The following is a 144,179-nucleotide window of genomic DNA, read 5'->3' as shown; positions in this document are numbered from 1 at the left end:
AGATGGCCTCAGATGTTTAAGGCAATTGGGGTTAAGTGATTTGCCCAGGGTCACACACCTAGTGTCAGGTGAGATTTGAACCTGGGTCCTCCCATCTTCAGGGCCAGTGCTTTATCCACTGTGCCACCTAGCTGTCCTAAGGAAGCTATAGCCTGACTCTGTGAGGTATGTAATAAGCCACTCTAAGAGCAGAAAGATGGTTTGGGTCCTGGAGTGTGTGCGTAAATATTAATAACCCAACTTGCTGAATACCCACAACACATTTTAAAGTTTAACATTTTCTCCATCACTTTTTTTTGTTTGTTTTCTTTTGTTTTTGTTTTTTGTGGGGCAATGAGGGTTAAGTGACTTGCCCAGGGTCACACAGCTAGTAAGTGTCAAGTGCCTGAGTCCGGATTTCAACTCAGGTACTCCTGAATCCAGGGCCAGTGCTTTATCCACTGTGCCACCTAGCTGCCCCCTCTATCGCTTTTAAAAGTCTAGACAATCAAGAAAATATTAAATCAAGCCCTGATTAGTAAGTAGTATTAATTGATTTCCAAGGTATAAATGCTCACATGGAACTCTTGGTTGCAGCCCACCTTCCTTTGTTATGAAACTTGTCTCTAACACATAAATCGGGCAGCTAGGTGGTACAGTGGATAAAGCAGTGGCCCTGGATTCAGGAGGACCTGAGTTCAAATCTGGCCTCAGACACTTGACATTACTAGCTGTGTGACCCTGGGCAAGTCACTTAACCCTCATTGCCCAGCCAAAACAAACAAACAAACAAATAAATAAATAAATTGATGAATTAGTGAATAAATGAATGAAATGTAAAAAAAAACAAAGGAAGATAAAAAAACAACACATAAATCCTGGTCTTTTCCTTCAATATTCTCCCACTGTGCAAGTTTCCAACCTCTCCCCATTCTGCTTCAAGTGTTAGCACCTAAGGGAAGTTGTAACCTACCTGCTAGCCAGATACACACAACAGCCTCAAAGGTAGCAGAGGAAGAATTCTCCTGCCCCTCACAACATAACCACTCCTTGTCCTCTGCTGACTAGTGAGAGCCCCACCTCCCCTCTTTTCATTTTGAATGGTTCAGATCTCATTACATTATTTAAATTTTTCCCCCAGTCAGCAAAACTCCACTCTTTCCCTCTTCCCCCCATCCCCCCTGCCCTCCCCCTTGAGAATAAAAGAAAAACAAAACCCGTTACAAACATGTAGTTAAGGAAAACAAATTTCTTCATTGGCCATGCCTTAAAAAAAATCTGGGAGGAAGCAGAAGGAAATCCTTCCTCTCTTACAGATTCAGTTCATATTGCCTATATTGAAGATGAACTGGTATCCTCATCCACTGGATACAGCAGATTAGAGTTGCCAAAAAGCAGAGTGTCAGAAAAGAGGAGTGAAGAGAAATGAGCCTGTTTCTGTTCTGTGTTGTTTGTCCTCCTGAGCTTGGGAAATGATTCCCTTTGACCTAGTAGCTCTGGATTTGGGCTAGGAGTTTAAGCCACGGTGACCTTGGAGCCAGGATTGCAGGAAGCCCTGAGAAGCCTGGAGCCTGGGACTCAAGCCCAAGGAGGGTTTTGGACTTGGGACTGTGACTCTGTTCTATAGGAATTGAGCTAGACTATGGAACTAATCCCCCTCCTCTCCCCAGAGGCTGAGGTGGAGTAGGGGAGAAGATCATTCCACCTATGTTTTGTTAGGGTAGTAAATTTGTATATTTATGATTATACCTTCTGAAGTAAATATTTCTTGGTAAAAATGAAAAAAGAATATATGTAAATATACATATATACATACATATACACAGAAATGTTTCATTCTATATACTGAATCTTCCATCTCTCTATCAGGAGGCAGGTAAAATGTATTAGTCTCTTGAAGTCAGAGTTCCTAAGTCTTTCAGAATTGTTTGTCTTTGTAATATTGTTGTCTTTGCTCTCTTGCTTCTATTTACTTCACTCTGCATCTGTTCAAACAAGTCTTCCTGGGTTTTCCTGAAATTATTCCCTTCATCATTTCTTACAGCACAATAGTATTCCATCAACAAGATAGATATACTGTCTTGTTCAGCTGTTCCCCAATTGATGCACGTCTCCTCATATTCCAATTCTTTGCTATCTCAAAAGAACTATAAATATTCTTGTACATCCTTGGAGTTTGTTTAGTATTATGCTCCCCTTAATCTATTCTCCTAATTCTCCTTTCTCCCCTTTCCCTTCTCTTTCCTTATTGAATGAAAGTATTTTTGTACCCACCTCAGTGTTAGTGTTTTCTTCCTGCCTGTACCCCAAGCAGAGTTCAGAAGTCCTACTTTACCTACTCTGGCCTAAGAGCCAGCGCTCACCAACCCAGACAGCCTTCCTCACCTAGAGTGCAAGGTAAGAATGGCGTTAGCCTCATGGTCTGAGTCTTTTTCCTCCTTCCTCCTTACACACTGATCAAAGCTAATTGGCTAGCATCATTCAATTCCATTGGTTGACATGATTTAAGGGTGGTCCATATTAAAATGACCTCTACCCAGGGTCTAATGGGAGACCCTCCGAGGGCTAAATCAAATTCAGATAGGTGTGGTTTAATCTCCTCAATTCACTGAACTAGACAGAGTCTATCCTTGCACAGGATTAGAACTTCCTCTTAACAATTTACCTCTCTAAAGTATGTGTGTGTGTGTGTGTGTGTGTGTGTGTGTGTGTGTGTATGGAGGGGAAGAGAAAGGGTCTCCCCAAAAAAACCATTGTTAATAATTATTTTCTCACACCCCTCCCTGAGGCAGTAAGCAATCAGATATAGGTTATACATATATATGATTATGTAAAACATTACCATGTTAGTCATTTTGTATATGAAAACTTGAATAAAATTTAAAAAATAAAAGAAAGTGAAAAACAGCATGCTTCAGTCTGCGATCCATTGATATTAGTTCTTTCTTTGGAGGTGGATAGTATGTTTCATCAATAGTCCTTTGGGATTGTCTTAGATCATTGTATTGGGGTTTTCTTCTGTTTTGTTTGTCCTTTTCAGCTATAGACCCAAGCTAGGGGAGAGGGGGAGGGGCAGAGGGGTCCAGACATGGAAGTTCAAGCCCTGGACCTTGGAGGCAGGATTCTAGGCTGGATGTTGCTGCCAGAGATCAGCAGGGAAACCCTGAGAAGCCAGGGTGCCAGGACAGAGGCCTAAGGCAGGGGGTCTTTGCACTTGGAACTTGGTAGTACTGATGCTCTATAGGGATTGAGGCAAATTTTCCCCTCTTCAGAGATGAGATGATGTGAAGAGGGATTATGCCACCCAAGTGTTGAGGGAGGAATGTTTGCATATATATATATATATATATATATATATATATGTGTATGTATATATATATATATATATATATATATTTAACTATACCTTTGAAATAAATATTCCTTTGTAAAAGCTCATCTCACTGGTAAACAATTAAATGGAACTAGGGTTTGGGATCACCTAAAATTGGGGGAACATAATGGGGGTCTGAGCCAATGGCAGAGACTAGGTATGCCCCAAATTGCCTTAAGAATATCAGAGAACCCCACCCCCTCCCAAAAAAAGAATATCAGAGAATCATGGGGGAGGGGGGCAAAATTCTGACCTTCAGGCAATGGGAACCAGGGTAGGCACTGTTACATCTATCTAGCCCCTTCCATATTGTTGGTCTAAGGGTACCATTTCGGGGAATTCTAAACAGAAACTGTCTCCCATGTCATGTTTAAGGGGAAGTTAACCCTTTAGCTTACACTCACCAGCTTCACCCAAGAGAGATGTTCTGATCTTACCCAAGAGGCAAATCCATCTCTAAAGTCTCTAGTGAGGTAGGTTGGAAATCAGGGACATGTTGAGGACCTGGATTCCCTATATGTCTGTAGCTTCCAAAGTCTTTCTGTATCCATGTGTATCTCTCCTGAAGAGTCTCTGGAAACATTTGGGTTTCTTTCCCAAGAAGCTTTGCTCTAATTCTACTCCTCACACGACACTCAGATCAATTTAACACTCTCTCTGCTAATTAGTGGCCCGTTCTCCCTCCTAATACAAGCAACATTAAAAGTGCCCCAGGCTTAGTTGGAAGTCTAGGTTAAATCTGCTCTGTGCTTGCTGGGTTTTTTTGTTTGTTTGTTTTTTGTGGGGCAGTGGGGGTTAAGTGACTTGCCCAGGGTCACACAGCTAGTAAATGTCAAGTGTCTGAGGCCGGATTTGAACTCAGGTACTCCTGAATCCAGGGCCGGTGCTTTATCCACTGTGCCACCTAGCTGCCCTGTGCTTGCTGTTAATGGTCCTGGCCAGGTAATTTCCTCTATAGGCCTTAGTTTCTTTATCTGTGGAATGAAAAAGTGGGATTTCTAAATGCCACTGCGCCTCTAAATCTATGATCTACTTTCTAGGTAATTTCTAAGGTTTCTTCCAGCTTTAACTTTATGTGATTCTGCAGTTTCCACCCATCAGAGGAGTCCCCTTCTCCAGCCCAGACCCAACTCCAGGCTCCATTCACAGGAACACCATCCATACACCCTGAAGAGATGGTCTTCTTTACTGGGCCCCTAAGCTTTCAAGAGGGAATGTGGTATGATAGAAAGAGTTCTGATCTTGGACTTAAGGAAAGATCTGGATCTGAATCCTGGTTCTGACACTAAGTAGGTGTGTGATCCTAGGCAAATCACTTAACCTTTCTGAGCCTCAGTTTCCTCATCTGTAAAATTATGAAAGTAATACCTTCAGAACATACTTTATACGACTTCTATAAGGCTCAAATTTGGTATTGTATGTAAAGAGCTTTGCAAACCTTATAGTGCTAAATGAATGGCAGTTATGAGAGATTAGAATTATTCTGGGTTGACCCCAGAAAGAATGACTAGGAGTAATAGCTGACATTTATATATAGACAGATTTCTGTTTCATAGGAACACAGATTTAGGGCTGGAAAGGACCTTAGGGACCATCTATAGAGACCATCTAGTACAACATTCTCATTCTAGTGATAAGGAAGCTGAAGCCCAGAGAGAGATGACTTACCCAAAATAGTGAGTATTAAATGGCAGATCCAGTGTTTGGATGCAGATCCTCTGATTTCATGTACAGGATTTTTCTTTTACAGCAAGATGCCTCTCAAGTGAGAACTTCCCAACCATCGGATGTACCCCAAAATGGAACGGATGGCTTCAGGATCTCAGGACTCCCCATCCCAGAAGTTCTTCAGCCAGAAGCTGGATGGCCACTTGTTGGGAATGTTGGAGAGGGAATTTCTAGTTAGGTGTCAGTTGATGACCTCATGATCCCTTCCCACCCTGAGAGCCTGTGATTCTGAGAGCTTGTGTGCAAAGTCCCAGAAGGGCAACCTCATGGAGGTGAGCCAACACCGTCATTTACTTTGATAATGTTTGGTAATGTTGGGTCATCTATATATAAGGTTTTTGTTTTTGTTTTTTTTTTTTTATTTTAGCAGCAGCTGAGGTAGCTATTTTCTTCCTGACCATCTGCTGCCTCCCAGAGTCAGTCCTCCCCCGGGGGTTATCCTAAAGGACAGGGAGCAACACTTTGATTTGAAAGGCATTGGGAATGGTTCTGTAGGAGAAATGGAGAAAATGAAATGCAGCCTCAAGGCCCACAAACATTTAAGGAACACTTAGGATGTTCCTGGCACTGCACAAGGCCCTGTGCATATGTACAGAGAGCAGCAGGCCCATTCTCTGTCCCTAACAGGGCTTTATCAGGGAGTGAAGGCGAAGGGAGAATTATCACAATAGGGACATGGGATGGCTACAACATCTCACATTTCTCTAGGGCATGGAAGATTTTAAAGTGCTGCCCTAACAATAACCTTGCCGTGTAGACAGTGAAAAGATTATCATTATTGTCCCTTTGCACAGGCTGCAGGTTATCCCCTAAGCCTAGAATTCATTCCCTCCTCACCTCTACCTTTTGGAATCCCTAACTTCTGTTAAAGTTCATCTCAAGTGGCACGTCTTACATAAGGACTTTCCCGATGGCTCTCCAGCTGGTAGTGCCTCTCCTGCAATTCAGCTTCTATTTGCTTTGTATGTATATAGAATATGTCCCAAAAGTCATAGTTCATTTTTAAGCTAGTATAGTTTACTAAAGCTTAAAATTACACTAAGACTTATGGGACATGCTGTATTTTGTATTGTCACAAGGCTGTCCCCCACATGTAGTAGTGGGGTGCCATTGTATGGCTCTAAGGGAGGCAGAATAGACATCTCTTCTTCCTCACTCTTCTCCAAGGGAGACTTGAATTCCTGACAGGAGGGGAAGCAGGAAGTTGGACCCAGACAGCTTGGCCATTCTTCTCTCCTTAGAGATGGGGGGTACCAGGCTAGAATTATATCTATCTGCTCCATTAAATATTGTCTAGGGGATGAGGTTTCAGGTTCAGGTTTAATCTAACTTTTGATTACTGTTTATTAATGGGGAAGAGGAGAACCCCAGGCTTTATATTCAAGTTTTGACCTTTTTCCTACCAAATATGTTTCACAACAAACATACATATAGCAATTGACAACAAAAACCAAATAACCCCCACATTTATCCAAATAATTAGCAAAACAGAAATCAGAGAAAATATAGTCCATAGGAGAATGTATACCAGACAATGAAGAGTAAAGGCGCTCTCCCACTGGGAGTAGGATGTCCCAATCTCCCCATGCTATTTCAACCAAGAGAGAGAGTCCTGGATCTCACCCAAGGGGAAGTTCCCCAAAGTCTCTAGTGTAGCAAGCTGGGGACAGGGACATGATGAAGACTGTTGGCTCCTCTCATGTTGGCTTCTTTCCAGAGTCTTTTCCTTCAGCAACCTGAAGTGGGCTGGGCAATGCCCATCTTCTCTCTCAGAGTTGGAAGCCAAAAGAGCCTGAAGTCCAAGTCACTCAAATGACTGGAAAAAAACTCAAAGAAGACTGAAGAGTTCTCCTCTCTCTGTTCTCTCCAACTCAGTGCATCCCCTCCCCTGCCTCACCTTATCCCCTCAGACGGTGCTGGGTATTGATCTCCACCAATAAGGAAAGAGGGCCATACCAATGAGCTTTGGGTCTGGGTTTTCAGTATCCACTTTTTTTCTCCTTAATACATGTTTATTAAATTAATTAAATGAGCATTTCAGGAAATATTTTGGCAGCTAGATGGCACTATGTATAGAACACAGGGCCTTGAATGAGGAAGATGGGAGTTCAAATATGACTTCAGACATTTCCTGAGCAAATCACTGAACCTCTTTTGCCTCAGTTTCCTCATCTTTAAAATGGGGATAATAATAAAACCTACACCCAGGTTGTTGTGAGGATCAAATGAGATAATATTTGTAAAGTGCTTACACATATTACCTGGCACATAGAAAGAACTTTATAAATGCTAATATTTATTATTATTATTATTATTACTAATTTATATATAACCAATTGATTAACCTAATGTAGTCAGTTTAGTTCCTGTCCATTATCCCTTCCCAACCTGTGCTAAGAGATCAGGTAACAAGTACTTGAGGAAATATTTCAGTGAATCTATTTTTTTCTTTTAAAAAAGTCTTGGGTGGGGCAGTGGATAGAGCACCGGCCCTAGATTCAGGAGGACCTGAGTTCAAATCTGGCCTCAGACACTTAACACTTACTAGCTCTGTGACCCTGGGCAAGTCACTTAACCCCAATTGCCCTGCAAAAAACAAAAAAACAAAGAAAAAAGTCTTTATTTTTATAAGCACTTAGCATCTCCCCTTCCTGTCCTTCTCTTAATGAAATAATAGAAAAAGAAAAAGGAAACCATCGTAACAAATATGCTTAGTCCAGCAAAACAAATTCTTACATTGGCCAATGTCCAAAAATGTATGTCTCACTCTGCATTTTAAGGCCATCACTTTTCTGGCAGGAAGTAGGTAGCATGTTTCATCTTTATTTCTCTGAAATTGTGGTTTATTGTTGCAATGATCAGAGTTTTAAAGACTTTCAAAGTTGTTTTTCTTTATAATGTTGTTGGCAGCATGTAAATTATTCTATCTCTGCTAACTTTCCTCTGCATCAGTTCAGAGAGATGTTCTCAGTTTCCTCTGAAGCTGGCCATTTCTTCATTATTTATGGTGTAATAATATTCTATTATATTCACATGCTATAATTTGTGTAACCATTTCCCAATAGGCAAGCACCCTCTTGGTGTCCAGTTTCAGGATACTATGAAAAGAGCAGCTCTAAGTATTTTGCACATGTGAATTCTTTTCCTCTTTTTTTGATCCTTTTTTTTTTTTTTGGCAGGGCAATGGGGGTTAAGTGACTTGCCCAGGGTCACACAGCTAGTAAGTGTCAAGTGTCTGAGGCCGGATTTGAACTCAGGTACTCCTGAATCCAGGGCTGGTGCTTTATCCACTGCACCACCTAGCCGCCCCCTTTTTTTGATCCTTTTGGGGGCATAGACCTAGAAGTGGTATTGCCGGGGGTCAAAGGGTATGGACAGTTTAGTAACTTTTGGGGATAGTTCCAATGCGCTTTTTGGTATGGATTTGCCAATTCAAAGATTTATCAACAATTCATCAGTGTGCCTGTTTTCCTGTTGCTCTTCCAATACTTGTCATATTCCTCTTTTGTCATCTTTCTCAATTTGATGAGTGTGACCTAGAACTTCAGAGTTGTTTTAATTTGCATGTCTCTATGCTCTGTTTGGCATTGTTAGTGATTTAGAACATTTTTTCAGATGGTTATTGGTGGTTTGGATTTTTTTCCTTTGAAAAGTGCCTGTTCACTTAGCTATTGGCAAATAACCCCCAGTTTTATAAATTTGAACCAGTTCTTTATGGAATTGGTTATGAGATTTTAATCAGAGAAATTTGCTGCAAAGATTTTCCCCAGTTATCTGGTTTCTTTCTAATTTTAACTGCATTAATTTTGTTTTTGCAAAAGCCCTTTTAATTTTATATAATGAAAACTCCTTCTCTATGGAGAAGACAAGCAACCATTCTGCTGGGATCCACTACAAATTTATGTTATACAACCTCAGTTGGACCCTAGGTAATCTGCTTCTAGGTAATTCTTCTGTGCCCCCCTTATCAATTCATTATTCTACTTTCTACAGTGGCTCTTTCAGAGCTTTTCATCCCTCCTTAAACCTGCCCTGGCTGCCCTTCCTCCCACTATCTTGCCGATTTTACAGAAAAAAAATGAGGCTATTTGTTGTGAATTCCATTTTCTGCCCTCTTTCTCATCTCCCATTACTGAGGTGCTTTCTGTTACTATCTCCTCCTTTACCCCTATTTCACATGTTGACATGGCCTTAGTCCATGCCAAGGTTAACCCCTCTACCTGTTCAAGTGATCCCATTCCATCCTATCTTCACCAACAGATTGTCCCTTCTGTCATCCCCACTCTTTCATTTACTTTCAGTCTTTCCTTTTCTACTGATTCATTTCTTACTGCCTAAAAACATGCCATGTCTCCTCAATCTTGAATAAAACCTCATTCGATCCTTCTATCCCTGCTAACTGGGGCAGGTAGGTGGCAAAGTGCATAGAGCACTGGGCTTGAAATCAAGAAAACTCATCTTTGTGAGTTCAAATCCAGCCTCAGATACTTACTAGCTGTGTGATCCTGGGCAAGTGACTTAACCCTGTTTGCCTCAGTTTCCTCATCTATAAAGTGAGCTAGAGAAGGAAATGGCAAACCATTCCAGTGTCTTTGCCAAGAAAACCCCAGTGGGGTTATGAAGAATCAGACATGACCAAAAAACAACAAATCCCCGCTATTATCCTTTCTCTTCTGCCTTTTGTAGTTAAGCTCCTTGAAAAGGCTGTCTATACAATAGGTGCCTCTATTTTCTCTCTTCCCATGTTCTTCTTAGCCCTTTCTTTACAATCTGGGTTCTGACCTTATCATTCCACCAAAACTACTCTCTCCAAAGTTATCAATGATCTTTGTTTTGTTTTGTTTTTTAGTGAGGCAGTTGGGGTTAAGTGACTTGCCCAGGATCACACAGCTAGTAAGTGTTAAGTGTCTGAGGCCGGATTTGAACTCAGGTACTCCTGACTCCAGGGCCGGTGCTCTATCTACTGCGCCACCTAGTTGCCCCTATCAATGATCTTTGAGTTGCCAAATCCAATGGCCTTTTCTCAATCCTCCTCCTTGACCTCTCTGTAGCCGTTGACATTGATCATTCTTTCCCCCTTAATACTCTTCTTTCTAGATTTTCTGGATACCATTCTCTCCTAGTTTTCCTCCTAACTATCTGACTATTCCTTCTCTCTCTCCTTTGATAGATCTTCCTCCAGATCACACCTTCTAACTAGAAATGTCCCTCAGAGTTCTATCTTGGGTCCTCTTCTCTCCTTCAGTAGTGCTTCATTTGGTGATCTCATCGGTTCCCATTGATTTAATTACTGTCTTTATACTGATGACTCTCAAATCTACCTCTCCTGTCCCAATCTCTGCTGACCTCCAATCTTGAATCTCCAGTGGCTTTCTCTCTGCTGACCTCCACTCTTGCATTTCTAACTGCCTATGTCTGAAACTGGATATCTTAAACTTAATATATCCAAAACAGTACTCCTTATATCTCCCCCTAAACTTTTCCCCTACTCCTACCTTCCCTATTACTGTAGAGGGCAACACCATGCTCTCACTCCCTCAGGTTTGCAACCTAGGAGTCATCCTGAATTCATCACTATCTCTCACTCCCCATATTCAAATTGTTGCCAAGACTTGTCAGTTGCCCCTTTGCATCATCTTCTGAATATGTCCCTGTTAGGCCGGTATAAAAATTAGATCAATGAAGTAATCAGTCAACAAAGTAAGGCATTTATTCAGAGTCAAAGAATTGCAATTTGCAACAATGCACTGTTTTACTCAGACGGGAGGTTTAGTGAGGGGAATTACAAACAGGTTATATACAATCAGGAGGGGTGGCCAAGTAGATATGGAAGAGTGGGGTGGTTCACAAGTTACTTATTACAGGGTGATAACACATTCTGAGATAAACAAGTGGATCAGTTTTAGGCTACTTCTAGTCAACAGAGGCTGACTGGGCCCCAAGCTGGGGTCACCTGTTGGGTCAACAGAATAGCTGAACTTCAGGAAGACATGGGTTATGGAAGTGTTCTTGGATCAATCTCTGTCCTTTAACAGAGCAGTTAGAAACTGCTAGCCACAGCAGAGATCCCCAGGAATTTACCTTGGAGGTAAGGGATGATTAGAAATTGTTAGTCAGAAAAGGGTAGGGGCCCCAGAATTTCCAGGGGGTTCTCTAGAGCTTTAGTTAGGGCCCTCCTTACCATACCCCTTGATTATCATAATAGCCTGCTGGTGGATCTGCCTGCCTCATCTCTCCCTATTGCAATCCATTCTCCATTCAACCATTAAAGTAATTTTTCTCAAACACAAGTCTGATCATGTCACCTCTCTACTCAGTAAACTCCAGGGGTTCTTATTGCCTCTAGGAGCATGTACAAAATGCTCTGTTTGGCATTCAAAACCCTTCATAATCCACCTCCTCTCTCCCCCACCCCACCCCCACCTTTCCATTCTTACACCATATTCCCCATATACTCTTCCATCCAGTGACCCTGGCCTCCTGGCTGTTCTTTGAACAAGACACTCCATTTCTCTGTTCTGGGCATTTTCTCTGGCTGTCTCTCATGTCTGGAATGATCTTCCTCCTCTACTTTGACTACTAACTTCCCTGTCTTCCTTCAAGTCACAACTAAAATCCCATCTCCTACCTTCCCCAACCCCTTTTAATTCCAGTGCCTTCCCTCTGTTCATTATTTTCTATTTATCCTGAATATAGCTTGCTGTGTATATATTTGTTTGCATGTAAACTTCTTGAGGGCAGGGACTGTCTTTTGCCCTTCCCTTTTTGTATCCCCAGTACTTAGCACAGTGCCTGGCACATAGTAGGTGCATAATAAATATTTATTAAACTGAATTAAATTGATCTTCTCTCTTCCCTTTATTTGGTCATGAATTCTTCTATCCATGTATCTGAAACATAGTTCTTCCTTGGTCTACTAATTTGCTCATGATATCATCTTTTATGTCTGTCATGTATATATTTGGAGTTTATCTTGGTATGTGGTATGAGATGTTGATCTATGCCTAATTTTGGCCAGACAGCTTCTAGTTTCATAGTAGTTTCTGTCAGATAATGAGTTTTTATGCCAATAACAGGGGGTTTTCGGTTTAATGAATGCTATGCTACTGTGTTTATTTGCTTCAGTATATTGTGTAATTTGATGAACATCTCTACTTTTTAACCAGTGTCAAATTGTTTTGCTGATAATTTGAAAGATGGTAATATTAGGCTCCCCTTTTCTCCCTTTTTTCATTATTTCCTTGAGATTCTTGACCTTTTGTTCCTATATATGGATTTTCTTATTTTTAAAAAAATCTCTACAAAATAGTCCTTTGACAATGTAATTGAAATGTATTGTATTGAATGACTTAATTTAGGTCGTGTTGTCATTTTTATTATGTTGGCTTCACTTACCATAGTTTTCCAATTATTTAAGCCTGTCTTTATTTGCAGAAAGAACGTTTTGGGGGCAGCTAGGTGATGCAGTGAATAAAGCACTGGCCTAGGATTCAGGAGGACTTGAGTTCAAATCCAGCCTCAGACACTTGACACTAGCTGTGTGACCCCCTGGGCAAGTCACTTAACCCTCATTGCCCTGCCAAAAAAAAAAAAAAAAAAGAACATTTTGTAGTCGTATTCATATAGTTCCTGGGTGTGTCTTGGTAAATAGATTCCCAAATATTTTGTACATTTTGTAGTCATTTTGAGTGGAACCTATCTCTTCCTGTGGAGTTTTGTTGTTAATATATAGGAATGCTAATAAATCATGTAAATTTGTTTTATAATCTGCCACTTTGCTGAGATTATTAATTCAATTAATATTTAATTGACTAAGGGGGCGGCTAGGTGGCGCAGTGGATTAAGCACCGGCTCTGGATTCAGGAGTACCTGAGTTCAAATCCGGCCTCAGACACTTGACACTTACTAGCTGTGTGACCCTGGGCAAGTCACTTAACCCCCATTGCCCCACAAAAAACAAAAACAAAAAAATATTTAATTGACTAAGGTTTTCTAAGTAAGTCATATTTTATGCAAAAAAAGATAAATTTGTTTACTCTTTATCTATGCTTATTTCCTTGATTTTTCTTTCTTATTTTATTGCTACAGTTAACATTTCTAGCACTGTGCTACAATAGCAGTATTGATAATGGGCCTCCTTGCTTTATCGCTGATCTTATTGAAGAGAATAAGTTTTCTCTATTACATATATTTGCTCTTGAACTGTATTAGTGAACAGGTCCATTTATTTATAGGAGTTCTAGCTGTTAAATTTTAAACAAAAATTGGTGTTGAATCTTGTCAAAAGCCTTTTTATAGCATTTATTGATAAAATCTTGGTTTTTTATATTTATGTTATTAACATTGTTTAATATGCTTATGGTCTTCCTTATATTGAACAAATCCTGAATTTCTGTACAAGTTCAATCTTGTCATAATATATTCACATTTTAATATCTTCTGGTAGCCTATTTGATAATATAATTTTTAAAAATTTTCTGTCAATATTCATTAAAAATATTGGTCCATAGTTTTCTTTCTCTGTTTCTCTCGGGTTGAGGTATTAAGACCTTATTTGTGTCATATAAAAGGTTCATTCTTTCCTATTTTTGCAAATTGTTTATGAAATAGTAGAATTAATTGTTCTTTGAATATTTGATAGAATGTACTTGTGAATCCATCTGGTCCTGGAGTTTTTTTCCTCCCCCTTGGGAGTTCATTTATGACTTGTTCAATTTATTTTTTCTAACATTGGGTTAGTTAAATAAAAAATCTTTTTTTGGTAAATTTTTTTGGTGGTTAATGTTTTTTTTTAAATATTTTTGTAAGTAATTATCCATTTCTTCTAAATTACCAGTTCCATTAGCATATAATTGAGCAAAATAGTTTCTAATAATTTTCATTTATTATGAAATTATCTTTTTCATTTTTAATACTAATTGTAAAAAACAGTGAAAACCAGTTTGACTGGTGTGGCCCCAGCCCCCAGGATACATGTGTGCTAAGCCTCAATTTATCTAGAGACAAAGCATGGCTCCCCTCCTTAACCATTTGCTTGCTATGGTACAATTAGAGTCAAGATTCTTGGGTCCCTGCTTCTTACTCCTTATTTCCTATAAGGCAACTCAGAAGATATCCTGATTGCAGTGGTTTTGACTGCCTAGACCACTGAATACTCCACTGCCTTGCCCTAAAGGAGAAGGACAATTTCCTATTAGGGCCTCGAGAGTTCTTTGGCTAGAACTCTGTTTTAAGTTTGAGTGAGCCTTGAGTGGCTGGGGCCCTGGGATGAAAACACTCAGCTTTTTGCATGTCCAAGCCACCAGCTTATCTATGGAGTTGGGGACAGTGGTAGGGGGGCAGGGTTTCCCATTGGCATCTGTCCATTGGCATCTGGTTAAGACACTGTTATTCTTCAGGAGCTGTTTCTTCCTCTTTTGCTCTACACCAACAATTTCATGTTTCTTTCTCTTAAAAATCAGATTAGCTGTTTATCTAATTTTTAAAGTTTTTTTAAAGTTTGAAGTTTTATTTATAAATGTATTTTTTACATTTTGATTTTACTGATCTCTTCTTTAATTTTCAAAATTTATACTTTGCTTTTTAATATTTTCTTATATGTATTAGGTGGTTTTCCCCAACAGGATGTAAAACTCCTTGACATCAGGGATTGCTTCATTGTTGTCTGAGTTCCCAGTGCTTAGCATAGTGCCTAGCACATAGTAAGTGGCTGATTGATTAAATCATTTCCATTTTACTGAAGTCATTGACACTCAGGGTTAAGTTCCTTGTCTGAGATCAAACTCTTGGTGAATATTAGAGCCAGGATTCATATCTAAGTTTACTTGATTTTTAAAAAAATTCCGTGTCCTACATTCTTTCCACTTTGCCATGATGCCTCTTCTTAAAACTGTAAAGAACTCATGTTTTTACTGCGAATCATAATCATAGTGGTCTACTATGCTAAGTGAGCACTTTGCAATTATCAATCATTAAACATTTGTTCAATTCCTACTACGTGCCAGGAGCTGTGCTAGGGCTTTACAATTAGTATCTTGTGATACGGTTATTGTCTCATTACCTCACAACAACCCTGGGAGGTAGGTACTATTTGTTATCTCCATTTTACAGATGAAATCGGGACAAACAAACAGCAAGTGAGGGTCTGAGAATGGATTTGAAGTCAGGTCTTGCTGACTCTATGTGCAGTGCTCTATCCACAGTGCCACCTAGTGGCTGTTCCCCTCCACTAATGCAGGTTGATGCCCTTTATGAGTTGCCATGTCATCCTTGCCTAGTGGCCAAATTTGTGGTCATCAGTTTCTATGAACTTAGCCATTCTGGAGTTCAGAATCACACAATCCATTACTGGGTCATAGTCAAAGCCTTTCCAGTTTGTGCTCCTAAAGGCATAACCTTTGGGAGCTCAGAGTCACCCCCACGTATGACAAGGTGTCAGAGCAAGGCATTAGTGGATTATAATAAAGATGTCTTATATGCAGGGTTTTATGGCTTATGAAGCATTTGCCTTGAGACAGCTTGGTGAGGAGAGCAGTGCAATCAAACATTATTTGTACCCTCCATTTATAGGAGGAGGAGCCCAAGGCCTCAAAAGTGGAAATGATTTGCCCAAGGTCACACAGCTAATGAATATAACTAGCCACACTAGAACCTAAATGCTGATTCTCAGTTTATTCCTCTTTCCATTACATGATGTAGTGTGAAGGAGGGCATCCATCATTAAAGGATGAGGTGAGGGGCAGTGTTGCTTTGGAATACAAAGAAGAGCTGAGGGCAAGGAGCCTCAGGATCACTCAATCATAGAATGATGAAAGGGACCTTAAAGGGCATATAGTCCAATCATCTTATTGTACAGTTAAAGACCCTGAGGCTTGGAGGGGTTAATGGCTTGCCTAGGGTCACAGAGGTTTGAAGGCACATCTTCTGATTCTAAAACCTACACTCTTTCACTATGTAACACTGCCTCATGCTTACAGCATTGTAGAAATAGTTGTGCATTGGGAGACCTGGATTCTGCTACTAACTCTATGTGACATTGAACAAATCACTTTCCCCAGTAGACAATAGTTTAAATCCTAGCTTCTTAAACTGTGGGTCACGACCCCATATGGTGTTGGGTAATGGAATGTGGGGGTTGAAAAAATTTGGCACCAATAAAAGGTTATGTATACCTATTTTATATACCTATATAGCCCGGGGCCATGTAAAAATTTCTCTGGAAAAAAAGGGTCCCAAGTAGAAAAAGTTTAAGAAGCCCTGGTTGAAATGATGGGGTTGAATTTAGCCTGGGATCCATGAATATATTTCAAGGCATTCATGAACTTGGATGAGAAAAAAACACACCTTTACTTTTATTAACTGTTAATTGAAATTTAGCATTTCCCTCATTTATGAATACTGGGGACAGCCCTCCAAAGAACTCCATGATAACAAAAAAATTTAAGAACCCTTAATCTAGATGGTGCTGGGGCAGCTAGGTGGCGCAGTGAATAAAGCACCAACCCTGGATGCAGGAGGACCTGAGTTCAAATCCGGCCTCAGACACTTGACACTTACTAGCTGTGTGACCCTGGGCAAGTCACTTAACCCCCATTGCCCTGCCAAAAACAAAACAAAAAATCTAGATGGTGCTTAAAGTCCCTTCCAATCCCAACCTTCTATGTTCTCAGTACCCTCCCAGATTGATGTTCTGTGTTCTCAGGACTTCCAGATCTAAGACTCAATCAATGCTGCTGAGAACAGAAATATTCTGGGAGGTCAGGCCTCAGAACTTCCTCTCCCCCCACTCTTAGGTCCCAGTGGTGAGTGGAGCTGGCATAAAACCCACACCTGCCTACAGGGTGTGTCAGTTTCTTCCTTCCTGAGGACATTGGGCAAATTGCTGGCAGGATGTAGTGGTTCTGAAGGCATTGCTTCAGGATCCTGAAGGGAAGGGGAAGACAAATCAAGATGGGTCCCTTAATGGCAGGACTGCTCATCCTATAAATGAGTCAACTCATAGTTCATCAGGGTTTTTCCAGGCTAACATTCTAGTAGTCTAATGTCTGGAACAGAAGGGAATTTGTGAATTCTCCTCCATCAATCAGCATTTCAGTAGACTATGCAGACCTAACAGGTGGCATTTTGTGTATAGGTCAGAAAGTAACTAACCATCAATAAATGAAATAGTGCTTGGATTGTGCAAGTCATATTGTTTCACAAACCTTGCCTTTCATGCCAGGATCCAAACCCAGTCAACACTTTCATTTGCCAATAGTTTAGTGCAGTGGAAGGGGGCCTGAAGCTGAAAGACCAGAGATTTAATCTCTGGTTAACTCCAACACTTATTGACTTGAGGAAGTATGAGAAGTGACTCCCAATTTAGGTCTCAGATTTTTTATGTAAAATGGGAGGGGGGGAGAGGAATAATTCCAGTTTTACCAACCATCCAGGGGTTACTCTGAGGATCATGGAACCATAGGTTTACAATTGGAAGGGACCTTTGAGGTCATCCATCTAACCCCCTCATTTGAAAGATAAGGAAATTGAGACCCAGAGAGGTTAATCAGTTTGAGTTTTGGGATAGTAAATAGCAAAGTTAAGATTTGAACCCTGGTCCTCTGACTATCAATACCCTGCTCTTTCCACCATATCATGAATGAATGCAAAATATACTGTAAATATATAGCTAGTGGGGGGCAGCTAGGTGGCACAGTGGATAAAGCACCAACCCTGGATTCAGGAGGACCTGAGTTCAAATTTGGCCTCAGACACTTGACTCTAACTAGCTGTGTGACCCTGGGCAAGTCACTTAACCCCCATTGCCCTGCCCCCCAATATATATATATATATATATATATATATATATATATATATATATAGTGCTATATTCATGACAATTATTGTTGTTGTTAATATCTGTGAGACTCGGGTAAAAAGGAGGACCTAAGATTTTTTTGGAAATGAAATGTAAAGGAAAGGACAATTTGATAATTTGCATATTTCACTTTAGTGCCCTAACTGCATTGGGGTTTTGGTTGTCAGAGCAGCTAATGCATTGGAATGTATTAAGCCAGTGTTCTTCTCTTTCCTCTTTGTGCTATTTTTCTTCCCAAGGCTTTTTTTTTTTTTTCCCTATGGGATAGCATTTTCTTTATGGGAAGATTTTTGACATGGTACAGAGATAAGCCCTTGGTTTGGGTGGGGGGTGGTGTGTGAGAGAAAGAACAGAAAGGGAATTTCCCCCTTTCTTTGCAACAATACTTAATTTAATAAACTATTAAGCACCTACAACACATCAGGCACTATGCTAAGTATTGGAAATACAAAGACAAAAATCAATGTGTCCACCCTAAGGGAAAGATCTTACATTCTGCTGGAGAGAAACAACACGACTCCAGATAAATAAATATGAAATGTATAAAAGGTAATCAGAAGAAATGGATCTATTGTTATTCATTGTGTGACCACGGGCAATTTACTTCCTCTTTCTGAACCTCAGTTTCTCTATTTATAAAATAAAGATAATATTTGTAGGGTCTATTTTATAAGGATTTTGTTAGCAAAATATTCTGCAAACCTTGTGGTAGTAATTTTCAGTCATGTCCAATTCTTTGTGACCCTCTTTTGGGGTTTTCTTGGCAAAGATGCTGGAATGGTTTGCCATTTCCTTATCCAGTTCATTTTACAAATGAGAAAACTGAGGCAAACAGGTTAAGTGACTTGCCTGGAGTCACACGATAAGTATCTGAGGCTGGATTTGAATTCAGGTCTCCCTGACTCTAGACTAGGCACTCTTTCCACTGCCCCACCTAAGAAGCCTAAGACTGTGACTTATTGCTATTGTTTCTTCACTTCATTTCAGTGTGGTAGATTAGGGGACTTGAAGTCAAGAGATGACTTGTCCGTGACCTTGCTCTCTCACTGCTCACTGTGTGGCCATGGGCCAATTACTCTTCTTCTCTGATTTGATTTTTAAAATAATAAACATTTTAATTTAAAGTTTTGAGTTCTGAATTTTTCCCCCTTCCTTCCCTCCCTTTCCCCCCCCCCCCAGGCAGTAAGCAATCAGATATCGGTTATACATGTGTAATTATGTAAAACATATTCTTCCTCTCTGGACCTCAGTTTCTTCACGTATAAAGTTAAGGGCTTGGATTAGAAAAGGTTAGAGACTTTCATTTTAGGAGTAGGAAGACACAGGTGAATGGCTGCTCGCTTCCTTTCTCGGTCCCCAACTCCCACCCCAGGCTCTCAGCTATTGTGTTTGCTCATTCTCTCTTCCACCCCCGGGGAGTCAGAAGTCTGCTACAATTCAGGTGCATCAAACCTCCAAAATGGTTATAGGTTTGAACACATCATGGTAGGTTGTGTGAATACATTAGTTTTGTTTTACCTAACACCCTGGAAGTTGGGGGCCTTTGGAATTCATTATGCTAATTTATTCAGATCACGTCCAAATAACGGTGTCCCAGGATTAATTGGAAGAAAAAAGAAACCAGAGCAGGCTGGGCCCAGGTCCTGCTGTAAGTCTTGTTGCTCATTGATTCTGAAAAGTCAATGCTGCTCCCCAGGGAGGATCTTTGCATTTTCCTTCCTGGTATGTCTTATTCTCTGAGGCTGTCTACGTATGAAGAAGGGAGCAGAGAACCACAGGAAGGGAGATGAAGATTTCAGGGGGAAGTAGCCACCAACACCTCAGTTACATGGATACTTAAAGCAGGAAATGTCAGCACTGAAAGGGACTTTAGGACATAGCATATAGAATGTTAGACATAAGAGTAAAGCCAGAACATAGACTGCGGGAAGCTGGAAGGAACCTTGGAACATAGAATGCTACAATAGAGAACATACAGTGTCAGAGCTGGATGGGATATTAATCGCAGATTTTTGGAGTTGAAAGAGACCTCAGAGATCTCCTGAGCACCTCCTGTCATAAAGCAGGAAAATGAAGCTCAACGAGGGGAAAGATTATATTAATGTAGTATAAAGATTATTATTTTATAACATATTGTTATGTTATAAAGATGATGCTATATCAATATATCATTATGTTACTCTATTATAATTATATTATAAGGATTGCATTGCTCTATTATTTTATATTATCTTACTCTTTTTTACATTATATTATAAAGATTATATTTCCCAAGGTTTATATGATGAATAGGAGCAGACCTGGGCCCACTATCTATTTCTCTTGGCTCAGGGTTGTCTCATTCTGTTTCACATTCAGATGAAATAGCATTTGGTAGATTTGGGTTATGAAGATCATCACCACATTATACGGATTTTGATGCCCAGGTTGGTCCCTTAACCCTCTTCACTTTAGTGAGATCTTCAGCATGAGGTAGGGGTTCTATTTTTGGCTGGGCAAGAAGAGTTAGGCACTCAAGGGCAACTCAAGGTCTTTCCTCCATCCTGAAGACCAATACTTTGCAGGGGTGAACCTCAGCAAAAGAATGACTCGGCAACTTTTGTCTTTCATAGAATCAGAGAATTTGAGATGCAAGGGATGTCACAAGCCTTCTAGCCTAACCCATTCAGGAAAGGAATCCCCATTATACACTACCTGATGAGGGGTCATCCAACCTCTGCTTAAAGACCTTTGAGAGGAGGGAACCTCTCTGAGCAGCCAAATTAATTGTTAGGAAGTTTTTCCTGGCATCAAGCCGAAATTTGCTCCTTTGAAGCTACCACCTATTTTTTGGGGGGGTCTACCCTCAAGGGTCAAACAGAACAAGGGGAATATAATTCCTCTGCCATATGTCCTGGAGGACAGCTATGGGGTTCCCTCTGAATCTTCTCTTCTCCAAGCCAAACATCTCTAGCTCCTTTAGCAGACCCTCCTGTGCTATGGAATAAGGGCCTTTCACCATCCTGGCTGCTCTCCTTTGGACACTCTCCAGTTTGTTAATATCTCTCTTAAACTGTGGTTCCCAGAACTGAACAAACTATTTCAGATGAGGCCTGATGAGGACAGAGTACAAATGAGCTCTCATCTCCCTGATTCCTGGAAACTAGGATTCTTAATGTAGTCCGAGAGCCTTTTGGGTTGATACATCACCCTCATGTGACTCCTGTGGAGCTTGCAGTTCACTAAAACTCCCAGATCTTTTTTAGAACAACTGCTGTCTAACCACATCTCCCCCACCTTGTACCTGCGAGGTTGATTATTCGTGCTCATGGGTAAAACTTTCCATTTATTTTTATTCCGTTTCATCTTATAGATTCAGTACAATACTCTAGGTGGTCTAGATCTTTTTGTATCCTGAGCCTGTCATCTAAAGTGTTAGTTAACCCTCCCAATTTTGTGCCATTTATTAATATTTATGAGCCTACCATTTATGTCTTCATCCCAGTCATTGATAAAAAAAATTAAACTGCTCGAATCCCTGGGATAGTCCACTGGAAACTGTCTGTTACATTGACATTGAACTATTAACAACTACTCTGGGTTTTGCCACCCAACCAGTTCTGGAGCCATCTAATTGAATTATCATCTGTATTATCTACATTTCTCTATCTTCTCCCTTATTGTCCAAGCCTGTCCTTAATAATAATAATTGGTGTGACCCTGGGCAAGTCACTTAACCCCAATTGCCTCACTTAAAAAAAACCCAATAATAATAATTGTAGCTAACATTTACATAGCATCTACTATGTGCCAGGAACTGGGCTAAGTGCTTTACAATTACCATCTTATTTGATCCTCACAAGAGCTCAGAGAAGTAGGTCTATTGTTATCGTTTCCCTTTTACATATGAGGAAACTGAGGTTCAGTGACTTGCCCAGGGTCACATAATTAAGTATCTGAGGCTGGATTTGAACTCTGGTCTCCTGAATCCAGGGCCAGTGCTTTATCCACTGTGCCACCTAGCTTCCCTGGAGAGGATTTTTTTTTTGGTGGGGCAATGAGGGTTAAGTGACTTGCCCAGGGTCACACAGCTAGTACGTGCCAAGTGTCTGAGGCTGGATTTGAACTCGGGTCCTGCTGAATCCAGGGCCAGTGCTCTATCCGCTACGCCACTTAGCTACCCCACTGGGGAGGATTTTTGACAGGTGTTATTGTGGGATGGAGAGAGAGGGTCTGATCAAGATACAGGGAGCCATATGAAGCCGCCTCTGATTCCTCAGCTGAAGGTGGTACCTCTCTCATCTGATCTCATAGTACTTTGTATTCCTTGTATGCATATTTCACATTCAGATGTGTATTCTATTTATCTGGGTATCCAGTACTGGACCATTAGCTTAAGGACATGAATCATAGCCATGTCTTTTCTAAAATTCAGCCTTCCCCTCAGTGCCAGACAGGCTAAACCATGTTGAGAGTTAAGCTGTCTTCAGGGCTGCTCATCTACCTTTGGTATTTACCTGGCATTCAACTCTTTTTTTTTTTATTTTTAAATTTTTTTTTAGTGAGGCAATTGGGGTTAAGTGACTTGCCCAGGGTCACACAGCTAGTGGCATTCAACTCTTACCTGTGGCTCCAAGGAGCTGTAGCATATATAGTGGCCATACACTGGTAAATCATCTTGGCAGACAGGCTAAACCAGGTTGAGCATAACAGACAGGCCTCAAACCCATCAGTGAGTTAGGGGGATGTCTACCCCAAACATCTGAAGACTTCCTGTGGCAGATTGGCCTGATGAGAACAGTTTGTTCCAGTGGCTATGAAGGTGGCTCTCTCAGAGGTTGGTCAGGCATTGAAGACACCAAGATCACCCACTACATCCTGGGCCATGGCCAGTGGTCTTGACTTTTGTCCTGCCACTAGACTTTGAAGATTCGGAAGAGAAAGTGAGGCTGATGACTTTGCACAACTCTGCCTCACTTAAATCCAAGATATCACTTTACGAAGTCATTAATCCTCTTCCAAAAACGGACAGCAATCATGCATTGCAAATAGCACCCACCTAATAAATGTTTGTTGGACATTCATTCAATTATAACTGTCATTTAACTTTGTACATGAATAGCCCTAAGATTTATTTCTAGGTGATACTACAGATAATTTATCTCCTGGGCTTGACTTTAGCTCTTTCAGGGAAATATCTTCTATTTAATACTAATATTTTAATCAAAACAACAGCTCTTATTTCAATGGCATTTTTAAGGTCTACTGGGAAAAGAAACTTTCCCCAAAATAACCCTATTAGGCAGGTAGGATTATTGTCCTTCTTTTATAGATAGATAAAATGAGTCTCCAAGAGCTAGAGTGATCTTTAGTGAAATACTTCTGCAAACTACCTGTCCTTGAACTTGTGCCAGTTAAGGTTTTGCTCAATGACTTGGATGAAGGCTTACATGGCAGCCTATCAAACCTGCAGTTTACTCAAAGCTGGATGCAGTAGTGAATATACTGCACGGCAGAATCAGGATCCATCACAAACACCACAAAGGAGAGCATTGGACCAGAGCAAATAAGATTCCATTTTAAAAGGGCAAATGTATGGTTCTAACCTTGTCCTTAGAAAATAAACCACAGAAATACAAAATAGATGACACGTGACTAGACAACAAAGAATGGAGAAAGAACCTAGGGGTTTCTGGGAACCGCAGTCTCCATAAAAGGGGGTTTTGAACCACAGTGTCCGCACTTTGGTCCCCCTAGCTCTGTCCCTGGGATCCTAGGCTCTGGTAGGTGAGCTTTTCCCTTATCTTGCCCAGAAAGAGGCCACGATGACACTACCCAGCTATTTTCAAATCAGATCCATGGGTATAAACCCACCCTTTCTAGCTTCCCTTTGTTATCTTCCTCCATCATATTGTAAGTGCCTTGAGGGTAGGGACTGTCTTCCTTGCTTATATTTGTATTCCCTGATGTTTAGCGTAGTGCCTGGCACATAGTAAATTCTTTTTTTTTTTTTTTTTGCGGGGCAATGGGGGTTAAGTGACTTGCCCAGGGTCACACAGCTAGTAAGTGTCATGTGTCTGAGGCCAGATTTGAACTCAGGTACTCCTGAATCCAGGGCTGGTGCTTTATCCACTGCGCCACCTGGCCGCCCCGTAAATTCTTAATAAATGCTTCTTCATTTATTCAAACTTTGAGAGCAAGACAGCAGCCAAAACAAGTAATAAATGCATTGAGAGAGGCATGATATCTAGAACAAAGTATCTTTTTGATCTAAACCCACCCCTCTTCCTAACTTGTCCATTTCTGGAGAAGGTATCACCATCCTCCCAGCAACCAGGTTTTCAACTATGTCATTCCCCTACCCAAGACATTGTAGAGGCTTTCTTTTGCTTCTAGGATAAAATGTCAAATCCTCTCTTTGGCATTTGGGGCTCATCACCATCTGGTTTTAGTCTATCTTTCCAGGCACACAGGACTCCCATTCACAGCCTCTACCATATAACCAAACTGCTCTACTTAGTGTCTCTCATGCAGTAGACCTTTCACCCTCATTTATGCCTTATCACCGGAAGAAGGTGACCTGAATACAAACATGATGTATGAGGGTTAGTTGGAAGAACTAGGGATGCTTACTCTGGAGATGACTTGATAGCTGTCTTCAAATGCTTGGAGAACTTTAATATGAAAAATTAGCTTCTGTTTGACATGGGGGGTGGGTGAAGGGGAAGAGATAGATGTAATGGACGGAAGTGACAGAGAGGCAGATTTCATCTCAATGTGAGGGAAAACTTCCTAACAATCAGAGCTATCAACCATTGGAATAGGCTTGCTTTGGAGGTAGTGGATTTCCCCCATTGAGGTATCTATGTGAAGGCTGGATGAAGACTTGGAGATATTAGAGACAGCATGTTCAATCAGCTATGGCTTAGACTAGATGATGTCTCTGATTTCTTCTATCTCTGGGATTCTGTGAAAAATGTGTACAATGTGGCAGGTGAGAGATGAAGTGAGTGAGGAAACAAAGGTTCGAGCTTCTGAGCATGTTGATTTATTAAGCAGTGCATGCCAATGGCATAACAAATTGGGAACAGGCCTCCTTGGCTTGGCACTGGACCAATATAGGGGGAGACAAATTTTTATGCATAAAAACAATTAATCAAATAAGACCAATTTAATGAAATGAAAACAATTAACCAGGATAAAAAATTTAGGTAATCTGATTTCCAACTGGATTTAAGATTAGGGCTTTCCAATTTGGAAGGGGAAGAGTGAACAGGTGCCATTCCCTGAAATCAAAAAAGGAGGTATCAGGGACAGCTAGGTGGCACAGTGGATAGAGTACTGACCCTGGATTCAGGAGGACCTGAGTTCAAATCTGGCCTTAGACACTTGACACTTACTATCTGTGTGATCCCGGGCAAGTCACTTAACCCCAATTGCCTTACCAAAAAAAAAAATTTTTTTTTAAAGGAGGTGTCCAACCCCCATCCCTTACCCAACCCCAACCTCTTACCAAGTCTCTGTATTCAAAGGAACATGGAAAAACAAAAACCAGTATAGGGCCAGTTTTCAGATAAGATATATAGGTTATTTGAGATGAATAATTGTGAGAAAACTCCTTGCATCAGTCTTTGGATCTGACTGGGTTTCTGGTTAGCATAACCTAGGTCCTTAGTTAAGTGTCTCTACACAACACATGGAGGTGATCCAGCTTCCCAGTCACAGAGGGCTAGGTTTAAACAATGCAATCAAGTTTTCTCACAATTCCCATAATTTAATAAAGTTTTCTTACAAGATAGAAATTGGATTAGATCCATAATTGAATAGAAAAGGAACCAAGCTAGCTCCAGAATTGAGTCATAAGATGGAGTCAGGGTTGGTTCACTTAATTCCCACAATTCCCTCTGCAAGGTCACACAGAAAACCAGAGTGTGCTGCAGTCTGCTCATAGCTGCTAAGAGCTGATTGTTAAATTTTCATTGTGAACATTTAACACCAGAAAAATTAGCAAATGCTACAAATCAGGACTTGATTTACAGTTGTGTTGATTACCTAGGCTTAAGAAAGTGAAGGGAAAATGTTAATAAAGCAGATTAAACTTAAAAGTGCTTCCTGTGTGCATTTCTGTCCCCCCACCCCCACCCCTTTGAATAGCTGGTTGTTAAACTGGTAAATATCAGTACATCCCCATGATATGGCTCATAGATGCTGAAGCCAGGATTTAAACTTGTATCTTCTAAATCTATGTTCAGTACCTTTCCTTTTACACCCATTATTTCATAACTACAGTAACCCATCTTTCTGATAAAGACTTATAGATTCTCAGAATATTGCAGGTAGAAGGAAGCTTCTTTTCATGTTACCTCATATCACTTAGAACATCCCTGGATAGATAACACGTGCCTATTTCCACTCTTGACCCCACAAAGGTTATGGACTTTCCCACCTCCATGACTTTGTTCATACCACTCCTCCCTTTTCAAATATTCTCTTATTGTTGAAAATCAATCAACAAGAATTTATAAAAATGTGCAAGGCACTTGGGATGCAAAGGCTAATGTGAAGAAACCACTAACCCCAAGGAGATAAACATTCTGTCAGGAGAGAAAATATGTGCTCATATAATATTATACAAAAGATACATGGGGCAGCTAGGTGGCGCAGTGGATAGAGCATCGACCCTGGAGTCAGGAGGACCTGAGTTCAAATGTGACCTCAGACACTTAACACTTACTAACTGTGTGACCCTGGGCAAGTCACTTAACCCCAGTTGCCTCACCAAAAAAATAAAATAAAATAAAATAAAAAGATACACAACATAAGTATAAAGTGAATACAAGGCAATTGGAAGGTGGGGGGTGGGGGTGTGTGCCAGCAGCTGGGAAGATCAGAAAAGTTCTTAGGTGGGAGGCAATGTTTGAGTGAGATTTTGAAGGAAGATAGGGATTCTAAAAGGCAGCAGTGAGGGCAGAGTGGATTCCAAAGATCGGGGCTCAAACTATGCAAAAGCAAGGTAATCAGAAATGGAATGTCACTCAGGAGAAGCAGCATGAAGACCAGTGTAGCTGGACCATAGAATGTATGAAGGGGAGTAAAATCCTTTAAATCCGAAGGCATGTGCCACTTCTTCCTGAATGGCTTTCATGATATCTCATTTCTCAGTCAGTAATGACCAGCTTTCCTGACCTTCAGTATCCCTAACCAGTTCACCAGTTCACAAGAGATGATCGTTAACTTCTCTTTTTGGGGGGGGGTGGAGCAATGAGGGTTAAGTGACTTGCCCAAGGTCACACAGGTAGTGTCACGTGTCTGAGGCTGGATTTGAACTCAGGTCCTCCTGAATCCAGGGCCAGTACTTTATCCACTGTGCCACCTAGCCGCCCCCTAGATGGTTAACTTCTCAGTGTGAGCATTTACACCAGGGAAATTGCCAAATACCACAAATCAGGGCTATATATATTTTTTTTTGGGGGGGGGGGAAGGGCAATGAGGGTTAAGTGACTTGCCCAGGGTCATACAGCTAGTTAGTGTCAAGTGTCTGAGGCCATATTTGAACTCAGGTCCTCCTGAATCCAGGACTGGTGCTTTATCCACTGTGCCACCTAGCTTCCCCCATTTGTTGTTTTGTTGATTTTCTAGACTTAAGAAAGTGATGGAGAAAATGTTAATAAGGCAAATTATGCTTAACGGTGTGGACATTTTTTCCTAGGGAAATAGTTGTTAAACATTTACCAGCACACCACTGCTGCCTACATCCTACCTTTCTGACCTCACAAAGCACTTTCTTCAAATTTCTTTTGCATGCTTGCCATGTACCATTACTGTGCATTATGACTTTCTGTGTATATTTTCCTACTAGATTGAAAGCTTCATAAAAGCAGGGGCTAAATCTAATCTAAACTTTGAATCTGTCCCAGTACTGAGCATAATGCCTTATACATAGTAGATGTTTCATAAATGTTGAATTGAGATCCATAGATTCTTAGAAGGTTACAGATGAAAGAGACCTAGCTATATGACTTTATGCTCTCTAAGCCTCAGTTTCTCTGTCTGAAAAATGAAGAAATTGGACAAAATATTCCTGTTGGATTTGTCAGATTTTAAGCTCTGACTGGTTCTGTGATACTAAGGAATCTGACCCTCTTTTGTGTTCCTCTACATAGCCCAGAGCCAGACTTAGATTGGATATAAAATAAATATTTTAGAAGTGTTAATTTGTGCGTGTGTGTGTGTGTGTGTGTGTGTGTGTGTGTGTGTGTGTGCACAGCAAGGGGGCTGGGGGGTCAGGTGTAGCAAGGTGGGGAAGGAATGAATGGCCAAGGTGGAACCCAATTTTTCCCCCTAGGCTGTGTGGTTTATATGTGGATACACATATGTGCATTGTATACACACACACACACATATATAGCCACACATGTATCTATGTGTATATATACATGTCATACATATATACACACATTCCTATATTGACACATTTTTATATCCACACATATATGTACTGTGATGTGCATATATGAATATATGTATGGTTTTAAGACTTGCAAAGTATTTTACATACATTACACTTTGATCCTCATAACAATCCTGTGAAGTCGATACTATAGGAATTATCTTAATTTACAGAAAAGGAAACTTAAGCTCAAAAAAAGTAAATCACTTGCTCATAATCACACAGCCAATATCAGGCCTGGGATTCAAACCCAGGCTTCTCCTGACTCAAGGTCCAACACTCTTTCTGTTACACAATTAGACAAATTCCCCTGGTTCCAGAATTTCCAGGAACTCAAGACACTTCTCCCCCTTCCAAATATAGCAAGTGCTGGTTAGCTCTTAGGTTGGACATGGTGGAGACTGGCAACCCTGACCTTGGACTTGTTTCCCCTCTGGGTGCTGAAGGATAATGGAAATTAAAGTGATTCTGCATGGGCTGAAGTTAACTATACATGATGCCAAGGATATTCAAATGATATAAAAATCAGAGGGATGCTTTGTGTAACAAACTAGCAACCTCGTTGGTACCAGTCCTTTCCAAGTGTTCTGCTCCAAGTCCCCAAAACCAGAGAGATTTGTAATGTCATTTGTGCAGGAGTCTTTGCCTGATGGTCAGGAGAACCTGGATCTGAGTTCGAACTCTGGCATTTACTGGGTTTGTGACCCTAGGAAGGTTACTTCCCCTCTCTTTATTTCCACTTCTGTGAAATAGGGATAGTAATACATTCCCTACCTGACAGGATTATTGCCCAGGGAAGAGCTTTATAAACCTTAAAGTGTTATAGAAATGGGAATTGTTATTAACATTCTCCCTAGACATAGGTGTCTCCTTCACTTCCTGGCCCAAGCCCCAGGGGCATCAAAGAGGCAGCTGCTCTGCCCCTCCCCAGAGCCTAATGCCAGAGTTGGTAGAGGCATAGGGCTCATTGCTATGCCCTAGGGGGAAGAGATCCCCATGTGGAATCCACCTCGTGAGGCTGATCTTGTCCTAGTGACTGGGGCACTGGGTGTTCATGGGGGTAGGGAGAGGGTGTTGAAGTTATTAATAACACCCTGGCAGGCTGTGTCATCCCACCTCTTGGGTAAGGATGCTGACTCAGAATCCCAGGGCTCCAATCAGTTCAGATTGTGGAGGCCCTAAGCCAAAGGATTCATTGCATTCCCCTTCCCCCTTCTCATGCAGTGCCAGGCCCCCAGGGTGCCTGTTAGCTGACCCGGCCTCCACTGGGGTCTCAAACCAAGAGCGTGACCCTGGTTTGAGAGAGGGGGAGTGTGGGACCAGTGGTCATATCCTGTTCCCTGTTTCTCTTGACCTAAGATAGCAGATAGTCTCTTTGGTGTGGGTTTGGGTAAGGGAGGCCCGGTGGGAGGAAGTGGAGAGGGAGGTGGGATGTGGTAACTAGAACCACTTCCCCTCAGTGTTGAAAGCAGAACTCTCCCCAGGTTCTCCTAAATTCTACCCCACTTCCCCCACCCCAGCCTGGGATGCAGGCCTGGGGAACCAGGAAGTGGCCTTAGAGCTATGTATTTCATTCTTGAGAAGAGGAATCCAGAGAAGATTTAGGATGAAAACTTCGATACATCCATGGAGCTAGCCTGGGTGATCTTTGTCCATGTCCTCCCTTACTATAAGGTCCACCCAACATGCTGAGGACCTTGACAATGGATCTCAATGGAGCACAAAAGATATCCATGTGTTATCACTATATGACAGGCCCATCTCCTTATCCGGTAATTCATTTCTCTAATTTTTATACCACTTATCCTTTACATTTATTTATTGGTAGTACACTGCAGTCTACTGTGTTTTAAAAAATTTTAATTGCTATAACTCTAGATATCAGTTTTGGGTAAGACTATTTTAATTTTATTAATATTATTGATATGGGGGAATGGGGTACAGGTTAGATCAGGGGTTGGGGTTCTTAGGAATTCCTCTTTAAAGAATTACACCCTCTTGCACACAAAAGTAGTTAGAATAAGGTGATAGTTTATTTAGGAGCAAGGGAAGGGAAGGGTGGGGGGAGGGAAACCATGAAAGAAATCCTTGGACTTTTCATGGGGAGATTGGCATAAAGCACATGGCTCAGAGGTACCAAATCTCCTCAAACAGGAGACTGGAAGGTACTTTTATAGAGGACTGATGAGGGTGGACCATCTGCCTGTGAAAAGTTCCTTTAGTGAGGGAGGATCATCTCCCACTGGTGGTAGCTGGGGGAATTGGGTGAGGAGTGGAGGACCATCCCCCACTGGTAGTGACTAGAGGAATTGGGTGAGGGGTGGCTACAGATCCCTCTTCAGAACGCAAAGGCCGCAGCCACACCCAAATTTATCTCCCCAGGGTAAGGGAGACCAGAATGAAGGGTAGGAATCCGAAGCTAGCTCAGTCCGATTTGGTAGAGCTTATCTCTCTAGGCGTTATCTGTCCTCTGGTTTAGTTTCTCAAGGAGAAGGTTCCTTGATGTGCCCCAGAGAACTTCTGGGGTGCTCTGCACCCCATGACATTATGTACCAGTATTGACCACTGAGTCTCCCTAACTTCTCATGGTCTCAGGCTGAATGGTAGAGAAAGCAGGGAGAGAGCTTTAGCATGGCGGTTAGCTCAAGCAGGAGAAAAGTCCCAAAAGACCCATGCTGTTTTTCAGAGATACAGCAGATGGTCTCAAGGAGACCCAAGTAATTTCAGAAGACCCAGAAGACTTCTCTGTCCTAAGAGGGAGAGCCCAGAGCTCATCAAGAGAGAGAGCTCATGGCCTTTTCCAAGAGTTTTTATCCTCTTTCCATAGAGGTGGGTCACTAGACATTGATCAAAGCTAATTGGTTAGCATCATTCAATTACATCACTTGAGAGTGGTCTACATTAAAATGAACTCTACAGATGACATCAGGGAGAAGACCATAAAGGACCCTCAATGAAGGTGCTCAAAACCAAGTCCATTATCTAGATGTGGTTTGATACCTTCTGTCATTCACTGAGCCAGACAAAAGAGTCCATCTCCATTTCTTTTGTTCCCTTGCGTTTGTCTCAAATAAGATTTGCAGAAGTTTCTCCCAAACTGGAGTTTCTAAGAGGTGGGGGGAGAGAAAGGATTGAGAAACTGGTCCTTGGGTCCCCCAGGAAATCCATTATTAATAATTATTTTCTCACACTACTAACCCCCCACCATTTGTCTCTTCATTGCCATTTGGGTGACCCACAACTTTTATGCTTTGGAGACTATCGTATTCCATGCTTTGCAGTCATGAAGTATAAATAAAATATGGGTGTTAAAACATGAACTGATTCAGGGAGAAGATTGGAGTCATTAAAAGTACTTCAGAATTTTCCCCAAAGCAGTCTAGCTTGATCTCCATGTGGGTATGTGATAGAAGATGGGCACATAGGAGAAATGCCAATCAGTGGTGTGGTGTGGTATGGTCTGTGTGTGTGTGTGTGGGGGGGGGGTTGAACATGAATTTTTTCTATTCTGGTCCCAGTTCACTATCTGCAGTCTCTGTCCAGGATAAATATACTGATGGACCAGCTCTGTGTACTATGCACAGGAACATATATCATAGTGTGAACAATTACTTAATTCTTAATAACATCCTGCACTTAAAAGGAACTTCATAGCTTATCAAGCCCTTCACGTTCATGATCTCATTTGTTGTACATAACAAACCTATCAAGTAGATGGCACAAGTACTATTATCCTTATTTTATACATGAGGAAACTAAGGTTCAGAGGGAAAGCTTGGCATAATAGAAAGAGCATAGGCCTTTGAGTCAAAAGACCTAGAACTGAAGCCTAACTCTATCATTTACTAACTGGATGATCTGGAAGAAATCACTGGCCTCTGAACCTCTATTTTCTCTTCCATAAAATGGTAATGATAATAAATGGACTTCCTTGTAGGAAGTTGCGAATCTGTAAAATGGAGATAATAATTCTGGCACTACCTACCAGGCAGGTTGATTATTAGTGGTATGTCACATTTATGTATAGGACTGGGAGGGACTCTCATTTTACTGATAGGGGAAGTCGAGGCCCAGAGATCACTTGACCAAGGTAACACAGCAAGTTTATGTCATAGCAGTTACTAGAGTCTTGATCTTTCTGAATCTCAACTCAAGGCCCTTTCCATTGTACCCATTTCTTCTCCAGAAGGAGGAAGCCTGGTATACATTATGTAATTTATGTGAGAGGAAGACAAGGGAAAGAGTAGCAATTCAGGGGGCAGCTAGGTGGTGCAGTGGATAAAGCACTGGCCCTGGATTCAGGAGGACTTGAGTTCAAATCCGGCCTCAGACACTTGACACTTACTAGCTGTGTGACCCTGGGCAAGTCACATAACCCTCATCACCCTGAAAACAAAACAAAACAAAAGAGTAGCAATTCAATTCAATTCAATAAACATTTATCAAGCACCTACTATGTGCCAGGTATTGCACTAAGTGCTGGGGATACAAAAAGAGGCAAAAGTCCTGGCTGACCCTCATGGGGCTTATGATCTCAAACAGGCATAACATTGCAAGGGTAGCTTTACATCTATTATCTCACTTGATGAAGTACAATAACTTAGTGAGGTAGGTTTAGCAAGGAGAGGAAACTGAAGCCTAGACAGGGGAATTAACTTGTTCATTTCACACAAGTAGTAAACAGCAAAGGATGATTCCATCCCAGATGTTTTAACTCTAAATACAGGACATTTTCCACTCTATCAATCTGCCTCTCTCAAATAGAGAACACCCCCCAAGGAGATTGTAACATGCTGAGCTCCTTTGGATTGACCCACTGGCTTCATCCTCTCTATCCTGTTCCCACAGACGCTGCAACTTGGAAAACCTCAATCTATCCTGCTGTGCTTAAACTCCTTCAGCTTGGCTGTGGTTTCCTGCATCTGGGGTCCTGACTCGACAAATCAAGCTCCAGTTGTTAAAAGGGGGGGGGGTGAGGGGAAGAGAGTCATGGTTATGGGGGCTGGAGCCAGGCAAAAAGGGGGGAAATGAGCTTCAATTCAAGAGAAGCACCCCCCCCCAGACTTCTGAATCTCCTGAGTCACTATTGGCAGACCTGAAGAGCAGGGTAAGAGGGGCGGGGTTCCTGCCCCTCCTTCCTTTCTGCCTGCCCCCTGACTCATCCTTTGTTCTATAAAGCCCCTTCTGTACCTTCGGGCTCCAGTCTGCCACAGAGCTCACCATGTCAGTGCTTTGGCCTTTCCTCAAGCTGATGCTCTTAGTGCTGAGCCACTGCTCAGCTGCCCCCCGAAGGCACCCTTCTTCCGGGCCTATTCTGATCAACTTCCCAGGCGAGACAAAGAACAATCTCACTGACCAGCAATTCGCTGAGGTAGGCAGCTGACCCGCCTAAGGGGCTTGAGAGACAGGAGTCCAGAAAAGTGGATGAAGAGAATGGGCAGGGGATAGGTTAGAGGTGTGCTTAGGATACCACAGAGTGAAGTAGGGCCTAAACAGGGAGTGTGGTGTGCACCTGAAGCTAGATGTTGGGATGTACGAGGGGTGACTGACATTAGGGAGGATGTACCCAGGGTAGGGCACAGGGACTATAAAAGGCAAGCATTGGGCCGTCTGGCTAAAGGGGACAGTGAGGATGGGAGAGGACTAGGGTGATCAGCTGCAAATCACTTCCCACCAGGAGTACCTGAATCGTTACGGCTACGTCCCGGCAGGGTTGCTACACAACGGCAATGCTCCTTGGAAGCGTGCGCTAAGGAAACTTCAGCGTCAGCTGGCCCTGCCACTGACAGGAGAGCTGGACAGCGCCACCCTAGCAGCAATGCGCGCCCCGCGCTGCGGAGTGCCCGACGTGGGCCGATTCCAAACCTTCGAGGGCGAGCTCAAGTGGAAACATCAGAACATCACCTATCGGTTAGCAGGAAGAGGAGTCAGGGCATGGGGAATGAGGAAGCACTTGTATTGCAGGAACTCCTGGGGAGAGTGTGGAGGAAAGTGGCCAAGGGCGAGAAATTAGGAGACCTGGGTTCCAGTCCCAGCTCTGGCACGAACTCATTATGTGGCCTTAGAAACCTGCCCCCACCCACTCCGTGTGTGTGCGTGCGTGCGTGCGTGTGTGTGTGTGTGTGTGTGTGTGTGTGTGTGTGTGTGTGAGCGCGCTCGCGCTCTGATTCTCTTACCTTCTTGTAGGGTCCAGAATTACTCCCCAGACCTGCCTCCTGAAGTGACGGATGACGCTTTTGATCGAGCCTTCGCTCTATGGAGTAGCGTGACCCCACTCACCTTTACCCGTCTCAGCAGTGGGGACGCAGACATCCTTATCCAGTTTGGGACCAAAGGTGAGGGGGCAGTCAACGGAGTGCACTGGAAGAGCTGTGGTGGAGTGGAGTGGGCGAGGAAAAGGCTCCAGTAGTTCCCTTCCTGTGGCCTCATATTGACCCGGTCCCTTCCTCTTCTCCTTTGCCAGAACATGGTGATGGATATCCTTTCGACGGGAAAGATGGGCTCTTGGCTCACGCTTTCCCCCCCGGCCCAGGAATCCAGGGAGATGCCCATTTTGACGACGATGAATTCTGGACCCTGGGCAAAGGCGTCGGTGAGCTTTCATATCATCATCCCTCCCTCCCACCTCCCTCCCACCTCCCTCCACCTCCCCTCCTCCACCCCCACTGAATTGTGCACCTCTTCCTCTCCCAGGTAGGGCTCTCCCTTGGGAAGGTCCAGTCCGACCTAACTCTCTGCTCTCCCCCTCCTCCCACAGTGGTCCAAACGCGGTTCGGGAACGCAAAGGGCGCCCCCTGCCACTTTCCCTTCATCTTCGAGGGCCGCTCCTACTCTTCCTGCACCACCGAAGGCCGCTCTGACGGGCTGCCCTGGTGCAGCACTACAGCTAACTACGACACTGACAACCTCTACGGCTTCTGCCCCAGCGAATGTGAGCTGCGGGCCCAGATGAAGTGGGGGCGGGGATAGAAAGTGAGGGAAGAATGAGATGAGGGGGAGAGTCAGCGGCTCCTACCTTCGCCTCCTGGGGTCTCAGAGATGGAATTCTAACTAGGGAACGAAAGGAAGGGTGAACCTAATTCTAGCACCGCCTCTTGACTCTAGTGCTCTACACCCTGGACGGTAACGCCAATGGAGAACCTTGCGTGTTCCCCTTCACCTTCGAGGGTCGTTCCTACACAGCCTGCACCACCGACGGACGCTCTGATGGCTACCGCTGGTGCGCCACCACAGCCAATTACGATCAGGACAAGACTTACGGCTTCTGCCCCAACCGAGGTACTGATTTTGCCTTCCGCTGCACCTCTCCCCACCTCTTCCTAGAGGAAAATGCCATCCTCCCTGCCCTTCTCCCCTTCACGGCCCGACTCTACTTCTTTTACAGATACTGCGGTAACCGGAGGCAACTCTCAAGGGGAACCCTGCGTCTTTCCCTTCACTTTCCTGAATCGAGAATACTCCGCCTGCACCAGTGAGGGCCGCACTGATGGTCATCTCTGGTGTGCAACCACAGATGACTTCGACCGGGACCGCAAGTGGGGGTTCTGTCAGGATCGAGGTAGGATGGGTGGATTAAGCGTCTCAAGGGAAGGACTCGAGCTGAGACAGCACGAGGGGTGGATGATGGAGAGAGATGTCAGAGGCTAAGAAGGGATGCGGTGAGGATAGGAGGGGGAGGGAACAGGGAGGGAGAATCTAGACACTTTCTTCATTCCCCGTTCCTCGTCCAGGATACAGCTTATTCCTTGTGGCCGCGCACGAGTTTGGGCACGCACTGGGTTTGGACCACTCATCTGTGCGGGAAGCGTTGATGTTCCCAATGTACAGTTTTACCGAGGGACCCCCATTGCATCCGGATGACGTGAAGGGAATCCAACATCTGTATGGTGAGGATGGTAGTACACTATCTGGTTATGCGGTGAGAAAGGGCAGGGAACCAACATCCAAATGGTGAGAGAGAGCATCCTAATTCCAACATCTACATATCGATATCTCAATATATCTATATACTGAGAGGTGGTGATAGGAGAAGCACCCGGTTACCTGTAGAGTCGGGTAATGGGGATTGAGAAGGGGATAGATAAAGAGAAGGAAGTCTTATTCCCTTCTTGTCTTCCCATATTTAGGTTCTAGGACTGAGCCGGACCCCAAACCTCCGACCTCCTCTCCTTTAGAGCCAGATTCCACCACCCAGTCCAATGCTTGCCCCACCCTGCCCCCCATCGCCAGACCCACCGGCCCTCCTACCGCTCGACCCTCAGCACTCCCCACTGCTGGCCCCACTGGTCCTCCCACAGCCAACCCCGCTGTGCCTCCCACTGAGCCCTTGGACCCAGCTGATGACGTCTGTGGCGTACATATATTCGATGCCATCGCTGAGATCCGCGGCCTGCTTCACTTATTTAAAGACGGGTGAGCACTGGTCTCTGGACCACTCAGAGGGTGACTTAAATGCAGTTCTGGGAGGGGATGGCCTGAACTGTGGCTGAGCGCCCCCTGCTGTTCTCCTTTCTTCCTCAGGCGGTACTGGCGAGTCCAGCAGGGCTCCAATGGGCGGGCTCAAGGCCCCTTCTTCATAGCCAATACCTGGTCTGCATTGCCCCCGAAACTGGATACCGCTTTTGAAGATCCACTTACTAAGAAACTCTTCTTCTTCTCAGGTAAAGGTGTAGGGAGCTCCACCCCCGACAATCCTCCACGAATTCTCCTGATGAGACGGGTCCTTAAAGGACCATAGAGAATGGATCGGGATAATGGCTCTGTAACCCAGATATGAACCCAGGTTCATAACCTATGGAGATGGAAGGGACTCAAGAAACCACCTAGTTCAAACCTCTTGTTTTACAGATTATGCGATTTACCCAAGGTTACACTGGAGTAGCAAATAGCAGAGTTAGAATAAGAATTGACTCCCAATTCAGTGCTCCTTCCAACATAACTGTTTCTCCTTTTCCCTGTAAAATGGAGAATGCAAAGGTACAGACTACCTTTAGAACAAAATTCCTCCCCCCCCCCCCCAGCCGTGAGGCAATGAGGGTTAAGTGACTTGCCCAGAGTCACACAGCTAGTAAGTGTCAAGTGTCTGAGGCTGGATTTGAACTCAGGTCCTCCTAAATCCAGGGCCAGTCCTTTATTCACTGAGCCACCTAGCTGCCCCCAGAACAGAATTCCTTTTACATCCAACAATAATAAGCAACTCACATTTCTATAGCATTTTAAGGTTTATAAAGTGTTTTCTTCATTGTAGTCTTGTGAAGTAGGCAAAGTGTGACTCTCCTTCCTCCCCCCACCCCCACCCCCACTTTCATTTTACAGATAAGGAAACTGAAGCTCAGAGAGATTATATAACTTTCTCACGATCACGTAGCTAAATAAGTGTCAGAGCAGAGATTCAAATCCAGATCTCTTGATTCCAAACCTAGCACTCTTTCTATTATATCATCCTGCCCTTAAAATTTCTCTTGGATGTGGGTCCTTAGTCTTTCTCTTACTTTCTTTTTTCTTTCTTTCTTTCTTTTTTGCAAGGCAATGAGGGTTAAGTGACTTGCCCAGGGTCACACAGCTAGTAAGTGTCAAGTGTCTGAGGTCAGATTTGAACTCAGGTCTTTCTGAATCCAGGGCCAGTGTTTTATCCACTGCACTACCTAGCTGTCCCCCTTTCTCTTACTTTCTGCAGGCCAACAGGTATGGGTATACACAGGCCAGTCAGTTCTGGGACCCCGACGACTGGATAAACTGGGCCTAGATTCCAACGTGCACAGCATAACTGGTGCCATTCCACGAAATGGGGGCAAGGTGCTATTGTTCAGCCATAATCAATTTTGGAGGTGAGAGAGGACCTGAGCAGAGTAAGGTGATTGGGGGGAGGGATGCTTGGGTATGGGACATAAATCCTAACACTTTCTTTCAAGGTTGGATGTGAAGAAGCAAAAGGTAGAGCCAAGTGAACCTTACCCTGTGGAGGGCATGTTCCCTGGAGTACCTGAGGATGTTCATGATGTTTTCCTGTATCAAGGTAAGGAATGCAGGTCTGAGGCTGTCCCTTTTCTATTACATGTTACTCCATGCCTATCTCTATTTTCTTGGCTCCCCTTCCCCATCATTCTCATGAGATAAAACAGGATTTCTCACCTGGGAAGGGAGAGGGTGGAATTGGTCTGGGATTATTTATAGTTGGGTGTGATAAAAATAAAAATAAAATACGGTTTGTAATTATTGAAAACCTTCTAGAGAACAGGGGGTTTTAACTTTGGGTCCACAGACTCCACATGGTTTGTAGATGGAATTCAGGGGGTCATGAACTTAGATAGGAAAAATACATCTTTATTCCAATAGAATTGGCTTTTTGGGTAATCCTATGTATTTTATTAACTTAAAAACATGATTCTGAGAAAGGAGTCCATAGACTTCACCAGACTGCCAAAGGGGGTCATGACATAAAGGTGAAGAACTCCTTTTCCAGAAAGCATTATTAAAGAGATAGTTTATAAGCAATTTAGAACAAAGAGAAGCAGTGGTCAATAGGAGCCAATTAAGGTTCACTAAGAACAAGCTCTCTTAGACTAACCTAATTTCCTTTTTTGACCCATAGGTCAGGGGAATGCTTATCAAATTTGGAGATGATACAAAAACTGGGAAGAGTAGTTAATGTGTTGGGTAGCAGAATAACAATCCAAGAAAAAACGTCTATAGACTAGGACTATTGGGCTTAATCTAAAAAGATTAACTTCAATGAGGGTAAATATGAAGCTCTGCACTTAGATTCTAAAAATCACTAGTTCAGCTATATTGAGGGAGAATGTGGCCAGTCAACACTGGGTGATAAAGGTGGTAGGGTTTAGTTAGCCACAGGTTCCATATGAGTCATTTCTGTCATGTGGTAGCTAACCAAATCTCAGTCTCCATGATTCAAAGTCTAACATCCAGAATCAAAGAGGTGACTGTCCCATTGTTCTCTGACCTGGTCAAATGCCATCAGGAATTCTGGGAACCTCACTTCAGGAAGAACATGGAGAAGGTGTAACCTTTCCAGAGGAGAGTGACCAGGATGGGAACTCATGCCATGTCATGTCATGGGTGAAGAAACTGGAGGATGTTTAGCAGATATTTAGGGAAATTATAAATATTGAATATCTGAAGAGTTATCATAAGAAAAAAGTCTTAGACTTAAGTCAGGAAGGGGAATTTACAGGAAGGTAAATTTCAGCTCAATAATTTCAGCACTTTCAAAAATTTTCTAACAATGGATTTAGCTGCCCTTTTTTTCCTTTTTCTTTTTCCTTTTTTTTGCGAGGCAATTGGGGTTAAGTGACTTGCCCAGGGTCACACAGCTAGTAAGTGTTAAGTGTCTGAAGCCGAATGTGAACTCAGGTACTCCAGGGCCGGTGCATCTAGCTGCCCCCCCCCCCTTTAAACAATCTTTTCATTTCATTTCATTTAATTTCATTCATTCATTTATTTATTTATATATATATATATTTTTAGCGAGGTAATTGGGGTTAAGTGACTTGCCCAGGGTCACACAGCTAGTAAGTGTTAAGTATCTAAGGTCGGATTTGAACTCAGGTACTCCTGAATCCAAGGCCAGTGCTTTATCCACTGCGCCATCTAGCTGCCCCTGCCCCCCCCCCCCTTTTTTTAAAGTAGTGAACTCCCCACCGTCGTCAGAGATATTAAAATAGAGACTAGATGAATGTCAAGAATGCAGTTGAGGGGAGTGGTCCCAGTGAGTGGAGGTTTGGATTGCGGATGACATTCCCTTACCGGTGGGGAGATTAGAGTAGGTGACTTCTGAGATCCCTTTCCAAATCTGAGATACGATCTTCACATCCCCTCCCCACTTCCATCCATAGAAAAGTCGTACTTCTGCCAGGACCGCTTCTTCTGGCGAGTGAGTTCTCAGAACCAGGTGAACAAGGTGGACCAGGTGGGCTACGTGACTTACGACCTCCTGCACTGCCCAGAGGAATAATCTCTCATGTCCCCGGGCTCTGCCAGAGCCGTGGATATGGGAGCTAAGGAAGGAGTGGACGAAGTTTTGTTGTGCAAATGGGGATAGATCTGAAACCAGCTGAAGGTGCGGGCCGGCCCGCAGCGGGAGGCCAGGCAGGGCCAGGCCGGTTCCTTCCTCCCAGTCGCGAATGTTTCTAATAAACTCGGATTTTCGTAGGCTTGCTCAATCGGATTTAGTTTGTCCTCTTGGGGCCCATGATCAGGGAGAGGGCTGAGGGGGAGGGGTCTGTGTGTAGTAGTGGTGGGGGGAGGTGTTTTAAGACTTAATGGGACAGCGAGAAGACTCCTTGGACTGGAAAGAGGAGCCTGACCAGAAAGGGTCCTGGGTTGGGTTAAAGAGCCAACCCCACATATTCCAATACCACCCCACCCCGCCAAATACATGCGTACCTCTTCCTGTTCCGGGGGTTGCCCTCTCTGAAAGGCCAAGAAAGGGCGTAAGGGCGCTAGGACCCTGCGAGACAAGTAGCAGTAGTCGGGCGGGGGGGTGGGAGGTGGGGGGGAGCAGCTCAGTCTCCCTCCAGGAGACCCGGCTGCAGCTACTTAAGAGATCTGGGTACAAACCTGAGCAGGCAGTACCTGAACACCCCACCCCCTTCCGATCCTCCCCACTCCCACCCCGCACGCACCATGAGCCGGAGGTTCACAGTCACCTCTCTGTCCCCTGTGGGACGCCAGGGGCCCTCCAGCCCGGGTCCCCACTTGGACCCCGACCTGCGCGGTTGCCGGGGAGAAGACACCAAAGGTAGCCGAAATCGGAGGGTAGCTGCTAGGGACCTAAAGGAAAGGAGGCGGGGCTGAGCTGGCCAGGGGAGAAAGGGCGGGGCCAGAGCCAAGGGGTGGGCACTAACCTGATGAATGGCCTTGTGAAGAAGGGGCGGAGCTAAACCGAGGTGGGCAGGGCCTTTAAGAAAGGGCGGGGTTGAGCCCTCTGGGAGATTGGTACCTAGTAGTGGTCAAGAGGGGATAGATAGGGTAAATTTGGAAAAGAGAAGGTGGAGTCTAAAAGGGCAGGATTTGAGGGGGGCGGAGCGGGGGTTTAGGATGGGACGTGAGCCTGGGCCTTGGATGGACTGGGGCCTCTAGGAAGAAAATGAGTATTCCAGGCTAGAGGAAGGATTACTGTTTTTTTGGAGCCACAGAGAGACCTCACCCCATGAGAGCAGTTGAGGGACCCAGGAGGAACCCCTGCTCTCCTCTCCCACCATTCAGCTGTCCTCGAGAGCCAGCAGGAATCTAGCACTGGATTGGGCCTCAGGATTCCCGTTTCCTCTCCTGGTCTTTGCTCCGCAAATCGTCCTGTGTCTCAGTTTCTCCTTGTGGGAGAGGAGGAATGCCCCATTGCGCTTAGGATCTCCAGAAGTGGAGCTGTAAGGCTCATCCCGTGGGACAGAACTGGGGAAATTAGAGAAGCTGAAAGGGAAGGGAAATGTTTCCACAGGACCTTCCAAGAGCTGAGGAACTGGTGTGGGAAGGACGGAGCAGAGCTGAGTACTATTGCTAATAAGGAAGTGCTTTTCCTATTCAGTTCCCCTTCTTGCACGATATTCCTTACCTACTGCAGTCCTCTCCCCTTCCCTGTTGGATTAACTGGCTGTATGACCTGAGGCAAATCCTTTTCTTCTCTGGGCCTCAGTTCACCCATCTGCAAAAAAGAAGGGGTGTGAACTCACGAGTGTCTCAGGTCCCTTCCAGTTTTGCCCCTCTCTGAGATCGTGACAGGCTGGGATGGGGTAGTTGGATCCTAGACCATTGACTGCCCAGTACACTCCCTAGCTCTAGAGCCACTAGGGGCCGTTGCTGAAGTGCTAGGGGCACCTAACCCTGGGTGTGATCTCCAGGAAGGCCAGAGCACACATTCTTCTGGTTTTCTGTCTAACTGGGAGTCCAAAAGGGCATAACTCAACCATACTGCACCCCCCCCCCCCAAGCCTGACTTGTCTACTCAGCCTGTCTCTGTGCATCTGGGGTGGGTTGGTTCCCTTTTCATCCTCTAGTTTTGTCCTAGTTTTCGTCACAAGCCACATCTTAATCCTCATTTTCTTTTCTTTTCTTGTAAAAAAAAAATTTTTTTTGATGGGGCAATGACTTGCCCAAGGTCACACAGCTAGTTAAGTGTCAAGTATCTGAGGTCGGATTTGAACTCAGGTCCTCCTGAATCCAAGGCCAGTGCTTTATCCACTGAGCCACCTAGCTGCCCCCTTTTAAAAAAATTTTAATCCTCATTTTCATTTCCTCTTTCTCCTTCCTCCTCACTGGACAGAATTGCTGGTCTTATATACCTGGAGCTGAGCCTAGTGTTTCTGTGCTAAAGCAATGTTACAATCAAACATTCCTCTTCTTTCTAGTCCTTTTCCCCCTTCTCTCTGGACATTTGACTCACTCGGTGTGTAATATGCAAATGCTTGTGTAATACACAGTGTGTGTGGAATGGTGGTCAGCTTGTTGGTTAGTTCATATATGCTTGTGTGTGTGTGTGTGTTTGGGAGGTGGTGATAGGACTGCAGGTGCATGGGAATGTATTCATCCCAGACCTATTCAGACTGTTCCTGCTTATGGGCTGGCCCATGTGTTATGGCCTGTGTATACTTAGAGGGAGGGAGGTATAAGAATACAAATGTTTGTGCCCTGGAGCTATGTAGATTGTGTCTGGAATAGTGTTTGGTAAGGCACATCCTTGTACAGTAGAAGATATAGCTATTCTATCCTTTTATGTGTGGAATAGCTTGTGTGGCCTTTGTGTATAAATTTATCTCTCTGTATTTTTTGTACAGTCTGTGTAATCTAATGAAGGTGAATTCCTGGAGGTGGGGGTGGTATGTAATGAATGTCCATGTACAAAGGTTTATTTATGTTAGGAGGGTGGGGTAATATTTTCTTTTTTTTTTGGTGAGGCAATTGGGGTTAAGTGTCCAGGGTCACACAGCTAGTAAGTGTCAAGTGTCTGAGGCTAGATTTGAACTCAGGCCCTCTTGACTCCAGAGTCGGTGCTCTATCCACTTTGCCACCTAGCTGCCCCAGTGGTGTAATATTTTCACCCCACACTTAGGGATGAAATGGGTATTTCCAATGTCCCATTAAATCTTAGAACACTACCTCCTGCCACCACTACATACAAACCCCTGCCCCTGAGCCCCATTCCTTAATTGTGGGCCCCAGGAGAACAAATGAAATTTGATTGAGCAAGAAAAGCCCTAACTCCCAAGGATGGTGAGTCAATGTCTCATACCTAAAGATTCACCCTAGGAGGTGAATCAGGCAACTATTTAATCCCCCAAGAATGTGAAGCAGATTCAAACATCCAACTTCCTATAAGCTACTTACATGGGAAGTATAGACGTGATTGTTTAAAGGGAAGCTAGCTGACTCTTTGTTCCAGCTATTTCTGTTCCACTCCTACCCCAAGAAGAAGGAATCTCTCTCTCTATTCCTCTCCATTTGGGATAAAGGAGTGCATCCCTTGGGGGAATGAAGCTAAAGTATGCATGGAAGGAAGAGGAAGTGGTCACTCTTTTGGAGAAGATGTCATGGTCAACCTTAGCATTGACTTTCCTGCTAGGATAAGGGTTATTCCTGCAGACTACAGACTTCTGCCCAAAGAATAGCTTGGATTCTAAGGGAAATCTGTACTATCCATAGAAGATTTTGGCGGGGAGAGGTAAATGAGCCTTGGACTATACCTTGACCCTCAATTCTATTATTAACACTTTCCTTTGAACCACTGAAGTTCTTTATATATTTTATTTTGGACTGGATTTATGCTTTATCAGCATAAGGAACTCCCAGTGAGAAAACTGTCCACCAATGCAGATCTATATCTATATCTATATCTATATCTATATCTATATCTATATCTATATCTATATCTATATCTATATCTATATCTATATCTATATCTATATCTACATCTACATCTACATCTACATCTACATCTACATCTACATCTACATCTACATCTACATCTACATCTACATCTATATCTATATCTACATCTACATCTACATCTACATCTACATCTACATCTACATCTACATCTACATCTACATCTACATCTATATCTATATCTATATCTATATCTATATCTATATCTATATCTATATCTATATCTATATCTATATCTATATCTATATCTATATCTATATCTATATCTATATCTATATCTATATCTATATCTATATCTATATCTATCTGCTTTGCAATGGGCAGTGAAAGATTAAGTGAGTTGCCTGGGTTCACACACTTGGTATGTCAAAGGAAGAAGTTGAACACAGATCTTGACTCCAAGAAAGGTTATATACTAAGCCATGTTACCTCTCTTCTCCACCTGTACCATGGCAAAAATGATGGGATAGACAATGAATGAGCAAATTCTATTCTTGTCTACCCACTCTGCTTCTGTTTCCTCATCTTCCCTCTTCATGGAGGGAATGACACTGATGTGGTAAAAAGGGAACCAATGAATTACCCCCATTTCAGTTTTCCTCTCTGTGCCATGGGGAGACTGTTATTAATTCCGAAGGTAGGAACACCTCTGAGCAAATGGCCTATCCTCACAATTCCACTCCACGAACACCCAACTCCCATCCCAGTACATAGGATCCAGGAACGGTCAGGCCATTCAGTCACACCTCACATACAAGGTGAGCTGCCTGGAAATCTCCATGGCAACAAACTGGTTACGAAGAAGGCTGCTGTTACCATGACAACAGGCTCTCTCTTTCCTTTTCTCCTTCTCAATGAACCAGAGCAATCTGAGTCCTAGGAGTCTGAGGTTGAAGGTGGAGGCTCATGCCTCTCAAGCCCCAGATCTAGACCTCGGTATAGGAGCAGGGGAGAGGGGACAAGACCAAATCTTAGTGACTGTGGCTGTTGGGGTCCTGTTGTCATGGAGATGGAGCCGAAGCTGAAGCCTGTTAATTAGCCACTGGTTGCCACGGAGATAGTGGTGGTGGTTGACTTGATCTGCAGTGAGGGGGCAGGGGACTCTGCTGGACTCATCATTTACAGCCTAGGGTTTAGCGGGGAGATGTCAGAAGATGGTATCAGTAGGCCTATAGGCATCTTTGTTATGGAGACTGGGGTAGGAAGGAGGGTGGCAGGATATGGAGGCTGAGAGGTGAGGTAAGATCCACAGTGAGAGGAATATTGTCCCTTCTGGGGCTCTGGGGTTGGAGGGCCTGGAAGGCTCTTCTTCCATTTCAATCTGGCATGTATAGCAACCAAAAAGCTCTCCTTTCTAGAGATCAGGAATGATATTAACTTGCCTTGAGCTAAACATTTAAAAATAATATCAAGGTGGGAGCATATTTTTCATGGGTAAAGTGGTGAAATTGGACCAGGTTATTGCTAAAGTGCCATCAAAATATGATATATTCTAAGGTCTTCCATCTCTGACATTCTGTGGTTTGGTTTGGTTGTTTCCTTCAATCTTTAATATTCTGTGAACTGGGTAGGGGAACCTGATAAGAGTAAGGCAAGGGGTATACATGTGTGTATTGAGTGGGCCCACAGTCCTGTCCCTGCCCAAACCTCTGGTCCATGGATAACTCAGGCAATGGGAATTTGATATCCAGAGTGGATAAGCCTTCTTAGGGACCCAAGTGTTGGACTCAAGTGGAAATAGTTGTGAGCAGACAAGTCAGAGGTCTTGAGGTCACTCGGGTTAGAAGAGGTTTTTTCCTCATTGTCAAGCTAAAGTCTTCTAACTCTCACCACATAAGACCCTGGAGTGGACTAAGAACATGACTGCAGTTATAGCCTAGAGAATTGCGAGATAACCAAATAATACTTTCCAATATCCAATTTTCAGAGGCCCTGGACTTCAGAGCTTCAAGCCTGAGCTCTGGACTGTCCTCTTCCTGAGAAAAGTGAGGAGTGTTTGTCATAAGGCTTGGTTTTCATAATTAGGCAACCTTTATGTTCTGACAGACAGGGTTCTAAGTATAGAGTCAGGCTATCTGTCTGGAGAGAAGGAAAGGTGGCTCTTCTGGCCAGAAGATGGTGCTCTGGAGGTGGCTGTGTGTCCAGAATCATGGTCACTCCTACAGTTCTTCCTGAATGCTCCCCTTAGTGACTTTCCAGTGCCCATCCTAGGTTCCTGGCCTCAGCCTCCCTTCTGCTTCCAAGATACACCTTGTGGTTGGACCAAAGTAAGGCATTGTCCCAAGAATTAGATCTCAGAATCCTGAGTATCAGAGATGGAAGGGACCTCTGGAATTATCTAGTCTAACCTTTACCTGAAGGAGGAATTCCCTCTACATTATTCCCATCAAGTCTGTCATACAGTCTCTGCTTAAACACCTTCAGATTGTTCTTCATGGATCATAGGGAAAGGCAGTGTCCACTTGTGATCCACACCCGACCTTTCAGGACAGAGATGGCTTTAACAGAATCAAGGGAGTCCCTACGGGATAGGAGATGCCTAGGAATTCTTGTGATAGTCTGAAAATATTCCATAGCCAATCTATTAACTACTTCTGCAGACTTAGCTACCAAATAAACCCAGGGATCTAGCCCATAGCCAAGTTCATATTTGCCATACCTTATGTTTTCTTTTAAAATATTTTATTGATATTATTTTTTACATCATTATCACTTCCCAACAGAACTTCTTCATTCCCTCCATCACCATGGAACCCTCCCTTCTAATAAATAATTAAAGCCCAGCAAAACAAATAAATAATATATTGACTATGTCTGAAGACGTATGCTTTTCTTTACAACTGTAGTTCACTAACTCTCTGTTGATAGGTGAGAGGCATGGTTCAGTCAGTCCTCTGTAGTTTTGATTGATCCCCTTTCTGAGGATCTAGTTAGGAGACTTAAAAACACTCTTTCTCATCTCCATCCTCATCCTCAAGGATCAGTTCCAGTCTCTGAAGAGTGCCCTGAAAAACTAAGTCAGCTGGTTTCTGTGGTCAGTAGTATCTTTCCCTCATGATCAATCCATACAGGACAGGACAGCTGCTTAGGGACTCTACATGCTTGACCAAGTGTGAGGTCTATGACAGGTCCAAGAAAAACAATCTGGACATTTGGCCTTTGTCCATGGTACCGAAGAAAGCACCTGCCCAGAACAGTGTCTATTTACCTATTGATTAATCCAACAATAATTTATTTAGTTTATACCATGTGTATAGAATTGAGGGAAGATGAAAAATTTAGATAAGCTATAACTCTTGCCCTCATGGAACTCACAATCTAGTAGTGATATTAGCTCACATTTCCAAAGCACTTTAAGATTCACAGAGCTCTACTTTGTTTCTCTGTCCTCTGGAGTGACTAGGGAGGGAGGGAGGGAGAATAATAGGATTTAGAGCTGGAAGTGATATTAGAGGTCATCTAGTGCAATTCTCACATTTTAAAGACGAGTAAACTGAGGTTCAGAGAAGCTAAATGGCTTGCATATGGTCACAAAGTCAATAAATGTCAGAAATGGGATTTTTAGCTAGTTCTCTTCATTCTGGGTCCAGCATACTAACACCAAGTCTTGAGTCAGGGTCTTGTCCATTTAGCTCTCCTTTTTTTCAGAGGTCTTCCATAAGCATTCCAGAAGCCTTCTGGAGCTTTAGAGTCTGCGCTCCAGAGCCAATGAGCCCAATTTGTAGACCAGAACTGTGTGGTGGTGGTGTCATGTGGACAGTGGTGACAACTCTGGGGGAAGGTGAGGAATGGAGAAGGGAGAGGAAAAGAGCCGAGTGTAGGAGCTAGATATCAATTCTCTGTCAAATCTTAGTGATTTAGGAGGAGCTGCAAAGTGGCTGAGTCTCGCTCCCTTCATTGAGGCAGAGTAATAACCCCATGATAAGGGGGAGGGAGAAATGCCGGAGAGAATGATTGAGGTTCAGGTCACTGTGACTAGGGCCATTTTGAATGTGATCTTCTCCTGCAGCACCTCCCCTCTTCCCATATTAGGCCTTTCTAGAGCTTCATATGTTCCCTTCCCCCTTCATGGCCTCCCTGTCTTTTTCTCTCTTCCTTCCTATCACAAATTGCTGCCTAGGACCTCACTCCCAGTTACACCTTCCTGCTTGTGACTGTTGGCCTAAGACTGGATGTCAGAGGCAGAAAGGGGCTCTGGACAGCAAAATGGTGGAAGAGAAAGGAGAAAAGGAGGGAGGGAGGAATGTAGGGAGAATGTTGGTACTGGCAGCTCCTGATCAAAATCCTCGGATTAATGGATTAGTGACTGGAGGACTAGGATTCTAAGGCAGAAAAGCCTGTCCCTAACCAGCAGGTGGCCATCTTCCCCCTCCTCCTCCCCCCTTCCCCCCAAGACCACGGCCTTACCTCTCACATCTCTGTCCAGGCCCAAGCCTCAGTTTTCCACAACCTCAGATACCCAGGTCGGACCAGGCAGCAGCTAGCACAGAAACCTTAGTGTTCTGTCCTTGTCCCAAACCCCCAACGCTTCCTAGGGAGCAAGATTATGCTGGCATCTAATGGTGCTCTTTCTAGGGGGCTGGTCTCTGGGGCCTGGATTCAGGTGGTTTTGTACTTGTGAGGATGAGAAAGCTCACCATGTCTTCTCCCCAGAAGGACTGAACTCCAGGGGGGTATCTGCTCTGCCACTCAAGTGGGGCTTCCCTCCCCCTCCTCTTTTTCACTAGGAAAAGGGGGGAGGGGCGGTGTAGAGAAGGGGGAGTCTTCCTCCTGTAGAGAGGCTGGCATGGGTTTGGAGTTCCTACCCGACTATCTCACCGCCCCCCGACACCCTCACCCCAGTCTGGGCCAAAGCAGACGCTGCGGGGCCGGCTCCCGACGGCCACGACCCAGTTCCCCGTGTTATTTTTAGGGCGCTGGATGGCACCTGTCCACGTGCCACGGCCCCGCCCGCACAGAGAGAGGGGCGCGCTGCGTCTGCTCAGGGGAGCTGCAACACCCCCCCTCCTTCACCACCCTCCCGGCCCCGAGCAACGCAAGCCGCGGGTCCCCGCTCGCTTCGATCTCTCCCCACCCAGCACCCTCTTTTCCCTAGCTTTCCTCCTCCCCCCTTCTTAAAACCCCGCCAGCGGCTCACGCCTCCTGCATACGAGATGAGCTGAGCAGCTTGGCCGCTGCGAGGGGGCGCGCGCGGGTGTGAGAGCGTGTGTGTATGTGTGTGTGTGTGTCTGGGTCTGTGTCCGGGTGTGTGCGCGGGAGAGGGAGTGTGTGTGGGAGCCCGGCGGCTCTGCACTGCAGCCTCCCCCTGCGCCGAGGGGAGATCTGGACGAAAGGGAGAGCGAAGAGAGTGCTCCACGGTAGTCGGGAGGAGAGTGGAAAGGAGGCTCTCCAGCCCAGGCCGGGCAGACGCCTCGCAGCTGCAAGCTCCAGCCCCCGGGGCGCAGCGCGGCGGCCACCATGCTCAACAACCTGACGGACTGCGAGGATGGCGACGGGGGAGCCAACCCGGGTAAGCCGGGGGCTTATGGAGCGGGGGAGGCAGGAGGATCGAGATGGGGGCTGCCACCTTTGGGGGCAGGGGCTACAGGCTCGGAGGCGTCCAAGTGTTGCAGAGAGGAAGGGAGGAGGCTGTCCCCAGGAGAAATAGACAACCCTGGGGACTAGAGGAAGGCTCTGAGTTGCCCCCTGGGGCAGCTGCTGCTGCTTGGAGGCGTGGGCGCAGCTCTGTTGGAATGCGCTCTCTGCGCTGTCCGAGGTTCTGGAATGCACCCGACGCAGTCCTGGGGGTTGCTTGGGGCAGTGGCTTTGGGGCTCTAGGGCTAAGCAGTAGAAGTGGTACCGTTCCTGCAGTGTTCTGAGCAGCCCAAAGGGCTAGTCAGGACTAGTGGATTGGAGACGGGGTTTCAGGATTGGGTTTCTGGGGCTATATCTGGGTTCCCTTGTTCCCAGAGAGGGGACCCCGAGTCGGTGTCCCTTCCCTAGCACAGAGTGTGTTGCTGCCTGGCTGCACTCAGGGCAAAAGCCACTGCAGTTCCTCCCCCCACTCCGCCGCACGGAGCTCACCAGCGGAGAGGGAATACTGGAGGTGGGAGATGAGGGTGGGGGTATAGGGGGTGTGAGTCATGTGACGACCTCCTAGCCGGGGCTGCAGAGTCCTGTTGGTGCTGACATTGGGAGGCAGGGAAAAGTGAGGAGGGGGCGAGGAGGTTTGTGTGATCGGAGCCCTTTTACCCTAGGCCACTCAGGAGGACGTGATTAGGTCAGACTTCAGACTTATCCCTTCCTTTGGTATATGGTCCTAAATAGGGTCCGACTCCCCTTTCACCTCATCTATTTGGCAATGTTCAGAGACGAAGTCAGGTCATCTCCCCCATCCCTCGGTACCATAGCATCCTTATTTACTCTGGTGTTGGTGGGGAACGTTCCAGTTCTTTGGACTCCTCAATTCTCCAATTGCGGGGTGTCTCGGGACCTGATCACTGGGGTCGCAGCAGTGATCATTGCACTGCGGACTGCTCTGCGGCGGTTGAGAAGCCTTGCCACTGACTCGACGTTCAGGCTGAGTCCTCTATCTGTTGGACACAGCTCGCCGTATTCCTATCCTGGTCTTCCCTAAGAGCCTCCAGGGACAACCTCCCTCTTCGGCTCCCGGTCGCCCCTAGTCGGTCAGTCAATCCATCAAGCCTGTCAAGCCCCCCTCCCTTTTGCCGCCCCCCTCCGAGACACAGCGCCCCCCTGCGCACTGACTCCGCTCCCAGTTGGGATGTCTGAGCTTAGCGGCTGTAAACGTTCCCCTGGGCTTCGTTGATGGACAGGGCCCAAGCTACTGGCAGCTACCTCGGTGAGATGGCCCGAGGAGCAGAACCTGAGACCATGGCCTGTGGAACTAGGATAGATGGGGAGAAAGGGCTGCAGAGACTATGTATGAGAGACCCCGGGGTTTTATAACCCAGCGGAGGCTTTTCTCCCCTCCACTGTTTCTCTCTGGAAATCCTAGAAAATTGAGGCCAAGCGAGGAGTTAGGGTGTGTGTGTGTGTGTGTGTGTTATGGACATGGAGATGAGAAGGCAGAAGGTGAGCCTTTGTACGGCCATTTCCACTGTCCAATTCTTTCCCACAGAGAACCAGGCTCTCCCAGTCCCTAACCTCAGGAGGCTAGGACGACCCCTCAAGGGCTAGAGCTAAGAGGCCTCATCAGAGGCAACCCCCGCCCCCCCATGACCCTGGAGTCACCTGGCTCTCAGTTCTCCCTCCCTCCACTCCAACACCGGGCTCAGGCTGCGGTATTGGGGTGGGGGTGGGGAGAAGGGGGAAGCGCTTTGGAAGCCTGGCAGAGTCTCACTTGCTGCAGCGCCCAGGGCGTCCCGACTGGGAGTGGAGGGGGGGGGAATGGAGGAGTGAAGGGACGGGAGGTGTGAGGAGAAGATGGACTTGGACCTTTGCTATACCGTCTTCTTTCCTTACCTTCCAGTTTGCTCGAGGGGGTAGCTTTAATCAAGGGAGAACCTCTCTTCGTTTTGACCAGAAGCCCCAGGAGCGAGCTTTCTGACCCCAGCACCATTGTTTCCTCCAATTTGACGCTCCAATACTCTCAGGTGTATTAGTGATTTACTGTGGGACACCCCCTAGGCTCGGGAAGGGTTTATGAAAAGGGAGGATTAGAATTCCAACCTCTCCCCAAATCTTTGAACTCCTGTAGTTTGTTTCCCAGTTAAGGCCATTCATTCTCTCTCTGTCTCTGTCTCTTTTTGTCCCTCTCTCTGACTCTCTCTGTCGGTCTCTCTGTCTCTCTTTCTCTCCCTCCCTCGCACCCTCGATCGATCTCGCTTGCTCTCTCGCTGGCTCTCTCTCCCTCTCTACCCCCCTCTCTTTCCCCCTCCCTCTCCCTTCCTTCTTCATCTCCCCCAGCACCTCCTCCCAAAAGGAAAAGCCAGAGCTTAGGTGGGGAGACCAGACTAGGCCAAGGGAGTCAGAAACAGAATCTGTTGAGATTCAGGGGTGAAAGCAGGGAAGGAGCCAGTCAGCATAAGGCCCAGAGAGATTTGTGGACATCTGAGATCGAGAGAACAGCGGGTTGTAGTGGAAAGAATGCTGGAGTAAAAAGACTGGGTTCTGGTTCTGCCACTGACTCATTTTATGACCTTGGGCAAGTTACTTCACTTCTTTGGGCTCAGTTTCCCCATTTGTAAAATATGGGGGTTGAACTATATTAGTCTCTAAGGCTGCTTTCATCTCCAACATCCCCGCTCTAGGCTGAGAAATTATGAAGGGTCTTTATCTGGGTCTTTACCCCCATGGGCCTTGGAGAATGGGGGAACACCGTAAAACCTCGAACGGGGATTCCAGTCCCCAGGCCCCGGGGGGGAGGATCCACTGTCCGCGCAGGGATGTTGTTTTCGCCCCGGGAGCTCTGGCCGCTGCAGCTAATTGAAAGCCGATTCGAGCTGAGTGCTCCCTGGGGCCCCTGAGAAGCGGAGGGGGAGGGGAGGAGGGTTCCTATACCGGTCCCTCCTCTGCCCCGCCCCCACTCCGGCCACGCCTCTCTCCGTCTTCCCTTTTCCCCCCGCCCCCAACCTCCTGTGCTCCATTTAACACGTCTCCAAGCTTCCCTTCCTTCTGGGCGCCTGGTCTAGAAGGTGGGCGGGGCCTTGGAACCCCAATGTTTCCCAGGCCTTCTGGGGTCCCCAGTGGCCGATCCCCCTTTTCTCCCTCTGACCAGAGAGTTCTTGGGTTCGCTGTTATATGGAGGGGGTATTGAATCCCATCTTGGTGTGTGTGTGTGTGTGTGGGGGGGGCTATGAAGTCCAATGTACTTGGGGCAGGGTGCGGAGGAGGGAATACAGGTGCCCACTCCCGTCCTCTTCTCTCTCTTTTTCTCCCTCCTTTCCCCCTCTCTTCCCCTCCCACCTTTCTCAGTGCCGCGTGCCGCGTTACATAAGCGACTGCGGGCGCGCGGCCCCTGCGCTTCAGCCCCGCGCGGTTGCCATGGAGACGCAGCTCGGAGGTCTCTGCGGCTGAGACCCCCATAGCGGGGGCTGGGCGGGGAGTTCGGACTGCGTCACTCATACCCCTACCCCCACACGCTACTGGTCCCCTCCTAAGGAAGGGAGGAGGTGTAAGGGAGTGAGATACCTCCCATCTCTTTTTGGCCCATTGGTCCCATCTTTAGAGGACTTGAAGGAGAAAGACCCTACCGCATTCGTAACTTGGCCCTGTCCTGAGGGAAAGGAGGACTTGAGGGAATGAGGCTTCATTTCCCCATGTTCCACTGGCCAGGTCCTAAGGAAGTATGAGAGAATGAGACACTTCCCCATTCCCAACCCTCCTGGCATAAAAATTGGGCCACTTGTCCTGTCCTTATAAGAGAGGGGCAAGCGAGGGGGGAAAAGAAGTAGTAAAAGAATGCTCCAGGCACTATTGCCTACCTTGAGGGATCAGAGTGCACCTCTCTTCTGTTCCAACCCACCTGAGTCAGTGGTTAGTCACTGGAGGGAAGGGAGACCACATGGGAGTGAGGGTGCTCCAGACCCTCGTCAGGGATGGACTTATGAAGGGTAGGACTGTGAAGGCCCAGAATTTGGAAACACTGGGAAGTGCAAGGAGGAAACTCCATTTGGGCTAGGATGAGGGGGGAGGAAGTGTATGGGGATTTGAGGACATGTTAAGACTCCCAGGAGCTGCCTGCTTCCTCTTCATCTCAGGCTCCTTCCTTGGTAATTATTGTAGGGGTTTTGCACAGTGGACAGAGCATCTGATTGAGAGGCTGATCACCTGGGTTCTAGTCTAGCAGTTCCACCACTAACCATTTGTACGCTTAGGCCAATCACATCACACACCAAGACCTCAAGGGATGAATGAATGATTTCTAAGACTTCATTCACTTCAAACTCTATGGGTGAGGGAAAAGGGGGAAAAAATCTTGCTTTGGCCTCACACCCACAGCAACGGACCCTCTCATTACCTCACTTTCCTGTGGTGTAGGATTTGTATATAAGTTGAGGTTCAAAGAGCATTTAATTTTAGGAGCCAGAAGTTTCGGCTCTGTCATTAATTAGCTATTTGATACTGGGTAAGTCACTTTGCTTCTCAGGGTTTCCATTTTCCCATCTGTAAAGTGAAGGGGATTGGGTTAGATGATTTCTCATTCCAATTCTAACAGCCTATTTTCTAACTTCTCAAGCCCTTTCAGGTTCTGGCTATGTTAAAGAGTTCCTTCCAGCTCTAACATTCTATATTCTATCACCTCTCTCCACAAAGAAGGCTCTTGGGGTGTGTGCTAGAATTAAGAAGGAAAAATAGGATTTTGTTGACTTTAAGAGTGGCCAGATTAACAGAGAATATCTCTTAAGAATGGAGGAAATTAGTGATGGTTCTCACTGAGATTCAGCCTCAGAGATCCTGGGTCCTTAAGTCCAGTTCACAAAACTAAAAAGAACTGGAGAAATGGAAGGCAGCCAAAATTCTTAGGGAGGGGCTCCCTCTTGCAGAGGGGAGTCCCAGTCTTCAGAATGATTTATACAGAAGTGTTTACCTGGAAAAGGAAGGGACAAGATAAGATGACCTACTAAAATAAGCTAAGTCTCTAAGAGTCCAAGTAGAATGCCCAGGTCATGATTGTTTCCTTACTTTCTCTAGCTTATAGGGTAATATATGCCCCTCCCCCAGTTCATACCTATGGGAATTGGAACTCCTAGGCAGGAGGGGACCAGTTAGAACTAACATCACCTGGAGTTGTCCCTTCTGTCTCTTGATGCTTCTACGAAGTCCTAGAGGTAGCATGGTATGGTGGATAGACTGCCGGCTGCACTTTGGAGGTAGGAAGTTGTTATGGTTCAGTTGTTTCAGTCGTGTCCAACTCTTCATGACCCTATTTAGGATTTTCTTGACAAAGATACTGAAGCGGTTTACCACTGTCTTCTCCAGCTCACTTTACAGATGAGAAAACTGAGGCAAACAGACTTAAGTGACTTGCTAGTCACATAGCTAGTAAGTGACTGAGACTGAATTTGAACTCAGGTCTTCCTGACTCCAGGCTCAATGCTCTATCCTCTGACCCAAGTGACTGCCTTAGCTAGAAAGAGCTGGGTCCAAATCCCACCTCAGAAACTTGCTTCATGTGTGACCCTAGCAAGGCACTTAACATCTCTGTGTCCCAGTAACTTACTCTGCAAAATGATGGGATTGGATTTGGTGACATTTAAGGTTCCTTCCAGCTCCAGTTCTTTGATCCCATAATCCTACTGTGATGCCTCATCATGGTGTGGAGGTGACCCTAGATTCTTGAAGGCTTTACCAGTAGAGTATAAGACCTGGCCGTTCTACCATGTTGAAAAGAGTTTGGTCCCAACAGCAGACAATCTACTTTCTGAGGATTAAATACAGAGAGGCTCACTGTTGGTCAGTTGGCTCCTCTGTGATGAATTCTTTGATTATGGTAATCCATGAAACAAAGAAAAATATAAATAGCCCTTAGTCCTTTATGGCTCTCTTCCACTTTTGTGGTAAACTGAGGGGAAATGATACTAATAGTGGTAGTAGTAGTTATAATAATAATAACTATTATTATTAATAATAAAGTAGCATTTATATAACTCTTTAAAGTTTGCAAAGCACCTTATAAATATCTCTTTTTATCCACATGACAACCCTAGGAGGCAAGTTCTATTATTATCCTCATTTTGTAGATGAAGAAACTGAGGCAGATAGAAGCTAAATGACTTGCCTAGGTCACACAACTAATAAATATCTATCAACAAAATAAATATTCAAGCTGCAGCCTAATGACCACTTGTTAAAGATATTGACTCATGTTGGACTAGATAATCTCAGAGGTCTCTTCCAGGTCTGAGGTTTTGGGAGTCCAAGAATCTATGAAGGGGGTAGCCAGGCACAATCTGGCAGCAGTGGGAGAACAATACAGAAGAGGTGGCATCCCACCAGCTTTGTGGGTTGGCCAGAAAAGTTGGAGAAAGTGGAAGCAGGGAGTAAAAGGAGGAGAGCTCCAGTTGGAAGTAGTGGCAGTTAAGTGGTATAGAGGCTAGGATATTGGACTTGGAGTGAGAAAGACCTCTTTTTGAATCCTACCTTAGATACACTCTTTTCTTTTCTTTTCTTTTCTTTTCTTTTCTTTTCTTTTCTTTTCTTTTCTTTTCTTTTCTTTTCTTTTCTCTTCTCTTCTCTTCTCTTCTCTTCTCTTCTCTTCTCTTCTCTTCTCTTCTCTCCTCTCCTCTCCTCTCCTCTCCTCTCCTCTCCTCTCCTCTCCTCTCCTCTCCTCTCCTCTCCTCTCCTCTCCTCTCCTCTCCTCTCCTCTCCTCTCCTCTCCTCTCCTCTCCTCTCCTCTCCTCTCCTCTCCTCTCCTCTCCCTCTCCCCTCCCCTCCCCTCCCCTCCCCTCCCCTCCCCTCCCCTCCCCTCCCCTCCCCTCTTCTCCTCTCTTCTCTTCTCTTCTCTTCTCTTCTCTTCTCTTCTCTTCTCTTCTCTTCTCTTCTCTTCTCTTCTCTTCTCTTCTCTTCTCTTCTCTTCTCTTCTCTTCTCTTCTCTTCTCTTCCTTTCTTTTTTTTTTTTTTGCGGGGCAATGGGGGTTAAGTGACTTGCCCAGAGTCACACAACTAGTAAGTGTCAAGTGTCTGAGGCCAAATTTGAACTCAGGTCCTCCTGAATCCAGAGCCGGTGCTTTATCCACTGAGACACCTACCTGCCCCCAGATACACTCTTTAACTGTGTGACCTTGGCCTCAGTTCCCTTATCTGAAAAAAATGGGAATAATAACATACTTCACAGCATTGTTATGAACATCAAATGAGATAATAAGTTATAAAGTTCAAAGAACTATATAACATTAGTTGTTGCCATATCAGCTGGCTTCTTCATATTACCTTGCCCTCCTCACCATTATACACCACAGATGACCGGGAAAAATTCTCTCTGTGGGGTAGAGGTCTTTCCACTTTGATATTGGGAAAATTCCTTTCTCCCTCAGTTTCCTTATTTGCAAAGTAGGTGTAATAATCCAGTAATCTTTTCATTTTACAAGACTTTTTTTTTGTGAGGAAAATTCATTGTAAAATTAAGGAGATATAAATGTGTTGTGACTATTAGGAAGCACAGAGGAATATGATTAAGACAAGGTCCCTGCCCACTGGTAGCTACTTTGATTCTCTAGGACAAGGCTTCTTAACCTTTTGTGTAGCATGAGACATTTTGCAGTTTGGTAAAGCCTATTGACTCCTTGGAACAATTTTTAAGGGCATAAGATACATAGAATTACAAATGGAACCAATTATAGTGAAATGTTGTTATCATAATCCATTTTTTTAAAGTTCATGAACAGGTTAAGAACTCTTGTTCGAGGACAAGGTTCAGAAGAGCCCTGGAGGGGTCCAACTGGGGCCAGAATAGCAGTGAGTGGCAGTGTGGGTACTGGGCCATGTCATGACTCTTCTATGTCCTTACCTCAGGTGATGGCAACCCCAAGGAAAGCAGCCCCTTCATCAACAGCACTGACTCTGAAAAGGGCAAGGAATATGATGGCAAGAACATGGCTCTATTCGAGGTAGGCAGGGGACAACTAGGGTAAGGGGAGCCTCTCTGGCTGGTCCTGGAGTAGGCAGAATTGCCTGACATTGGCATTGGCTAAGGGAAAGCTTTCATTCCACTGTTCACCCACCTTCTACCTCTTCCTGGAGGGCTGACTTTTATTTCTGTTTTTGTCCCCCTCTTCTTGGTCCGTTTATGACTATCTCTGCTTATAACATGCTTTTTGTCTCTTGTCACCTTCATCTCTGGGACTTCTTTGACTCTCCTCCCTTACAGTCCCCATAGTGGTCTCTCTTCTCCATGTCTTATCTCCCTTTCTGGTCCATCTTTTCCATCCTTCCCCATTCCATCCCCATATCCCAGGTTCATCCTCCTCTCTGCCACCCTCTCCCAGGTTCTATCTCTAATACTTTCACCTCATCTCATCCATGTCTTGTACTCTTTCCCTGGTTCATTTCCCAGGTTTCATTCTCCCTTACCCTCTCTACCTCTCTGAAGTCCATTCCCATTACAATCCTTATTTCTCCCACAGGAGGAGATGGACACCAGTCCCATGGTGTCATCCTTGCTTAGTGGTCTGGCCAACTATACCAACTTGCCACAAGGTAGCCGGGAACATGAAGAGGCTGAGAACAATGAAGGTGGCAAAAAGAAACCTGTGCAGGTGGGAGCAGGTGTAGTGCACTGGGGTCAGGGTAGGAGAAGGAAGGAATTGGAAATGGAGGAAGGGGTAGGAGATAGGAGGAGGGCTGACAGATGGGAGATGGGAGGGAGGCTCATATTCAATTTGGGTCTGATTTGGAGGGAGGAGGAATTACAATGGTGTAGAATGGGGGTGGTGGTATCTGTAATGGAGTGCTGAAACGTGGCTTAGAACAAAGGGCTGGCTAGGGAAACCAGAGGTTAAAGCTCTGTGGGTTGGAAAGACATGGGAAGAAGTCAAGGTGACCAATATCTCTCTGTAGGCCCCTCGGATGGGCACCTTCATGGGTGTGTACCTGCCCTGCCTGCAAAATATCTTTGGTGTCATCCTTTTTCTGAGGCTCACTTGGGTAGTGGGCATCGCAGGCATCATGGAATCTTTCTGCATGGTTTTTATCTGCTGCTCCTGTGTAAGTACCCCTTCCTGGCCCCATACTCCTCCTCCCTGACCTCCCAGTTCTCACTCAGACAGAAATCAGTGCAGGGACGAAAGGTAACTGAGGAGGGAGTCTGAAGAAGGAATTCAGGGCTGGAACCAGAGCCCTACAATTTGCCACCTGCTCCTGTAATGACTGATGCCTGGGAGGTATTAGGTGGGGGAGAAGGAAGCCCTTTCCCAGCTGGTACTAAAAAATATCTGAGTCTCATATATATGCCATCAGCTTGTGAACTCCCCCATAGTTACCAAGGCAAAACGAGTGGGCCTGCCCCTCCCCAATCCCGCCCCCTCCCCTGTCCCCTTACTTAGGCTGCCCTGCTGGAACTTTTCCTTATTCAAGGCTGCCTGGATGTTCACTATGATTTGCTTGCACTGGGATACACAAGCGGGGCTGAGAGGGGAACTGTGGTAGAACATGATGCTAGTTGCTCCTAGACTGCACCCTCTTTCCACCTAGAGATGGACATTGTGAGGGCATTTGTGGGCTTCTGGGAGGCACCTGGGAGGGCTGAAAGAGCTGTCATGTGGGTGAAAGATCACTACCTTAGAAGACCAGAGTTCAACCCCCCAGCTCTGCTGATGATTAATTGTGTTACCTTAGGCAAGTCACTTCTGCTTTCCATGATTCAATTTTCTTGCCAGTGAAGTGGAGGTAACGATACTGGCACTATTTTCATTACATGTTTGTTATGATATTCATAATGTATGCAGGATGTTTTTATATACTGAAGTGTTACATTATTAATATGATTATCATGATTATTATCTGTTGAGGAATGGGGCTTGTTAGATGGGCAAAGGGGTGCTTTCTGGGTAGAAGGAATCTGGTGGGGGGCAGTGAGAGCAGGGTCAAGGAAGAATTAGAATCAAGAGCCATCAGGGCAGAAATAAGGGAGAGCTGAAAATGCCAGTATGAACCCTTCCTTTCCTTTCCCTATCCACCTTCCCCAGCCCTCCAATGTTTCCCTAATTCTGATGTTTTTTGTGTCCACACAGACCATGCTGACCGCTATCTCCATGAGTGCCATTGCTACTAATGGTGTTGTGCCAGGTGTGGGAATAGGGACCTTTTATGTGTGTGTGTGGTGGGGTGGAAGGGGGGTGGGGAGGGTTGAGGAGGGTAAGTGGAGAGGGAGTTCCTTGGTTACCTTTGGTCCTTTCTGGGTGGTGAAATAATGGGTGCCCTGGGCATCTGAAATGCAGGTGCCTTTGGGATTGGTGGGGGCAGTCACAATGCCTTTGGGAAGAGTAGGGGCTGATGTGTATGGATTGGTATTGTTGCTGATGAATGGGCCAGAACTGAGTCAGGACTCCTGCACTGGCTAGAAACCAGCCTCTCTCATTCCTGTCTGCTGAGCCATGACCTCATTATTGGGGGTAATTAGTAACTTGCTAATTAATGTTGCTAATCTAGGCACAGAGTTGCTCCTTAAGGTGACTCGGGGGTCTCTCTCCCTGGGGATCTACAGGGAGTGTATGGACATAATCCCTCCAAATATTCCCCCCTGCATGATGCCCTTAGGCCAGTCTCTCCCCATTCAGCCCTCTTCCATCCCATGACAGCCTTCTCTCCCCACAGCTGGTGGTTCCTACTATATGATCTCCCGGTCACTGGGCCCTGAGTTTGGGGGAGCTGTAGGTCTTTGCTTCTACCTTGGCACCACCTTTGCAGGAGCCATGTACATTCTGGGCACCATCGAGATCCTGCTGGTAAGATGAGGGTTGGAATTCTAGAGGGCTGCTATCAGTCAATCAACAAACCCTTATTGAGAACATATGAAAGGGAGGCACTGGGTGTAGTGAGAAGAGAAGCTGACTTTAAGTTAGAAGACCTGGGAGGGTGACCAGTATAAAGAGAGTACAGAAAACCATGCCATACAAGGAATGAAGGGTGTTTAGGGTACAGAAGAGAAGGCTAAGGTAGGACCATTACAATACCTCTATTGGAAAGACTGCCCATGTAGAAGACTGGGTGAAGCAATGGAAGGAAACTGTAGAGAAGTGGACTTGGAATTTGTTGTAAGTATATAATTTCCTCACATTTAGAGCTGTCTCAAAGTAGAATGGGTACCTGCCCCCTCCCCCTCACTAGAGGTCTTCAAGCAAATCCTGGGTAGCCACTTGTCTGAGATGTCAAGAGGATTCCTTTTCAGATGGGGGTTGGACTAGTTAATTTCTGGTCCTGTCCAACTCTGGGATTCTAGCTTTGAATCCCAGCCCAGTCACTTAGATTAAATTCCTTCACCTTGGTCCTGGGCAAATTTCTTCATCTCCCTGACCTGCAGTTTTCCATTTGTCAAGTGGAATTAACAATACTTGTACTACCTACTTCACAGGTTCTAAGGAAATCCTTTTGCCAAGTGTAAAGCACTATACAAATGTGAGCTATTATTATTAGGCAGCAAGAAGGCTCTAAAGATAGAAGTGAGGTCCCTGCCTGCCCTCAAAGAGTTCACAGTTCAGTTAAGGAGACAAGACATGAAAAGCGAAGCAAAGCATGAAAATACAAAGCATTGTAGGAGAAGTTGACAATCAGTGCTGCAGGTGGTCAGGAGAGGGAAAGAACACTCCCATATAGGGGGTTAGGGCAGGGTTAGTTGAGAAGGTATGATTTAAGCTGGGCCTTGAAGGCCAGGTAAGATCAGGCATAGAAGAATTGGGTAGAATATTCCAAGGGGAAGAAAAGTGTGGAGCAAGTGTTTCAGGAAGGATTCAGATGGGAAAGTGGCAGGAGGCAAGCCACAAAGGCATTTTGGTACAAGATTGTGGAGGGTCTTAAACGCAAATCTAAGGAAGTTGGATTTGATGCTAGAGGCCCTGGTGAGCAATCGAAGGGCTTTTGAGCTAGAGAGTGAAACAGTCAAATTTGTGAATTAGAAAAAAATGATTCTGGGTTTGGTGTAAAATTTGGATTGGATTGAGAGAACCTGATGGTTGAGAGAGCAGTTAGGAGGCCATTAGGGTGGTCCTTGTGAGAAGTGTTGCCAGTGGGAATAGAGAGAAAGAGAAAGATACAAAAGGGATCGAGGAGAGAGACTTGGAGGGACTTGGTTACTGAATTCGGGAAGAAGGGTAAGGGATTTGTTAAAAGTAACTCAGTTAAAGGCTTGGATGACTGAGAGGGTAATACAGAGAGGAGAAGACTGAGGGCAGAATGGCCCTTTGCCTCAAACAGGCCGCATTAATCCCTCATAGGCAAAATTACTGAAGCAAAGTTGCAGGGCTCAGGCTTCTATTGGGAAAAAAACAGAAGAGTACAAAGCATCTTTCCGGTTACTGGGTAGTGGCCTCATGGCCTTCTGGAAGGAATCCAGCTAGGACTGAACAGAACAGGGGCTGAAGGAGGTGCCCAGGGATAAGGGCAGCTGAGGTGGTAATTGGAAAGAGAAGGGAGTATGGGATAGTTTGGGGATTTAAGATCCTATGAGAGGTAGAGGCCAAGGAAGAAAGGGGACCTCCTTTACTTCTATCCCTGTCCCTTCAGGCATACATATTCCCAGCCATGGCCATCTTCAAGGCGGAGGATGCAAGTGGAGAGGCAGCTGCTCTGCTGAACAACATGCGTGTGTATGGCACCTGTGTGCTCACGTGCATGGCCACAGTCGTCTTTGTTGGTGTCAAATATGTCAACAAGTTTGCCCTTGTCTTCCTGGGCTGTGTCATCCTCTCAATCCTTGCCATCTATGCGGGGGTCATCAAGTCTGCCTTTGATCCACCCAACTTCCCGTGAGTTTTTGCAGCATGGAATAGGGGTTGCAAGAAAAAAACAAAGATTGGGGTTGGGAGGCTAGTGTTCTAGTCCCAGTGTGGCCACCTCCTCATTGTGTCACCTGGGACAAGTCTCTGGTGCTTTCTGGGCCTCAACCAGGAGCCCTGCCAGTTCTCCAACCCTAACCCTAATCTTTGATTTCTAACTGTAGACACAGGCACATCGCCCCTATCTGGGCTGCATACCCTGGCCACTGTTCCCTGTCTCCTGCCTTAGCTCTTCTGTGTTATTGGTGCAGGATGGATCAATTAACCTCCTCTAGGAAGAGAACAAGCCAAGAGGCAGTGTGGGTGTCATAGAGCACTGCTCCAGGAACCAGAAGACCTATTCTGGCTCTGATTTACCAGCTGTGTTATTGTAGACAAGCCTCTTCCTCTATTTAAGCCACAGTTTTCTCATCTATAAGATAGGAGGGGGGGATAATACATCTATTACCTGACTCATGAGGGTGTTGTGAGGAATCAGATGAGATAACTACATGAAATACTTTATGATGCTAATGTGTTACATATTGTATTGAAACAAACATAAGCTGCCCTTCCAAATATAACTACTGTATGTCCTATTACCAGAATTATTTTCATTATAAATCTAGATTTTTTTTCCTTTCAAAGAGATATTCTTGTATAGATATGGCCTATATTGGGGGCAGACTATTCAGACCAATAAGACAAATGTGAGCTATTACGGCAGGGGCAGGATGAGATAGTGGAAATATCCCTAGATTTGGAGCCAAAGATTTCGGTTTAGAAGATCTAATACCAGCTCTGTGATGTTGGAGAAGGTGCTTCTTTTCTCCAGCCCTCAGTTTCATTATCTATAAAATGGAGACAATAATACTTGCACTATCTCATGGGGCTGTTGTGATAAAAGGACTTTGGAACTATTAAATCTATAAAGAAATGCAAGTTATTATCATTATCCTGGAAAGACTGCTGGCCAGGCAGAGTAGAGGGGACTCAGGCACTAGCTGTAAAAGGGCCCACAGGGAAGGATAATTGCCCCCCGCTCAGTTTCCAGGTTAGGGTCCCACAGCCCCTGACCCATTAAGTCTCTACCCCCTCTCATTAGAATCTGCCTTTTGGGGAATCGTACCCTCTCACGACATGGCTTTGACGTCTGTGCCAAGTTGGCCTGGGAAGGCAATGAAACAGTGACCACCAGGCTCTGGGGCCTGTTCTGCTCCTCCCGATTCCTCAATGCCACCTGTGATGAATATTTCACCCTCAACAACGTCACTGAGATCCAAGGTATCCCTGGTGCTGCCAGTGGCCTCATCAAAGGTATGGAAACCAAGGAGGTCAGAATCAAGAGGGAAATTGATGAGCTGGGGCAAACTTTCCCAGGGGATGATAGACTGGAGAGGATAGGAAATTGTGGAGGCAGGAGGTTTTACAGCAGCTGTGGTACAGAGCAAAAAAGCCCTGGAGGCTTTCTGTCTGAATTCACTGCTGGTTGTACTGCTCACTCTCTTGGGGGTTAGCCAGGGGGTGGGTGGGGTACTGGGGAGAGAAGAGAAGGCAAGTCATCGGAGCCTCACTTTCTCACCTGTGAAATGGTCCTAACAGTGCTTCTACTAATGTTTAGAAATATCCAGGTATAGTGGAAAGCGTAGTGGACTCAGATCAGAACAGACTTGGATTCTAATCTGACACTAGTTCTGAAATTTGGGGCAACTCACATCCTCTCTCTGAGACTCAGTGTTCTCATTTGGAAATACTGTTTCCTGAACTGTAAAATATGGGTAATATCACTGGTACCACCTACCTCATAAGACTAGTGCTTTAGAAATGCGAGGTATTATTATGAGTATATTATTATAGGATCAGGGTTCAACCTCTCTGTTTCATCCTTATAAAGCTCTGAAGCTTTAGGAGGAGTACTCTGAAGACAAAGTGGATCAGTTGAGAGATGGCACAATGGATGAAGTGCTAGGCCTAGAGTCAGAGACACCTGAGTTCTAATCTGGCCTCTGACATGCAAATCTGGGCAAGTCACTTAACCCACGTCTGCCTCAATTTCCTTATCTGTACAATGGAGGATAATAATAGCACCTACTTCCAAGGGTTGCTGTAAAGATCAAATGATATCATTGCAGAGTGCTTAGCACCACACGGGGAACATAGTTGGTTCTATAGAAATGATTGTTTCCTGCCACCATTCAATCATCAAATGTTTATTAAATACATACTGTGTGCAAAGTGCCACATTGCCTGCTGGGAAAGATGTAAAGATAATACAACATGGTCCCTGACCTCAAAGGATTTATAATGTAGTAGGAGAGATAAAACTTATATAGATCACTACAGTCTGAATTAGAATATAAGGAAGCATGTAAGACTAGTAAAGCGACTATGAGATAGGTGAAGGAGAGATGGATTCCTTCTCCTTGATGGGGTTGCAATTAAGGAACACTTCACTGAGCTGAACCCATAAGAATGGATTCCTTAGAAGAAAAGATTCCAGATAGAAAATTATGGACCTAACTCTCTCACCCACTCACCCACCCAAGGCCCTGACTTTTGATCCTTTATCCTGGGTGTCTTGACCTTAGTCCCCATCAGAATAACTTTCTCTCCACAGAAAACCTTTGGAGCTCTTACCTGACCAAAGGTGTGATCGTAGAGAAATATGGTGTCCCTTCTATACCGCTGCCTGAGGCAACTCCTCTCAACTTGGATCAGCCCTATGTCTTCAGTGACATGACCTCTTATTTCACCCTCCTGGTGGGCATCTATTTCCCTTCAGTCACAGGTAAAGAGTAGGAGGGAGAGGCTGGAACTTGGGATGAGGGAGATTATGTACTTGTGTACATGTCCTGCTCTCTGGATTGCTCCTTATTCTCCTGGCCCTGGCCCTGGCTCCAGCTGTGTTGCTCTATCCACAGGGATAATGGCTGGTTCCAATCGCTCAGGAGACCTTCGTGATGCCCAGAAGTCCATCCCTACTGGGACCATCTTGGCTATTGCTACTACTTCTGCTGTTTGTATCCTTTGAATTATAAAACATCTGAGCTGAAAGGGACTTCAGACTACAGAATGGTAGATCAAGATCTTAATGATCATCTAGTCCAATCTCTTCATTCTCCATAGGAAGAAAATGAGACCCATAAAGGAAAATGATTTGTTTAGCATCACACAAACTGGTGGTAAAATCTGTTTCCTGACTACAAGCCCCTGGCCTGGTTAGGGAAAGCCCTGGTTTGTCAAATACTCCAAAGTCCCAAGTTGAGTTAGGTGAAGTTGTAGAGTAGAGGGTGTGTATATCTGTGTGTGTGTGTGTGTGTGTGTGTGTGTGTGTGGTCCAGGCCAGAGGCAGGGGGTCTCATTTCTATGGACAGAATGATATCTTTTTGTCATCCTGGATTCATTCTCCTTCACTCTGCAATCCAAAGACATCAGCTCTGTAGTCCTGTTTGGGGCCTGCATTGAGGGAGTCGTCCTGAGGGACAAGTAAGCAGGGGGTTGGGGATTCCAGGGAAGCCAAACACTCAGAAAAGATGGGGAGGGAAGGACTGAAGGGAGAGCGTGGGGTTGCTATATATGCACCTGCCACCAGACCAAGACTAAAATACCACTGAAATACCACCAGACTAAAATACCACTTTCCTGATCAAGAACCTACAATGACTATTGTCTTTAGGACAAAATCCAAACTCTTAACCTGGTATTCTAAGCCCTTTCACAATCTGCTCCAACCTTCTCTTCCATGCCTCTTCAACGTGAGTCTTCTGTTCCAACCAGGCTCACCTCCTCACAATTTCCTGCCTTAGACATTGCCGCCCATAACTCTGCTTCTCTGCCAGTCCCTCCTCCTCAGTTAGCCAAACTTTACCCACAATGGAATTCTCTCCTTTTAAAGAAGCCTCCCTTGACTGCTGCAGTAGCTTTCTTATCTGAGCTCTTATAACACACATTCACTCTATCACTTGGCTCTTAATCATATATTGTCATATGTAGTTCTCCAGCTGTTTCTCAGGTGTATCTCTTTGCTCCACAAATAGCCTACAAACTCCCTAAGGACAGGGACCATGTGTTAGGCTTCTATGTGATTCCCCATAGCATCGAGTCTAGGTCTGGGTGCATAGGATGCCCTCACAGGAGCATGGGATCATAGAACTCAGAGCTAAAAGAGACATAATTATCTTGGACTGTGGAAGGGTCAATTGGAGAGCTTGAGCAGGGACAAGTGGGTGCTACTCATATCAGTGGATCCCCTGCCCAAGACATGCCTTCCCCCAGGTTTGGTGAAGCAGTGAATGGAAACCTCGTGGTGGGGACCCTGGCTTGGCCCTCCCCATGGGTCATTGTCATCGGATCCTTTTTTTCCACCTGCGGTGCTGGGCTGCAGAGTCTCACGGGAGCCCCTCGACTCCTGCAGGCCATCTCCCGAGATGGCATTGTGCCCTTCTTGAGGGTGAGTGGCAAGTGATTTAGGAGGGAGGTGTGTGTGTGTGTGTGTGTGCACATGAGTGCAGAGGAAGTAAAGGAGGGGGCATGTCACATTTGGGTGCTCAGAGCTCACGGGCAGTATTATCTATTGGGGAGTAGGGTCATTTCTAAGGCAAATCAAGGTGATTTGGAGGCTTATCTGCTCTGAAGCCTGCCCATATCTGCTGGATGCAACTGGACAACTAAACAGGGACTGGGGTGGGGAGAAGAGGAGGTGGCTCCCCAGCTCATGTTGGCCTATAACACCTGAGGCTTATATACATACATATAGACCTTGTCTCTACAGACCTTGATCTCTATAGGTCTCTATAGACTTTGTCCTGGTCCCTTAGATAGTAACAAAACGTAGTCATTGTCATGACACCCCCTACTGGCAGCCCTAGGCTACACCCCTAAAAATTCCCAAGTCCCATACTCCCTAGGGGCTATCCTGTGTTCCGTACTCTAGGTCCTTTCCTATTCCCTGGGAATAACCTTGGGTCCTCCTCCCCTCTCATTGCCTGGATATCTCATACTTCCTGGGGATGGCTCAGGCCTTCTTGTACCCCCTAGAGACTCCAAATCACATATATCCCACACCCCTCTCACGATGCATTGGGTCAGTTGTTCTTCCTAGAGATGACCCAGGCCTCTCATATGCATGATCCTATAGCTGAAAAGGATTTGGTGCTCAAGTGACTATCAGAGAGGGGATGGATGGAGAAAACATCCAATTTGCCTCTCCAACCCATTCTCACCAGAGTCTCTGCTTTCCTGGATCTTACTGTTAAAGAAGGATGGGAATACCCTGTTTTCTATGTCTCTGTTTTAACATGATTGTTGTTCTGCCCTCAGGTCTTTGGCCATGGCAAAGCCAATGGGGAGCCAACATGGGCACTACTCCTGACCGCCTGCATCTGTGAGATTGGCATCCTCATTGCCTCCCTAGATGAAGTCGCCCCCATTCTCTCTATGTGGGTATCCCTTCTTCTTCCTCATTGTCTCAGTTTGGGTGGCCTTCCACTCTCATTTATCTCCATGTAACTCCATTTCCCCCATTCCTGTCAAAGTGGGTTCTCTTTTCTTTCTCTCCATTTTTCTACATGAGAGTTCCTGTTATTTCTTATCCTTTTTCCTTTTTAAATGTTTTTATGCTATTTTTTTGAATCTCATTGCCACTTCCCAATTCCCCCTCTCCTGAATAGAGTCTTCTTCTGTAACAAATAAATACTATCAAGCAAAGGCCATTATCCCTGCCCCTTATACTTTTCAAGTAGGCTCCCCCCTCCCAAATATTTCCATGTTGATCTTTTCCCTCTCTGTCTTGTCCATGTGGAGTCTTCCCTTCAACTTCCTCTGTGAATCCTGATGCAACAATCAGCAACAGTTTCTAAGAGGACATCCATATTATTCCATTCCACTGGAATGTTATTGCATTGCTCAAAAGAAGTTAGAACTTGAGTCCATAATCCCCTTTTGTGTCTCAGACTGTGGTTCCCACCTACCTTAACAACCCCTGCCCATTTTCTGAGTCTTAGTTTTTGTTTCTTTCTCAGGTCTATATGCCTCTGACTCATTGTTTTTGTGTTTTTGTTCTCTATGTTCATTTCTCCATAGAATTACAGAATGTTAAAGCTAGGATGAATTTTAGAACTCACCTGGTCCAACCCCCTTCCTTTTACAAAGGAGGAAACTGAGGCTAAGAGAGAGAAAATGACTTGCCCAAGGTCACATAGAGAATTGGTGGCATGTCTGGGGCAAAAATCCAAATCTCCTGATTCCTAGGCCAGGACTCTCTCCTTTGTACCAAAATGCCTCAGTGGTGCAGGTTTTGTCTCTGTCTCTGTCCCTATCACAGAAACAGAGCTGGAAGGGATATCAGAGGGCCTTCCATATCTGAATAGTTTTATCCATACCTGAACAAGAATCCATTCTGCAAATCTAGCCTTTTCTAGAATCCATCAATGAGGGGGAAACCGCTCCCTTCTAAGGTGGCCCATCTCATCTGGGGATGGTTCTAATTGTTAGGAGGTTTTTCCTTAAATGAACTGAAAACTGCCTGGCTGCAATTTCCCCCCTGCCCCTGGTTCTGCTCTCCGAGAACAAGCCTCTCTCTGTCTCTGTCTTTCATGCTCTTTCTCTGCTCCAGGTTCTTTCTGATGTGCTACATGTTTGTGAACTTGGCCTGTGCAGTGCAGACGCTACTGAGGACACCCAACTGGAGGCCTCGTTTCCGCTACTATCACTGGTGTGCACTCTGGGCCTGGACCTTCAAATCCCCATCCCCCACACAGAACTATCCCCAACCTTGTCTGCTAGTTCTAGAGCTCTCCAACAAGGGAGACAAAGACTCTGAAGAAGGACTCTATACTCTAAGGAGGGGGTTTTTCCATTTGTTTTCACCCACTGACTCTTCCATAGCTTTATTTCTTGTAAATTCTTCTGGTTAGTTTTTGTTTTTTTTTTTTAGTGAGGCAATTGGGGTTAAGTGACTTGCCCAGGGTCACACAGCTAGTAAGTGTCAAGTGTCTGAGGCCGGATTTGAACTCAGGTACTCCTGACTCCAGGGCCGGTGCTCTATCCACTGTGCCATCTAGCTGCCCCCTGGTTAGTTTTTAAGAAAATGTCTCACTGCTTCCTACTAGCTGGGGTGTCTGGGAGACCCCATCCCTTCATTCTCCCCCAATTTCTCCTGTCTTTATGCGTCCTCCATTCGAGTTGCCTTCTTCATTTGCAGAACTAGAGGGGCTGAATCTTTTAGGTGGCTCCTGCCCCAATTTGAATCAACCTTTCATAGGCTAAGGATGAGGGCTGTCTGGGCAAAATTGTTTCTAAGATATGCAAGAGATCCCAGTACCAGCCCTGAAACCAGTCAATAGGTTGGGAGGTGGGAAGAAAAGAATCTGTTTCTCTCCCTCTTTCCCAGTAATGAAAATGCCAAAGTGAAACAAGTTCTTAGAGTGGTAAAGTAGATAGACTGAGTTCTCCCTTTCTACAAAATCTGATAGGATGACCCAAGTTGTCACTATGACATTATTTCACCAAGATATATATGTATGGTGAAGGAGCATGTAGAGTTTTCCCTGGGAAAAAGTCTTGAGGGACTTCCCTAGGGTCCCTCTTACCCATTAGAGAGGGTTCAGGATTCTTATCCCCAGATATCCCTAAGCTTTCCCTACCTGCTCCATAGCATCCAGGAATGGCATTGGAATCTTGACTGTCCTATCATACCCTCTGGGGACATTCCAGGTCCTTCACAGTCCTTAGGTACAGCCCCTGCTCAGGGAATCATTAGGTTGGAGGGGACAAGATTGTAGCTTTCTCCCTGGTCATGCTCTGTGTTCTTTTAGGACACTTTCCTTCCTGGGTATGAGTCTCTGTTTGGCCCTTATGTTCATATGCTCCTGGTATTATGCCCTGGTTGCCATGCTCATTGCCGGTCTCATCTACAAATACATTGAATACCGAGGGTGAGTGACAGCTGGAGTTTGGGGTGAGGGAGGGGATAAGGAGAAGGAATTAGAAGATGTTGGGGAGTGATAGAGGGAATTGGGATGGCACTGAAGCAAAAGAAGAAACTGAATGAAATTGGAGGTTTGGGAAATGAGGAGTGTTGGTGGGAGGTTATTGGGTAAGGGAAATGGTAGAGAGAATGGATGGATTTGGGTTGGAAAAATAGAAGAACAATGAAATGATCCCTCCCTCCCTCCTTCCTTCCTTCCTTCCTTCCTTCCTTCCTTCCTTCCTTCCTTCCTTCCTTCCTTCCTTCCTTCCTTCCTTCCTTCCTTCCTTCCTTCCTTCCTTCCTTCCTTCTTTCCTTCCTTCCTTCCTTCCTTCCTTCCTTCCTTCCTTCCTTCCTTCCTTCCTTCCTTCCTTCCTTCCTTCCTTCCTTCCTTCCTTCCTTCCTTCCTTCTTTCCTGCCTTCTTTCCTGCCTTCCTTCCTTCCTTTCTCCCTTCCTCATTGCCCTGAGAAGAATTTGAGGTTAAGGATTTTAGACCCTATAACCTCTACCTCCTGTATTGAGAGATTTATAGGTCTACCAGCTCTTCTTGATTCCTGCCTTTCTGTACCTCCTTTGACCTTAGGGCAGAGAAGGAATGGGGTGATGGGATTAGAGGACTATCCCTCAGTGCTGCACGATATGCCCTGTTGCGACTGGAAGAAGGCCCTCCCCACACCAAAAATTGGAGGTAAGTAGCAGGGGTGTGTGGGGAGGGAGGAAACACCTTGAACATAACCCCTTCAGCCTACTCTGCTTTTTCTGACATCTATTCCACTCCATTCCTACTCAATAAGTCCTCTTCAAAGAATTTTCCCTGCTTGGAGAACTGACTCTCTATCCTAAAGCTGAGTGGATTTCTACTTCTTCACCTGTCCCCAAAGCTCTCCTCCCCATTCAGCAAACCCTACAAATATACCACATACTGTATTATCATTGACTCGTTGAATGTTAGAGATGCAAGGGGCCTTAGAACATAGAATGCCAAACCTGAGAAGAACCTCAGAAACCATCTCCAGTGATCTCATTTTACACATGAGAAAAAATGAAGCCAAGATGAGAAGTCAGTCACTAAGTTAATTAGTATTAATTAAGGCCCTAGTACTAACTGCTGAGGATACAAAGAAAGGCAAAACCCAGTCTCTCCTCTCAAGGAACTTACAGTCTAACAGAGGAGACAACATATAAACAACTAGGTACAAACAAGTTATATATGGCATAAACTCAGGGTAGTCTCAGAGGAAAGGCACTAAGGTGAAGAAGGACTGGGAAAGACTTCTTGCCGAAGGTGGGACTTTAGATGAGAACATGGATGCCAGAAGATGGAGGTGAGGTGGGAGAGCATTGAAAGCATGGGAGATAGCCAGAGAGTCAGGAGATGGAGTGTTGTGTGGAACAAGAGGAAAATAAGGTGTAGGAAGATGGGCAATGGCTTCTCCAAGATCATACAGTAACTTAGTAAGAGGATCAGCAGTAGAGCCTAGTTCTCATAGCTCCCACCTGCTTCATGGGTCTTGGTCTCACACTATGCTTGCTCAGCCCCATCTCTTTAAGATCCATCTCCCCTTGGGCAAGAGACAGATCTATGTCTCATGTCTCATACCTTGCGGGTTCTCTCCTGCTATTTATTCCTTGATGGCCCTGAACCTGCTTCTCATCACATCATTCTCTCTTCCCTCAACCCTGCCTCTCAATCCAGGCCCCAGCTGCTTGTGCTTGTCCGAGTGGACCAGGACCAGAATGTGGTGCATCCTCAGCTCCTCTCACTGACCTCACAACTTAAGGCTGGGAAGGGTCTGACCATTGTGGGCTCCGTACTGGAGGGCACCTTCTTGGACAACCATCCCCAGGCCCAGCGAGCAGAAGAGGTATCAAAGCATTTTAGGATTGAGAATTGGGAGGCCTTTAAAGATTATTTTAAGCTCCTCCCACCCAGAGATTATTGTACTGTAAAAGCTGGAAGGAACCTTAGAGATCAGGGATGATTAATTCCCCTAATTTTGCATAGGAGGAAATGGGAGCCTAGTTTGTGGGAAGAGACTCATCCAAAATGGCAAATTAATGACTTGAACCAGAAATTTAATCTAGATCCTCTCACTAAAAATCCAGTCCTCTTTCTACTTCCATACCCTCAATTTTCTCCAGAATAGCATCATGGGATGTTAAAATTGGAAGGGACCTTAGAGATTATCCAGTCTAACTTCTTCATTTTTGGAGGTGAAATACCAGAACCTAGGAGGTCATGTGATTTGTTCAAGGTCATAGAGTTAGAGGAGGAGATGGGACTCACATTTAGACTTACTGATTGCTAGTCTGGGGCTTTTCCCATTGTACCAGGGTGTTCACAAGTTTAGAAGTCCTGGGGGCAGCTAGGTGGTGCAGTGGATAAAGCACCGGCCCTGGATGCAGGAGGACCTGAGTTCAAATCCGGCCTCAGACACTTGACACTTACTACCTGTGTGACCCTGGGCAAGTCACATAACCCCCCTTGCCCTGCAAAAACAACAAAAAAACAAAAAACAAGTTTAGAAGTCCACTAGGGATGGGAGGCCCCACCATTTTCAGGGATGAGGCCAGGAGTGGTGAAGATGAACTGTAGAAGGGAGGATGGAAGCCATGTGCTATAGGGACCCCAGTTCCTCATGTGACCTAAAAGCTTTGGTTGTCAGGGGCGGCTAGGTGGCTCAGTGGATAAAGCACCGGCCCTGGATTCAGGAGTATCTGAGTTCAAATCCGGCCTCAGACACTTGACACTTACTAGCTGTGTGACCCTGGGCAAGTCACTTAACCCCCATTGCCTTGCAAAAAACAAAACAAAAAAAACAAAAACAAAACAAAACAAAACAAAAAAGCTTTGGTTGTCACCCTGCTGGTCCATTGGCGCTCATCTCTCAGAGGGACCGAGGAAGCTAGAGCTAAAGGCTTCAGCTGCTTCTGATTGTACTTTCTGTCCATTGTGTCCTCTCTCATCCACCCAAGTCTATTCGACGATTGATGGAGGCTGAAAAGGTGAAGGGTTTCTGCCAAGTGGTGATCTCTTCCAATCTTCGGGATGGGGTGTCCCACCTCATACAGTCAGGGGGACTCGGGGGCCTACAGCATAACACTGTGCTGGTTGGCTGGCCCCGAAACTGGCGCCAGAAGGAGGACCACCAGACCTGGAGGAACTTCATTGGTAAGGGGGCCTCTTGGGAGAGGCACTAGGAGTGGATCTTCTTGTGGTGACCTGTGTTTGGGAGGGACACGAAGCCTGTTCTTTTTGGGGACCAGCTCTATTTCTGTCATTATCTCTGTTTCTCACTCTAAGACTATCTCTTGTCATTTGTCTCTGTCTCTATCCCCGATTTCCTCTGACACTATCTCTGACCACCTTTGTTTGTCCTCTGCCCCCATGTCTGTCTGTGCTTATGCTTTTTTCTATTTGCCTCCTTCTCTCTCCCTTCTGCTACTGCTGTGTCTCTTTGAGACAGGGTGGCATAGAAGATAAGGGGCTGGGTTTGAGGTCTAGGAGACCGGGCCCAAATCTTACCACTAACTAACTTTGTGACCATAGGGAAGCTTCAGTTTCTTTGTACATAAAATGAGAAGAATGATGCCTGTAGTGCCAAATTCACAGGACAATTGTGAGGTTTGAACAGGTTAATGTATGCTTTTCAAACCTTAAAGTGCAACATAAACAGTCAGTGATCATTCTTCCTGCCTTTCTCTTTCTGTGCCTCAGGGGATGATTTACAAGGCACGGTGGACAGGGGATGCACTAGGTGGAAGGCAAATCTAGCTCACAGATGCTGAATAATCCTGTTTATCATACTTTGCAAAGGGCTTTCATATGTCCCTCATTTTAGCATCATGACAAGCCCTTAGTGCAGGGATCCTTATTCCCATTTTGTATAAGGAGAAACTGAGGTGCAGAGGGGTTAAATGTTCTGCTCAAGGCCACAGAGTAAATAAATAATGGACTTGGAACTGGAACTCCAGGCTTCTGACAGCTGGTTGAGTGCTCAGGTTGAGCAGGCTCCAAGGGAACAGCAATTGATATTGTCATATTTGGAGGGGAAACTAGCCATTCATGGGATTCAGAGGAGGGTGCTCAGCCTCAGAGCCCCAGGCCCGAGGCTCACACCAATATTGTCATCTCAGAGCTAGTTCGGGAGACCACAGCTGGACACTTGGCCTTGCTCGTCACCAAGAACGTATCCATGTTCCCCGGGAATCCCGAGCGCTTTTCTGAGGGCAGCATCGATGTCTGGTGGATTGTGCATGATGGTGGCATGCTCATGCTGCTGCCGTTCCTGTTGAAGCACCACAAGGTGTGTGTTTGTGGCAGTGAGATGGGGGGTACTGGATTATAAAAGAAGGGGCTAGGTGGTGAGGCAGGGAATTTGGATACTGGAAAAAAAAACATTTCAAAGGAGGGGAAGTTGAGATGTATCTCCTTCCATCAGTCACATTTCCATGCCTCCTTTCTGCCCTTTTGGTATCTCTTTACTCTTCTAGGTGCCCAGAGATCTACTGATGACTCCTTAGAAAAGTAGCTGAGAGGGGGCAGCTAGATGGCGCAGTGGTTAGAGCGCTGGCCCTGGATTCAGGAGTACCCGAGTTCAAATCCAGCCTCAGACACTTAACACTTACTAGCTGTGTGACCCTGGGCAAGTCACTTAACCCCCATTGCCCCGCAAAAAAAAACAAACAAAAAAACCAAAACAAAAGTAGCTGAGAAACATATAGATAGTCATAGAAATGTGGAGTTGGAAGGGACCTTAGATTATAAAATGCCCAAACTAGAAAAAAAAAACATGGAATAGAGTGCGAGTCCTGGAAAGGACCCTTAAGGAACCTGTAGTATAGACCAAATACCACTTTTCACAGACCAGAAAGCTGAGACCCAGTAATGGCAATTTACTTGCTCAAATTAAAGCAATTATTAAGATAATTGTAACAGGGTGTGTCTGACTAAAGTGTGTGGCCGAGCCAGACCTAGAAGTCTCTTAACCTTTAGTCCTTTACTCTTTCTTCTAATCCAAAAGTACCTCTCTAAAGGATCCTGGAGAGAATGTTTAACCTAAAGTAATTGAGCTATAATGGGGGAACCTTAGGCATAGAGAGATCTTTTTGGTTAGGTGGGATCAAGAAAGGGATTCTTTTTGCCATTGAATTTTACCCATAACCCCCTTTTTTGCCCAGTGGAGTGGGGGCCTGGGTATTTCTTCCAATGTCTCTCTCTGGGAAGTATCTCACTGTCTCTGAATTGCATCTCCTCACTCCCCTTCCCCACCCTCAGGTCTGGCGAAAGTGCAAGATGCGCATCTTCACTGTGGCCCAGATGGATGACAACAGCATCCAGATGAAGAAGGACCTGACGACTTTCCTTTACCATCTTCGAATTACAGCAGAGGTGGAGGTGGTGGAGATGGTGAGGGAGCGAGTCCTGCTCATCTGACCTCCTCACATAGATGCTGCCATTAGCTCGTGGCTCTCTGCCCTTTCCTCTATGGTTCATCCAACCCAAGTCCATGCACCTTTTTTCCTTCCTGTTTCATTTATTCTTTGATCTGTTCATTCATTCATCTACTTATTCATTTCATTTCATTCATTCATTCATTTCATTTCATTCATTTACCCATTCATGTTCATTCATCTACTCATCTATCCACCTACTCATTTAATTGTCTATTCATTCATTTATTCTTTTTTTTCATTCATAGCCATTTCTTCATTGACACATTTGTTTATTTACATTCATTCAACAAGTGCCTACTATGTACCCAACATTGTTCTAGGTTCTGGGAATGGCAGGCTTTTGCATTTTTGTCTAGAGCAGGAATCAATAATCTTTTAGGGGAGTGAAGACATTTTTGTAATATTTTTAGAATGTAACTTTTGGAAGAATTTTGGGGATATATGTGTATTCTGTATAATTAATCAACAAACAGTTATCAAGTCTTTACAATGCGATGGGCACTATGAGAAGTACTGGGGATTATAAAGAACAAGCAAAAACATCCCTTACCCTGAAGGAACTTATATTCTAATGGGAAAGAAAACAAACGAGTCACTACATATAAGATAAATGTGGAATAGCTGGAAAGTAGCCTTAGAGAGGAAGGCATTAGCAACTGTGGGGCCTCCTGGAAGAGATGGCTCTTGAGCTGAGTTCTAAGAAAAGCCAGATATTATAAAAATCTGAGGTAAGCAAATCCAGCCTCAGACACTGAACACTTACTAGCTGTGTGACCCTGGGCAAGTCACTTAACCCCAATTGCCTCATCAAAAGAAAAAAAAAGTCTGAGGTAAGGAAGAAGACCATTCCAGGCACTGAGGAAAGCTAGGATGAAAGCAACAGACATAGGAGATGGAAAGTTGGATGTGAAGAACTCGTAGGCAAGCACAGCTGGATTGCAGAGTGCATGGAGGAAAGGAATAGCTTAAAATATGACAAAGATAGGAAAGGAACAGGCTATGAGAGGCTTTAAATGTCTTCTTTTGGGGCAGGGCAATGAGGATTAAGTGACTTGCCTAGGATCACACAGCTAGTTAAGTGTCAAGTGTCTGAGGCCGGATTTGAACTCAGGGAGTCCTGAATCCAGGGCCAGTGCTTTATCCATGAGGCTTTAAATGTCAAACAGAAAAATTTCTATTTGATTTTAGCAGTAGCAATGAGTGTTATGAGTTGAGTGGTATGTGGGATGTGGTCAGACCTGTACTTTAGTCAGAATTATTTTGACAGCTGTAAGGTCCAATTAGAAGGCTATTGCAACATTCCAGGTGAAAGGTGATAATAGCTAGAAAATTGTCTTATATAAATAATCAATATATATTGCATACCAGAGAGATTTTTACACCAGTTCCATATGTATTTTGTTCATCCATTTTCCTCATTTTGATTTAATTTATAGAAGTTAATATAGTATGATAGAAAGACCAAATAGTAATTTGTTTCCAGAAGAAACCTCTTTAGAATGGCTTTGTATGTGGCTTAGGAGCTGGAGAGAAGGTCTGGGGAGCTCCTATGGCTTTTTCTATTAGCATATTGGTATACTGAGTTTATTATATTAGCTAATTTTCATCTTGTAAGGCTAGGAAAGCCTGGATTTGAGGGAATGCAGCTTAGGGCAAGAGAAAATGTATCATGCATGATGGTGATATGGTGAATGGGAGGTGGAGAGAAGTTGGGTAGCAGCAAGTCCTATGGAGGGTGGGAGTGTCTAATTCAGTCAACAGCTCAGGAGAAAAGTTAGCAGTGGGAGGTTTTTTTTGTGCTTTGGGAAACAAGAATACTTGTGGTGGTGGTGGTAGTGGTGGTGGGAGGGTAGAGAGGTAGGGTGAATCATGAGAGTTCTAGGACTTTTCCCCTCTCCTCAAATGCTAGTAATGATCTATTGTTCCTGGTGCTGAGGTTCATTAATGAAATCAGTCAGAGAACAGGTACAGACAGACTCATTCCTTATCTGGCTGAAAGAGTTTCTTATGGGACAAATAGGGCTACTTGTTACTCAGGAGCGCCCACTACACATACCTGTAACTGAGGGTTCAGGAGAGGATAATCCTTAATCCAGGAAAGACAGCAACCCAGAAGGGAAGGCAATGCTGAATCCAAAGGAATGGAATTCTAATGGGATAACTTTAGTCATATGTTGCAGACATATTTTAGGTGAAGTGGGAGTAGGGCTTCCTTGTGTCCTGAAATCATGCCCTACAGGTGTCTCTTTTGCCCAGGAACAAGTGTTCTATTAAAAGAGTAGCAAAGACACAATCCCTTCCACCAAGTACTCTCTCATCCTCATCTAAACAAGTCAGAAATTCTAATGCACTATAAGTGTGTGTATGTGGGGGTAAGGCAGGGACCTGAGGGGCCCTCCCAATCATATTGCTCTGCCCAAGAACCTAGTTTTCATCTCCATCTCCATCTTTGTCCTATCTTTTGTATTGCCTGGCAGCATGAGAGTGATATCTCTGCCTACACCTATGAGAAGACACTGGTGATGGAACAACGTTCACAGATACTCAAGCAAATGCATCTGACCAAGAATGAGAGAGAGCGAGAGGTGAGGAGGTGTCAGAACCATTTTGAGAGAGGCACTGAGGCCTCTAATGTTCCTTTTCCTAACTGCTGCTCATTGGGTATCATCAACCTTTTGTATGGGTTCTCCAAATCTCTAGACTCCCAAGTTTCTCTAAACTTCATGTCACAGGGAAAAGGTAGCAATCCTTAGGTATTCCTCTGTAAAGAATTACACTTACATGCAGTCCAATTAGAATTAAAATGGTTTTTTTATTTGGCAGTAGGGTAGGTTGAAGACTTTGCCTCAAGGGGAGGAAAGCTTAAAAACATTCTCCTCCCAGAACAGAAGGAGGGCAAAAACTTATATGGAGAAAAGATGGGGTGTCCACCTGAAAGTGGAAAGTTCCTCTTTTTTTGGGGGGGGGGCAGAGTCCAGATGCTTGTCATATTCCTGAGAGTTGCGGGGGATTTTTTTGAAATGATGATCCTGACCTTTGGGGTTATCTCTGTCTCCTAGCTCTGGTCAGGTAGGAGCCACAACTAGTTGACTTTCCTGCTATAGAATTTTGTCTGCTCTTACTCCTTAGGTGTGTCTGTCCTGATATGTGGTTGGTCAATCTAAATTTTAATAGTCCCTTGATTCCTCGATATATCTGTCCTGTTATCTAGTCACCTTTGGTTTTGCTTCTCACAGGAGAACTTTCTGTCGATTTATTATAAGTCTCATGTCACTTCACTACTGCTACTCATACTTAAGTAGTCCCAACCATTCAGATGCTTGCTTTCAGCACTGGGCATGCATTAACAGCATACAAAGTTGGCCTGGACAACTGCATGGGTACAGAAAGGGTCAAGACTGGTTTGGATTCTAGGTAGCCTTGGCACATGGTTTTAGGATGTTGGATAGCAGCTTCTCCCAAGGTGTGAATTATGAGGTACTGGTGTTTGGTTCTCTTCTAATATGATAGTTGGGTCTTTTTGAAGTGTGAGTGTAGTCTTACTGGAGTGGCAGATGTATGGACTATGGGTCCCTGTGGGCTGCCAGTGATGAATTTTGTGTAATTTGTCTCCCAGGGTATGGATTTGGAGTAATCCTTGAATGTGAGTAATGGGTTGAATGAGGAATGATAGGGTATTGGTGCTAGGTTTCCTTGGAGTTTGAGGCCTGGGCCCTTAGCACATAAGCATATCTCTGGTTAATCACCAGATCCAAAGCATTACAGATGAATCCCGTGGCTCAATTCGGAGGAAGAACCCTGCTAACACTCGTCTTCGGCTCAATGTCCCTGAGGAGTCTGCAGGGGACAGTGAAGAGAAGCCAGAAGAGGAGGTATGGAGGGGAAAAGTGGTAGGGGGAAGGCCTTATAAGCCTTATAAGGTGTGGTAGGAAGAGTTCAGGGGTCACCTATCCCCCCATCTCCAATTAGGTGCAGCTGATCCATGACCAAAGTGCACCTAGCTTCCCTAGCAGCTCTCCATCCCCTGGGGAGGAGCCTGAAGGAGGAGAGGCTGCTCCTGAGAAGGTGCATCTCACCTGGACTAAAGACAAGGTGGTGGCTGAGAAAAACAAAGGACCCAGCCCAGTCTCCTCTGAGGGAATCAAGGATTTCTTCAGCATGAAGCCGTATGGACAAGCCTGGGAATCTGGGTGGGGGAAGAAGGTTCAGGGACTGGGGGGAGAGTGGCCTCACCCTTCTCAGGGTTCAAGGTACAGGTACAAAAGAAAAACTGCTGGTTTTGGAGTTAGGAGACTAGTAAGCCTGGTTTACAAGCTGCGTGACCATGGGAGTCACAACCTTTCTGAGATTCAATTTCCTCACTTTTAAAAAGGGGTTGTGAGGAGAGTGCTTTGTAAAATCTGAAGTGCTATAGAGATGTAAGTTATTAAGGAGTCAGTCAAGCCAAAGAGTTGTCGAAGACAGAAAGTCTAGTGTTAGGGGGTACAATTTTTCAGCAGAGGAAGCTTACATTCTTCTCAAGACTGGGACTAGTGGCTTCATAAATGCTTTGTCCTCTCCCTGGGCCTGGTTTGACAACCTCTCCTTTCCTTCTTTCCTTCCTCTTCTTTCTACTTCTTGTTTCTTTTGTGCTTCCTGAAGTGAGTGGGAGAATTTGTAAGTTTTGAGAGCCCTTTCCTCTTTCTTTTTTTTTTTTTTGGGTTGATCAGGGTCCTTGCTCCCCTAACCATTCTAACCCCTGAAGTACCCACCTCTGTCTCTCCTGGGGGCCTCCTCTCCCTAGGGTACCCAGCATGTGTTGTTGGGTCCTAGACCCTTTTACCCTAAAGGTGGGAGATCCTTACTGGGGGTTGGGTGGGGAGGCCCACTCCTGTTTTCTCTTGTGCTCATAAACCAATGCCTGGGTATCCTCAGGAACCAGTCCAATGTGAGACGTATGCACACAGCTGTGAGGCTGAATGAGGCCATCGTTAAGAAGTCGCAGGACGCGAAGCTGGTGCTTCTCAATATGCCTGGACCACCACGTAACCGCAAGGGCGACGAGAACTGTATCCTGGTGGCCAAATGGGGCCAGGGTCTTGGACTGGGGGCTAGGCTAGGGACTCAGGGATAGACAAGGGATTGGATTTGGGGCTTGGGGCTTATTCCCAGGGCTGCTCTTTACAATTCACTTCAGTCCACTACTAGGCATTAGGGTTCAGCACCAAGGACAGAGACACGGGTGTACTGGAGCAGCCCTGGCGACCCCTGGTGGGCAGTAGTGATCCTTTTTCGCTCCCACAGTTCTGGGAGAGCAGGTGGAGAGTGAAGGGATTGATGATGTGGGAGGGACCTGGCTCTCTAAATGTCCCTCGTCGGCCTTTCTCCTTGACGAATCTGCCCACAGACATGGAGTTCCTCGAGGTCCTCACAGAGCACCTGGACCGGGTGATGCTAGTGCGCGGTGGTGGACGTGAGGTCATCACCATCTACTCCTGAGAGCGGGAACGCCCTCCCGGGCTCTTGGGCCCAGTTGCCCTGGACCATTGGATCTCCGTCTGCGCCGTCCCTGCCGCCACCGCCGTTTACATAGACTCCCTTTCCCTGCCCGCGCCCCAAGCTCCCTCTCGCTGCCCAGCCCCTGGACGCAGGACTCTGAACCCAGGAGCCTTGGCTCTCCCTGAAGGACTCGACTTGCTTCCAGCTTCCTCTTATCTGGGGCTGGGCCCCGAGAGACAGATTGAGCCTGCCCCTCTCCCCATTTTTATATCTCTGCCCCTGCCCAGACTAAAGAGACGCTGAAGCTCCGGGGACAAGAAGGAATCGGCTGTGCTGCTTGGACTGGGTGGAGGCTACTACTTCCCTTGCGCCACTGCACTGGGAGCTGGGAGCCACAGGGCAGGTCTTGGCACACCTTCGACGGCGCAAGCTAGTCCCTGGGCCAGGAGTCTCCGTCCCTGAGTCTCAGCTTTACCCCTCCTTCTTCATCCGGAGAAATCATCGGAGCAAGCCAACGGCCAGCCAGAGCTGCGACCTCTCCGTGCCCCCACAGCCTTCTTGAGAATCTCCGGAACCTATAGGACAAGACAGTACCGGGGGTCTGGAGCGGGGCTGGGGCCGAGTCGGCCCCTGTACATAGTATACAGGAGACAGTCCGTGTATTTTTAACGTGACCATATTTATGTGACTAGAAGCGCAATGAACTTAACTCCTCCACGCCAGCACTGAGCTTGCCTACTGGAGAGGCTGCGCTCCAGGTCGGGGGCAAGGAGAGGAGGCAGAGGACGGGATGTAACCCGGAACCAGGAGGTTGGGATTATATAGATCTCCAAGTGTTTAAGCTCAAACAGTCGAGGAAGTAGCTCCGGCTATTAGGTATTAGTGGATCTCCCTGGCGACCCCGTCCCTTCTCCATTTCCTTTTCCCTTTTAGCTCTTTTCTCCCACCTCGCTGCGTCACTCAGCTTTCAAAATGTAATCAGGGAAGAGAAGTCTCCAACTTTTTTTGGATTCATCTCACTGCGGATTTGAGCTTCCACTACGGCTGCAGGTGCTGAGATGCGTGCACTATTAGTCCTTCCCTTCTTTCTCGACTTCTTGTGCCCTGGGGCTGGGGCCTTTTAGGGGTTAGAGTGCTTCCCTCCCAGTGGAGGGCCCTATGCACTTGGGCAAGAGCTGTAGTCCCCACTCTCGCGTCCCGGTGCCTTCACCTGGAAAGCAGTAGCCCGGGCAGTCCCGCTGGTTCCTTGCTTGTCCCCTGCCCTCAACTCCCGCCTCCACTTCCTGGCTCCTCGCCAAAGACTTGCCCGCGCCTGGCCAGTGCGGCCTCCTACGCGTCCGCCCCAGTGCTTCTCTTCCTAACCCTACTCCCATCCGACTATTCCTTTCCGGCTAAATTTTCAGAATAAATGCCGGCGGACTTGCCCCAAGCAGATTCAGGGATGTGGGATCGCTTCCTTCTTGGGAAGTTGATGGGGTAGGGGCGTCAGGTTTCTGCCCGAGGGGAAGACGTGCATACAGTCTCTCCCTAGCTTCCAGATTTAGTGCCAGCACCCGTCTCCGGATCATCAGGTTCTTGTCGGGAGAACACGAACCTGCTCGATCCCTGATACAGGTAGTTTGGGCAGCGGACCTCGGGGCCAAGTGCTCTCTCCTCCCGCATGACTTCCACTTTCACAGGGAGGAAGAAGGTAGGAGGCCTGAATGTGCTCTTGGCTCTGGAATTTCACTTGTTTCTTGCCCAGACACCCGAAATTATTCCCCTCTTGGCGCTTGTGCCTCATCCACAACCTTAACCACTCTTCCAGCCCTTTCTGTCCTCACCTGTTATCAGAGATGGAGCTGTGGTTCTGTGAGACCTGACCCTGCTAGCCACCCTTCCTCATACCTCCACCCCAGAGAGCGCCCATTTGAACAGAAGGCACTGCATGTTTGTCTGGTTCTGCTCCTGCACGATGACTTCTGTGACTGCAGTGCCTCCCCATCCCAGGAGCACATGTCTCCCCATTCCCCCCCCCCCCCCACTCCCTTTGTGAGAATACTTTTCTCTTTTGCTTGTGTGGGAGCCAGCAAGGTCTTGGAACCTAGTAAGACCATCTGAACACTACCTTTGTCTTGTTTGACCTCTCTTTCTCTCTCTTCACCCCTTGCCAGCCTGAGGCAGATTTTAGTGGGACATCAAGAGAAACATGGAGGGTGGGGGAGGTGGTTTGATCAGGAATGGAGATGCATTAGTCTCCAAGGTCAGATTTCACAAAATGACCAGGAAGCAGGAGGCCCCCACAGCTTGAAAAATATGAAGTCCTGGTCACCTTGGCTAAAGACAGCCCTAGTACAGACCAGTCCGAGAAACTGTTTGACCTTTGCCCAAGGAAGTTTGGAGGAAAAGGCAGCACCAACATCAATCAGGGCTCGAAGCCACACTGTTTAGTCCCAGACACCCCAGCTGGCAAGACCTAAGATCCCAGCAGTAAGCAGCAGCCCCATGGGTTGAGTTTCTGTGGATGACAAAAAACTCAGACCCCCGAAAATCCCCCTCCCTTTTCTGTGCTTACATGTGCAATATATTTGTTATGAATGTTCCCACAAGTCATTCATTAAATTACCTTTATAATCACTGTAGCTTGATGTTTTATGTCCATCCAAGTGACTTTTATTCTGAGTGCAATATTTCAATAGCCTTGTAGTGACTAGTATGCTTTTGTGTTTAGAGATCTCTGTGCAGGGCAATGCAAAGAAGTTTAAAGACCTTGTAAATAGGACAGATTGCAAACCAAAACCAGAGTATTTATTATTCTTATTCTTGGGCTTGCCTTTAATTTTCTGTGCAAGTGTTTGGGTATTCAGCATTCCTTCTCAGTATTTATCTTTGTGTTTTTTTTGTGCCAATATTAAAAGGGAGGGGTTGGTTCTCTCTTCAATTGTTGAATGCTCCTGTTTAATGCTTTATAGCTTTTACTGTATTAATTTTTTAGACTCTTGTCTGCACAAAATGCAATAAAAAGAATTTTATTACACCCTTCATGGCCTGCAGTGTCTCAAGTTGATATTGGAAAGAAACAGGAATGGGGCAATGGTATTCAGGGCAATATTGTTTTCTTTAAGGGTGCAGACTTTCATAATGACATGGGCTTCACAGGATCTGAAAGGCCCAGGCCTAGTTCCCTTGCCCAAAGTTGGGCTGTCTTTCTTCTCTGGATACTTGACTATCTTGCCAGTCTAGATCCGGTTGGACAAAGAATAAAAGCAGCAAAGAAATGAATGTGATATAGTGGAAAGAGCATTTGACTGGAAGTTGGGAGATCTGGACTGGAATTTTTACTCTAAACTAGTAAAAACTGAATTAGGTTTACAGACCTAGGCAAGTCCCTTCCCCCCATTTAAGCCTCAGTTTCCTCCTTCATAAGATGAAGGGGCTGGATCACATTGTCTCTAAAGTGCCTTTCAGCTCAAGATTCTATTAGCTGGGGCAGCTAGGTGGCGTAGTGGATAAAGCACTGGCCTTGGATTAAGGAATACCCGAGTTCAAATCCAGCCTCAGACATTTGACACTTAACTAGCTGTGTGACCCTGGGCAAGTCACTTAACCCTCATTGCCCTGCAAAAATTAAAAAAAAAAAGATTCTATTAGCTGCTTTCTGAGTGGTAGGAATGGAATGGTAAAGTTGTTTAGACAGGTAAGAAATCTGGGCACTGGAAACGCCTTTCCTTAATCATTATAAAGAATAGGGAATCACAAAGTCCAAAATTCTTTTCCTAGCACAAAAGGATGTGAGTAGAATCTGTATGGAATCATGTAGAAGAAACTCTAGTTGAAATAAGTGTTTTAAGCATAAAATATAATTATCCAGCAGGGGTTTGATACAAGTAGTTATTAAGAGTTTATCACTAGGTGAACTGCACCAGAAAAGGTTACAAAAATGTCTGGGGTAGTCCCCTGCCAAAGTTAGCAGCTGACCCTGTATGGATGGGTAGATTGGTTGGCTGGGTAGCTTAAAGGCAGCATTTAGGGTAAGGATAATATGAAATGCAACAGTTGAAGCCATTTAATAAGTGATACCATTATTTGACTCCAAGGTGGGATGTCCCAGAGAGGTCCATTTCAGATATTCAGACTGAAAACCATCCAATAGGACAGACAACGGTTTTCACATTTTTTCTTCTTTAATTAAAAAGTAATATTCTTATCTTATTAACAACACAAGAGTTTCAAAGAGAAAAAAACACACTATATAACACAAACAGGTTGGAACATAAAAAAGCTGCCACCTAAGGGACCTTGAGTTTTCTAAACCATGTTCAAACAGCTGCAGGCCCTGGCACAGCTAGAGGCCCAACCTCTTGGCTGTCCCAAGCCCCAGAGGCTTTGGCTCAAAGGGGTGGAATGAGCATGTCCCCAAGGAAAGAGCAGCTTCCTTTGGCGCCAACAGAGAGCAGAAGCCAGATGCTCTCCTACCAACAATTTCATTCAGGCTCAAAACTTGGGAATGAAGGTTGGGTGTCCATACCTAAGATGCACTGCAGCTGCTAGAACATCTGCCCTCAAATTATCCCTTGCCCACAACTCCTCTCCTCAAAAAAAACCAAACAAGTGGGTTGAGATGAACAGTCTGTTGTTCAAGCTAATTGCTCAAAAAACAAAAAAACAAAACATCTCTTGAGAAAACGGAATCCTAGGGCCAGGTTCTACAGTCACATTTGCTTATGTTATAGGCTCCTTACCATCCTCCACCTGAAACCACCTGTGGGAGAGCTACTGGGCCAATCACAGGAGGAGAACCTGAGGATGGACATACGATCTGGGCTAAATTGTTAGTGAGTGGAGCTATTTGGTTGGTGGGGATGGTTAAGTTAAATGCAAAAACCCTGAATAGTTTTCATGGCTATACTGTAGCCAATTCCTTCTCCAAATTCTGGGGGAGGATTTTATTAAACCCCAAATTGGCCCCTGTCCTCTTAGCTTTTGCCTCTTTTTCTGGAAGAAGGCGACTTCAGTGACAATGTGACTACTCAAACCCAGTTTGCCAACTGCTATTTGATTCCCTCCTGAGTAGGTTTTGCAGAATATAGGTTTATGCTGTGTTAAACTGGCAAGCTTTCCTTTCAATGCTGCTGCCTCCCAAGGAGGCTGGTGGCTGTTTGAATGAGCAGAAGCAATGGCTCTGGACCACGATAAATAAGTGGGGCAGAAACTTATTTCAGCTGCCCTAAGGGCAGGCCAAACCAGGCCTCAGCTTATTCAATCCCCTAAACCTAAGGAATGCCCAATTGTCAATTCAGCTCAGACACCTATGCTCTGCTCCATAAATCTTGGAGCCTATCAAACTCTGCCTATAAAGGGAGAGCAGTAACAAAGCTGGGTGTAGGAAGGAAAGGTGGTGATGTAGGCTCGTGACATTCAATATGGATGTGGTCAGGTAGACAGAACACCCTGGGAAAAAACTCTTAAGAATGTGGTAAATAGGTGGAGGAGGGAGGAGTGGGGATGAAGAGAGGGTGCGATCTATAACTTAGCATCAGTAATGCCTCTGGTAGGATCCCAGAGGGCCTTGGGATCGTCCCACCTGTGCTGTGGTTTGACTCACCAGGTGAGAGAGGGCAGGGCCACTCTGGATCAGGGTGTCCAGGGCTTTCTGTACACTTGGATTATCAAAGTTGATATATGTGGAGGACGCTGGCCTTTGGCCAGCAACATTGCTTGCAGGTGCCAGTCGACTGGAGGACTGGCTGAAGAGCCCTTGAGATGGAGCCCCGGGCCTGGGGCCTACGTTGCAGGCAGAGCCTCCCTGTCCCAAGATACTTGGAGGCTGGTTGCTTGAGGCCTGTGATCTCTGATGAGACTGGTTAGACATGGTGGCAAAATTCTGGTTCTGTGTGCCTGTTGGGGGAGCTGTGGCAGGGGTAGGACTGCTGTTGGCCACAACAGCTGCTGCAGCAGTGGCGGCACCACTATTAAAGAGGCTGAGGATTTTGGCCTGAAGCTCCTGCTGTGGGGTGGGGGCTGATGCTGGAGCTGGTGTAGCCGGAGGGAGTGCCTGACTGCTCTGGAGAGGCTGGGGGCTAGGCAGGCTGGACTGGGATTTCAGTGAAGTGCCCGAAGTCGCCCCAAGGGGTTGTCGGGAAATAGTAGCTGAAAAGACAGAAAACAAAGGGCTCTAGCTCAAGTCCCAGGCAAGGACGGGGTGACTAGAGGCAGAGGGAGGGGAAAGTGTGGAGTGTACTTAACATTTATATTATTCATCTACAAAGGTTATGGCTCAAGCCTCCCCAAAGTATTGGCCCACTTTGTTGCTTTTAGAAAGCACCCCCGTTCCCACAGTAAATTACTGGAGTGGACCCAAGAAGCTGACAGCCTTAGCCCCATCCTTTTTCATAGGATCACAGGATTTAAAGTTGGCAGGGACCTTAGAGATCATCTAAGTTCAACCTGCTCATTTTACAGATGAAGAAAATTGAGGTTCAGAGAAGTTAAGTAAGTGACTTGCATGAGGTCACAGAGGGAGTAAACAGAAATGGGATTCCAAACCCAGTACTCTTTCCACTACACCACATTGTCTCTTCCAAAACACAGAAAAATCAGACTTGGTCATTATGTACCAAAGCAAGCCTCTCTTTTCCATCAGAAATCTAGGTAGGTTAAATAAGGACGGTAAGGAGAGCAAGGTCAGGAGAGCAAGGTCGGCAGGAGAACCATTTACACTACAGTCACAATAATGTAAAGGTAAGCAGCCTTGAAAGCCTTCAGAACTCTGAAGGTCACTGAAGTGACCAATCATTACTTCAGAAGAACAATGGTAAAGTGTGTTTCCACTTCTTGGCAAAGACAGTGGATTAGAGGTGTGAAATGAGACACACATTTTCAGACATGGCTAATGTGTTTTGTTTTGCTTAACTACACAGGATGACCCATTCCCCCCAGCCCATCTGAGTCTGGAGATTAGCAATGCAGTCAGAACACCACCTTGGCCCTGCTGCACAGCTCACCTGGCAGAAGGTCTGTGCTGCTCCTTATAAGCCGTTCCTTCCGCTCTCGTAAATAGTTAATGATCTTATCAGTTTCTTCAGCAGTGAGGTACCTGTTATCAGCCAGTAAATTGAGGAGGCTCTGGATGGCAGGTGGGTGGCCTCCTCGCACCCCCTCCTCCATGGGGGCTGCTGCTGCTCGATCCCTTTCCTGCATAACAGCTTTGCCTGCCATCTTGGCTGCCTGCCTGGCAATTTCCTCTCGTTCCTTCTCCCGAGATTCAGTCTTGTAGCGTTCATAGTTCCTTGCTACCAACACCATGGCATCTGCTTGGGGCATGTTACGATGCTCTGTGAGAAAGAACGACACACGCACTTGAGCTATTTCCTCCTACTGACAGTTCTGAGTAGTTTCAGGGCTGGTTTCCACCTTGTCTTTCCTGACCCTAAACCAACAAGAAAGTCGTTATAGTGATGGGAAAGACAAAGAGCAAAGAGAGACCAGGAAAATGGTCAATGATAACTCAGATTGAGAATAAATACCTTTGCAAGGAACCTGGGTTTCAATACCTCTTTGGTTCAAGGGTTAATGGTAAAAGCCAAAGTTACATAAATAACTTCCTTTTCTATCCCCATTAATTTAAAAAAGATACACAGTTGTACTATCAATGAAAGGTAGTAGAAAGAAAGCAAAAGGCCTTTCCAGGGGCCAATGCATCTGCAGGGGATCAGAAGCAGAACGTTCTGTCCTTATACTCTTTGAAATATCTTTTTTTCCCTTCCTGTTCAGATGTCAGCCCCCTCCTGCCACTAGTCCATGAGTTGAGTCAAATGTCTGACTCCTTCCATTAGGACTAACAGCACTCTTAAGATTAAAATGTCAACCATACCCACTCATTCCCCCTTATGTGGCTTTGTGAGACCTAAACTGTTCCTTAGAAGGTAGGCAGAAAGACTGCAATTGCACTATTCAAATGTGCAAAAAATAAAAACAGCTTATATTTCTTGAACATTTCAGTTTACAAAGAGTTTCTTCCAGTCTATGAGGTAGGCTGGGCAGGGATTCCAAGCCAAAACATTTTTATTAAGCACCTTCTATGTGAGGGGCCATTTACCAAGTACTGGAGCTACAAAGATGCAACACAGACCCTGCTTCCAAAGAGACACACATTTTTGGATATGGTCAATATGCAAATTTGTTTTGCATGATTATGAATATTTATTAGAATAGTTTGTTTTTTCTTTTTTTTCAGTTGGCAGGGGGGAGGAGAAAAAATAGTGCTTGATAATTGGGGGAAATACTGAACAAAATTTGACTAAAAACCTATATTCTGCTCTCAAGAGGCTTCTGATCTACTGGAGGAAAAGTACAAAAATAACTGATAAAAGGCAGAGTGAGGTAAGTACAAAGGAAAAGTTCAGACGATGCCAAGGAGGTGAAAAGACAAATAACTTCTGCTTCCCTTAACCATTACACTTTTACTCACTTTCCTTGAAATATCCTTTTCCTTCTTTCCATTTATCCAAATCCCATCTTCACTGAAGACCCAGCTCTGGTTCCTACTAAGACTCCTCCTGCAGCTCCAGTTAACATCAATCTCTCTTTTTTTCTGAACTCCAATAAAGCCTATTGTCTAAATAACAGCAAACTATATTAAGTACCAAAGCACTGTGCTGGGCTAGGGGTGGGAGCGAGGGAGTAGCATTTAGATGATCCCTGCCCTCATGGATAGCAACACAGATACCATATAGTATTACATAATTACATAATACGAGTATTATGGAGCTACAAAACAAAATTCTATGTGTGCTCTGAAGGGGAAGGTTATTAGCAACTGGGAGAATGGAGGAAGGCTGAGGCCAATGAGGTTAAATGTCTTGGCTCATTCACATGGCTAATGTTGGAACGGGGTTTAAATCCCATGCTCTTCTTACTACATCATGTTGTTCAATCGTTTCAGTCATGTCTAATTCTTCATGATCCCATTTGAGGCTTTCTTGGCAGAGATACTAGAGTGGTTTGCCATTTCCTTATTCAGCTCATTTTACAGATGAGGAAACTGAGGCCAACAAGGTTAAGTGAGTTGCCCAGAGTCATACAGTTAGTGACTGGTGCCATATTTGAATTCAGGTCTTCCTGATTCCAGGCCTGGCAGTCTATCCACTGTACCAGCTAGCTACCCACTATGCCAAGCTGCCTCTTAAATATAGTCCTGTACATTATGGGGACCATTCAATCAAGGGATAAAATATCCAATCAGCTGAACTCCTTCCTGGGGACAGGCTCCTGTGAATTAATGGCATAAAGAGAAGCTATTTTGAAGGGAAGGAGAAGAGTTTTTGACTGATTTACAATAAAAGTCAGATTTAAAACAAAAACCATCAGCATACATAAAATGTCAAAGCCGTACAGGACCATCTAATACAACTATCTTACTACAAATAAGGCAAAAAGTAGGCCAGAGAAGGATGTGATCTGCCCAGAGTTACACAGTTAAGAGGCAGAGCTGGGCCCCAGATCTTTTAATTATTTCTCTTTTAAAAAATTTTTTTTATTATTATTAATTTTTTTTAGTGAGGCAATTGGCGTTAAGTGACTTGCCCAGGGTCACACAGCTAGTAAGTGTTAAGTGTCTGAGGCCGGATTTGAACTCAGGTACTCCTGACTCCAGGGCTGATGCTCTATCCACTGCGCCATCTAACTGCCCCTTAATTATTTCTCAATACCAGAAAGTTGGGTACAATGAGTCCACACTTTGGAAGTAAGGTGCAGCTTACCAAGCTGGCTGAGAGTGGTATTGTTTGCTATATCCTTTTTCCCCCTTACCAGTATCATCTAAAGGATTAGAGAATTTATGGTTGCTCTCATCCCAGATATATCATGTAATTACCTACCAAATAACTAACGTAAGGGTCTTGATGGCCATATTTCAGAATTGGAAACCATTAATAATCATTGTCCCTAAGTTCCTTTCTCTTCTACTTCTGATCCTGATTGCAAACTCTATGGAGGAATGTGGGATAAGGAACAGAGGGATAAAAGAAGTTATTCTGACTGCAACTGACCTATAACTTCTAACCAGTAGCCATACCTTGTGGAGTACCAAACATGATATTGACCGTACAGGAGCGATGAACTTGGTGCTGTTGGGTGATGACAATGGCAAAAGGAGATCCCCCCCTGCCAACATCCTCTAGGGCCTGTGTCAGTGACATCTCTGTGTTGAGAAAAATTAGGTCTACCACCATGCCTAGGTCTCGAACTTTCCTCCCCACGGACTCAGCATAGTCTCTGTGGAAATAACCACGGCCTTGGTTTAGTATGCACTCATGGCCTACAAAGGTATAAAGACTTTGCTCTTGAATTGATTGTAATTCCCATTTTACCCTCTAGGCAAACATGATTTTTTTTTTTAATGGAAAAGGGTTTCTAAAGGCCCATCTAGTTGAACCTTCTTACTTTAGACAGGGAAATGGAGGGTGTCACAAACTGAATTAGAGGCTGAGGTAGGACTCAAAGTTAAGTCTCTCATCTCCTACTCTGCCTTCCATGCTTGCCATGCACAGTTTTCTTTGGTCAAAAGAAAGCTGTCCTCACTTTGTCTCTATACCTCCTTTTCTTTGTGATGGTTCTGGCATAAATACTTTAATCTCAAACTATAAGGCAATATAAGAAGCCATTCCTTAGTACTTCATGAAAAATAACATGGCAATGACCAAATCTATATCCCACCATGCTCCTTCTTTTCAGCCCCACAGCAGACACTAAGCCTTTTGATGAGCAGAATGTTAAACAGAGGTGAGCACAGCACAGCAGTGAACTCTTTTGCTTTGGTAACACTGAAGACTAGCAGCTTTGCAAGGTCATGGCCCTTTACAAAAAGAAGTCTTTGTTCTCTGCTGAGCTCAGTGATGGATGCTCACTGAGCGAAGGATGTACTGCCTGAGCAGTGTGGCAGAATATGCTGGGGAGCTCAGGATTGGCACACCATCACCAGTACCTATATAGCCCATGTCTCTAAATAGGAGCTTAGATTTCTTCTTTTTTTTTTGTTTTTTTGTTTTTTTAGTGAGGCAATTGGGGTTAAGTGACTTGCCCAGGGTCACACAGCTAGTAAGTGTTTAAGTGTCTGAGGCCAGATTTGAACTCAGGTACTCCTGACTCCAGGGCCGGTGCTCTATCCACTGCGCCACCTAGCTGCCCCCTTTAGATTTCTTCTTTTTTTTTTTTTTTAATTTTTTTTTTTTACTGAGGCAATTTGGGGTTAAGTGACTTGCCCAGGGTCACACAACTAGTAAGTGTTAAGTGTCTGAGGCCGGATTTGAACTCAGGTACTCCTGACTCCAGGGCCGGTGCTCTATCCACTGCGCCACCTAGCTGCCCCTAGATTTCTTCTTAATGTTCAAATAACTGATCCATACTTGGAAGAAGACTCCAAAGGGCCTCTTACTTTGTCTGCTTGTTGACCACGATCACAGAGCAATCTACAGGCCTTTCAGCATCAAAACGCCTTTGGATTTCCTCAAAATACTGACGATAGAGCTCTTCTCTACGCCGCTCTTCACGCTTCAGACGCTCTGCAAGGACAGTCAAAGAATAGCTAAAAAATGACCACTAAGAGCTAGTTATGTTTACAGTTTTGTTTTTGGTTTTTTTTTGGTGGGGCAATGAGAGTCAAGTGACTCGCCCAGGGCCACACAGCCAGTTAAGTGCCAAGTGTCTGAAGCCAGACCCGAACTCAGGTCCTCCTGAAGCAGGGCTGGCACCCCATCTACTGTGCCACCCAGATGCCCCTATGTTTACATTTTAAAAAAGCATTCTACCCCCCCCCAACCCCCAATTTCAAAAAGTCTTATAACAGACGCTAAGTTACTTGTGGCCAGACACAGACATTTTTGTACTATGTATGCCAAACACCTAGAAATATATTGATTTCCTTCCCTTCTTCTCCACCTACCCCAATAGTTATTAAATTTATCATGCTGCTGAACTACTGTCACTATTTTATCCTACTCCATCTACCTAAAATGGAATAGGAATAAATTTTATTAAAGAAAACCAATATTCAACCTTTAGCCCGGGACTGACTTTCTGGGCCTGGCGGAGCTCGTCCATCAAAGTGGTCTCTGTAACGATCAAAATAAGTGTCATCCTTCCTTCTGTAATACTCTTCCATGCGTATATAACGGTCATATGATTCTTCTCTCCTGCAAGGCAAATAAATATGCACTGAGAGTTAAACAAACAAACAAGAGTAGCTGGGACACCACTGGATTTTTAAAAACAGTCTCCCCATTTGATCATACAGGTCAGAGTTCTGACAGAGCAAAGAAAGAACAGAATGCCTCTAAGTATGGCTCTCCAGTAAGAGAGACAGCTAGAAGGCACAAGGGAGAGAGATGACTGGACCTGGAGTTAGGAAGACCTGAACTCAAACCTGGACTCAGATATGAGCTGTGTGACCTTGGGCAAGGTACTCAATCTCTGTTTGCCTCAGTTTCCTCATCTGCAAAATGGGGATGATAATATCATCTTATATTCCAGGTTGTTGTGAAGATCAAATGAGATATCTGTAATGCTTCTAGCATAACTTAAAACACTATATAAAGGACTATTATTATCTGTACCACAGTCTTCTCCAATAAAAAGCAGCAATACAGATGTTACTCCTGTTTTTTTCCCCAAACTACCTACCTTCTACAATATAATCAGCCCCCAGTGTTTTTTCCACACATAAACATGAAGATGCTTCATTTCAGCCACAAGAATGTATCCTCATCAATTTACTAAGAAAGTATTCACTGAGTGCCCACCACTACAAGAGACAGTTCTTGCTTCCATAGTGGTTACAATAAACACATTATGTAAGAACAAACGTCTTTATCCACATCTTATTCCTGGTTCCTGGAGTACAAAGGCATATGTATACTGCCTCCTTAGGATTTATATAGAGTGGATCTTACCAGTATTATACAAAATTGCCACATACCTATTATAGACAGGATCTCGTGAATCCCTCACATCTTGGTATCTGTCATACATAGGGTCTCGTGGGGCATCCCGAATATTACGCAGATCTCTCATATCCCTGGGATCTCTCAGCTCTCGAGGATCTCCAAGGTCCCTGAGATCTCTTATATCCCGAGGATCCCGCATGTCTCTGGCATCTCTGGGATCCCTCATGTCTCTAGAATCCCTGGGATCCTGTATGTCTCTAGAATCCCTGGGGTCCCGCATATCTCTGGCATCCCTGGGGTCCTGTATGTCTCTGGAGTCTTGGGCATCTCGGCCATTCCTGCCATCCCTGGGTTCTCTCCTTGGGCTGCCTCGAACTGGGGACCGATCCCGTCTTGCATCCCGACCATCTCCAAAACCATATGGATCCCTGTGGGAGCAGGAAAGTACTGTGATGAAAAAGACAGCAATGACCCTTCAACTCTTATATACCTGGTATAGCCAAACTGACACCACCCAATAAAGTCTACTCTCCAAATCAGAGCAAACACACAAGAGTCACTAGGACACTGCTGGATTTTTAAAGACAGTCTCCCCATTTGATCATATATAGTCCAAAGAGTTCTGACAGAGCAAAGAAAAAACAAAATGTCCATAGGAAGGATTGTATGGCTATCTAGTAAGAACCCCACAAGGGAAAGAGAGAAAGGGACAAACTGATAAAAGAGGTCACACATTACCAAATAATGAGTTTTTATTAAAGAATATTGTGACCAACAGGCAGTGAGTGATGACTGTCTTCGGCTTTTAGAAAATTATGGCTAAAATGCCTGCCAGCATAATCAAGCTAAACTTAAAGGAAAATTGACAGTAAGGTATAATAGATCTACAAATACAGATTCTCCAGATTGCTGTAAGGTATAAACATAAATTTACGTACTGACTTAACATAGACTTGTGTAGCTTTCAGGTAAAGATTTATTATGGAGCACTATTCTCTATGTACTAATGATATTTATCATACCACACAGATCATTAGGTGACTCCAAATGGATCTTCTTTAGAAAATCCCTGGATATGCCACCACCATCTTAAGTGGAACACATCTAAAACGGAATTCATTACCTTTACTTCAAACCCACTCCTTTAATGACTTCCATTTCATTGTCCTTAGTCTTTCATTCATCAAGGCTCAAATTTCTCAGTGTCCTGTTTATTTATTTTGTTCTTCCCACTCCACATTCAGTTACTCAGTCTGATTGGTCTTTCCTTTATGATTCCTTTCTTTTTAATCCTTTCCATAGTCATCAACCTAGTTAAGGCTCTTATCTTTTCATGGTTACCCTACTGAAACAACTTCTTAACTACTTAAATCAGTTTTCATTTTCCAATTTATTATAAACATGAGACAAGATGAATCTTCTCAAAATATTATGCCTTCATATATCACACTCTATTCTACAAACCCCAAATTCTTTACCCTGATATTTAAGGACTTTTGCATTCTGGTCCCTACCTTTCTAATTTTATGGACAACTTGAAACAGTTCTGTTCATTGTTCAAACATACCATATGCATTCCTATCTCTGCCTTTTTGCTCAGGTTGTTTCCTCTATTTGGAATAATCTCTACCCCCTTTCCCTTCAATGATAGTCTCTGTCTAATTCCTGTTTTTCTTTTCAGGGTCCAGTTTAAAGTCTTATCCAACCAGTCATTAGTAATTTCTCTCTCTTCTGAATTCCTATAGTAAGATGGTGGTACTTAATCTCCATACCACTTATGGATGACCTAGCATGAGTCCTTGTATTGATATCTTTTTATTATACGAGTTCTATCTTATGTAATGGTAAGCCTTTCAAAGGCAAGAATGCCCTATTTTTTTATCCCTAGAAGAGAGCTTAGCAGGTACTTTAAAATGTGTGTTGATAACATAATAGTCTGGCAAGTAACATGAATTTCATTCCACTGATATAGACTACAGGCAAAACTAACTTAAAATACCAAATGGGATTCTAAGATAAGCACTGGTCATCCATATATTTTGAGATTTGCTAGTATTTCTATATTAACCTGTTAATGGAAAAATAAGAACAGAATATTAGGGTATTTAAATGAGGAAAAGTAAACATGAATTTGGGTTTTTTACAGAATACTTTTTTTCTCTCTCTCAAGTTTCTTGCCCCTATCTATTCTCTATCAGTCCAGGCAGCTCTCACATTTTGTTGTGTAGTACTGATGAACAAAATGTGGGCAAACACTCAGGGCCCAGTGGGAAGAAGCAATTGCAGAGTGTTTTGAAGCCATTATGGATTGGAGGATAAACCCACCCTGGGGAGTGTTTGCAAGCAGTCATTAGAGTTGGCAACAGCTCTCAGTGTTCCCGGCTGGCTCCCAGGACTCAGAGAGATCACTAACCTGACAGACCACAGACCACAGACACACATATCCAACATATACAGAGCCAGCCAGCCAGCCAATCAGCTTTAAGGCTCAGAAAGGCCTGGGGGAAGGGTAAAATTTCCATATTTTCACAGTATAAGTGCAAATAACTTTAGGAAAAAGAAAAAAACTTCACATTAAATTGTCTTTATCTTGATTCCAAAGAAAAACCTCACTTACCTGTTAAATCTCCTTCTCTGGAGGCTGACTTTTAGCCTAGATTCCCAAATAATGGGTTCAGGCTTCCAGTTTATGACAGATAAGACCTCCCCTTAGCACAAGAGTTTTTAAAGTCCATCTGAAACAACCCTCTAATGCTTCCCTCAATTATTTGCTGAGTAAAAAGGCAGAAAAGTTAATAGTCACAGCAGAAAGATAGGAAATAGGAAAAGGAGCAGTGGGGGGTAATGGAAGGGAAGATATTACTCTAAAATGAAAAGGCAAGTCATTTTCTTTCCTTTGGAAGATGAATAGCATGCAAGATTGCTCTTCATACAGGGACAAAAAAGCTTTAGCTTCACTTTAAAAACCAAACAAAAAAGAAACCCAGAACAAAATGGCCCCTGCTGCCACCCCCTACATCTTACTCAAAACAAGAACACTAGTAACAATAAGAAAGTACAATGTGCAGGATATTCAAAGTGCCACCAGACTACAATCTGTGTGTGAGACTTGACCTTAGATAACAAGTGGTTCAAAAGCAGGTTTCTTAAGCATAATAAGGTTCACAACATCATCCCATGACACTAGAGGTGTTTCAGTAAAAGAAACAAATGCATTACCTCCTCAGGTACCAGGTTATTAGAGGCTAAAGAGAGACCAGTGACTACAGACTTTCAGGGTTGAAACCTACAGACCAGATATAAACAGGTTAAAAAAAATCACTCCCAAAATTATGACCCAAATTCTCTACTACTCAAAATAAAACCAACAGTTTTTACCCAAGGGAAGCTGTCAGGTCTACTGTGGAGGAGTGGGACAGATATAAGAGAAACCCAGACCGTCAGTCTAAGCTGTTTCTTTTTGAATTGGTAGGTATTTTCCATTTCATTTTGCATTTTCCATTGAGGTGCTTAAAGGCCCAGAATATAAAGGGAAGCACTGATTGATGATTCTGGGCATGCTATTTGGATCTTCTTTTTGTTGAGAAATGAACTGATGTCTCAGAACTAGGATACTGCAACAAGGCCTTGTGTATAATATGCAGAAAGGTTTCTGGTTCTTCATCCTTTTGGAAGAAGAGGGAGGGGCTGGAGCCAATGTCTTCTTTAATACTTACTGCTCACCATCTTATGTAACGTGTTCCTTTGCTTTGGGAAACTGGCTTTTCTTTCCCTGCCCTACTCCTCAAGAGAATTCTCCTTTGTCAGTTATTCCAACTTCTTCTCCATCACCTGTAAATACAACTTTCAGAATGGCTGTCTTCTGTGTGAGAGTTTGGTTATTTGTCACAGGGTTACATGATTCCATTAGAAGCCAGGAATATGGATACGCACATGGTTTTAACAAGTTGCAAATCAAGTCACAAGTATGCTGGTTTTCTCTCTGGAGAGAAAACTGGTCTTCAGGTATTAATTTAAAATCTCTTGTTCTCTTAACTGGAGTTATCTCTCACTCTGGATATAGGTGGCATTTACAGAGAATTGACTGCTCTGTGAAAGTACTATTGGACAGAGGATAGCACACCAGGAGTAAAGAACCATGAAGAGTACCCATAGATATGGCTGTCTCACACTCAAGGAGCTGGTGGTAATGAAATACAGGAGTCTCCATCAGTCTATATAAGCTGGCGCTCTGCTGAAAGACAACTTCAAGCTCCATATTCTTGATGATGGATGGATTCAACATGTTTTCCAAAATTTAAGATGAAGTAGCAGAGAGAAAATAATCCAAACATGAAATTAAGGATAATTTTGTTCTTTCTTCTTCTGGTAATATGGAAATGCTTAGGAACTATGGAGTGTACCTGATATCCTTAGAGTCTTTGCCTTTGTCTTGCATTTTCAGGGAGTTAATGCCTAATCCTTGGAGTTTAGCATCACTATTTGACACCTTATCACTCATGATAAAATGTGCTAAATCCCAAAATGGCCTAGATCTGGAAGAGCCCAATGATTCAGCGATGATTGGGCTCTCACTTGAATTTATTCCAAAGCATTATTCCTCATGCAGTATGGAGTCATCTGAAGTTGTAGCTTCCCAGTCAAGATGATTAGAATACACCTTAACAGAGGGCAACATGTACCTATGACTCACTCAGCAGATATTACTTAACGGAAAATGAGCTAGCAGATGTCCAGCCCACCTTAGATATTTGAAGCGGCGACAATCCTATGAAAGCTTTTATGATTACTAGAGTTTATTTCACCATTTCCAAGAAAACATAGTAATCTTACAAAACAAAGATGCTCTGACACTTAATTATCATTTTTCTTATTAAAAATGAGAAAGAACGAAGTCCCAACCTAAACAAATACTCTTGTTCAGCAGAAGGAGAAAATGGTGTGCCCCCTTTTTTTTTAATGATATCAAGGAGAAGGGATCCTGAGGCACATAAAATCTATGTGAGCACCAACTGTACCTGTCAACATTTCAGTGTCTTCCGTGGTAACTGGGCTTTGGTTGGAAGAAGGCATTTGAAGCAGGGATGATACCTGATCTCACCTCCAAGATAAGTAACAAAATCTTTTGTGAGACTAACTATGCACTAGAAATATTACTATAAAATTCTATCTGTCCAGAACTCTTGTTTTTGGGATAATGACTGACCCAATGATTTAGAGGTTCTATTTCGAATACATTCCTTTATCTGTTTAGGTTTGGAGACCACATTATTAGTTAAAGGGGAAGCTTTATTATTCTTTGATATTGGCATTCACTTTTCTTTTTCTTTTTGGATATTATGTTCAAAAAGAATTTTAGTGAATAAACACATTCCTCTTTTTCTTTTCTTTTCTTTTTTTTTTGCAGCAAATCAGCATGACTATTTAGAAATGCATCATGTTATGACAGCCTGCTGGGGAACCCAGTGAGCAACATATTACCAAGAGGAAGACTGATTCTTAATGGAATCTGAATTAGCCCAGTTGTCCCTACTGTTTACTGTAATAAAACAGCAGGCCAATTCCTACTGTTACCTCACCCTTGAAACCTCATCTAAAACTCATTTCTTAGGAAGGTGACATTAAGAGAAATATAGTAGTGATGTACATGGATACACACTTATATTTGGTAAAGGCACTAGGGTTAATTTTAAAAAGCGGTTTCCAAATAACATTGCTTATATTTTTGGTTATTTTAAAAAGATGTAAAGTTATTTTCTCTCTGTTGATGATGGTACATTTAAGGCTAGGATAAAAATGCATCTTTTTCATTAATATTTTGGTGGAAGTATTTTGACCTGTGTAGTTATTTCCCTGACACAGCCAATGTTTGTGGACTATTTACCATCAATGGGAAACAATAGAAGCATTTGGTTAAACATTCATTAACAACTTTAATACCTAGCATCCCTCTCAAACCATATTAACAGGAAGCACATTGTCTTCTGCCATGTCCCTTATTGTTTTGTTTTGTAGGTGACACACACAGAACCCATCACAGTGATTATAAGTATCACTTAGGGAGGAAAGGAAGGGAATCATATCTCCTTGTGACGCAGTGTGAATATTATCTGTAGTGTAATCAGTGATATTAAAAGGGAGGAACAGTGGATTTCCTCTGTAAGCTACTCTGGTCAGGAACATAAGCTGTATCCATTAGTATTTCTTGAAAAATGGATACACATCATATCCACTTTCAATTTATCTGGCAACCACATACTCAATTTCCAAGTAACTCCTTAGTTTTACCACACACAGATAGGATATACTCTGTATCCACTTGTATGCCAGAGAAAAACAAGAGACAGGTTTAATTTCCAAGTTTACTTGGGTTATAACATACATCAGGAAGAAAACAGATATGCCTACCTAACATTTGCAGCACAACTACAGAGGTAGGAAGTATGAAGGAGAACAGACAAACTGGATTTACTGAAGTTCAGCTGAGGTTTTGCAGGGATCTCAGAACACCTAAAATTTTATTTGTATTCTCTAAGATACACAGAAAAGATACACAGTATACACCATTCATTCATTCATTTACAAGCATTTATTAAGTGCCTACTATGTGCTAGATATTGTTATGCACTGGGAAAATAAAGACAAAAACAAGAATTTCTGCTTTCAAGCTTACATTCAATGGGTAGGGTGGAACAAGTAGATTCAGAAAAATAAATATATACATAAAGTAATTCCTGGGGGAGGACAGTGGCAACTTGAGGTGGGGGTAACCAGGCCAAGCTTCTTAAAGAAGTGGAATTTGAGCTGAGTTTTGAAGGAAGGTAGAAACAAGGTAGAGTTTAGAGTGTATTCTTTTTTTTTTTTAGTGAGGCAATTGGGGCCAAGTGACTTGCCCAGGGTCACCCAGCCAGTAAGTGTTAAGTGTCTGAGGCCTAGAGTGTATTCTTGACAGTGAGAACTGTCTTTGCAAAAGGCATGGGGGCAGGTACATGCTGTGTACAAGGGACACCAAGCAGGCTAGGTTGGTCAGAACATAAGAGTATATGAAAGAGAGCAATGCGCACTGAGCCTAGAAAGCCTAAACCATGATATGAGGGACTTTCAAAGTTAAATAATGGACTTTTTGTCATCCTAGAAGGAAGTTGGAGTCATTGGAGCTTCTTGAACAGGGTATTGATGTGGTCAGACTTGTACTTTAGAAATATCACTTTGGTAGCAGAGGGCAGATTAGAAAGGGGAGAGACTGGAGGTTGGGAGACCAATTAGGAGATTATTGCAATAGCTCAGAGGTGAGGGCATAAGGATCTAAACTAAGTTGGTAGCTCTATGCATGGAGAGAAATGGGACAGAATGGGAGGAATAAAAATAAGATTATGGATATAGAATTTAAAAGAAATGGCAACAGCATGGCTGTGAGGGAAAGTAAGCAGGTGACGGTGAGTCTGAAGTTTTGAACTTGCGTGACTGAAAGGACAGTGGCACTGTCAACAGAAGCGGGGAAGCTAGGAAGAGGGAAGGGTATGTGGGAAAAGTTAACAAATTCTGTTTGAGACATGGAGTTGGAAATGCCTTTGGGATATCTAGCTGGAGATGTCAAAAAAGCAGTTGGTGGTGCAGGACCAAAGTTCAGAAGACATAGTGGGGTTGAATATATAGCTTTGGATGTTTTCTATATAGTGATTACAATTGAACCCATAGGAGCTGATGAGATTACCAAGAAAGTGAGTATGGAGAGAGAAGTGGGCCCAAGAAAGTGCCCTGGGGTACACAGCACAGGACATAGAACAAAGATAAGATAATGATTCATCAAAGAGAGTGAGAACAAGCAGTCAAACAGATAGGAGGAGAACCAGGGGATAGCATTGTCTCAAAACCCATGGAAGGGTAAGTGTGTATAGTTTAATGTTGAAGAAAGGTTAAGAAGGATAAGAACTGAATGCCACTGGATTTGGCAATTAAAAAATGATTGGTAACTTCAAAGGAGAAGTTTCCATTGAGCAATGAGGCTGGAAGGTGGATCACAACAGGTTGAAAGGCAATGAAGTAATAAAATGTAGACAATGAATTTACAGGTTTTGTTTTTTAAATAGGAGTTTGAGTATAAAAAGGAAAAACATAGGATGATAGTTTGAGGAGATGGTAGGATCAAACAAAGGCACAAATGGATAAGGAGAAACTGAAGATTAGGAAGACACAAAGGATGATAGAAAGGGCAAGCTCCTGGAGGAGGAAGGGGATGTGATCAAGGGTAGAAATAGTGGGGCTGGCATTTGCTAGGAAAAAGACTACTTCCTTTAAGATGGAAGAAGAAAAGAAGAGAGTAGGAAAAGATACTGAGATCATTTGGAGTGTAGAGTTGGGGTGAGGTAAAAGTTTGCAACAAATGGACTTAATTTTTTTGGTGAAGTATTTGTCAAGGTCCTCTGTTAAGGAGAGGGGTCTTTTTTGTTTGGTGGGGCTAATTGTGTAGGTAGTTTGAGGAGAGAAAAGAAAGTTTGGAATAGACTATGTGAGAAGTAGGAGAGAATCAACTAGGAAAGAGTAAGAGGACTGATGTGCACGGCAAGGGTCCAATTGAGACTGGATGACAAATTTGTAGTAGACACATCCAGCACAGTTCTATGATTTCATCATTATTCAGCAACAAGTATTTGGGAGAAAAAGTGGATGGTGGGAATAATTTTTAGTTGGGGTTAAAAAAAAGGATTAGTAGTAGAAGGATAAGGAAGAAGAGACTTAAGGGTAAAGGACAGTATCAAAATTAATTCGTTAACCATAGGGTTGAGATTTTTAAACAAGGCCAAAGCAGGGGTGAGAGACTAGGAAAAAAGAGGTGGAGTCACTAGCTAATGGAAAACAGGTTTAAGAAAGGTAAGACAGAAGGATGGGCAATTATGACCAGACAGAAGAACATCAGTGTTAATGATAGAGGCACTGGAACACTTTTGAGTGGTGACAAGATCAAGGGTAGGACCACTTCTTGTGTGTGGCTATAGTGAAGTGAACAAGGGGGATTAAGCATACCAATGTATCTGCCCAGATCTGTAGTATAACCAGAGTATTTACTAATACTCTGCAGTCAACTCACAAGGGTGTACAGATCTATCTGATAGTAGCAATGTGGTTGTACTTACGCTATCACTTTCTTTTCCAGTACAGTCAAAATGGAAAAAAGACTAATAACTATGAAGCATAACCATGCACCCAGGATGTGCTTAAAATGTATAGCATGGGGACATAGAGAATCTATTGATGTACTCCATACCTGACACATACGAGCATGAGCATACACAAAACCACATAGCAGTCATTCCATTTGTGAAGTGAAGCTGACAACATATAGACGCTTCTACCCCAAAATGTTCAATAGAATTGTTTGGTTAATTTAAGGTACACAAAGTAGTGACCCATGTACAGACAGATACACTGCATCCGTTCCTACATTGAAATACTAGGAGTATTCACTTTACTATAGTAAACTTGTATTTTAGCTTAGGTACAAAGCCACAAATCCATATGGAGTATTCACTTGACTCCTTTAGTGCCACCAGGCATGGATATATCTGCAATCCACAACAAAACTGAAAATACAGCCTGAAGTTGTGAGCTGTAGAGGCAGAGAGGATACAATATATCTTTCTTTGGTGGAAGGGGTAACATAATTAAAGTTTCTCCTTTTGACAAAGATAGGAACATATGCTTATGTTCTGAAGAATCACATCAAGACTCTTTTGTATATATTCAGAGGAGAAACAGAGTGGGGGAAATGGCCCGCATTTCCAAAAGAGGTTTTGACAGGGCTGGTGGATTTCATTTCCAAGTTGGTAACCCAAACGTGCACAAAAAAAAAGATGTGTGACACAGGGACAGCACCCTTTTATGCTGTGCTTTTCATAAAACCAGTCTGTACTGGCAGCCTTTAAGAATGAAGAGATGAAACAGTGATAACTGTGCAGCAGGGCAACATGGGACACACTGAAGACCTCAAGCAATCCTTATAGATGCAGAGGTTTGCCAGTGATATATGAGCCAGGGACAAACGGTAGTTTGTCCTCTTCAAATCCTGTGCAATATTTGTTGCACGCTGAACTTCGTGGCTGGGTTTGGTACCAGACACATAAAGCTTCCTCTGCATCTCCTGATGTTTAAAAAAAGCAGCAAGGCCCTTCACACATGGTTTCATGTTCTTATTGTTCACTTGAGCGCCTCTGATTTGTTGGGGGGAAAGGGAAGAAGAGACACTTGGTGGATGAAGTTTGGCTTAATTCCCCAAAGCCCGACTCTCCCAGGGTAATTCGCTGCTTCGGGGTACTTTACCTTCGTGCTGGGCTGGGTCTTGCTGGAGCCGTATTCATATTTCTTCTTTCCGCTGCCTTATTAATATCTGAAAAGAATAATCAACCCATCTGTTCAATGCTACGGAATAAAAACAAGATCATCAGCACATTTCAAATGAGAGCAACAACAAAAAAATACAATTGCCAAACAGATGGTGCAAGAAAAATCCATTCAGCAAAGACACATTGTCACTTGGGCAATTTTTATTAAGGCAGTACAATGTCATGACTTGATAAGGAATGGCCCTCAGATTGACAATAAATACAAATCTTGGGCAAAATTGATACTTTAATGACTAACACTGTGGCATGTCTTTGAAGCCACAATTCCCCAAGGGTTGAATTTAACCCCCTTCACCAGTCCTCAGATGGACTGACTTTAAGGGTCTCTGAAATGTCCAGTAGGGTAAAAACAACAACAACAACAACAACAACAACAACAACAACAACAAAACCAAAAAAACCAAAGGGCTAAGCAATTATTTTGTTACCAAGGAATGATGGTTGACCAAAATCAGCTCAAAACTTACAATGTTTTATAAGGCAAGGAGCCCAGATTATCAGGCAATTTTCATATATTTTTTTATGCTGCCTTACTGTTGAATATAAATTCCTATAAGGAGATGGCAGAAATAGAGTTGATTGGCCTAATTGCCAAATGGAATACTACTATAATCTTCTAAAATAAAACATCCTTTACAGTCAAGAAAGAACTTTCAAGGGCCCAGGCACAGGACTTGCTTCCAATTCAAGTGCATTTAGTTTACCAGACCCAAGTAACATAATAAATATTATAAACTATAATAGTGAAATTAGTAATTTCACCAAAAATACTGCTTTAAATAACTTTCCAACAGAAGAACCTGGCACACACAGTACATAAAGTACAAAAGGGAGACTGACATAGAATCATGAAGTTATAGACATACTAACATGGTCAGCCAAAAACTGCTTGGCAACATATGAATAAAGAAAACACTGGAGAAGCTGAGAAATGTGATGAGGTACTAGAAGACACATATCCAGTGAAACAATAATGGAACTCACAGTATACTCATATCCAGGATAAGTAGTTTAGAAATTTCAATCATGTTGAGAAAGTTTTGTTTTCCTTAATCCAAATGGGGACAATTAAAGGTATATTATCAAATATTATTAAGCACTCACAAAGTTATGATGCTTAAAGGTGATTAGATTAAAAAAAAATCCTATCCAAATTCTTGAATTGAGACTACTAAGGAGAAACTTAGTGTTACCACCTAGAGTCCTTTAAGATCCCATAAAGAAAGTAGGCAACTTTGTGTTGTGCTCTCAGAGTCAATTCAATATACATTATTCGAATTTGATGTTCAATTAGAATACTTTATTTTCATTTTTACAGGAAGCTTTTCCCACTAAGTCTAAGAAAAAAGGTTAATATCCCTTTGATTAAAAAAATTTTTTTTTTGAGGACAACAGAAAAACTTAACAGAAGCACATTTAATCAAAATAGAAGGTAGTTTTTTTTTATTTAGCATGGCCTAACTATAATTGTTACTTAAAAAGAAATATATATATATATATATATATATATATATATAGGATACATTTTCTCAAGGGTTCTGAGGCAACGATACTCTGGACCATCACTCTACAAACTGCAATCTGAAGCTCTTCAAACTCCTTTATTTCTAGATTTGAATATTTTTACATTCTTTAGGGAAAATATGCCACCAGAATCATTTGGAACAATGGTCCAAAGATGGGAAGGTCTGTCTGTTCAATCGTTTTGTACAATATAGCATAATGTCAGGTACAGATAGGAATCTAATCATCTTTCTCATCATTTTACCAGTTTTAAAATTTCTGCAATTATGAGAGTACTTATAAAACATTTTCTATAAAAGCAGGGCTATATTCTGCTGTTGGCACCTAAAAATTCTGGATTAGATGAATATTTAGGTGATGGTTTAATTAAAATAGTGCTAACATTTGTTTTCCATTAGATTACAAGTACTTCTATTCACTCTAGAATGCCACCTATTGATACCAACATTACAATAATATAGAATCAAAGAATCTGAATTGGAAGGGATCTTTAGGGTTATCTGATCCAAACCCTTACCTGCCACAGAACTAGTGAGAAAACATATCCTACATAGGAGTCCCTTCTCTAATATCCTTGACAAGTAGCTATTCAGCCTATGAACATTTCCAGTGACTCCATCCCTGCTAGATCCCTCCACCCTCCATATCTGACCCATTAGGACAGTTGCCCACCACTCACCTATCCCTACCTTATATTCGGAAAGCAACTTTCCTTTCCTGAGTGGCTCCTGGGGCTTCCTAGGATCTTCTGCACCTGTAGGCTGTTTGTGCACAGAGCACCTACAGGGTGCAACACCATTGTTGAGAGGTAGGGCCAGGGGACAGGGAAGAGAACTGCTGTTTTATAGGCAGACACACAGTTTCAGAAGGAGTCAATAGAGAGACCTGTGTTCTGGTTGGCTCTTCCACCAACCAGCTGTATGGAACACTGCATTTCATAATTTTGCCCACTGCCTACATGTTGTTGGTTGGAAAAAAATGGAAAGAAGTGTGTTATATGGCCTAAATACAAAAGTATTTCTAGTGAGAATGAAATAACTATTTTGAGGGAGCTGAAATTTAAAAAACTGTTTCTAAAGTCAAATATTTGTGTTTTTTACAATATTTTGTACCTTTAAATCACTTGAACAGCCATTTACCTTTGAGTGTGAGTGTGAATTTTTAAACATTCTATTTTACATGAAAAGGCAAATATACCCAATAGTAAACAAGTGCCAAGTCACGTCCCTTCCTTGGGCCTCAGTTTCCTCATTTGCAAAACAAAGGGTTAAGACTAGATGATTTTGAAGTTCCCTTTCAGCTCTAAGATACTATCGTTTAGCCCCAAATTTAGGAAATAGGTTTGGCCGGTCTGGCTTAATATGTGTTTCTTCAACAACTTTTAAAACAACTTTCCATATTTCACTGTAGGAATCATAGATAAACAACCTTTTAAAAGAAGTATGCTCAGTCTTAATTTAGATACTCCAAGATTTCCTGTGCTTTGAACAGTCCATTCTTTATTTAAGTCATGGTAGATTGGGAAACTTTACCAAGAGTTGGAAGCTATACTAATTTTTTGTTGGGAAAGGACAAGACCTGAACAAATCAAACATGATCTTTCTACCCAGTTGGATTGATGTCCATTTTTTTTTTTGAGGGGCTGTTCACAGCAGTAGAGGTCTGCAATTAGGATTTTTAAAATGCACTGAGTTTTTAGATAATCTGTAGACTTTTAAGTTGAAGAAGGATAAATAAGCCATGAAAAGCAAAATCAGTTTAAGAGAACCAACTCCAACCTGACATGATTCAGGAGCTAGGAAGATCTACCTTTCACTCCTCAAAATCCTCTCCTAAGCTGGCCTTATAAATCCACCAAGGTTTCACTAAAAAAGTTTCTTTTAAAAATGTAACATTTTGTGAAACACTTCTGGGATTAGTTAAAGGGTTTTGATGTGAATTCCTTTAATCAAATACCTTCTATTTCAACATCTATCTAGGCCAGGATGGTCTTATATTGAGGAAGTTTAATGTAGGGGAGAAGGGAGAAATAAGGTGAGAAAGGAATTGTTATTTGGAAGTACTTACAAAAAGAGTAAACCATAGTGGGGTGTGTCAAAGATGAGCATGAAGACACTGGGCCTACTGTGCCTAGGAAGAAGAGGAAGAATTCTATCTTTTTTCTTGCTATCTTTACCCTGTCACCTGTCCTGAGAATATGTAGGCTGCCATTCTCTCCCTAACAAATTCAAATGTTTATTTCTAGAACTTGTTAAATGGTCTAACAATATTGTTATTGTTCAATTATTTTTCAGTTATGTCTGACTCTTTGTGATCCCATGTGGGGTTTTTCTTGGCAAAATACTAGAGTGGTTTGCCATTTTCTTCTTCTCTAGCTCATTTTACAGATGAGGAAACGGGCAAACTTGGTTAAGTGACTTGCCCAGGGTCACACAGCTAGAAGAGTCAGAGGCCAGATATGAAGTCAGAAAGATGAGACTTCCTGATTCCACGCCTGGCACTTTATCCACTGCATCACCTACTGCCACTCAAAGCCACTGTATTGGAATGCACAGTCTTGGATTAAATATTTAACTATTTTCAAGTGACCTTTTGAAAATCAAAGTAAAGGGTTTTATAAAAAAGAGAAAACATACCAATTCAAGGAATGTTGACTAGAAATCCATAATGCAAAATAATTTGAAATATTAATTGAACAGGACGGAGTTGAATGCTTGTAGTCCAAAAAAGAGAAGGGTGAAAACTCCCAAATAAAGATTCATTATATTTACAGTTTTATTTTTTACTAATATTTTGGATAACTTTCACACAATGTTCTCTAGATAAATCTGTATGTGAAAAATGTATATTGCATGAAGTAGTAAGTATGAGAGCTGCTTACCTTACCTATCCCAGTTGCCTTTAACAAAGGCAACCCTTCTTCCCCTCCAAAATGTGGGTCTCTTCATTCATACGGCATGAATCCCTAAGCAATGGAACACACTGAGGGCTGGAATTATTAGTAGCACTGTGAGCCTAGGAATCAATACCCAGGGCCAACACCACAACCTAGCCATTTCTAGGGATGATATAAATAGCACAATTATAAAACCACCTCAAAATACTCATTAGAAAAGAATGAAATCTTAGTAATCAGAAATTATTCAACTCAGATAAGGTGATAAGAAAGATGTCACCATATGGCACTTAAAAAAATATGTTGTCAAAAAAGTGACTGTCACAGCTTTTGAGCTCCCAAATAAGGGGGACAAGAGATGACATCCAAAGACTACTACTTTCCTTCTTTTACTCCTTTTTCCAGAAAATAGACCTGGTTCATTCTATAATTAGCTATGTCTATTCAATGCACTGTATAATCTCATCAACCAAATCTTCCTTCCCTTTTTAAACCAGTCCTTCATGCCTACCATATGCAGCTATATAAATGCTAGTTGTTACTACCACTACTGCTACCACCACCACCACCACCACCTATATGGGTTTCCTTACACTTGGAAAACTCTACCATCTAGGATTCATTCATTCTGTTTGCCTTACTTTTCTCCTACGAAAAAATATACCTACTTGCAACTGGACAAATGTAACATCATTCCTGGAAAGAGGAATGAAGAAAAATAATCTTTACTATTCCTGAGAGGCCCTAGGGAATACTGATCTGTCTAGATTGTACAATGCTAACCAATTCCAACATCTATATCCATAGGGACCCCACTGTCAAAATGGTAGAATCTGTACTATTTAGTTAAATCTACAATCTCAATTGCTCCTACAATCCCTCTGTCCCTTTCTTTGTTATTGATATTTTATTAACCTAAACAATTCCAACAAAAACCTTTATTAGCATCCTATTATTATAATGTCCTGCTTTCCTAATGAAAATAGTGTTAGGCTGAGAATGAGGACATCTAGGAACCAGTCAGCTGTATGACCTTGGTTAAGTTATTTAATGTCTCTGTACCTTGCTTTTCTAATCAGAAACATGTGGATAATACCATCTGTCCCACCTCATAGTATAAATGAATGGATAAAAACAGAGTGATATGGTTAAGTTTTTACTAATTTGGAAAAACAAAAGGAGAAGGCCAATCTAAATGAGTAAAATGCCTAACATTAAAAAAATATATACTTTTATTAAAACATTCAGTAGCTCAAGTGGGACAACAAATTATGCATGGGTTAAGTGGAGGTCCTTGGGAGAACTATGCAGAATAATTCATAATTAATATAGCAGTAGTCCTAACGAGGTGCTACAAAAGAGCACTAAATTTTCAGTCAGAGGACCTGAGTCTCAGCTAGGTCACTTAATATCTCTATGATCTCAGGCAAGTTATTTTAGTACTTTGGGACTCAGTTTCCTCATCTACAAGGAAGCTAGACTAGAGCATCTCTAAAACTCTCTATTTATAATTTCAGAGGGGTGCGCGCGTGTGCGCGCGCACACACACACGCACACACACAATTGTGGAAAAGTTTATTCTCTTAATAGGCAAACTATACCCAGCAACCCCAATTATTATTTATTCTATTTTCTCAGTAAACTTTTTTCAGCATTTCACATAGCCTCTATACAAATATACATTCAGAACTAATGAGTCCAAATCGATGAGATTTTGTAATATGTATTACTGTATGCTTTAGGAAGTAAGAACACTTCCCACAAAATAATTATTATAATTATTATTACTGTCCTTGGTGGAACATCAGTTCAAACAGGGAGGAAGAGAGGGTCAGGTCTTGTGTGTATGGGACATAAAAGAGTTCTCTATCTCTAATAATGGAGTTCAGAGCTTTCCCTCAAAGATATCAAGTAGTTCAAAGTTATTCATCTATTATATCAGACTATTCAGGGGGAAAAAAAGACTTTTTTTTTTCCTGATACTTAGCTTTCATTTTATGAGCAGCTAGGTGGTGAAGTGGATAGAGCAATGGGCCTGAAGTCAGGAAGACCCATCTTCCTGAGTTCAAATTTGACCGTAGACACTTACTAGCTGTGTGATCCTGGGCAAGTCACTTAACCCAGTTTGCCTCAGTTTCCTCATCTGTAAAATGAGCTGGAGAAGGAAATGGAAAACCATTCTAAGTATCTTTGCCAAGAAAACCCCAAATAGGATCATAAAGAGTCAGATACAACTGAAAAATGACACCCCACCAACTTTCATTCTCTATATCTGCCTACCTATGACTCTGTAGTAAGCTGACATTATTAGGTCTTTCCCTGAAAGTTCCTATTTTAGAAGAAATTATCTCCCTCTCATCTCAGTCTGTTAAAGTAGCTACAGAAGCCATTACTATAACTTTCATTAAAAATGAAAACATTTAGGATAGTATAGACAGCAGAGCTCACACTATTATCTCCAAAAATAATGGAAGCACTAAATATCTAGGATGAAAGGAATGAATTCAAGCTATAGAATTATATAACTAATCATGCTAGTGCTCTAAAAAGGTTTGTTATTACTAATTCTGTTCAATACCATCTGATGGATTTTAAAAGTATTCTTTGGATATGCATTAAAATTTTAAGCTTCCTTTTCTGACTTCTCTGTCATAAAATGGCAGAAAATAAAATACTAACCACTAATCTTTTTGCATGTTGATAATATGTCTTCCAAGTTTTTGTGGTTCTTTGGGGGCAAACTGATAACTAAAGTTCTCTAAATTCCATGAGTCAGAGCTGTCAGTGGGGTTTTGTTGATGAAGGTAGAGCTGTTCTTGTTCCTTTGAAACAATTTGCTTTCAGATCCAAATACTACTCTTCACAAAAATATGGACAAGTGTACCACTTCACATTCACATCACTAGAAGCAAAATGGGAGCAAATCTGAAGTTAATAAACTTGGAGGCCTTCTTTCTTTTTAAGAAAGAAAGTGAAAGTAGCCAAATGCTGTTAGCTGAGTTAAATACCTAAAGTCAGAGGGTGAAGCACATTTGAATTCAAAGATGGAAGAAGATGCAGAAAAAAGAAGATTTTTATTATATTGGAAAAACTACTTTTTTTTTTTTGGTGAGGCAATTGGGGTTAAGTGACTTGCCCAGGGTCATACAACTAGTAAGTATTAAGTGTCTGAGCCCAGATTTGAACTCAGGTCCTCCTGACTTCAGGGCTGGTGCTCATCCACTGCGCCATCTAGCTCCCCAGGAAAAACTACTTCTAACTGAATAGCTTCCATTATTTTGTTTTTGGTGGGGCAATGAGGGTTAAGCAACTTGCCCAGGGTCACACAGCTCGTGTCAAGTGTCTGAGGCCAGATGTGAACTTGGGTCCTCCTGAATTCAGGGTCAGTGCTTTATTCACCATGCCACCTAGCTGCCCCTGTTTCCATTATTTTGAAAGAAACTTAATATGAACAAGTCACTCATCCGGTCCCTTCCTTTTTGAAGGTAAATAGATTTCAAGATACTTTTAACTACTACAAAACTATTAGGAAAAAGATTTTTGTAGGTTTTTTGCTCAAAACCCAGTAACACAAACTCATCCACGAACCAGAACTGCAATTCTTAAATTGGAAACCTGGCACATAGAGATTGAGTATCGTTACAGTTATAATTACAATCCACTACTTCTATTTATATTGTTACAATTATAATTACAATGAACTGACTCTATTTCAATTATTTTCTTGTGTATTTGAATTTTGAACTTAGTGTGAACTTTCTTTGTGAGTATACACAAGAAACCATAAAACAGTACACTAATACAGCATCCAAGCAATGTACTCATACCATTTTAGTAGTCTTTGATTCTACCTTACCTGTTGCAGGGAAACACACAAATGGGATTTAGATCAGGACAAAAAGGAAATTATATCCTTTATTATTTGGATTAAAAAAACCATGATTACTAGCAACAAAAGTTATTATAGATATTTTAAAATAAATTATAAATTTCTCTTACAAAACCTACATTTTCTCTTAAAACAAAAAAATTTTTTTTGCAAAGGGACAAAATAAATTTTCTTAATATAAGTAACTTTAAAGAATAAATTTCCTGTGTCAATTATACTTTTAACATGTAAATTACCTAGCTGCAACTTGAACAGAAATATTATCTTCTTTAAAAGCCCAAGTTTTGTACAGTTCTCAAAAGGTAACCCTTGATTTACACATTCAAACTAGTTTTAAGAAATTAAATAATTTCACATCCAAATTAACTTTTACTCTTACCTTGATAAGAGATATTTTCCTTTGTAGTTTTCTTTTTTTTTTTAGTGAGGCAATTGGGGTTAAGTGACTTGCCCAGGGTCACACAGCTAGTAAGTGTTTAGTGTCTGAGGCCGCATTTGAACTCAGGTCCTCCTGACTCCAGGGCCGGTGCTCTATTCGCTGCGCCACCTAGCTGCCCCTTCTTTGTAGTTTTAAGAAAAAAAAAACACGTATTGTGCTAGCCTAGGTCAAAAGACATTGAGCTGTAGAAAACAATGCTTTAAAAGGCAGGGTAAGAAAAAACATGCTTAGATTTTAGTAGAATTCTGATTCTCTAGGGGCAATTATTTCCTTAAGGTAAAAAGAACAAGTGTAGTTGACCTATTCAATTTCTCTACTTAACAAAGTAGGAAAAAAATGACAACGTGTGAGAGCATTTATTTCTGGTGGTAATAAAATTATCTGAAAATCAGCAAGCATGTTGCCATTATATATTCTGCTGTCATTCTGTTTCCGTTGCCCTATTTGTTAATTTTTCAGAAAGTGCCCTGATCCCTTCATTAGTACCACTCATTAATAATGGATGTTGAGAGTTCTTTTTTTCGGGAGAGGGGGAAGGAGGTCATTATTCTTTTAAAAGTCACTTAAAGTTTATTCCAAAGGTTTAAGGTACAGGTACCCTTATTTCACAGGACAAAACTTTTACTCATATTTATAAGATACTGTCACTTAAAACCGACGAGAAGGTAAAAATCCTCTTCATTAGTGAATCATGTGAATTTTATATTTTGGAATGGTTATAAATATCCTCTCCCAAGACTTTCAAAAGTAAAATTTTATTCATATATTCTTATTTGCTAACGGAGTCTCAGAAATGCGCTGCCACCTGCAGGCCAATGATGCAGAGGTAATTATGGTGATTTTTTGAAAAAGGAAGACTCAAACATTCAAATCTTTTCTCAGTGGGAAGGGGAGGTCATAATTCCCAAATCCCTGTCCAAAGATGACTTCCCACAATGTTCTGAAACTGCCTCTTGAATGAAATTAAAGCCTGATTTCCCCTCACATAAGGAAACCATTTGGAAACTTGGAGGTGACCTCAGTCTTATAGTTTCTATATCAAAACCGTACAATTACCTGAAAAGAATACTGAATTAATAAAAGAAATCCCTGGAATAACCTCAGTTAAATATATCAACAATTCCCATTTAAATGACAAATAGCGCCAGTCAAAAATATTAATGAAAACAAACAGATTTTAGATGACCTTTGACATCACCTCAAGGTCTAACAACAGTCTATAACTTACGAAAAAGGCAGACATATCATATGGCTTCAACAAATAGGTTTTTATAAGCATGCAACATTGAACATTGCTTCTGGGAAGGTAATTTACATTAGAAGTTACAAACTTGGTTTTGGACTTCACGTTTAGGAATGTGATAAACTTCAAAGAAAATCCCCAGGATGAGAGAAAGATGGGTAAAGGGATGATGCAGAAACTAGATTTAAGGAAGAAACAATCCTGTTGTTTATATACCAACAAACAGAGACAAGAGAGATCTGTTTAATCCGAATAGAACAAGGATTGAGCTTCAGTGTTTCTGAAGTCATGTTTTCACACCACAGATTGACTCAGGTAGCAAGTGTAATTCATCATTTCTGTTTCCCAAGTTCAAAACCAGAAGTGCTTCCCGTCAGCTTTCGTAGAAGGGGGTGGGTGTGTGTGTGTGTGTGTGTGTGTGTGTGTGTGTGTGTGTGTGTGTGTGTGTGTGTGTGTGTGTGTGTGTGTGTGCGTGTGTGTGTGTGTGCGCGCGCGCGCGTTTGTTTGTTTTCTGGAAACCATCAGGCCGCTCTTGAAGGAAACAGCAAACAACCTAAAAGGTATGCTCTTGAGACCTAGTCTCCACTGTCCCTTGGGAACAAGAGCGATCGCTAACGAGCCAGTAACGACAATGTTGGACGCACATGAAATCGTGGGGTACTGATTACAAGGCACCTAACATCCCCGGGCGCTCCGGGGGCAAACTACAGCACACGGTACGAAGAAAGGCCAAAGACAACCGCTCCGGGCAAAGCACGAGCCAGAAGCGGGGCGGCGGGGGAAGGGTTGATCAATCCTTAAATTCCGAGGGAAACTCGGGGCCTCCGAGGCTCGGATGCGCCCCATCACTTTCCGGCACACAGTCCCGCACAGGGACGATTCGGGGTGGGCCAGAAGGCCTGAGGGAGGACCGCTCGCGGAGGAGGGGTGGAAGGGAGGCGCGCGCAGGCGGCGGAGGGAACGCGCTCCTTCCAACCTTTCAGACACCTCAGGCTTCGCCCCCGCGCGGCGCGCGCCACGCTGTCGGGGGGCGGAGGGAGAAGAGCTTGGAGGAGCGCGCGAGGCGACGCTAAGGGAAAGAGAAGACAACGCGCGGGCGCGCACGAGGCCAATGAGGACCGAAGAACGAAGTTGGGGCCCGAGTTTGGAGCGAGCGAGTCAGGGCGGGGGAGGGGAGGCGCGCGCCGAACGGGCTCCTTTCTCCCTTCATCTCATCCTCCCATCCCAGCCTTGCCATCCCATTAGCCGGTACCGCGTAGACCCCAGCTGACAGCTTCTGGTTTCCGCCCCATCCCCGTCACTCACCGCTACCAGAGCCGTGGGCCTCCCCCGGCCGTTCTTTTCCTCAAGGGGCAGCCACCACCACCGCTGCCGTCACACACTCCTAGGCCACTGGGGCCTCCTCCTTCGTACTCGTAGCCGTCCGTTGTAGGACAAAGGCGCCACCAACCGACCGGCGCGGGCACGAGAGAATGGCGGCCCGGGTGGAAAGTGGGGTGGGAGGTGGACGGGCAGGGGGAGGGGGACGAAGGCCCGGGGGCCGCGCACGTAACGGATGTGCGGCAATGTCGCGAGAGAACGCCGGTTTACGGCAGGTCGAGTCGGAAGCACCGAGGGCTACTGGCTCCGCCCCCTCCCTGTCTTTAAATTGGGGCGGGGTGGGGGGCGTGGGTTGTACTTACGTCAGTTGGGCGGTTAAGAGTGGCTGTTTAACTGTTCGCGAGTTTCGGTCTGGGACCGATCCTTGAGGCATTAGGGGATTGAGTTAGTACACTCCTTTCACTTGGTAGCCTAGAGACGGCACGAAGCGTCTCTGGTTTCCTAGCCGGTCCCTCCTACCAAGCACCGGGATGTCAGTGTTTGTGCGTTTGGTCCTGGGTTCAAACTCTGACTTTTCGATGTAGCGCCTGTGTGCCCTTGTGAAAATCACTGCCCTTCACTTGGGCTCCGTTTTCTGAATTATAAAGTGAAGTTGTTGAATTTTCCCAATCTTCCCTAAAATCGTTATGAGAAAAGCCTTTTGTAAAAGAGTGGGATGGGATTAGATTCAGAGTGTGGTGCCGGTGGTAAGAGGGATTAGGATCAGAGATAGTTTTTAGAGCTGGAAGGGACCTTAGAAGCCATCTAGTCTGACCTCATTTTTTTTTTTTGGTGAGGCAATTGGGGTTAAGTGACTTGCCCAGGGTCACACAGCTAGTTAAGTGTCAAGTGTCTGAGGCCGGATTTGAACTCAGGTACTCCTGAATCCAGGGCCGGTGCTTTATCCACTGCGCCACCTAGCTGCCCCTAGACCTCCTCATTTTTACAGTTGGAAGAAACTGAGGCCCATAAAGGTTAATCTCCAGGTCACACAGGTAGTGACGGAGCCAGGATTAGAACCAAGGTCCACTAAAGTGGACTACATATCCAGTTTCTACTTCAGTGCCCGTCTCTACACTGTCTGCTGGTCGTACAGAGTCAGGACATCTGGGTTATAATCTTGAATTTGTTGCTAAAACCCCCTGTGATCTAGGAAATTCACTTTCCCTCAAAGGCAATTTCTCTCTATGTAAAATAAGTGGGGTTGGATTAGGTGATCTCCAAAATTCCTTGAAAGTCTAAATCTAAATTCCTCTCTCCAGTCATCTGCCCCTTTAGAACTAATAGGATTTTAGTGGGGCAGCTAGGTGGCGCAGTGGATAGAGCACCAGCCCTGGATTCAGGAGGACCTGAGTTTAAATCTGGCCTCAGACATTTGACACTTACTGGCTGTGTGACCCTGGGCAAGTCACTTAACCCCAATTGCCTCACCAAAAAACCCCCAAAAAACCCTATTAGGACTTTAGAAACCATCTAGTCTAACCCCAGGAACTATTTCAGGTTCTTCTTCCTGAGCTAACATATCGACTGACCCTTTCCACAAAATATATTTTCCAATTCTGTCAGCTCTCCTGTCTTACCACTTGCTCCTTCCATAAGAAAGAACATTAGATATGTTATCTGGTTTGAAACTGACTGCCACTAATATCTATAACCTTGAAGAAATCACTTCTCCCTGAGCCTTCATTTCCTGTTTTAAGTGGAGGAGGGTGAGAGGTTGGAGTAGGTGAGTGCTAAATTCTGTGATCCTATAAAACAGCCTGAATGCAAAGGAAATGAATTCCACTTTACCTTAAACATCCTTTGTTCACATTCTTTGAGTGAGGTAGGAAGGAGAAGGTGTTTGGGAGCACATACTTTTGGATCTTGAAGAATCTTTAGAGATTTTCTAGTTTAATTGCTTTATTTGACAGGTGATGAAGCTGAAGTCCAGAGAGGTCTTCAAGCAACCCAAAGAAACTAAATTTGACCCCAAATACTTTCCCCCTCCAAAACTCAATCCCTCTTTTTTTTTTTTTTTTTTTTTTTTTTTTTTTTTTTTTAGTGAGGCAATTGGGATTAAGTGACTTGCCCAGGGTCACACAGCTAGTAAGTGTTAAGTGTCTGAGGCCGGATTTGAACTCAGGTACTCCTGACTCCAGGGCCGGTGCTCTATCCACTGCGCCATCTAGCTGCCCCTCAATCCCTCTTTATCACAAAACAGGACGAGATTCATACATACTATCACAATGTCAGAGTTGGAAAGGACTTTAGAACATAGGGCACAGAATGTTAGAATTGGATGGAGAATTTAGAGGTCATTTACTCCAAGCCCATCTAGTCTTTGCCTTTGTTCAGATCATCACTATGTCTGTAATGCACTTCTTCCTCATGAACCTCAGAATCTCTAGCTCCTTTCAAAGCTACTATCTACCTTTTGAAATTATTTTGTGTTACTTGGTATATATTTTGTATTTACTTATATAGGTATATGTTATATCCCCTTGAGGAAAAACACTTGCATATTTAACTTTATATCCCTGGTGTCCTCTCTGTCCAGTGGAGTTTTTTGCATGTAGTAGGGCTTAATTAAATTGAATCCTCTCTTTTCAGAGAAGATGAAATCGATGTACTTTAAGATTAATGTGAGTTGTGCATAGTCATGCAGACTTCTACATACTATTGTATTATGAGTTTCTCTGTACTTTCTGCTTTAAATGTGAGCCTTCTTATAGGAAGGTTTCTGACCTTTCTGTTTTGAATAGCACCCAGCAAATTAAAAGATGAGATGGGTTCTCTGATACTCTCTGGAATAACTATGGGCCACAACAAAATCATACTGATGGGACTTGAAGGAGTGCAGTAGCATGCCTGGGGCAGAAGAGGAAGACTTGTGGAATTTAGCTTAGAGAAAGAAAGAAGTGTATAAGGTTGAAGAAGACTACTCTCTAGAGCTGGCTTTGCCTGAGGGCTCAGAATGAAAGATCTAGGATAGCTTTCTACTGATCCCCTGCTGCTCATTTTGACTTTTCTTAAGATAGACCAGAAGGTCTGTACTATAGAAAATAAATTTTTAGAAAACCATTTGGGACACACATCTAACACCATGGATGATAAAAGAATGAAGAGGTCAAATGCTAGAGATAACTGTTTGCAGAAGGCTGTCTGATCTTAAACCCTGGATAAATGTAGTCTGACAGATTCTCATGAAAACTGGAAATATTCTATCTGAAGAAAAGAAAAAGTAGGAGGCAGTAGCAATGAAGGATATTAGGAAAAGTTTTTGCATGCAGAGCAGTGGTGTCAAGCTCAAATAGAAATGGGAGCCAGTAAACTATACATAAGGGTCCTTGCATATTAACTTAGAAAGCCACTTATTAATGCTAACTATTTTATGTATTGTATTTTTATTTTAAAAACATTTCCTAATTACATTTTAATCTGGTTTGCACTCAGAAGTGCTGTGGGTCACATGCGCATGTGTGTGTTTGACAACTGTTAAAGACATCAGCTTTTGAGCTGAACTTTGAAGGAAACGGGTCGAATGGGTTTCTTGGGGAAGGAGTATATTGCCCCCTCACTGAGTGTTCAAAGAAAAGCTAGATGACAACTTGACAGGTATATTGTTCGTTTTCAGTTTTAGGTTGAACTAGATGGCCACTGAAGTGCTTTTGAACACGAAATATGATTCGATTATTGAATGGAAAGGAAGTCAAAGTGAAAATTTTGTAGATTTTACATAGTGAGGACTTTAAAAAAATCATTCAACACGTTAGAGTAGTAATAATAGCTAACATTTATATGGCATTTAGTATGTGCAAGGCACTGTGCTAAGCATTTTATAAATATCTCTTCTGATTGTCATAAAACTCTGTGAGGTAGATGCTATTATTATGCCCATTTTACAGATGAAGAAACTGAGGCAAACAGAGGTTAAGTGAGTTTCCCAGAGTCACACAGCTAGTAAGTCTCTATGGCTAGATTTAAACTCAGGATGTCCTGACTCCAGGTCTGGTGCTCTATTCATTGAGTTACCTAGTTGCCCAGAGTACACATATTTAATTATAAATTTAATTAAAAGGTCATTAAACGTACTGTGTATAAGGCACCATCATGTATTATAAACGCCACCTTTGAAAACTCATTTGAAAACCATTTGCTACCTCTTTGTATTATGATTATTTCTATATAGTGGCAAGAGTACTAGGTTCAGTCAGTTTGAATTTTACTTTTCTGTGTAACTTTGTGCAGAGTCAAGAAAAACAAATTCACATGTTGATCATACCCCAAAATATAAGCCTTTTCACCTTGAATCCATCACTTCTTTGTAAAGATGTGAGTAATGTGCTTTATCATAGGTCCTCCAAAGATGCGGTTGATCAGAAGACTCCTATGATCATTTTGTCTCCACTACTACATAGTGCAAAGAAGAAAAGCCTGATGAGTTCTTCAGAGTGGATCAAAGAGTGCAGAGACTGATACAGATAGGTGCTGTGGGTCCTGAGAATGTGGGTAAATTGCACTGCAGGGACTGAGCAAGGGCTTGATGTATTACCCTCATCAGAGCTATAGAAACACAGAAACCATTGCCAACAATGTCTGAGGACAGACAGGTATACCTGAGCTTCAGAGGTCAATATAATCCACAGGTCTCAGCCTCAACAGGCTCCAGGTCTTCTTAAGTGTGGGCTGCAGAAGCAAAAGACAGCAGCACAACCAGGACTGAATTGCAGTTACAGAACCTGAGGCAGGTAAGATATGGAGCAGTGTACAATCTTTTCCTTGGAGGGTTAGAGGACCAAGAGAACAGAAGGCAAGAAAGCCTAACATAAGAACACCTTTATCAGCTAATCATCAGAGTAGCAGGTGGACATTTCATTCTAATTATGGATTAAATAACTACACTTATGTTGAATGTACTATCAAAGAGAATGCAGTGTTGGTCACGAAGGAGTTAAAATCTCCTGATCCAGCTTCAGGGAATCAGAGCAGAATCAGGGAAAGAGGATATCTTGGTCTCTGAGGAATGTTAGCACTGATTAGAACTAATTATAGTCTTTTCAAAATTCCAGCAGGATTCTGAAAGCTGGGGGCCCAATACCTGTACACTTTGACCATCTATGCAAAGGTTTACAATAGCTATATTTTATATTGATAGTAGTATTGTTGCTACTAGCTAGTTTTTTTGTTTGTTTTGCTTAGTTTTGATTAATTTCTATATACTATGGATATGAATGTACTTTTTTTTTTTTGGGTGGGGCAATGTAAGTGACTTGCCCAGGGTCACACAGCTAGTAAGTGTCAAGTGTCTGAGGTCAGATTTTAACTCAGGTCCTCCTGAATCCAGGGCTAGAGCTTTATCCACTGCGCCACCTAGCTGCCCTGGATATGAATGTACTTTCAGTGTGTGTGTGTGTGTGTGTGTGTGTGTGTGTGTGAGACTTATGTCCTATATGTATTTTCATATATGTTTTCACAGTAGTATATTCCCACATGATCTCTGTAAAGGGCCATGTCTACTGCATGTACTGTTAATGTGCATTTGTTTAATTTCAGTTTCTATAGTACCAAAGGCTGGTTACTTCAGATGCTAGGATAATCACTCTCGTTTTAGCTCCTTAACTTCTTTCTTGTTTCTTATTTATTTTTGGTTGGATTTATCTAGTTCTTAGAGGGGACAGTTGAGGTCCTCCACTTGTATAGTTTTACTCCCTATTTCCTTCTGTAACTCATTTAACTTCTCCTTTAAGAATTTGCATGCTATACCAGTCGGTGCATATCTGTTTAGTATTAACATGACTTCATTGTCTATGGTACCTTTTTTTTTTTAAAGCAAGATGTAGTTTCCTTCCTTATCTATTTTAATTAGATCTATTTTTTCTTTTGCTTTGTCTGAGATCATGATCACTACCCCTGGTTTTTTGTTTGTTTGTTTTTGCTTTAGCCAAAACATAATAGATCCTGCTCTAGCCCCTTACCTTTACTCTTTGTGTATCTCTGCTTCAAGAATATTTTTTTGTAAACAACATAGTATAGGATTCTGGTGTTTGATCCAGTCTGCACTCCACTTCTGTTTTATGGGAGAGTTCATCTCATTCACATTAACAGTTATAATTACTGTTTCCCTCCATCCTAATTTTTTCTCCTGTTTGTCCTTTTTTTTCCTTTCACCCTTTCCCTTTTCACCAGTGTTTTGCACTCCCCAATCTGCCTTCCCTTCTGTTAATCCCCTCCTCACCTCCCATTTTATTTAAACCCTTTTCCATCCTACTTCACTCTAGGGTAAGACAGATTTCTATATTCAACTAATTGTGTATGTTCTTCCCTCTTTGAGCCAATTCCAATGAGAGTGAGTTTCAAGCGATGCTTGACACCCAGCATCCCATCTTCCCTTCCACTGTAATGGGTCTTTTGCACCTTTTCATGTGAGATAATTTACCCTGTCTCACTTCCTTCTTCTCTCAGTATAATCTGCTTTCTTACCCCTTAATTAATTTTTTATGTTATCCCCTCAAATTCACCTTATGCCCACACCTCCTATCTAGGTATACTCCTTCTAACTGCACTATTAATGATACAGTTCCTAAGAATTATAAGTTTCATCTTCCCACCTGGGCATGTAAACAGGTTAGCTCTATTAAATCTCTTATGTTTTTTCTTTTCTTTTTACCTTTTTATGCTTCTCTTGAGTCTTGATATTGAAAATCATATTTTTTGTTCAGCTCTGGTCTTTTCTCCAGGAAAACTTAAAAGTCTTCTATTTCATTGAACCATTATTTTTTTCCCTTGAAGAATTATGCTGAATTTTACCAGGTAGGTGATTTTTTTAATCATAAAAGTATTTTATTATTTTCCAGTTACATGTAAAGATAGTTTTCAACATTTGTTTTCATAAGATTTTTAGTTCCAAATTTTTCTCCCTCCTTCCCTTCCCTCCCCCCTCCCCAATACAGAAAGCAATCTGATGTAGGTGATATATGTACAATCACATTAAACATATTTCTGCATTAGTCATGTTGTGAAAGAAGAATAAGAACAAAAAAGAAGAACCTCAAAAAAGAATAAACAAAAGGGAAAAACCTCAAAAAAGAAAAAAAACAGGGAAGCTAGGTGGTGCAGTGGATAAAGCACTGGCCCTGGATTCAGAAGGACCTGAGTTAAAATCTGGCTTCAGACACTTGACACTTACTAGCTGTGTGACCCTGGGCAAGTCACTTAACCCTAATTGCCCCACTGAAAAAAAAGAAAAAAGCCCCCCAAAAGTAGAAACAGTATGGTTCAATCTGCATTCAGAACCCACAATTCTTTTTTCTGGATGTGGAGAACATTTTCTATCATGAGTTCTTTCGAATTGTCTTAGATCATAGTATTGTTGAGAAGAGCTAAGTCTGTCACAGTTGATCATCACACAATGTTTCTGTTACTGTGTACAATGTTCTCCCGGGTCTTCTCACTTCACTCAGCATCAGTCCACTTAAGTCTTTCCGGGTTTTTCTGAAATCTGATGGCTCATCATTTCTTATAGCACAATAATATTCCATTACATTCATATACCACAGCTTGTTCAGCCATTCCCCAATTGATGGGCAGTCCCTTGATTTCCAATTCTTTGCAACCTCAAAGAGAGCTGCTATAAATACTTTTGTACATATGGGTCAGGTAGGTGATTTTTGACTATAGTTCTAGATCCTTTGCCTTCTGAAATACCATGTTCCATGACCTCTGATCCTTTAATGTTGTAGCTCCTAAGTCCTGTGTAATCCTTTGGCTCCCCCATATTTGAACTGTTTCTTTCTGACTGCCTGCAACATTTTTTCCTTGACCTAGGAGTTCTGGAATTGGACTATAATGTTCCTGGGAATTTTCTTTTTGCGATCTCTTTCTAGAGGTGATTGGTGGACTCTTTGGACAAAATATTATGAGACTTCTTTCTTCCTTCCTTCCTTCCTTCCTTCCTTCCTTCCTTCCTTTCTTTCTTTCTTTCTTTCTTTCTTTCTTTCTTTCTTTCTTTCTTTCTTTCTTTCTTCCTTCCTTCCTTCCTTCCTTCCTTCCTTCCTTCCTTCCTTCCTTCCTTCCTTCCTTCCTTCTTTCTTTTCTCCCTCCCTCCCTTCCTTTCTTTTTTTTGTGGGGCAATGAGGGTTAAGTGACTTACCCAGGGTCACACAGCTAGTAAGTGTCAAGTGTCTGAGGTCAGGTTTTAACTCAGGTCCTCCTGAATCCAGGGCCAGTGCTTTATCCACTGTGCCACTTAGCTGCCCCAAGACCTCCTAATGGCTAAGGCCATTAGTTTGGCAAAACAAAGGTCCTTTGCACCCACCCTCTGGATGATTTCACCCTCTGGCAAAATCACATAATTCACCAGGTGTTCTGAGTTGGACAAGCACTGCACAAACTTGGAAAGTCCTGCAATGAATCAAACATGTCACATTCTTGTTACCTCTCATCGTCAGGGTTCCAGCTCACTGCTCAGCCTCTAATATAAGTATTGAGATCTCCCCACACTGCCTCAGGTTTCCCCACTAGGAGTGGGACCCCAATACATATGTCCTTGCTTGCAAACCATTTTCCTCACTTTGAAAATAAAACTCCTATTTAATTCTTGACTCTCCCATCTCTAGACTGCCATGTTTGGCTCTGGCTACTTACCGGCTAGAGGCTGGTTCTGATCCATTGACACTTTTTTTTTTGTCAATGAGGGTTAAGTGACTTGCCCAAGGTCACACAGCTAGTAAGTGTCAAGTTTCTGAGGCTGGATTTGAACTCAGGTCTTCCTGAATCTAGGGCCAGTGCTCTATCCACTGTGCCTCCTGGCTGCCTCCTCCATTGACATTTTCAATGTCTATTTTACCCTCTGGTTCTAGGTTATCAAGGCAGTCTTCTTTGATAATTTCTTGAAGTAAGATATACAGGTCCTCCTTTTCATTATGGCTTTCATGTAGTCCAGTGATTCTCAAATAAACTCTCCTGGATCTGTTTTTCAGGTCAATTGTTTTTTTTTCCCCCAAAGAAGCATTTTACATTTTATTTTTATTTTTTCATTCTTTTGATTTTGTTTGATTGATTTTTGATGTCTCGTAGAGTCATTAGCTTCCAATTGCCCAATTATAATTTTTAAGGAATTATTTTCTTCAGTTAGCTTTTGTATCTCCTTTTTCATTTAACCAATTCTACTTTTTAAGGAGTTGTTTTCTTTTTCCAATCTGTTGACTCTTTTTTAAAATGATTTTCTTGTATCACTCTCATTTATTTTCCCATTTTTCTTCTACCTCTCTTATTTGATTTTTAAACTACTTTGTGAGCCTTTCTATGAGTTCTTTCTGGGCTCAAGTTCAATTCCCAATTTTCTTTGGAGCTTTGCACATAGACATTTTGATATTGTTATCTTCTTCTGAATTTGTCTCTTGATCTTCCCTGTTATCACAATAACTTTCTATGGTCAGATAGATGGAAGAGTTCAGGCGATTTCCTGCTTACTCTGCCATCTTGGTTCCCAAAAGTCTTCCACTCTTGTTTTAAAGCACTGAGATTTGTGTTTATACTGTATAGTCACAGGTTTTGAATTCGTCCTAGCTTATCTTTGCAAAGGATTGTAAACAGTGTTGGCCCAGCAGAGAAATGTAACCCTAGCTCACCTAGCTGTCCCTATCTTTAGTCGTTTTTCATCATGGTTGGTCGTTGCATTGATCAGAGTCCTTAGGTCTTTTAAAGTTATTTGTCTTTATGATGCTGTTGTTGTACAAATTTTTCTTCTAGCTCTTCTCACATTACTCTGCATTAATTAGTACAAGTGTTTCCAGTTTTCTCTGAAATTGATCACTTCTTCATTTCATATAGCATGATAGCTTTCAATCCCATACCATAATTTCTTCAGCTACTTTCCAATTGATGAGCATTTCTCCCCCTTCCCCAGTTTCTAGTTCTTTGCCACCACAAAAGGAGCTGCTCTAAATATTTTTGTACATATGAATCCTTTTCCTCTTTCTTTGATCTCTTTGGGGTATAGATGTAGTAGCAGTATTTCTGGGTCAAAGGGTATGCACATTTTAGTAACTTTTTGGATGTAGTTCCAAATGTCTTTCCAGAACTGTTGGAACAATTTACAGCTTCACTATTAGTAAATTAATGTACTTCTTTTCCCTTAGTCCCTCCAGCATTTGTCATTTTCCTTTTTTTTGTTAGCTTTGCCCATCTAATGAGTATGAGGTGGAACTTTGGGGTTACTTTAATTTGTATTCCTCTAATTATTAATGATTTGGAACTTTTAAAATATGGCTATTGGTAGCTTGGATTTCCTCTTATGAAGAAATACCTTCATATCCTTTGCATTTGAAAAGAATATTTTCATATCCTTGGACCAATTATCAATTGGAGACTTGCTCTTATTCTTCTATATTTGAATCAATTCCCTATATATCTTGGAAATGAGATCTATACAAGAATAACTTGCTGCAAAGATTTCCGCTGCCCCCCCTCCCCCCGACACTTTCTTGCTTCCCTTCTAATTTTAGCTGCATTGGTAATTTTTTGTTATAAGATCTTTGAGGGCAGGGGTACTTTCAGAGTCAACCGTGTTTCATTCTTAGTGTATAGTATAGAGGCCTGCACAGAACAGGCACAGCTATTTCTTATTTTATAGGCACGAAAGAGGCAGTATCGTATAATGGATAGAGAACTGGCCTGGAAGTGAATAGGACCTAAGTTCAAGACTTGCCTCTGACATACTGACAGTGTGACGCTTTGGTCTTTTAATGTCTCAGTGCTCTAGGCAACTCTAGGAATATAAATTACAGAAAAGGCACTGACCTGCATTAGTAGAGGGAGTTTCTTCTCCAGGAGCTCCCTTCCTGGGTGTTCTTGTATCAGTGAAATCACAGGCCCTATGGATGCAACAGGTATTGTAAGCTCAATGTATACTCCAAGTGGAATCCCCATTTCAGAAAGGAGGAAACTGAACCTCAGATTCCTTATCTGTAAAACAAGATGTTGAATTATAGGTCAGGCAGTTCATTCAGAAAAACTAATTATGGCCACTGGGTAGAGCCTGTGTCTGTGCCTATACCAGCACCCTTGAGGTGCTGTATAGTTATTTAATATTCATTTGTTCATTCAACAAACATTATGTGCCCCCTATTTGCAAAACAGACAGTAATTGAAAACCCCCCTGTTTAGAGAAATTCAGGGCATCATAGGTAGAGTTCATGTTTTTTATTTATTTATTTATTTATTTATTTAGGCAATGGGGGTTAAGTGACTTGCCCACAGTCACACAGCTAGTAAGTGTCAAGTGTCTGAGGCCAGATTTGAACTCAGGTACTCCTGAATCCAGGGCCAGTGCTTTAACCACTGCGCCATCTAGCTGCCCCCTAGAGTTCATGTTTGGATTTAGTGATGAATAGGTATGGAATAGAAAGGCACCATCTAAAAGTAAACACCCCTAGAGGCATTAATTAGGTTTTAGGAACCTTTAGATGTATCTGAGTAGCTACTGTAGTTATTATGCTCCCTTCTACTTTCCCCAACTCAATCAAACCACAAAATCATAGTATCTCAGAGTCTTGAAGAGATGTTAGAGGTATCCAAGAATAGTAGGAAAACCCCCCACTGGATTTAGAGTGACCTGGGGTCAAATCCTGACTTTGCATCCTATGTGATGTTAGGTAAGGCATTTGTAGTACCCCTTTCTTTGGCTACTTCCCCAATTCCACTCACATTCAAGGGTGGGGTTCCCAGAATGTGACTGCCACTAATTTCAAGGTTCTAGGAGATAATTTTGAGGACCTGGGTTTCTTGTACTGGTGCTCACAAGCTACCACTTGGGCTTGCTTCTCATTTATGGTTAGATTTAAGTAGCTTTTCAAGAGGGTATTTACTAAGTATAGTAAGAACAATTGGTGTTAAACATTCCTTCCAAATTTTAGGTCATAGTCTTCAACAACTACAGTATCCATAGGGAGAGTGGACATATAAAGTACAAAGATAGAGAGGTACCCACGTAGAGAACACATATGTCAAAAGAATAACTTATAACTCATGATTCCTGGAACTCCTTTTCTCCCTCTGTAGAGTACTCATGAAATTCTCTTTAGGTCCTTCCTTTAGGTCCTCTTTGGTGGGCTCTAAAGAGTCCATAGCCAGCACTTCTTTCTGCCATGAGGGATGACATTCCCTGAAACTGTCTTTCCTTCCATCACAAAGAGTAGATAGGTTGTCCCTTTATAGTCTATTCTCTTAGGTCCCAAGTGTCTACCCTATTTGCTACTCATCCAATCTTAATGTTGACATGGTCAGTGGTAGGGTGGGGGAAGAGGGGAAAGCGAAACTCCTTCCCTCTCAGTGGCTAGGCACCAACTCAAATCTTAAATTTGTAGTCCTCCATCACAAACCAGTCTACTACTTGACTAGCCTATCATTAAACTAAGCACCTGCTGAAATTTCTCTAGCTATTGAAATCTCCCAGAGGCTTGGTTAGGTTGTTTGGTTAGTCCATCACAATTTTCCTTTCTTAATACAATTAAAGAGGTTCATACCTTGAAAGGGAATCAAAGGGTCACAAACAATCTTGTTTACAGATTTAACACTTCATCTTGTATGACAACCATTATATTAAACATCTTGTGATTACCTTAATCTGTGATAGTAGGGGAAATTCCCTTTATTACATTTAACTTCTATGAGCCTCAATTTCTTTATCAGTAAAATAAGGGGATTGGACTCTAAAGGTTCAGTCAAGTCCTAATTTCTGTGAATAATCCAGTCTACTCCTCTCCCCCAACCTAACCCTCCTCTACAGTATTTTCAAGTGATCACCTATGCTTTCCCTAAGCATTTTTAGAGACTTATTATTTCCAAAAATTGCCCATTCTACTTCCAGAGAGTTCTAATTATATAACCGTGCTGAAATTTCCCTCCTTCCACCCACTGGTACTAGCTCTGCCTGCAGGTGCTAAGCAGAGCAAGTCTAATGCCTCTTCAGAGAAGCATAATCCTTTAGATATTTAGATAGTAATTATGACCCCCAAGTGTTTTCTTTCCTAAGCTAAATGTAAATTCCCACTACCAATCCTCACATGACATGGTTTTGATCCCATTCCTAGTCACCTTCTCTTTGCTCTCTAGATTGCCAATGACTTTGCTTGATGGTTCTCAGAATTGGACAAAATTATATGTGGGCCTAATGGATAGGTAGAGAACCCAGCTGCCAAATACTATACTTTGCAGGACCAAGAAGTATTGTTCCCTCCCAAATGCTCGCCCCTCTCCAGCCTCTCAGATAATACCTAAAATTCTACCATTAGAGTCATTCCTTTAGTTAATGTCTTATTATTGATGTGTAGATTTTTCTAGGAAGAACAATATGTGAATCTGTTATTTTTCTTTTCTTTCAGGTATGAAATAGGTATTTCCTACACACAAACTGAAGTGCTTAAGACAAGAGGTTCTCATGAGCATATGTTAAAAAGACTTAAAACAAGATACAGTTACTTATAACTGTTGTTATAGAGTTAGACAGTAACTTACAACTACTGTTTTGCTCTCTTGTGAGGTTGATACTTAAAACATCCAGTTTGTATGATTGCTGCATATGTATTTTACATTTTACCTTGGCTCTGTACTATCCAATTAAAATTTTTAAATTTAATTCAATTTTTAGTTTTGAATTCCCTCCCTTTTCTTCCTTTCCCACCCACTGCGAAGGCAAGAAAAACAAAACCCATTGCAAATATGTATAGTCATGTAAAACAAATTCCTGCATTAGTCATGTAAAAAGAAAGAAAAAAGACAAGTAAATATGTATCAATCTGCACTCTGTGTCTTTCAGCTTTCTATGTAGAGAAGAATAGTATGTTTCATTGTGAGTTCTTTGGAATTGTGGTTAGTCATTGTGTTGATCACAGTTCCCAAGTCTTTCAAAGTTGTTTATCTTTACAATATTGTTGTTAGTGTATAAATTGTTCTGGTTCTGTTACTTTACTTTATATCAGTTCATACAAGTCTTTGCAGGTTTTTTCTGAAACCATTCCCTTCATGATTTCTTACAGCACAGTAGTGTTCCATAACATTCATATTCTTGTTCAACCACTGCCCAACTGATGGAAATCCCATCATTTCCAGTTCTTTGCCACCAGAAGAAAACGAGCTGCTATAAATATTTTGGTATATATGAGTTCCTTTCCTTTTTCCTTGATCTCCTTGAAGGTATGTGCCTTTTAATATTTTGAGGCATAATTCCAAATTACTTTCTAGAAGGACATGAACCAGTTTACAACTCTACCAACAGTGCATTAAAGTACCTATTTTCCCACAGCCCCTCCAAATCTGTTATTTTCCTTTTTTGTCAACTTTGCCAGTCTTATGGGTGTGTGATGCTACTTCAGAGTTGTTTTAAAATTTGCATTTCTGATTATTAGTGATATTGAGCACTTTACATAGCTATTGATAATTGGATTTCTTCCTCTGAAAACTGCTTATTCATATCTTTTGACCATTTATTAATTGGAGAATGCCTCTTACTATAAATTTGACTCAGGTCCCTTTAGATATTAGAAATAGATGTTGGGTGGCTAGGCGCAGTGGATAGAGCACTGGCCCTGGAGTCAGGAGTACCTGAGTTCAAATCCGGCCTTAGACACTTAACACTTACTAGCTGTGTGACCCTGGGCAAGTCACTTAACCCCAATTGCCTCACCAAAAAAAAAAAAAAAGAAAAGAAAAAGAAATAGATGTTAATGAGAGAAACTTGCTGCAAAGATCCCTCCCCTCAGCAATTTTTGCTTATATAAATTTAGCTGCATTGGTTCTATTTGTAAAAAAATCTTTTTAAATTTCATGTACTCAAAACTGTCCATTTTCTTTTTTGTGAACCTCTCTATCTCTTATTTGGTCATGAACTCTTCCATTATTTTTCATATCTTTTTTTTTTTCAGAGTGACAGCTAGCTAAGGGAGGGTTTTCAGATGGGGTGGGGAAGAATAATTTCGGAGCAAGTCTAAATGGAGGGCAGGCCTAGGTTAGGGCCTTTGGCAGACAGGGAAAAGCATGAGGGAGAAAATCACTTTTCCAAGGTTCATGCTTTGATTGCTTCAGGGATCATATATCTATTAAACATAAACAGGTAAATTACCACTGATTTTGGCTCTTTAATTTTATTGATTTTGTTGTTGTTATTGCAGCATGGAAATGAGGAAAGACTACTGGATTTGGAATTAGAAGTCTTGGGTTCAAATCTTGTCGCTGGCACTCACTAGTTATATGACCCTGGGTAGGTCACTCAGTTTCTTTATTTGTGAAATAATCTACTTGTATTACCTATTAGTATTATTTTGAGAAAGGTGCTTTGTAAACCTTAGAATATTATATAAGATAGAGCAGTGAGGGGAAACAATGGATAGAGTCCTGGACCTGAAGTCAGAAAGACTTGAATTCAAGTCTGGCTTCAGACACTTATTAGCTGTGTGACCTGGCAAGATACTTAATCTGTCTCCCTCAGTTTCCTCATCTGAAAATAGGTATAATAGCACCTACTTCCAGGATTGTTTTAAGAATAAAATGAAATAATATATATATGTAAAAGCATTTTACAAAATCAAAGTACTCTATAAATGCTAGCTGTTATTAGTTGTTATCAATTATTACTTTTTCGTGGGTTGCCATTACAACCTTCTGATTGCTAACTTTCTGATGATCAGCCTCTCTGTACTTAGATAGGCTGGTCAGAGGATTGGAAACACTAGTTTGTCACTGAAACCATAAGAAAAGCCTTTCCCGCTTGATAACACAAAAAAAGCAAAACCTTCCAGAGCTTGTGCTTCATTGTTGTTCATTGTTGTTATTGTTCAGTTTTAGTTAGGTCCAACTCTTTATGACCCCATTTGGGGCTTTCTTCGCAAAGATATTGGAGTAGTTTGCCATTTCCTTCTCTAGCTCATTTTCCAGATGAAGAGCTGAGGCAAACAGGTTAAATGAGTTGTCCAGGATGATCCAGCTAGTAAGTATCTGAGGCCAGATTTGAATTATGAAGATGAGTCTTCCTGACTTCAGGCCCAGCACTTTATCCACTTTGCCACTTATCTGCCCATTGTGCTTCACTAGTATAATATTTTTCAAGTATCTAGGTCAGTCTTCATGCCATGTTGAGTTATGATTTGCACTTGAAACATGGTGTAATAAAACTTCATCAAACTAGCAATGAAAAAATTAATAGATTTCAACTTCCTAAAAGTGCCCTTTAAAAAGATATCCTCAGGGGCAGCTACGTGGCGCAGTGGATAGAGCACCGGCCCTGGAGTCAGGAGTACCTGAGTTCAAATCCGGCCTCAGACACTTAACACACACTTACTAGCTGTGTGACCCTGGGCAAGTCACTTAACCCCAATTGCCTCACTAAAAAAAAAGAAAAAAAGAAAAAAAAAAGATATCCTCAAAGAAATGCATGCCTGGAAAAGGAGATGAGCAAGTCATATAGTTATAAGGAGAGACAACAAATGGTCAGTCCTAAGACTTCACTGGCATCCATGAAATATTAAAATAGAGGAAAGTCTCCAGTATGTCAATAAGATCTTCTAGCAAGCATTCATAGAAAAATTTGTACAAGAATAGCATACAGTCTCCAAGTACAGAGGACCTGTAATATATACCAGTGGAAGTAGTACCTGAACTAATGAGATAACAGGTTCCTTTAAGCATTATGATACAACATTATGTTTTGTGGGTTGTTTTTTGTTTGTTTGTTTTGGTTTGGGTTGGGTTTTTTTTTTTGCCATATTGACCATAGGTCTTCCCTGGAAATGATGAAACCTTTTATTAGCTTTCTACTGTTTTGTGTTCATTCAAATGAAATAATGTTTATAAAATTCTTTACAAATCTTTAATCATTGTTTCACTGGACTAGACACTGGGATAGAAAGGCAAGATGAAAAACAATGTCTGCCTCTAAAGAGCTATTGGGCTGGGGCTGGACTAAGCTAAATAGTATTTGATGATGATTGTTATTAATAATAACAGGCATTTATACAATGTTTTATGATTTGTAAGAATTTTATATACACTCTTTCATTTGATTCTCAGTGAAGTTGGCAATGCCAATAACTAATAATGCTTTAGTGTTAACAAAGAACTTTCCTCACAACTAGGAGGTAGGTAATACATGTTTTATCATCCCCATTTTATAGATGAAGTAATAGAGGCTCATATAGGCCAGTAACTTATTCATACTCATTAGCAAGTGGCAAACCTCAGACTCTCCAAAGTTTCAGACTCAAATCCAGTCCTCTTCTCACTATATCATAACCTCCTGGCTCTACCTCCACACAACAGAGTCCAAGCTGGGTGATATAGCAAGGGCATCCATATGTGCCAGCTCTTGACCTGTAGAACTTCTGACATCGCCTAATGGTATTGAACTTTTATTCTGCTTCAGTTCCTTCTCCACCAGAGCACTGGTCCAACATCCAGGGCAAAGTTTCTATCTCCTTGGTGGAATAGAATTGGTTTCTTCTTGTTAAGGGGCCAATAGGTAAGTCATAGAGAAACTCAACAAGGATAGCTTCATCATATCTCTCTGTTCCTTGGCCTCTTTGGGCAGGAATAGCCCCTTTTGTTCATAGTCTCTGTGTTATAACCATTCATCTCAGTACTATACAGTCTAACTCAGGAATTTTTAATGTTTTATTTTTCTGTGTTATGGACCCTTTTGGAACCCTGATGAAGCCAATAGATCAACTTCTCAGAATATTTTTAAATACATAAAATAAAATTCTATCAATTACAGAGGAAATAAATTATAGTGAACTGTAGTTAACAAGATATTAAAAACAACAAGAAGAAGCTCAAAGATACCAGGTTAAGCCCCAATAAGAGCTCAGGGAATATATTACTGATATATATACTTAGAAGATTTCAAAAATACAAATGTATTCAAAGTCATATAGCTGGTAGCAATCGGAGCAGACTGAATTTTAAGTTGACCATTCAGAGAGGCAAAGACTGACCAACTCATTTTATTTTATTTTTTTGCAGGGCAATGAGGGTTAAGTAACTTGCCCAGGGTCACACACCTAGTAAGTGTCAAGTGTCTGTGGCTGGATTTGAACTCAGGTCCTCCTGAATCCAGGGTCAGTGCTTTATCAACTGTGCCACCTAGCTTCCTGACCAACTCATTTTAAAGTATACAGCAGAGAGGTCATCATTTATGTTGATGGGATTTATAATAATACCAGGCCTACCTATATTGGGTTTCAAGATCAAAAAAGATCAACTGTATTTCAATGACAGATCTATTGACACTGCTACCAGTCCGATATAGGCTCTCATTACCATTTACCTAGCCTTTTGCAATACCCTCCTAGCAAGAATGCTTCTACTCTTTCATCCTGGGTAATCTGCCACTACCAGACTGTTTTCCCATATGCAAAAATCTAGTTATGTTACTCCTCTGCTCAAAGCTATTGGGAGTCCTGCTGTCTATTGAGTAAAGCTCAGACTTCTTTGCCTAGCATTAATAGTTCTCCAGGATCTGGCAGCACCTTACCTTTTGTCTCATCTCATATTACTCCCAGAATCTCAGGACTTTAGAGTTAGAAGGGACCTTAGGGATTGTCTAGTCACAGAAATACAGATTTTCATTTGGAAGGGCAGGTGGCTGATCTAGCCCATTTCAGACAAAGGATATATGAACAGTCACTATGACACCAGATAAGTTCATTCAGCCTTTGCCTGAAGAACTCCAATGAGGAGAAACCCAACACTTTACAAAGCAGACTTTGAAATGGCTCTGCTTGAGGAAGGTTTTTCTTTATATCAAACCTAAATTTACCTCTTTGTAGTTTCCACTCAGTACTCCCAACTCTGCTCCCTGGGATAAAACAGAACACATCTCATCTCTCCTCCACATGACAACTTTTCAGATACTTAAAGCCAACTATCATCCTTTAATGAGCTACTTCTTCTCCAGGCTAAACACCCTCGGTTCTCAATCAGTCCTCCTCTGGTATCGTCTCAAGCCTTCATTTATTTTAGTTGTCTTGCTCTGGATAGCCTCCATCTTTTCAATGTCTTTTCTAAAATGTGGTCCTTAGAACTGAACGCAGTATTATTCCTGGAATCTTTGCTATTTCAGCGAAGTCTAAGATAACATTAGACTTTTAAACCACCATGGTACAATGTTGATCATATTAAAGTTGAATTTGTACAATCAGTCAGTCAGTCATCCTTTTACAGAAGAGGAAACTGAGGTCCAAAGAACTGAAGTGTTTAATCCAAAGTCTGATGAGTAGTAAGTAACAGAGACTGGTGGTATTTAGGTTTAGTTCCTTTAATTCAACACTCTTTCCATTCTACCATTCCATCTCAATGAACTCTATGCTTGTCACATAAAACATACTGTATGTTCTTCCACTTCCATGCTTGGGGTTATGCTATTCCTTTTGTCTGGAATGTCTTCCTTCCTCCCTGGAGCTGGCTTGAAGCCAAGAGCATATGGCCCTTCTCTTGCTTCTCTCTCTGTTGTGTCCATTCTGTCCTGCTTCTAGGTAAAGAAGATTGGAGATGGATATGACCTTGTGAACTTTGAAAGGTCAGAAGAGTGAGTCACCAGAATCTGATAGCTGCCGTAAATGCCAGAATTTGCAAAAAGCCAGATGATACAGCTCAGTGTCCTGAATGACCCTTCTAACACAGTGAAGCAGTAGTGGAGATGGAGACTCAACCATCCATTGACCATGTTCCATTCAGACGTGAATGTTGCAAGATGAACATGTAGAGACTGATTTAAGTTTGAGTCTGATTCTCCCCATGGACCATAGCGGGGAGTTTCTTCCCAGGTGAAAAGTGGATATAAATATTTTTGTTCTTGCTATACCTTCAAAGTAAATAACTCTTTGTAAAACCTTTGTTCTTGTTGTTCAGTTGTGTCCAATTCTTCATGACCCCATTTGGGGTTTTCTCGGTCAAGATACTGGAGTGGATTGCCATTTGTTTCTCCAGCTCATTTTACAGATGAGGAAACTGAGGCAAACAAAGTTAAGGACTTGCCCAGGGTCCCACAGCTAGTAAGCGTCTGAGACTGGATTTGAATATCCACTGGACGTTCATGAAGAGTCTTCCTGATTCCAGGTCCAGGTTCTATCCACTGCACTACCCAGCTGTCCAGAAGAGATGTAGCTGGTCTAGTTCTGGAAGAGAGTCCAGTATCAATTGGAACTCATACATGAATTTTTTTTTTGGTGAGGCAATCGGGGTTAAGTGACTTGCCCAGGGTCAGGGTCACACAGCTAGTACGTGTTAAGTGTCTGAGGCTGGATTTGAACTCAGGTCCTCCTGAATCCAGAGCCAATGCTCTATCCACTATGCCACCTAGATGCCCCATACATGAATTTTTTATATAATCAAAACCATCTATTTTATCTTTTATGATATTTCTAATCCTTGTTTGGTTAAAAACTCTCCCCCTAGTATATATATGTGTGTATTTTATTCTGTTCTTCTCTAAGTTTTTTTGTGTGAAGCAATTGGGGTTAAGTGACTTGCCCAGGGTTACACAGCTAGTAAGTGTCAAGTGTCTGAGGCCAGATTTGAACTCAGGTCCTCCTGAATCCAGGGCTGGTGCTTTATCCACTGTGCCACCTAGCTGCCCCTCTCTCTAAGTTTTTAATGACAGAGACCCATAGGTGTTAAGTAACTTGCCCAAGGTCACACAGGTAGTAAGTATTGGAGCTAAGATCCTCCCACATTTCTCTGCATAGATTGTATTTAATGTTTGTTGAATTGAATTAAAAATTGAAAACCTGAATTGATATTTGTAAAACTCATTTGCAGTTATACAATAGAGATATAAATGTCTGAAATAGTAGTTAAAAGGAAGATACAGAAGTAGAAATGCTGTGGAGGGGATGATGATTATGAGTCTGAAGAAATGATTCATTTGAAACTCTTAATGATGAACTTGGTAAATATCAAACTAGTCTTATGACCTATAAATTTAGTGCAATGAGAATGAGGTAATGATGTGTTTTATAACCACTGAAGAGCTGTGAAGTCGAAAATGATCTCCACATGAATGTCACAGTGTAAAGAGTAATAATAGAAAAAAAGAATCCTTTTATATAACTACCCAGTATTCCTCTCCACTCGTACATAGTAAGTGAATTCTTCATGGTATGATTTCAGAGTCACAGGGAGACAGGCCCCCATCTCCCCCATTTCTTCTTCTGCCTGTCACAGTTCCTTAAATTCCATCACTAGCAATTTGTTTTTTTCAGCCTTAAAGTTCTACAGAGTTCAACATGGTGTAGTAAAATGCATTTATTTGGCATCAGGAATTGTTTTAAGTTGTTCAGTCATGTCCAACTTTATATGACCCCATGGAGTGGTTCTCCATTTCCTTCTCCAGTGTGTGCCCCCATTTTAGCGTTGATGAACTGAGGCAAATAGGGGTTAAGTGACTTGCTCAGAGTCACACAGCTAATAAATGTCTGAGGTTGGATTTGAGCTCAAGTCTTCCTGACTCCATCTCAGTATTCTGTTCGTGGTACCACTTCGCTGTGAGGAGACCAAGGTTCAAATAAATGCCAATTCTGACACTTAGTAGTCTTGTGACTTTGGTTAAATCACTTCAGCTTTTTGAGTAAGCCTTAATTGGAGGCTTATTAACAATACTTCCATTACATAAATTATTCAGATGCTTTCACTTCATCTGTTTAGAATGAGAAGGGACATGAGAAATCATCTAGCCCAACCAAGTCCTTTTACTTTTTCTTTTTTTGGGGGGGCAGGGCAATGAGGGTTAAGTGACTTGCCCAGGGTCACACAGCTAGTTAAGTGTCAAGTGTCTGAGGCTGGACTTGAACTCAGGTAGGTTCTCCTGAATCCAAGGCCAGTGCCTTATCCACTGTGCCGCCTAGCTGCCCCCCCCCCCCCAACCAAGTCCTTTTAGAGGTAAGGAAACCCAAGGACTAGAGAGATGAAATAACTTGCTTAGGTCACACAACTTGTAGGTAGAAGAACAGGTATGTTCACATGTGGTAAAGATTTTGTAAATCATATAGCACTATATAAATGGGAATACTTTAGAATGAGAATACTTTGATGCAAATCAAAGTTCTGCAATCTTCCATGTATGACTTTGGGCAACTTCCTTACCCTCTCTAGACCTCTGTTTCTTCATCTGTATTTGTAAAGTGAAGGGATTGGACTTTATTAACTCTGAGGTCCCTTCTAGTTCTAAATCCTATGCTTTACTAAAAATTCAAATTTCTCTGGGAAGAATAACATGTTTAGTTCTCATCAACTAACATTTTAAGAGGAAGGAGGAACCAGAAAACATGGAAGAGAGACAAAGCCAAAATGTATATGCTCCACAGTTTTGTTTAGTTTTTCCTACACCATTCAGTTCCCTCCATGAGCTCTAATTTCCCTAGCTGTAAGTAAATATTTTAGTCTTCTGAACTCTGACACCTTTTTGTTTATACTTCTCATATATGTAAGAGTTTGTGTCCCTTTTAGACTTCACTAAAGTGGAAGCTCTTAAGCAGCAAAGACAGAGATAATGAAATGTAAGAGTGATGCTCATTCAGGTATAAATGCAGCATTCTTTAACTTTAAGGGTCTGAGGCTTTGAATGATTTGATTGCTTATGAAAAAAAATCAGAGAAGATTAATTTGTTACAGGGAATACACTTTCTCAGTACCGTTGTCTTCAGCCACACATTCAGCCACATGCCCTATAGGAATTTGGGAAATATAATTAGTGGATCTGACAGGTAAACTATTCCATGCTTTCCTAGTTTGCTTATGGTATCACTCTTTGTGATGCGGTCATTTTGACCGTATCTTGGTATAGAGTGTGAGATGTTGATCTATACTTAGTTTCTGCCAAACTGTAGTTTTTGTCGAGTAGTGAGTTCTTATCCCCAAAGCTCAGATCTTTGGGTTTTTCAAACACTAGGTTATTATGGTCATTATTATTATCATAATACTGTGTATTATGTACTTAATCTATTTCACACACCTCATTTCTACTAAGGTCATTATAAAAGAAGAATGATAATTATTGGAGGGGTTGTAGGAAAGCAGGTGCATTAATGACTTATTGGTAGAGCCATAAGTTGGTCCAACTATTCTGAAAATCAATTTAGAGTTATACCCCCAAAGTCCTAGACTGTGTATATCCTTTGACTCAGCCATACCACTGGGTCTAAACCTCAAAGAGCTGAAAGAGAGAGGAAAGGTACCCATAATCTACAAAAATGTTTATAGCAGCTCTTGTTGTAATAACAAAGGGTTGGAAACTAAGAGGTGTCCATTAACTGGGAAATGGCTGAACAAATTGTGGTTTATAAATGTAATATGTGAGAAAAAATTCTGCAATCTGCATTTTATACATGAGGCCAATAGAAAGAATTTTTATTAATTTAGATTATTGTAAAGCTTTTTAGCAATTATGTAAAACATTACCATATTAGTAATTTTGTATAAGAAAACTTGAATAAAAGAAAAAATGAAATAAGGTGAAAAATAGCACACTTCAGTCTGTTCAATCAATATGAGTTCTTTCTTTGGAGGTGGATTGTATGCTTCATCATTAGTCCTTTGGGATTGTCTTGAATCATTGTATTGCTGAGAATGGTTGCCATTCACAGTTCTTCATCAAATAATATTAAAGCAAAGCTTCTTAAAGTGTGGGTAATTGAATGTGGGGGTTGCAAAAAAATTGGCAACAGTAAAAGGTTATGTATACCTATTTTATATACCTATATACGCAGGGTCATATAAAAATTTCTCAGGAAAAAAGGGGTTGTGAGTGAAAAAAGTTTAAGAAGCCCTGTTCTAAAGCTTCCTTGCTTAGAGAAAGAAAGGACCAAAGATGAAAAGTTTCTTTGTGGCTCTTGAAAGTCTTTTTCTAACAAGGCATTTTTGAGTTACTATTTTTTATATTTTCAAACAATAGATAAAATTCTACCATAAAACATGGTTACAGAGCTCAGGATAAAGTTTAGTTAATGGTTTTTCTCAACAAACAGAACTATAGTTGCTTAACTTTCAGTACACCCTTTGAGAATAACTGACCACTCCTTTCAAAGGAGTGGGTCAAAGGTGAACTCAAGAGATGCTTCCATTATGAAGTAATCAGAAATGACTTCTTTCAGATTAGTCAAAAGGCTTTAGACTAGGATAGTTTTTAAATGCTTTTCTTTTTTAAAAATTTAATGTTTATTTTGAGTTCTAAGTTATCTCCCTCCATCCCCCCCTCTACTCATTGAGAACTCAAAAAATATGATATCCATTACACATATGAAGTAATGTAAATGATATTTTCACATTAGCCATGTTCTGGAAAAACAACAACAAGAAGGAAAATAAAGGAAATAAAAATATGCTTAGTTTATGTCTTCACAGGTTTTGCTGAAACCATACCTTTCATCACTTCTTACAACAATAGTATTCTGTCATATTCATGTACCATCATTTGTCCAGGCATTTCCCAATTGATGGATTTCCCTTTAGCTTCCAATTCTTTGCCACCACCCAAAAGCTTTTATAAATATTTTTTATACATATGGGTACCTTTCATTTTTTTTAATGTCCTTGAGTCATAGACCTAGTAGAGCTATTGGTGGATCAAAGGGTATGCAGCTTTACAATCCTTTGGGGATAGTCCCATATTGTTCTCTAGAATGGTTGTACTAGTTCATAGCTTTACCACGGTGCATTAGTGTGCCTATTTTCCCATATCCACTCCAGCATTTGTCATTTTCTTTTCCTGTCAGCTTATCCAATCTGATGGGTGTGAAGTAATACATCAGAGTTGTTTTAATTTCCATTTCTCTAATTATTAGTGATTTAGAGGATTTTTTTCATGACTATTGAGAGTTTTGATTTCTTCCTCTGTAAACTATCTGTTCATATTCTTTGCCCATATCAATTAGGGAATAGCTCTAATTTTTATGAATTTGGCTCAGTTCTCTAAATATTTGAGAAATGAGACCTAAATCAGAGAAACTTTCTATAAATTTCCCCCCAAGTTCTTGCTTTTCTTCTAATTTTGGTGGCATTGGTTTTGTTCCTGCAAAATTTGTCCCTTATCAATGTATCTGACAGATACATTCTTTCACGCTCCCCTACTTTGTTTATGATATCATCCTTATTTCTAAACCATTAACCCATTTTGAGTTTATTTTGGTTTATGGTCTGAGATATTGGTCTATGCTTCATTTTTGCCAGACTACTTTCCAGTTTTTCCAGCAATTTTTGTCAAATAGTGAATTCTTGCCCCAGTAACTGAGATCTTTGGATTTATCAAACACTCGGCTACTGTGCTCTTTTGATTCTATATATTGTGTACCTAATCTATTTCAGTGATCAACCAGTCTATTTCTTATCCAGAACCAAATTGTTATGATGATTACCACAGTTTGAAATCATGTACTACTATGTTCTCTTCCTTCGTTTTTTTTAGTGATTCTCTTGATCATTTTAACTTTTTGTTCCTCCAGATGATTTTAAAATTATTTTTTCTAGCCTTATAAATAAAATAATTCATTGGTAGATTAATTGATATGGCACTGAATAAATAAATTAATTTAGGTACCAGTGTCATTTTTTTATATTGGCTTGGCCTGCCTGTGAGCAATTAATATTTCTCCAATGATTTAGATCTATATTTGTGTAAAGAGTGTTTTGCAGTTGTGTTCATACAGTTCCTATGAATGTCTTGACAGGTATACTCCCAAGTATTTTATAATGTCTGTAGTTATTTTAAGTCAAATTTCTCTTCCTATCTCTTCCTGCTGAGTTTTGTTGGTAATATGTAGAAATGCTGATGATTTGTTTGGGTTTATTTTATATTCTACAACTTTGCTAAAGTTGCAAATTGTTTTGATGAGTTTTTTAATTGACTCTCTAGGGTTCTCTAAGTACACCATCATATTATTTGCAAAAAAGTGATAGTTTTGTTTCCTTGCTATCTATGCTTATTCTTTAAATTTCTTTTTTTTAATCTTATTTATATAGCTAGCATTTCTAGCACATTATTGAATAATGTGATATTTAAAATCTAAATGTGGGTCCTAATCTGCCTCCCTACAGTTTTTTGGGGGAAGCTGGCTAAAATCACTGATAAATTCAACAAGAGTTTAGGCTTTTAAAGATTTATTAAAGTGTATTGGAAGTTAGTAAAGAGAGAGTTGGTATAGCCAGAGAGAAACCCTTGCTTTTCCTAGCAGTCCACGTGAAGTCCCTCACCACGCCAAAGTCCTGGATGAAAACGGAGACCCTCCTGTTCTCCGTTTCCCGCCACCAATTTAGTTCTGGACCAAAAGAGACCGATCCAGCAAGCCAGCCTCAACTTCCTAGTTCCTGTCTCCCTCCCCAAAAGGTGAGGTCCTTCAAGCTGATTGGTTGAGGGTCATCTCCTGCTGACATCAGTAGTCCACAGCCTCTGAGAACAACACTCCACTCAGGGCCAGCTAGGCATGGCCTTGATTTAATCATTCTTAAGTAGGTACTCAGTCAGTTTCTCAGTCTTACCCAAATCAATCAATTCTAAATCAGTCTTTAGGTGGGGCCCCTGGGCATCTGCCAAATCCCATTATTTTATCACATTAATAATGGTTGTAATGGTAATACTTACTTCACCTTTGATCTTATTGGAAAGGCTTCTAGTCTTTCCCCACTATAGATAATATTAGTTCTTGGTTTTAGATATATACTACTTACCATTTTAAGAAAAACTCCATTAATTTCTATGCTTTCTAATTAAAAATTTTTTTTTAAATTTTTGCGAGGCATCAAAGGTTAAGTGTCTTGCCCAGGGTCACACAGCTAGTAAGCATCAAGTGTCTGGGGCCAGATTTGAACTCAGGTACTCCTGAATCCAGGGCCAGTGCTTTATCCACTGTACTACCTAGGTGCCCCAATTTCTATCCTTTCAAGTGTTTTTAATAGGAATGGGTATTGTATTTTGTTAAAAAAAAAACATAACCAAAAAACCTTTCTCTATATCTATTGATATAATCATATGATTTTTAAAAAGTTGTTAGAGTCAATTATGTTTATAGTTTTCATAATACAGGACTGAAACAGCCATTCCTGCTTTCCTGGTATAAATACAGTCAGGTCATAGCATATGATATATTGCTATAATCTCCTTACTAGTATTTTATTTAAATTTTTTGCATCAATCTTTATTAGGGAAATTGGTCTATAGTTTTCTTTCTCTGTTCTTTAAATGTAAAATTCACTTGTAAATTCATTTGGTCCTGTGTTTTTTTCCCCCTTAGGGAACTTTTTTATGGCTTGTTTAACTTTTTTTTTTTAAGATAGTTATTTAAGTGTTTTATTTCCTCTTCTGTTAATCTGGGCAATTAAAAATTTCGGTAAATATCCAATTCATTTATATCATCAGGTGTATTGGCATATATTTGGGCAAAATAACTCCTAATAATTGATTTAATTTCATTGTCACTGGTTACACCTTTATCCTTTTCATTTTTTATACTGGTAATTTAGTTTTCTTCTAAATGCTTTCTAAATATTTCTAAAATAAGAAGCAGGGGAGGGTTGACCTTCTTCCAAAAAATGGAATATTATTGCACTATAAGAAATGACAAAAGGGAAGGCTTCAGAGAGATCCAGGAAGACTTGTATGAACTATTTCTGAGTGAAGCAAGGAGAACCAGGAGAACAATTTATATAATAACAACATTGTAAAGACAAGCAACTTTCAAGGACTTAAGAACTATATTTAATACAACAACTAACTATGATTCCAGAGAACTGATGATGAAGCAGGCCATTTACTTCCTGAAAGAGAAGTGATGGACTCAGATGCAGAATGAGACTTTTTTGGGGGGGAGGGGAGACAGGATAGAAATTTATTTTGCTTAACTATACAGATTTTTAATGAGGACTTTCTTCTTTTTTCTTAATTTCTTTCTTTTTTTTTTGTGGTGAGGCAATTGGGGTTA

At 42.7% G+C, this 144,179-nt stretch overlaps 3 protein-coding genes across 5 annotated transcripts; 2 read left to right on the top strand and 1 right to left on the bottom strand.

The window, feature by feature from the left end:
* The first annotated feature begins 33,570 nt into the window (after positions 1 to 33,570).
* Positions 33,571 to 40,533, top strand: MMP9 (matrix metallopeptidase 9). Its single transcript, XM_043980274.1, has 13 exons — positions 33,571 to 33,736; positions 34,043 to 34,275; positions 34,552 to 34,700; positions 34,829 to 34,957; positions 35,123 to 35,296; positions 35,470 to 35,643; positions 35,750 to 35,923; positions 36,096 to 36,251; positions 36,492 to 36,777; positions 36,886 to 37,025; positions 38,042 to 38,192; positions 38,277 to 38,380; positions 40,218 to 40,533. The coding sequence occupies exons 1-13, from the start codon at positions 33,587 to 33,589 to the stop codon at positions 40,334 to 40,336; spliced, it is 2,139 nt and encodes a 712-aa protein (XP_043836209.1). The 5' UTR covers positions 33,571 to 33,586; the 3' UTR covers positions 40,337 to 40,533.
* Positions 40,534 to 49,246: 8,713 nt separating this feature from the next.
* On the top strand, positions 49,247 to 84,392 carry SLC12A5 (solute carrier family 12 member 5). The gene is made up of 26 exons (XM_043985925.1): positions 49,247 to 49,768; positions 57,715 to 57,809; positions 58,326 to 58,457; positions 58,759 to 58,905; positions 59,931 to 59,985; positions 60,514 to 60,644; positions 62,419 to 62,660; positions 63,775 to 63,986; positions 65,287 to 65,457; positions 65,591 to 65,689; positions 66,098 to 66,155; positions 66,945 to 67,119; positions 67,989 to 68,107; positions 69,283 to 69,381; positions 70,484 to 70,603; positions 71,220 to 71,324; positions 72,333 to 72,501; positions 73,613 to 73,808; positions 74,774 to 74,943; positions 75,915 to 76,046; positions 78,571 to 78,678; positions 79,843 to 79,965; positions 80,063 to 80,259; positions 80,735 to 80,749; positions 81,008 to 81,141; positions 81,480 to 84,392. Exons 1-26 carry the CDS (start codon positions 49,717 to 49,719, stop codon positions 81,569 to 81,571), a joined length of 3,348 nt encoding a protein of 1,115 aa, XP_043841860.1. The 5' UTR covers positions 49,247 to 49,716; the 3' UTR covers positions 81,572 to 84,392.
* A 3-nt stretch (positions 84,393 to 84,395) lies between these two features.
* NCOA5 (nuclear receptor coactivator 5) lies at positions 84,396 to 116,414 on the bottom strand. Of its 3 annotated transcripts, none has more exons than XM_043985926.1 (8): positions 116,188 to 116,414; positions 104,809 to 104,875; positions 94,524 to 94,919; positions 93,605 to 93,741; positions 92,985 to 93,111; positions 91,626 to 91,825; positions 88,555 to 88,884; positions 84,396 to 87,700 (listed from the first exon to the last, which is right to left on the bottom strand). In XM_043985926.1, exons 2-8 carry the CDS (start codon positions 104,844 to 104,846, stop codon positions 87,087 to 87,089), a joined length of 1,842 nt encoding a protein of 613 aa, XP_043841861.1. In that variant the 5' UTR covers positions 104,847 to 104,875; positions 116,188 to 116,414; the 3' UTR covers positions 84,396 to 87,086. The 3 variants fall into 3 exon arrangements, with proteins under 3 accessions (XP_043841861.1, XP_043841862.1, XP_043841863.1); XM_043985927.1 differs by having other exon boundaries at positions 93,623 to 93,741; XM_043985928.1 differs by lacking the exon at positions 104,809 to 104,875.
* Positions 116,415 to 144,179: the final 27,765 nt, after the last annotated feature.

Source organism: Dromiciops gliroides, chromosome 2, assembly GCF_019393635.1.
Source record: "Dromiciops gliroides isolate mDroGli1 chromosome 2, mDroGli1.pri, whole genome shotgun sequence".
Taxonomy (NCBI): domain Eukaryota; kingdom Metazoa; phylum Chordata; class Mammalia; order Microbiotheria; family Microbiotheriidae; genus Dromiciops; species Dromiciops gliroides.
The sequence above is the reverse complement of the archived record's forward strand: the minus strand, read 5'-3'. Positions and strand labels throughout refer to the sequence as shown.

Coding starts and splice junctions, on each gene's coding strand:
- NCOA5 (XM_043985926.1), bottom strand. CDS start 104,846: ATGAATACGGCTCCAGCAAGACCCAGCCCAGCACGAAG. Junction 93,742..94,523: donor CGAGATCCTGTCTATAATAG/GTATGTGGCAAT, acceptor TTTGCCTTGCAG/GAGAGAAGAATCATATGACC. Junction 88,885..91,625: donor CATGTTTGGTACTCCACAAG/GTATGGCTACTG, acceptor TCTTTCTCACAG/AGCATCGTAACATGCCCCAA.
- SLC12A5 (XM_043985925.1), top strand. CDS start 49,717: ATGCTCAACAACCTGACGGACTGCGAGGATGGCGACGGGGGAGCCAAC. Junction 49,769..57,714: donor CGACGGGGGAGCCAACCCGG/GTAAGCCGGGGG, acceptor TCCTTACCTCAG/GTGATGGCAACCCCAAGGAA. Junction 62,661..63,774: donor TTTGATCCACCCAACTTCCC/GTGAGTTTTTGC, acceptor CCCTCTCATTAG/AATCTGCCTTTTGGGGAATC.
- MMP9 (XM_043980274.1), top strand. CDS start 33,587: ATGTCAGTGCTTTGGCCTTTCCTCAAGCTGATGCTCTTAGTGCTGAGC. Junction 36,252..36,491: donor GGGAATCCAACATCTGTATG/GTGAGGATGGTA, acceptor TCCCATATTTAG/GTTCTAGGACTGAGCCGGAC. Junction 38,381..40,217: donor TGATGTTTTCCTGTATCAAG/GTAAGGAATGCA, acceptor TTCCATCCATAG/AAAAGTCGTACTTCTGCCAG.